Source organism: Chanodichthys erythropterus, chromosome 9 (genome assembly GCF_024489055.1).
Source record: "Chanodichthys erythropterus isolate Z2021 chromosome 9, ASM2448905v1, whole genome shotgun sequence".
Classification (NCBI taxonomy): Eukaryota; Metazoa; Chordata; class Actinopteri; order Cypriniformes; family Xenocyprididae; genus Chanodichthys; species Chanodichthys erythropterus.
This window is the reverse complement of record NC_090229.1, coordinates 7,247,231-7,369,730: the sequence shown is the minus strand read 5'-3', so window position 1 is coordinate 7,369,730 and position 122,500 is coordinate 7,247,231. Positions and strand designations below refer to the sequence as shown.

The following is a 122,500-nucleotide window of genomic DNA, read 5'->3' as shown; positions in this document are numbered from 1 at the left end:
GTTCATTTAATAAAAGTTAACTACTTGAGGAGGATGGAATTGTTTTGTTTCCAAAAGACTCTATTTAATTCACAATAAGTGCATTAACAGTACAATTATGCTTAACCCAACTGCTTGTGAGGTCATGTCAACACCTTAAACTGTGGCCTGTTATCGGTTAAAGGTCATAAACCCAATTTGAAGTAAAATTCATCAGTTTTTCTGATGGCTTAAAACTAAAAAATGTTCACTATCGTTTAAAGGTGCCCTAGAATCAAAAATTGAGTTTATATTGGCATAGTTAAATAACAAGAGTTCAGTACATGGAAAAGACATACATTGAGTTTCAAACCCCATTGCTTCCTCCTTCTTATATAAATCTCATTTGTTTAAAAGACTTCCGGAAAACAAGTGGATCTCAACATAACACCATTAATATGTATGACCCCAATATTTGCATATATGCCAGCCCATGTTCAAGGCATTAGACAAGGAAAGGAAGTATTAACGTCTGGCTCTGTGCACAGCTGAATCATCAGACCAGGTAAGCAAGCAAGAACAACAGCAAAAAAATGGCAGATGGAGCAATAATAACTGACATGATCCATGATAACATGATATTTTTGGTGATATTTGTAAATTGTCTTTCTAAATGTTTTGTTAGCATGTTGCTAATGTACTGTTAAATGTGGTTAAAGTTACCATCGTTTCTAACTGTATTCATGGAGACAAGAGCCGTCGCTATTTTCATTTTTAAACATGTGCAGTCTGTATAATTCATAAACACAACTTCATTCTTTATAAATCTCTCCAACAGTGTAGCATTAGCCGTTAGCCACGGAGCATAGCCTCAAACTCATTCAGAATCAAACGTAAACATCAAAATAAATACTTAACTCACATAATTCGAAGCATGCATACAGCATGCATGACGAACATCTTGTAAAGATCCATTTGAGGGTTATATTAGCTGTGTGAACTTTGTAAATGCGCTGTAATATAGTCGAGAGCTCGTGTGGCGGGGAGCACACCATTTAAAGGGGCGGCGCTGCCAAAATCAGTGTATAGTTAATGATGCCCCAAAATAGGCAGTTAAAAAATTAATTTAAAAAAATCTATGGGGTATTTTGAGCTGAAACTTCACAGACACATTCAGGAGACACCTTAGACTTATATTACATCTTGTGAAAAAGCATTCTTGGGCACCTTTAAATGTTTGGGGTTAGATTTTTATTATTATTTTTTTTTAAATTAGCCTAATACTTTTATTCAGCAAGGATGCATTCAATTAATCAAGTGACAGTAAATTCTTTTATAATGTCAGAAAAGATTTCTGTTAAAAAAAAATGCTGTTCTTTTGAACTTATTTTAGTAATATGCTGAAAATTCAGCTTTGATCACAGGAATAAATTACATTTTTAAAAATATTCAAATAGAAACCAGTTGTTTTAAAATGTAATAATATTTCACAATATTACTGTTTTTAATAAATGCAGCCTTGGTGAGCAGAAGAGACTTCAAAAACATAAAAAAAAATCTTATTGTCCAAAAATGTTTAAATGGTAGCTTTTAAGAAAAAAACCTAAAGTAGTCAAGCTCACTGATCAAGCTAGTTTTTGGATGACTAAACGACCCATAATTTGAATGTGCTTATGAAAATGATAGACTTGTACTAGTCTGTACCAATAATAAATGTATGTTAGGCTGCTTTAGGCTCTTGAGGTCTTGGACATGAGTCCTTTCCTAATCCAGAAATGACGAGACAAATACATTTGGACAGTTTCTTATGCTTATTTGAGGTATCATATCCTTAAATAAAACAATATACAACTATTCACATAGTAACATTTAATACATATGTCTGTTCAATTCTCTAACCCTAAATACTAATTACTGTGATACATAAATGTGTGGGTTTGAAGGTCATCTGTCATTTAGTGCTACAAAGTGTGCAAACATACAATTTTCACAATTCATAATATTGGAAATGAAGACACACATCCAGAATGGAAACAACCACCTCAGAGTAATCTAATCTCTCCACCAGATGGCTTTTATATGAGCATGTGGGCGTTTATAAACGTCTTAAAGGGTACGTCTGCTGAATTGAAGGCATAGTTCTGCTGCCATTGTTCCAGAGGCTGAGGTCAGTAAAGCATTTATGAAGGCCAAGATTTAAGATCTCACATTGCTATCTGATCAAATTTCTTTTTATCAATGATTCTGCCAAAACAAATCAGACTTTTCTAGAGAACCTTGAAAAACAATATAAAGAGAATAGTTCTGCATGAAGACTTTCATTGCGTAGGTTGCAATTATTAAAGTGGACTTATTATGACCCTTTTCACATAATATAAGTCTCATAATATAAGTCAAGTAATATATTTAATGTAATATAAGTCTATAAGAATGTGTCTGTGAAGTTTCAGCTCAAAATCCCCCACAGATCATTTATTAAAGCTCGTCAAATTTGCCCCTATTTGGGTGCGAGTAAAAACACGCTGTTTTTGTGCGTGTCCCTTTAAATGCAAATGAGCTGCTGCTCCCCGCCCCCTTTCCAGAAGAGGGCGGAGCTTTAACAGCTCACGCTTCAGTTGCTCAACAACAACAAAGCTGGAGAATCTCACGCAGCCAAAATGAGTATTGTCAGTAACGGTGTTCAGCCTTACATTGTTCAAACCGGAGTCGACACTGATGGAGAGACTCAGGAAGAAGTTACAACTTTTAGAATGAAATTGGACGTTTCTGAATGGTTAGTGGATAAATTTATGTAGTTGCTGTGGAGTTGATTCAACTTATCCACTAGCATGTGCCGTCATGTTTATCTTTTGTGCAAATTAGAGCTGCACAATTTATCGTACGATACAAAAAATAACATTGAACTTAAACGCGATTATCGCTTAAACGTGATTATGAAATCGCAAAGGCTGTGATTATTTTTTTATGCACAGCTTGTCAATGAAGTATGGCTCCAAATGCTAATCCATCTGAAAGCACTGCGAGTTTGAGTCGCTTATATTGTGCATTTAAAAAAGCAACACACGTCAAACATCTTTCCAGACATGACAAGCATTTATTAACATCTTGTCCAACAAAAGACAACATGTTTTTACTCCAAACTCACTCCATAACAACAGTTGAGCATGTGAGATGATGTGGCTTCTTACACAGAATAAGGCAGTCGTATTTGGAGTTTCAGCGCAAGAGCGCCCTCTGGCTTTTAGATGGAGAAGCTTTTACTACTGATCACAGAGCCGTACAGCTCTGACAAGCTGCGCATAAAATAATCGCAGCCTTTGCCAAATCGCGTGTGAGTTAATTGTGATAAATCATGCAGCCCAAGTGCAAATCCAGCATTGAATTGACCCTCGTTTGTGAAGCAGTCCAGTGTAAAATGGCGGCATGTCAACAACACTCTACTACAACAACTCTTCTTCTTCTCTAAAGCAGCCAAACATGGCCTCACCCCCTTTGTTGTGTGTTCTCGGGGGCAGGGTTATGTAAATTTTGGGGTTTGTGATGTCACTAACCCGGGAAGAAGCTTGTTGTAGTCCTTAAAGCGATTTTTGCAAAAGAAAATATCTCCCTTTGCATTGAACTTTGAGCATTGTAACTTTGGAGATGTTGTTTATGCTCAAACAGCAACATTACACACTAAAGTTAAAAAAAATGAAATCATAATCAAGGACGCCTTTAATTTAACAAAGTCGGCACACAGAATTTGTTACTCAGCAAACAAGATGATACTATGACTAGAGCACAACATTAATCTTCCATTATTATTTCAATGACCTTAAGGGGAAGTTTTTCCTCCATTAATTTTCTCCATTGGAATTATAAATAAATAAAGAGCTTTAAATCATGAAACAAACCAACTAGCTCTGAAATGAATCACAAAATTACAAACTTTCATTTGAGGTAAAAATAATTAAATAAATAAATAATAAATCTTGATTTATACTCATCAGTTAGCATAAAAACAATATATTTTTAATTTATTGCATTTAGCTATGTACAAACATAAGTAGTTTGGGAGTTCAGGAAAATTGACTGGATTATGTCATTAGCAGTGCTTCATGGGAGTGGGTGGTTGTTTTTGCCATAATTTATCACACTTACTTGTGGCTTTCACAGAAACATCTATCATCATTTAACAACCTCGGATTTTATGGTAGGTCTATCTCCAAAAGTTTATACGTTACTGTTAAAAATGAAGAGTTTATTTGCAAAAACGGATAACTCCATTTTTATGAATTCTCACAAATCATGTTTTTTTTTAATTGTGCATTCCAAGTAATAACAATCAAACTGCAGTTGGGCTGTTTTGATTAAGTAATGATAACTCTAAAAAATACATGTAAATTAAAAAATTAAAATTCATTGAAAGTATGTTTTATATATATATTAAAAGTTTGTTTTTTAGCAAAAGCAGATAACTCCACATTTCATGTTTCATAGTTAAACAAAACCCAAGTAATTGCATTTAAAACACTCTCAAACACACGTGCACACAAACGCACACACACACCCACCCACCCACGCGCGCGCACACACACACACACACACACACACACAAACAAACAAACAGATCGGCACACACACACACACACACACACACACACAGACACGCTCTCTCGCTCTCTCTCTCTCAAACACACACACACACACACACACACGCACTCATCCACACACGCACGTGCGCGCGCACACACACACACACACACACACAAGCAAAAGGACAACCAATTTTTCAGCATGTAAGTCGTGTATGGTGTACAAGGACTTACAGGAGTCGAAATCATAAATCCTCGATCACTTTTAGTGAGCTTTGATAAAACTTCCCTCAGCTAGCGCGTCTTTTTGAAGTGACTAGAAGCCTTGTCACCTGACCTGAATACTGCGCGCTGATTCGCTAAAACGGATTTATCGGTTTCTGTTTGTACACAAACAAGGGCGCTTGTCGGCTTCTGCTGTAAAACGTGAACTTGCGATGCCTGAAAGTGGGCAAAACCGGCTCTTCTGACAAAATGGATTTAGGGTACAGAACGTGCTATATATGGAGAATGCTGCACAGCACTTAGTTCGTTTTTTAAAAAAATGGCGTTTATCGGTTTTTGCAAATGAACAATCATTTTCATTTTACGATTTTTACTTCTGGAAACCTGGCTGTTGTGCTGTATTGCACAGCAATCAAACTGGGGCGAGGTAAAGTAAACGTACTACATTATCCCTCCCTACTCTGTGTATATAAAACAGGCCAAGAGGGTCATGAGCGCGGGTCTGTTTTGCATACGGGGCTTCCTAAAGCACAATCTGGATTAGAGAGCCAGTAAAGCGTCGGTCTCCTTCTTTCCCAACCCTATATATGGATACATCCCGAGAACTGTTTCTTTAATGGCGCTCTGGAGATTTACAGGGAGTTTGGCTGATTCACACAAGTGTAATTCTCCACAGAGCGCCAGGCCGAGCAGCCAGACAGACTTCCTACTCATCTACCGAGTTGGCTGTTGACCAATGAGAACTGTTGCGCTTTCACACTGTCATAATAACAGCACTGCAGCCGCTCAGACTGATCAGAACTGAAGGAGCTGGAGTTTTCTCGCTCACAGCTACTCGTGATAGCAGTCTGGGAGGAGATAAGATTGTCTTCCAAAACTATGTGACAATGATCATGGGAGTTGTGGGGCTGATCGTACTCGTGCTTTGCTCAGATACACACCCTTTTAAGAATAGACGGATCCAAGTTTGCAACACGTTCTTCCCTCACATTCCAACATTTTTCAGCAAAACTCCTTTGTCCAAGGCAAACAGATTCAGAGACATAGAAAACATGGTGTGAAATATGGTCTCTGCTATAATTTCTACAACAGAATAATTTAATTTTAAAATGAAGACTTCACACTGAGACCTTCGTGGTAAAAAATACTGTGGTAATATCATGGTACATTAATGGAATCAAAAGATAATACCACCAGGGTACTGAATGATTCATGATCATATTCATGGTATTTACATGGTACCTCCAATGCACTTCAGAAAACATGTCAGAAAAAAAAAACAATACCAATACACCATGTTCAAAACAAAACACGGTGATATCAGTTGGTACTAATATATAATGTTTTTTTAAGAAATTAATATTTTTATGCAGCAAGGACGTATTAAATTTATCAAAAGTGACAGTAAAGACAATGTTACAAAAATGTTACAAAAGATTTCTATTTCAAATAAATATGAACTTCAAAGAATCATGAAAGCACAACTGTTTTCAACATGGATTATTATAAGAAATGTTTCTTGAGCAGTAAATCAGCATGTTAGGATGATTTCTGAAGGATCATGTGACACTGAAGACTGGAGTAAAGATGCTGAAAATCCAGCTTTGATCACAGGAATAAATTACATTTTAAAATATTTTCACATAGAACACAGTTATTTATATTATCGTTTTTACTGTATTTGTGGTCAAATAAATGCAGTCTTGGTAAGCATAAGAGACTCTTTCAAAAACATTTAAAAAAATGTAACCACAAACTTTTGAAAAATAAAATAAATGCTAAGAGCGCATATGAAATTAAACCCTATCTGTGATGTGTCCAGCTAGGCCTCTTAACTTCAAATCTATTTGTTTAAGAGGGATCAAACATATTTGATGCAGTTATATTGATTAGAGATCCAAATGTGTTTTAGGGTAATAACTTTCAGTGCATTGAGAAAGCCCCCACGACCCCATCTGTTACTGTCATACACAATGAGGATAAAAATGTTTCAAAATAACAGCCTGCATGCTATTTTTATGAGTGATAATGGAAACTGATCTTGTTCGCGAGCTCCATATTCCAGGTTCGTTTGAACCTCTTGTGTTAAATCATCAACAGACAGTGATATTTCTACTCCACATTTATTCTTCCTTCTTTAAGGTCAACATCAGATTATTCATGATGTGCTGGGATACATTAATTTTACTGACAGTCTGAGAGCTCTTCAAACACAGACTGACTGCACAAGATATCATCATGCATTGCAGAAGAATAGCTATGCAAGCCACACTATTTAAAGCATCGTTCATGGGCAAATAGTGCAGGACAATCACCAATGTTTAATACTTAAAGCGTAAGTTTACCCAAAAATTAAAATTCTGCCATTAATGACTCACCCTCATGTCGTTCTAAACCCGTAAGACCTTCGTTCATCTTCAGAACACGAATTAAGATATTTTTTAATAAAATTTGAGTGATTTCTGTCCCTCAATTGACAGTAGAGCTGCACGATTCTGGGTAAAACGATTCTGGAGCACAAAACCAGTCATAAGTTGCACGGATATATTTATAGCAATAGCCAACAATACATTGTGGGTCAAAGTTATCGATTTCTCTTTTATGACAAAAAACATTAGGATATTAAAGGATTAGTCCACTTTCAAATAAAATGTTCCTGACTCACCCCCATGTCATCCAAGATGTTCATGTCTTTCTTTCATCAGTTGAAAATAAATTAAGGTTTTTGATGAAAACATTCCAGGATTATTCTCCTTATAGTGGACTTCAATGGGCACCAAACGGTTGAAGGTCAAAATGACAGTTTCAGTGCAGCTTCAAATGATACCAGACAAGGAATAAGGGTCTCATCTAGAGAAATGATCGGTCATTTGAGAAAAATACGAATGTATATGCTTTATAATCACAAATGATCCCCTTGCACATGCTTCTGCTTTCCGTATTCTTAAAAAAGCTTACGCTGTATGTCTTACGCGTTCCCTATTCTACTTACGGAAAAAAACGGAACTGGTGCTGCATTCGTTCCGTAAGTTGAATAGAGAAGGCGTATGACATACAGCGTAAGCTTTTTGAAGAATATAGAAAGTGGAACCATGTGGAAGGCGATCATTTGTGTTTATCAAGCAGGGGTAGTCAAGTTCAGTCCTAGAGAGCCGCTGTCCTGCAGAGTTTAGCTCCAACCTTAAAGGTGCCCTAGAACCCCTTTTCAAAAGATGTAATATAAGTCTAAGGTGTCCCCTGAATGTGTCTGTTAAGTTTCAGCTCAAAATAGATTTTTTTAAATACATTTTTTTAACTGCCTATTTTGAGCCATAATTACATATGCACCAATTCAGCGCGGGGCCCCTTTAAATCTCGTGCTCCCCGCCCCCCGAGCTCTCAACTCTATATACAGTGCATAAAGTTCACACAGCTAATATAACCCTCAAAATGGATCTTTACAAAGTGTTCGTCATGCATGTTGCATGCATACATCAGATCATGTGAGTATTGTATTCATTTGGATGTTTACATTTGATTCTGAATGAGTTTGATGGTGCTTCGTGGCTAAAGCTAACATTACACACTGTTGGAGAGATTTATAAAGAATGAAGTTGTGTTTATGAATTATACAGACTGAAAGTGTTTAAAAATGAAACTAGCGATGACTCTTGTCTCCGTGAATACAGTAATAAACGATGGTAACTTTAACCACATTTAACAGTACATTAACAACATGCTAATGAAACATTTAGAAAGACAATTTACAAATATCACTAAAAATATCATGATATCATGGATCATGTCAGTTATTATTGCAGCATCTGCCATTTTTCGCTATTGTTCTTGCTTGCTTACCTAGTCTGATGATTCAGCTGTGCACAGATCCAGACGTTCTGCCCTTGTGTAATGCATTGAACATGGGCTGGCATATGCAAATATTGGGGGCGTACATATTAATAATCCCGACTGTTACGTAACAGTCGGGGTTATGTTGAGATTCGCCTGTTCTTCAGAGGTCTTTTAAACAAATGAGATTTACATAAGAAGGAGGAAACAATGGAGTTTGAGACTCACTGTATGTCATTTCCATGTACAGAACTCTTGTTATTCAACTATGCCAAGGTAAATCCAATTTTTCATTCGATGGCACCTTTAATCAAATACGCCTAAACAAGCTAATCAAGCTCTTGATTAACGTCTTGACTAGCCCTTTAAGGATTTGTGCAGATCCCTAACCCAAACTATAAGCAACAGCAATGGATTGAGCAAACACCACTAGTTATAAAAAGAAGACCTTCAACAGGGACGGCTCTTCATATGTTTGGCCTTCCAGTGCATTAAAGCCACTAGCAAGTATGGTGGTCACCACACATGCAACCCACTGAACTGAACTGAACTCCAGACACATTTAATTGGATTTCACAGTGCAGTGCTTGAGTAAATATCCCAAACACACAGACCCTCAAGTAACCACACAGTCAAGTATAAACATGGCAGCAAAAAGAGACCCCGGTCAGGACAACGAGGCTTCGCTTCAAGGTCTCTGCTGTTGCCTTATCAGCAAGTGAGCAGTAGAGCATGTGAATATCATTACATGCACAACGAACATCTGACGAACTGCATCACAAATACCCTTTTCTCTACATAGACTACTGTGGCTCCAGAAAACTATGATCAAGATACTCACTGCATGCTCTTTATACATTTATATTATCCCATTTCTAAGCAGAATGAATGGGAATCACATGGAAATGTCAGTCTGATCGTAGGGCATTGATTTAGTGACATGCTGTCCTCTGAGACAAACGTGCGATGGCAGGATAATACATTATGCCACTTTGACTGATGACCTTGTCTTCAAGCACATCCATTCAGAGCACAATTGCTTCAGTGTTGTGCAGGAAAAATAAGACAAATGCTGATTTCTTTCTGGTAATCATTAAAACGAGCTTAATATAGCGTAAAGGTGATTTTTCAGGGACTCAACCCTACAAGCGCCCACACAATATGCTAAACACAAGGACTGGATTGGTGGCATTTTTCTAGTGTTAAAGACATCCGGAGTGAAGAGCATTTCAACATCAGGCATTCCAAGTATTCAGCATCCAAGTTTCTGTTTACATCAATCCAAATGTGTTACTATTTTACCCTTAAGATGAAGCTTTTATCCAAAGCAATTTTATGTCACAATGTGGGGCACATTTTCTCCATGACTTATGTCTGTTGTTATGTTAACATTATCATGCAGAGCTGTCGTGTGATTGAAGTGTTGTATTATTATTGTAGTAAATTGAAGAACTGTATAAAAAAAGAGATCATAATACACTTATTTCGGTTCTGTCCTTCTGGAGTCACCGGAGGTTAAGTATCTTACTCAAGGACACAGCGGTCATAGTTTGTGTATCTATCCTTGTGGGATTTGAACCTGCAAGCTTTGGTTTACCAGATTTTTATCTACACATGGATCAATGATACTCGTTTTTGTTGTTCAAATACATCTAAAAAAACAACTCAACTAAAATCTATTTTTTTTATAAAAATATCAAGGTGTTGTAACCATTCAGAGATTGATATTAAAGGTGACCTATAATGCCTCTTTTACAAGATGTAATACAAGTCTCTGGTGTTTCCAGAATGTGTCTGTGAAGTTTCAGCTCAAAATATCCCACAGATCATTTATAACTTGTCAAATTTGCCCCTATTTGGGTGTGAGAAAAAACACACCGTTTTTGTGTGTGTCCCTTTAAATGTAAATGAGCTGCTGCTCCCCGCCCCCTTTCCAGAAGAGGGTGGAGCTTTAACAGCTCTCGCTTTAGTTACTCAACAACAACAAAGCTGGAGAATCTCACGCAGCCAAAATGAGGATTGTCAGTAACGGTGTTCAGCCTTACATTGTTCAAACCGGAGTCGACACTGATGGAGAGACTAGACGTTGAAACTGGTTTCTGAATGGTTAGTGGATAAATTTGTGTAGTTGCTGTGCAGTTGATTCAATTCATCGACTAGCATGTGCCGTCATGTTCATCTTTTATGCAAATCCAGCATTGAATTGACCCTTGTTTGTAAAACAGTCCAGGATGATGTCACTAACCCGGGAAGAAGCTCATTGTAGTCCCTATACCAACCGTTTGTTGTAGTCCTTAAACAGTGAATTCTTTAAAAGTAAATATCTAACTTTGCATTGAACCTTGAGCTTCGTAACTTTTCAGATGTTGTTTATGCTAAAAAAGTGGAATCATAATCAACCACCCCTTTAAAAGGCTTTTAGTTTTTTTGGGGGGGAAAAAAATACAAAAAAAAAAAATCTTAATTTTGCATAATCTTATAATTAAAAAATAATAATTAAAAAAAGTTAAATAATTTTGTTTTAAAATATTAATATTAGATTTTTTTTGTCAGCCAAATTAAAGTCAGTATGGCATAACAAACACAAAGGAAGCCATTTTGTTGTCATGTGACAAGAAAACCGTCAAAACAGAGAGGACCTCATGACTGTTCGTCATTAAAATATACTTTTTTACGAAAAAATCATGTTCAGGTCAAATACAGCAATCATGAAGAATACTCATGATTCAAACTTGAAAAAATGTATTTGAAAATGGTGGTTACATCACTTGACATTCAATAAATCACTTACTTTTTTTTTTTAGAAAATGGCATAAACAACACAAATATTAACACAACAACAATGCAAATATTACTTTTCCAAGATGCTGGCACGAAAAAAAAAATCATTTTCCCAATAAATCTCCTTTCTATCATCCTTTTTTGTCACTGACACATCTACATTTGCATACATCAGTGTCACCTCTGTAATGCGTAATGATGCTTTGGCATAACTGCACGAGAACCCAAAACACTGATACTGAGAGCAAATGAAATTGGCACCAGAGCAAATATAGCGTCATATAAGATCCAGACTCACCTGTTCTGCGCAGGGCCGGCTGTGGACTGGGTAAGCCGCTGCTGATGTGGTACGAGAAGCGCATGCTTTTGAACTGGCTGGAATAGGGGGATGAATTGTGCGGACTGGAGCTGATGAGATGCGCGCTCTTGGGTCGATTCAGCTGCATCCCTGCCTGCAAAACCCTCACGCAGGCATATAGGGCACAAGAGGCGGGCTATTTCCAGGTAACGGGCTCTATATTCCAGGTCCAGATATAAAAGGAGAATCTTCAAAACAGTCCAAGTGCAAAACCAGCAGCCACTCTTGCGTCCTGACGGCGTCCTCCTCCTCCTCCTCCTCCTGTAGATGCTGTAAAGGGTGAATCAGGCAGATCGATCCCCCCTGATCAGCCGGTGGAGAGTGAATCCGATCCAAGTCGCTTTGAGCAACAGAAACAGCCATCAACGAAACACATACAAGTCCAAGCAAATGTGATATAAAGCACTCCCAATACGCAATGACCTTTATAAAAAGCAATCATCCTCTTATGCCATTTGCAGTGTTTCGGTCATCCTCACAGGAGCTCACAGAATGTACACAATAACGTACAGGAGAGATTAACATTATTACATGACGTTTCCAATGCAAAAGAGCTTTGAATAACCACATTGGTTCTGTTAGTGACATTCGCGTTTTAAAACGAACTTTCCCATTAAACTTCTTTCGGAATGTAAAAGGCGCCGCATATTGTCGTTATTATTCCAACGGTTTTCCCCTCCGTTTCCTTTCGGTATAACCGTATCCAAAAATATGCTCACTCAGCTGCTTTAAACACAATCCACATTCGCGGTTCGAAAACTCCTCCGACTGTCGGCGTCTTTTAAGCGGGATTCTCGAACAAAACAAATGTTACAATGTCGCAGCGTTCCATTGTTACAAGGTTGCGATGTTACAATTCCGCTCTTGTCGCTCTCCACCGGTTGCTTGCCTGTTCTTTTGTGGAACTCGAGTCGATAACGCTAAAGTGTGTTAAACTGAAAACCTCCTCCTTCTCCTTCTCCTCCTCCTCCAGGACATATGAAACCGAGCTTCAACCCCCTCCATCTCGCTCTCCTCTTTTCCCAAAGTCTGTTTCTCATTTTTTTCTCCCTCTCTCTCTCTCTCTCTTTCTTTTCCTAAGGGTTTTTGCTTGAAATCTGAGGCAAAGGAAAAACTTTCAAAGGATTTGAACGTCCCCCCTTCCTGAAAAGAAACCCCTGTGTGTCCTAATCGGGAAGATCGTTTATATTTCATAAATTAAACATTTACACCCCATAAAAATATGTGGATTTTGGAGGAGAGCTGAAGTGGTTGTAAACATGGACTCGTCCCATTTGACCTACATTGCACCAGTAGCTGAAGTTGAGGAGCTTTCAGAGGGAGGGAGAATAACTTTGAGTCAACTTTTAGCCAATTTTGCATTTGGGAGGATCAGATTGGGTGTCATTAGGTTAATAGTGATCCATTATCATATGACCTTTTATGGAGCATGATTCATTATGTGAATAATGATTCAATCTCACAACATGTCTAATAGTGCTGTCAAAACTATCATAAAAGTTATAAATACAATACAAAATAGAATTTTATAGTAAAATTGATAGATCATGGTAATATTTGTTTTACTGCCTTTCAATTATGATAATTCTAAAAAAAAAAAAAAAATCTGGAATACCATGTTTTTGTTTTACTGTCATACAGTTAAAATCTACTGTATTACAATAATGAGAATCACCATTGACAAGAATCAACATGTTATCATCATTAAATTAATGTTGTACAATTTTAATAATCATTTTATACATATTTATAAAAAAATTGACTAGTGCTGTCAAATCGATTAACATAAAAGTTTGTTTATATCATATGTGCATACATACACCATATACACACACACACACACACACACACACACACACACACACACACACATATATATATATAGAATGAAAGTCAGAATATATGGAATGAATGTTTAATGTTTGGAATGAAACATATATTCAGGCTTTTATTCCATATATTCAAGTTTCATTCAATACATTACACTTCCATTCCATATATTCAAACTTCATATTATAAATGCACTAAATTTCCTGAACAGCATGCCGTAGTCTGTAATATTTATATTATATTATAATATATACACACACACACGCACGCACACACTCAGACACACACATATATTATATAAATTTAGTAATTATATATATATATATATATATATATATATATATATATATATATATATATATATATATATATATATATATATATATATATATATATATATATACACACACACACACACATATAAACAAACTTTTATGTTAGATGCAATTAATTGCGATTAATCGATCTGATAAAACAACAATTAAACTAAATGTATAAAACAACTATTAAACTAAATACAAAAAATAAAATTGTCCAACATTAATTTAATGATGATAACCTGTTGGTTATTGTCAATGGCGATTCTCATTATTGTAATACAGTAGATTTTAACTGTATGACAGTAAAACAAAAACATGGTATTCCATATTTTTTTTCTGAATTAGCATAAATGAAAGGCAGTAAAACAAATATTACCATGATTTATCAATTTTACAAAAAAAAAACCAACAACACATTTTTGTGTATTTTATTTATTTTTGCTTTACAGCATTTTTTTTTTTTTTTTTTGGTTTATGGTAATTTGTAGAGAAAATGTGCTTAATCTGTCATGAAAATAATGTGCAAAAAATAAACAAAAACAAACAAAACTCAATGGTCCTGTAATTTCCTGTAAGCAATAAGTAATTTAATATCTATTTAAATTCTTGTGCATCTCAGAGTAAAAAATAACTTTGACACATCCTTGACAGGTTTTGTGATATTAACCTGACGTTTTGCCTTTCTTTCAGCAGTGTGAACCTTCTGAGTGTTTTCTCCCATAAATGAACATGTTATGGGTGGAAAGAGCGCCATCAAACTCTGCAATGTTTATACAAGTTGAGTTGAGCCAGTAGATTCTGTGCAGCTGCAGGACTGGATCTTTTCACACGGCTCTCTATGCAATACATATTTTGGATGTTTATCATCAACGCTTAATCATTGGAGGTATAATGAGGTACAGACTATTTCAAATCTATTCCTGCATCTGTCATATATAGTACAGAATTCAATCTATTTTTGATGTAAAAAGAGCAAAAAGGACCTGCCCACCACTAACTACAGTATTTGACTTGGAAGGTGGTTTGAGCCTTTTCTATATTTGGTGGAGTCAATTACACAGTTTGGCCATTAGATGTCAGTCTTGCTTACAAAGTCAGTTAAACAATTTACCTGTCATACTCAAAGTAAAAGGGAACAGTAGTTAACAGACAACAGATTATTAAATTGTTACACTGGCATTTATTTATTGGATATGTAAAAACACAACAATGAAAAGCAACATATATTAAAAATGTATGAAACGTCCTTGATCTTTCTGACCTTTCAGAGAGTTCAGTTCTTTCTGATGTTCCAGCATCTCTGCTAATCACTAGATCAGATCTTGGGATGTCAATCAAACCTTTTCCAGATCAGCATCAGTCCTTCACTCTTCTAACTTCTGAACCACACAAAGATTTCCGACTTCTCAGGCTATACCTCGGCTGCTGGGAAAACGATGAAAATATATTAGCAAACAGACATTTGCAATCAAAATACAGCTGGACAACACATGCCCTGTGGTTTTTGCAATAGACATCCATAATTGCTTTGCTAGAAATGGGGCAATATTATTGAGACAAGTGCTAGAAATGTGTTCATACAGCTGAGAATTTTAAAATCTTTAGAATATCTGGCTGGTATCTTGGATGGTATTGATCTTTTAGATCGGAAGTATAACAATAGACATATTCGCAAAATCTTTCAAATGAAACGAAAGATTTCTCCAAGGGGTACATTTTTATGGAGTTCCTTTGTAACAAACAGAAATTGGAGAAAAGCCTTTTGCCAAGTACATTTTGTATATCCAACAAGGTTAAGGAAATTCACAATAAAATCCTTCATAAAATCTATCCTGTCGATGAATCTGTCTGTAGATATCTTGATATTGATGAAACTTGCTTGTTTCGTGGTCTAGTTGATGAAACAGCTGCCCATTTATTTTGTGATTGTAGTTTAATACATTTTGGGTTGATTTACATTTACGTTCTTATGTTTTTAGCCCTACTAATGTGACCCACAGTTTTGTCCTTAAATATATATGAAATATGAATTTTTATTTATGAAAACCCAAAATTGCTATCTCTTGAATATGTTGTCAATTTCTTTGTTTTATATGCTACATTATTCATCCACATGCAAAAGTGCCTTAAACCTCCTTTATGGTTTCCTCTTTTTTTTTTTTGTCGAATTTCACTCTCATTTCATACCTCAGGCTTATAAATAACAAAAAAAGCAAAATTTTTGATGCATTATGTTGATTTATTCAAAGATATTTAACCTTGTCATTGTGCTTTTCTTTTTTTCTGTGTATATTATTTATATAATTTTTGTCATTATGATTGTTCATTGTAAAAGATTCAACCATGGTCTCTTTCCCTGATCTTATATGTAATTATAAGTTATGCAATAAACAAAAAACAAACAAACAACAACTTATGAACCTGCGCTGTCTAGTTTCATGACAGAACGTTGTATTAAAGGGGTCATTATCAAGTACGCTGTACTATGAAACACACTCAAACTTCAAAACGTCCTCTCAAATGATTTAAAATTAGCTTCTGAAGTTATTTACTAATACATTTTCTGGACTGAAACCACATTAGGATGGGTAAATAGTGACAGGAATATTCTTTAAACATTAATACAAATGATGAAGTGTATTGTTGTGCTTCAGTACCTCATTGTCATCCACCAGCACGCTGTAGACCGTGGCGGAAGACGTCCGCGAACGAGACCCTGAGCGAGACCGCTGACGTCTCTTCAGGGCTTCTGAGGTGCCCAGTGTCTCATGATGTTTGGCTGATGACAATACAAATTTCCATTGGAATTAGGATTCATTTAATCTGCAGGTTTTATGAAGGTAAAGGCCTTTTTAAGACCAAGTAAAGAACATTTAATTTAACCAATAGAATATGGAAATATCTTTTACTGTACCTTCTAATCACACTGCAAAAAAGCAATGTTCAGTATTTTTGTCTTGTTTCCACTGCAACTGTCTAATGATTCTTAAATCAAGACACATTTACTTAAACTTTATATTTTATGTCATTTTGCATGTTGTTTTCTGTGAAACTGATCAAAATGAAGCGAGTTTATGATGAGCACCAGAACAATATCTGTCAATGGGCCCAGAAAAAACAACTTCATTCAAACTCATTGACATATTTGTTCTTGTTTGAAGCATAAACTTGCTTCATTTTGTTCAGTTTGTCAAGACTTCATTTTACATTTGCATCTCAAGTAAACAAACCTTGATTTAAAGATGTTTTGTATTGGAATCAGAACAAAAATACTGAGGAAGCAATGCATGCAACATTTAATCCCATGACTATGAATTTCTGCACTGATTTAAGACCTTCATTTGTGTAAGGGTGACTTTTTAAGACCTGCAGAAACCCTGTTTAAGGTTAGTTCGACATATTAGAACGACAGCTGGAATATTATTGCTAAGTAAACCATATTACATAACGCTGAACTACATATCTTTCATAAAACAAATTTATATCACCATCTGAGCCCAGGTCACCTTCTGAAACATGCAGATTGACTCCTGCTCAGATTAAAATGTCAACACCTTTAGAAGCAGCACTTACTGTTATGAGACGCAGAGAATGTCGACAGGGCGGCACTCACAACGCTAGAGGGATGCAGAATCACTAAACTGTCATCTCTCTCTTCCCACTTGCTTTCCTCATGTTTTCGTCTGGACCTTTTCCATTCATCCACAGATGCCGAGAGACATTCTAGAAGGTATCACATGAAAGATCAAGAACAAATTCTGGAACTAAACCCTTTAAATGTCAAGGTATCTGCTCTCTTTAAGATACCTGCTTTCTGCAAGGCCTGCTGAAGATCAGAGCGGGTCTCTTTGAGCTCCCGAAGAATTTCGAGACTCTCTCGGCTGATGTTCCGGTAGCGCAGAGAAAAGTACAGCAGAACAAGGCAGCCGACAAGAACCATGGTTTTTCTTAGAAGCCCAACAAAAAAGGTGATTTTCTCCTATGAGAGAAAAAAATCCTCAATAAAACTATGATTGACAGTATGCAGATTCAATTTTCATTTAATTTCGCTAATTTGAATTCCACACATTTTAAACCTAGACAACTGTGGCGGTGTCAACTTTAAAAAAAAAATTACATATTCCGGTGCCAGGGAAGGTAAAAGAAAAAGAAACCACAACCATTTATGAAATGGAGGAAAAAAATGTAACTTTTTTGTTGTTTAAAGAAATCAAGTGAAAGTGCTCTTGTTTATGCGATTAATATAATGCAAGGGACAGAGAATATGATTACATTTTTTAGGGTCCTCAAGTCAGTGTACATACATATGACAAGAAAAAAAAAAACATACACATATTAATAAAGTGTGAGAAAGTAAACCATGGTCTAGGCCCAGTTAACAATTTTAGGAAGAGGAGAACATTTAATGTTCAAGAAAGACAAACTCAGTATTATGCATTAGTCTTACCATCTGTTGAAAACCATGGTCTTCATTTTCCAACACCGTCTTACAGATCATCCTTTCAAAGTATATATTCAAAGCCACGAGCCCAAAAAGGAAAAATCTAAAATGAAACATGACGAATCAATGTTAATGTCTGAGTACTTTTTATTAAAAAGGTCAATACTAAGGTCACTGTACTGAGAAACACACTCAAACTTCAAAACAGTCCAAAGAGACAATTTATTGAAAATAAGCTTATTTTTTCAGTTGTTCAAAAGTAATCTGATAGGATTTCAGCCATCGGTTGGATCAGATCTTGAAAATGGGTTGTTTAAAAGATAAAAAAAAAAAGGATTCTGAAATCGGAATAGATCACAAAACCTAGGCCTGGTTTCACAGAGAGGGCTTAGCAGGAGTAGGCCTTAGGAAAATTAGGACATTTAAGTGGCTATAAATGTAAAAAAAAAAAAAAAATTACCGGTGTATACATTTAAGATATGTCAGAGCAAGTTGCTTTCAGTTAAGACAGCTCAAACATTTTAGTCTGGGACTAGACTTATTATGCCTTGTCTGTGAAACCAGGCACCAATCCTGGTTTTGATCCGAATCAAATCGTAAGTTTGTGTTGTTCAAAACATTTTGGTAGGATTAGGGACATATGCACATGATGCCTATTCTGATGTGGCGAAATCAGCCAAACCAGTGCTGTTCTTGACCGCTCTGTATATTGTACCCACTGCGAGAAACAAACAGCCAAGACACCTGATCATTTCAATCTGATCTTAAAAGGGGACCTATTATGCTATTTTAAGTCTTGATTTTGTTTTCTGGAGTCTACTAGAAAAGGTTTTCATGCTTTAAATGCTCCAAAAACACATTATTTTTCACATTTTGGCAGCACCTCTCTTTCCAGTCTGTTTAGTAGTGATGTGTCGTTCTTGAACGATTCGTTCATTTTGAACGAATCTTTAATGTGACTCAGGAAGAACGAGTCCTCTCGGGGGTGATTCGTTCAGTCGCGCATGCGCAATATTCTATATACCCAAGCACATTATATTTCTATGTAAATAACTTTAACTCTCTTTAACTGTTTTATTTCAGTTTGGGTTACAACTGTTAAAGCTGAAGTTATCATAACCTTAATGTTTTAAACTAACATTAATAATTCAAATTCAAAATGTTATTTGCTTTTAATTTATGTCATTATGCCCTTTTTGAGCAATCTTCTTATACATATATTAGACCAATATGTCAAGTTTGCCTAGGAAAAGCAATTATTATACCAGCAAACTCAAAATTGGAGTAAAAATGAGCAAACTAGGCTATAAATACTTTGTATTGTAGGCTTGGATTATTATATTATTATATAGCCTAGTGTTTATTTACAGATAGACAGTCAAAAAGATAAATTAATCAATATTTTATTTATAACAGGGCTTTATTTATTTATAAAATAATAACACACCACAGATCCTCAAAAAACAGTAACAAAAACATAGTGACAGAAATGTCAGAAATAGTGTATGGGTCAGTCACGTGATTAAGGAACGACTCAAAAACCTAATCGATTCTCTTTGCGGCTCAGACTGCATTGGTTTAGCATATGGGGCTGCCTGTCACGTCATTAAGGAATGACTTAAACCCAAAGACTTGTCAGAGATCAACGTTTGCATAAGTAGTAGATGTGTTGGGGAAGTAACACGTAACATTTTAATTACATTTTGCTAAAATGAACGAAATGGCTTTGAAAAAAGATTCGTTCATTTTGCTGAACGAGACTCAAAAGTCAGAGTCGGTAAAATGATCCAAACTTCCCATCACTACTGTTTAGTTCTTGTCTGTCTCTATTAAGCCCCTCCTTCTGAAAAGCACAGCGTGCTCTAATTGGTTGGCTGGATCAAGGTGTTGTGATTGGTCAACCACTTAAGCGTGTTTCGGAAATGTCACGCCCCTTACCATAACAGTGAGATTCAACACACTACTAAAACAACTCAACCAGACCTTGGCCCTTCATTTTGGCATATGCTTTTAATTATTTAAATGAGGAATACTGTGGTGTGTTCATTCCCAGAAGAAAACTCAAGACTACAATAAAGGCGTTTCAGGGAGTTCAGAAATAGTGCTTATCGATATAGAGAATAACTCCCACTGGAGTGACTTTGTAACTTTGCAGACCTTTTTCATGCTCACACAAGAAAGTTGAACATGTAAAAAAGTATAATAAGACCTCTTTAACAGTGTGGATTGTTTTGTGATCATCTAATACAGGCTGTTATTGAATGATAGTTAAAAATGCAAAACCTGCAGCTTGCGACTAAAAGTAAAGCACCATTTCTCATTTCACATGCAAAGAGGAGGTTTACCCAGAAATATCAGAAGAACGAACAAGCAGCAGAAAAGGACCATTTAATTCTTTAGAAAAGGGTCTGAAAAGGTCATGAAAAACTAATTTATATTCTGGCAAAATGAAGAAAAAACTGAAATAAAACCAAAAATATATAATATTTCTACAGCATTATCTATTCTACAAGCATTGCACTGTCTGATTGACTGGTTTATACTTGCCTGGCTCCAGCTGTACGCCTCACAGAGGTCAGAAGGAAAGAGGCGCCAAAACCCAGAGCGTTGTAGAAGAGGGAACTAAACGTGTGAGTCTCAGACATAATGAAGCTCTGAAGGAAAGCTACACGGTTAAAGATTTCCGCAAAGGCCACCTGCTGCTCCTGCGCAGAATGCCTCATCTCCGCAAATACATCTCTCAGTCCTGAAACATTCAAGCAATTTAGCTCAGTGTGGATTGCAAAGAACGAGGTAAAAGACAAGACATTTTGAGGTCGAGCACATACTTCAGTTTGATTTGCATTGATTGCCTCATCTCTACAACATGCAAAAAAAGTAATTTTTGTAAGGCTCAAATTATCTACAAAACAGCTGGAATAGAGTCTGCATGTTAAGTGGTTAAGAGTGAATTAATTGCAGAATAAATTAAAGTAATTGCAGAAACTTGCAAGAACTGTCAAAGTTTTAAAAAGTCACTGATAATCTGAGAAATCTAAACAATAAAGGAGAGGAAGACTGTGACATCTAAACTTGACCTTTGACCTTTACACCTCAGGGCTACTAGGGATAGATTATACTGTATATATTGGTAACATATTGGTTATCAGCCAATATTAAAGTTTTTTTTTTATTATTTATTGGTAAGCACTGATATTGAATATTTCACTGTGCACACTCATTTCCCCAATTTTCACATTTAAATGACCTTGTTTAAAAACATCAATAACAATACTGTTAAGTGTAATTTTATCAAATCTTAAAATAAATATATTTTTATACAATGCATTATACACGCATATATCAACCAGAATTTCAACATCCTAGTAACATCCCCATTAACTACATGCCATGAAAATGTCTCAGTATTATCCTTTGGACAAGTTATCTTGTCTTGTCAAGTTAACTTTTCTATTTAAAGGATTAGTTCACTTTCAAATTAACATTTTCTGAATTTACTCTCCCCCATGTCATCCAAGATGTCCATGTCCTTCTTTCTTCAGTCAAAAAGAAATTAAGGTTTTAGATGAAAACATTCCAGGATTTTTCTCATTATAGTGGACTTCAGTGGCCTCCAAATGGTTGAAGGTTAAAATTACAGTTTCATTGCAGCTTCAAAGCATTCTACGTGATCCTAGTCAAGGAATAAGAGTCTTATCTGGAGAAACCATCATTTCTAAAAAAATAAAAATAAAAATTATATACATTTTAACCATAAATGCTCATCTTGAACTAGCTCCTCTTCTTCTTCTCTATTAGGATTCCGGCAGTGTAGACACTGATAAGTGTATTACTGCCCTCCACAGGTCAAAGTTTGAACTAATTGTTATATACTTGCACTAGCATATTGAATATGACAATTTAGTTCAAACTTTGACCTGAGGAGGGCAGTAATACACTTAGCAGTGTCTACACTGCTGGAATTCAAATAGAGAAGAAGAAGAAGAGAGCTAGTTCAAGATCAGCATTTATGGTTAAAATGTATAAAATTTTAATTTTGCAAAGAAGCTGCAAAGAAACTGTAATTTTGACCTTCAACCGTTTGGAGGCCATTGAAGTCCACTATATGGAGAAAAATCCTGGAATGTTTTCATCAAAAACCTTAATTTGTTTTCGACTGAAGAAAGAAAGACATGAACATCTTGGATGACATGGGGGTGAGTAAATTATCAGGAAATTTTTATTTGAAAGTGAACTAATCCTTTAAAATAAATATATATTTTCAAAGTCCCCCTGAAGTCAATAATTATATCCCTTAAAACTCATCTTTGATCACCAAAATTATATATTTAAAGTTTTTCCCCTGTGAAAAGAATATTAAAGTTATTTTAAAGGAACACTCCACTTTTTTTGAAAATAGGCTCATTTTCCAACTCCCCTAGAGTTAAACTGTTGAGTTTTACCGTTTTCGAATCCATTCAGCCAATCTCCGGTTCTGGCGGTACCACTTTTAGCATAGCTTAGCATAGTTCATTGAATCTGATTAGACCGTTAGCATCGTGCTTAAAAATGACCAAAGAGTTTTGATATTTTTCCTATTTAAAACTTGACTCTTCTGTAGTTAAATCGTGTACTAAGACCGACGGAAAATAAAAAGTTGTGATTTTCTAGGCTGATATGGCTAGGAACTATACTCTCATTCAGGCGTAATAATCAAGGAACTTTGCTGCCGTTCCATGGCTGCAGCAGGCGCAATGATATTACGCAGCGTCTCTCACATCCGTCTCCATGGTTGCAAGGCACGTTCCCTGTGCAAGCAGAGGCTCACGGGCGCTGCGTAATATCATTGCACTGCTGCAGCCATGGAACGGCAGCAAAGTTCCTTGATTATTACGCCTGAATGAGAGTATAGTTCCTAGCCATATCAGCCTAGAAAATCGCAACTTTTTATTTTCCGTCGGTCTTAGTACACGATTTAACTACAGAAGAGTCAAGTTTTAAATAGGAAAAAAAATCAAAACTCTTTGGTCATTTTTAAGGGCGATGCTAAAGGTCTAATCAGATTCAATGAACTATGCTAAGCTATGCTAAAAGTGGTATCGCCAGAACCGGAGATCGGCTGAATGGATTCGAAAACAGTAAAACTCAACAGTTTAACTCTAGGGGAGTTGGAAAATGAGCCTATTTTCAAAAAAAGTGGAGTGTTCCTTTAAGGCATGAAGAATTTAACTCTACACCCTTGCTTCATTTATTATACGTGGCTCTATGAATATGCTAATTAGCCCCGCCTCCACTCACTCGCACAAGCTCAGAGATCCACTCGGTCAACTTACTGAGGTAAACGCTACACAATGGTATCGCTTTTTACAACACCGGACACATAACAGTCATTCATATGATTAGCCTTTTGCTTGACTACGTTATCAAATAGCGAATAACGTGTCGCTAATGTTACACGACTCGGTCATAGTTAATGATATGCTAAAGCCGGCACTTTGACAGGTAGTTTGTGAAAAAAGAAAGACCTGCGATTTCAAACGGCGTCTTTAAATACTCAGCAGTTGTGTTGAATTATGAATTTGCACAAGGTTTGTCTTAAAGCATATTAAAAACACCACATAGACATATAAACAACATTAAAACTTGATTTTCACCACAGGGGGACTTTAACATTTTATTGCCAGCACTATTACTGTCAGTGATGCTAAACCAAATGCCACACCTCCATAATCATATTCCCTTCTTATTTAGATAGTAACCAGCACCTTGAGTCGAGTCCTGCAGGGTGCTCTTGAGTTCCTCTCCATTGCGAAGGATGCTCTCCTGGGATTTCAGCGCGGCACTCTGGGCCACAACCAGATCTTCTGCCATCCGCTGGGTGGACGCCAACTGCTCCGCCACCCCTGCTGAACTCTCAGTCAACCTGAAAAACAGATGAACATCGGCTCACATTAATATTTTATACACATAAATACCCTTCATTTTCGAAATATGCATCTAGGGACCTTTGTACCTGTGAATGGTGTTCTCAGCTCTTTGCTGCCAGCGCTCACTCTGCAAATAATGGCATATACTGTGTGCATGGGTAAAAAACTCAGTGTAGGTGTTGAAGGCCACAGGATCCATGTCCTTTGTGCAGGTTTTGACATCACTACCTTCAGGACACTCTGGGAAACTTCGACCTGACCTGCAATAAATAAGAGACAGGGAAAATTTAATGTTGAATGAAGTCAAAACTGTGGCTAAACTAGTGGTTCTCAACTGGTTTGTCTATTCGGTTCATAAACAGAAGGAAAATGACTATGCTAAATGCAATTAATAAAAAAATTATTATGTTAATAAACATTTTTGACATGCTGAGGAAAATGAAGCCATATCCACATAATGATTTGTACATATGCTTGCAGTTCTGAAGCAAAAGCACTGGACTAAACTTACATGGAGCTCAAACTAGGCTAATCTCCCAGTCTGATCTGTTTTTGTTTTGGGCACTAGTCAAGGTGGCCAGGCAAAAAACATAATCTTAAACCACCTAAGAACCTTAGGCTGGTTCAACGTGTTTCAGTAGATTCCAGTAAGTAAAATAAGCTGTTGACCTTTGCAGGTGGCAGTGTGTGAAGGACAAGGCAATCTTGCTCTGGATATCATCACTGAAATCTTTGCAGCTTGACTGTATTTTCTCCAGCGCTCGAGACCAACACGCGCCATAACGCGGCTGCTGCGACAGTTCGCGCACTCGGAGTAATTCAACGCGGCCTTTGTCCTCTAAACTTCTGTCGCTACTCACGACACAGACAACAACAGCCACGCTCAAAAATGCTGTGGTCAACATTGCAGAACACTTGGAGGTGATGAACACAACAAAAGTGATTTACAAAAACACGCAAGCCTTCATTCGAGATATGACTAATACAAAAATTCACAAAAGTTTCACACCACTCTCCACGCCAGCGTTCAGATCATTTGTCTCATTAACCACCATGGCATGAACGTGGAGCTTCCGCATACAGGTTGCAGTAAATGTGGCCTGTGGTTAGTCCACGCGATGTTCTAATCTGGAGTAAATTTGACACGCACGTTGGACTAATCTAAATACATGTAAGTACATGCTTTGCATTATGTTTAGAACTGATTCATTTCCAAGAATCAATCGTTTGCAAAGTTTGGTGACATTAAGAAATAGTCAATATTATCTGCTTGTAGGCAGCATACAATGCTTTAATTTTTAAGTTGTCAGAACTATATAATTAAAAATAGTTTGTTTGTTTCAAATATACACTAGGCCTACTGTTCAAAAGTTAGATTTTTTAAATGTTTTTGAAAGAAGTCTTATGCTCACCAAGGCTGCATTTATTTGAATGAAAATACAGTAAAAAGTGATATTGTGATTTATTATAATGTAATGGATTCCTGTGATGGCAAATAAATATATAATCAACAAATGCTTTAGTGAAGGTTGAACCATATTATGGAGACCAAATATCCCCACATGGATAGTAATACCAGTAAATTCTGAACTTAAAGGGTTAGTTCACCCAAAAATGAAAATAATATAATTTTATGTCGTACTTCACCCCTAAAACATTTGCAAATTAATGTTTGTTAAAATCCAATGGCTCAGTGAGGCCTGCATAGACATCAATGACATTTCTTCTTTCAAGATCCATAAAGACACTAAAAATATATTTAAGTCCGTTCATGTGAGTTCAGTGGTTCTATCTTAACATTATAAAGCAACGAGAATATTTTTTGTGTGTCAAAAAAAAAAAAAAACGACTTAAAAAGTGATGGCCGATTTCAAAACACTGCTTCATGAAGCTTTGGAGCTTTATGAATCGAATCAGCGCCAAAGTCACGTGATTTCAGCAGTTTGGCGGTTTGATACGCGATCCGAATCACTCATTCGACTCAAAAGATTCATAACGCTCCGAAGCGGTGTTTTTGAAATCGGCCATCACTAGATATTGTTAAAAAGTCATTATTTAGTTTTTTTGGCGCACAAAAAAATATTCTTCTCGCTTTATAATATTAAGATAGAACCACTGAACTCACATGAACAGATTTAAATATGTTTTTAGTACCTTTATGGATCTTGAGAGAGGAAGTACCATTGCTGTGAATGCAGGCCTCGCTGAGCCATCAGATTTAATCAAAAATATCTTAATTTGTGTTCTGAAGATGAATGAAGGTCTTACGGGTGTGGAACGGCATGAGGGTGAGTAATTAATGACATTATTTTCATTTTTGGGTAAACTAACCCTTTAAGTCTCATCATGTTCACCAAAGCTGCATTTATTAGATCGAAAAAACAAAAAAAAACATAATATTGTGATTTATTCAAATGTATTCCATTCCTGAGATGGCAAAGAAATATATAATCAACAAATGCTTTAGTGAAGCTTGAACCAGTGGCCTATATAATGATGAAGTATACATAATACAATTTCATGATTGTGAATGAGATTTACACAAAACTACTGAAATTAAATAGACATAATATATTTTTATACTGTATTAACAGTATATTTTCAAAACACTTGATTTAGTATGATTTATAAGCTATTTTCCTCGTGGGGACCAAAAACAATGTCCCCATAAGGTCAACATTTACTGGTATATTACTGTCCTTGCGGTGGGGATATTTGGTCCCTATAAAGTAGTGAATACCAGGTACACACACACACACACACACACACACACACAAATTAAAACAGAAATCATTTGTTAAAATGTGTTAAAATGCTGCTGTTTTTGGAACTGAGAAGGAAGTACCACTTGTACCACTGCATACATGGTTATCAGCATGTGTTGATCATCTAAAAATGGAGACCTGTAGGCCTTGCATATATATCACTCCATCTCTACTTTTTTGTGTCTTCCAGAAATGGTCAGAAATTAAGCAGTGCTTGCTGCAAAAATGCTATTGAAAATGACAAAAAATGCCCCAGATTTAAAATTTGGATCCAATAAATGTCCCGGTAGTGCATTCATCTGTTTATTTTTAATAAAATTGTACATATTTCATCTATTGATCTATCTAGTGATGGGTTTAGTATGGATTTAGTGCCTCTCAAGAAATTAGCTGTCAGATTTATTCTGTTTTCACTGTTTCAGATGCAAGTGTTGTTGACTGTGTACCCAAGCAAGTGTTTTCTGATTGCTGTGGGACAGAACTAAGCTCGACTGAATTAAAAAAAACAACAAACTCAGCTAAAACACAAATTAAAATCTGTAAAAATCTTACCATGTAAAATCTAAATACGGATGGGACGGTTGTTTGAAATAAGAGTGTTTATTGATGGTATCTTGTGCATTTGATGTGGAATCAATTTAGCTATTTCTGTATTTCTTTTCGACTTTCTGCCAAGTCTGTAAATCATTTTTCAACTCTTGGCCTGGGAGTAAAAATTTGGGACGTACCCTGATACTCTCATTTCCTCTTTTGCTTTTTTCTTTCTTACCTCATTATCACATTTATGTGTCAAAAGAGGAAGTTGGGAAGAAAATAATTACAAACTTCAACTTTGCAAACATCACCCTTATAGCAGCACTTGTTGACTGTTCACATGAAAATGTCAAGCTAAATATGCAATTGAAGAAACGTGACAACATGAGCCCCGCTACCATTACCAACCTTATTCGTGCATGTGTGCGTGTGTGAATTAAAACTGTAAATGTCTATTCAATTTGAAAAGCTTTATTTACATTTTTTATTTTTTAATCCATCATTAGTTTCCTTATTTATTAGTGGCAAACTAGTGACACTAGCCTTCCATAGGCTATATGAGGTGCAGACGTGTTTTAAAATAAGCACTTTTATCAAAAAATATCTCAAACGCATTCAAAAACTTGATATGAATTTATCTAAAAGAAACAGGACTAGTACATAACACAGTTATGCACTGTTATTCTGGTGTGCAATGCAGCTTTCCTCGCCCTGGACGTTGTTCCCCTCTCTAGTTATCCACTTCTCAGCTCTCGCGAGAACCTACTCGTTACCCCCTTTCCCTTCTACCCCACCTCTCGCGAGAACTCGCGTCCGAAGGATGGTGTTGTGTTAGAGGGAGTGGGAGAGGAGGGTGAGGGGTACCCACAAAGATGTTGCGTGATTTTTTGGAAATTTATTTATTTAAATAAAAATGGCCGCCGCAGAGAGCGGAGAGGAGAGACTGTAAGTGTGAATCGCATCCATTCCCATTGTCACGGCTTCCAATGTCAGGCGTCGCGAGCGGCGATGGCGTAGGTTTTGATCGTCGCTGTGATATTTTGTCAGGCAGGCGCAGGCTGAGCGGGGAATGTTAGCCGCGCTAGCCCGCGAAGGCGTTGAGAATACGTCACTCGTATTTCTCCCGCTCTTTTTCCACGATCAACGGACACATTGTGCGGCACGAGAGCCGCGCGCTTTATCCCGATGTGTGTTCGGTGTCGTTTTCTGACGTTACTTCAAAAACTCCTCTGAAATGTAGCGCGAAGGGCTGCCTGGGGGTTTGGACGCACACATGTTTTGTTTTGCTTATATTCGTGGCTCTTTCGCGAGAATATTACGTGTTGTTTCAATCCTAAGTGTTCGGTAGCTGTCAAAAACAGCAGACTGAAGTAAGTTAGCTTGCTTGTGGCGCTGCAGGACAAGGCAAATGAGATTTGCTCCAGATAGATATGCCTGTCCTGGCGTGGAATTACTTGACTAAGTGCTTAGAAACGAGGTTAAGGTGCGTTTTAGTAGTCTCGCGCCGTGTACATCATCAGGTACCAAGTTTGCATATGCAAGCAAGTTGGCCAGTGTGCTATTTCTCTGTCTGATGTCACTGTGCTTGTGTCTGTGTGTTGTTATTGCTGCTCATTTTGCCCCTGCAGCATGCAAACCATATAACTCCAGGTGCAAAACACTGTTCATGCGACTGTTGTGCTTCTCGCATCACTGAAATAGATAGTGAGCTTGCTTTAGCGGTGCACAAGGCACTCCCATGTGATAGCAGGCTGGTGATATTGTTGAGCTGACTTCCGGTAACCAGCTAACGGATCTAGCATCATCATATTTGTCTATATGCGTGTGTGGTCGACCGCAAGGCGATTAGCACAAACAGGGTGACATGCAAAACACACTGGTTCATGTCTTTTACACATACTTGTGACATGTCTCGAAGGCTGAACTTGAATCCTGTGCAACTTCTTCCTGTGTGTTGCATGCTCCATGAATTCATTGCAAGGGCAGGTACTGGCTCAGTACATGGGCTATTTTGTAGTTTTAACTAAAACTAATTATTTTAAACATTTAATATGGAAGTTATATGGGCACTAAACTATCATTTTGAATTTTCATTGTAGTGACTCAAAGGAAAGTTCCAATAAACAACATACAGTCTTTGGGTTTCCTATCTTTTTTCAAAGACCGTTGTTCATGCTGGTTAAACATGATCCTTGATTGTCCAGCATGGTATAATTGCACTTGTTCTTATTTATTAATTGTTCTTAAGGTTACATACCATCAGAACATAAGGAGCTGTCTAATGCAGATATTAATTGATTTCCAGCTGAGTTTCAAGGCTTATTTCGCCTTCTGTGAAGCTCCTACTCAGTACTAAGTTGTACAGTCAACATTCACAATAATGTGAAACTTAATAATGAACAATACCAATTATCTTCCATCGTGATTCTTTCATTGACCTGCCCCCAATAATTGTGGCTTAAAGAAAGCTTGCAGTGTTCATTTGTGTTCATTCATGTCATAAATGGTTAGTTCATGCATAAGGTCGGATTATTACATGGCTAACGAACAGAAATATCTCATCTCGGGGTGAGCGATATAGATTTGATTAACCTGTAGAAATTTGTCAGCCGGTCGAGATTTCTTCTCTGTCGCGGTTATGTTTACGTGACATTGCTGTGCTGCGTAGTCTTGAAAGCTTATCGTTTTGTGTGCGTTTTTAAAGGGATAGTTCACCCAAAAATGAAAATTATCCCATGATTTACTCACCCTCAAGCCATCCTAAGTGAATATGACTTATATTCTTTTAGACGAACACAATCAGAGTTACATTATAAAATATCCTGGCTCTTCCAAGCTTTGTAATGGTAGTGAATGGCGCTACTGATTTTGAAGTACAAAAAAAGTGCATACATCCATCATAAAAGATATCCACACGGCTCCTGGGGGTTAATAAAGGCCTTCTGAAGTGAAGCAACGCTATTCTGCATCTTACGTCATCAGAAGTTTGGTGCAAATCGATTTGCGTAGACCGTCTGCCGGAAGATAGTTATTTTAGTTTACAAAGTTAAGTTTTAAATATGGATATTTTTCTTACAAAAACCAGAAAATCAGAAGGCCTTTATTAACCCCCTGGAGTCGTGTGGATTACTTTTATGATGGATGGATGCACTTTTTTTGGACTTTTCACTACCATTATAAAGCTTGGAAGAGCCAGGATATTTTTTAACATAGCTCGGATTGTGTTCATCTGAAAGAATATAGTGAGTAGATCTCTGTTTTAGGGTGAGTAAATCATGGGATAATTTTCATTTTTTTGAACTATCCCTTTAAGTATTGCTGTTTAAAAACAAGTGATTTTAAACCATTAAAGTACAATAAGCAGAGAAATAGAATTCATTGCGGTATAAAAAGCGTGCACAAATCCGCTGCTTGTAGTGGGCGCGAGTACTGAACTGAGTTCTTTTTGCTGCTTATTGGTCTTGAACAGGTCAAATACACACACTTATGTGTCAAAATGAACTTCTTTGCAAGTATCCACTGTCATTTATGACTTATGTGAAGGTAAACAGAAAGAAAGCGCATATGTATCAGTATATTGGATCAGTGCATTCGGTCTTAAAGTGACAGCAGCCTAATAAACATGCTGCTGTCTGTCATTAATGTTAGTCAAACAACGAAAGGCTGTTATGTACACCGTTATCGTGAAATACAATTACTCATATCATGATATAAGATTTTGGTCATATTGCCCACCCCTAATCTCATCTACGCCAAATGAACTAGTATCTGCCCTACCCTAGTAATAAATTCATGGAGCATGCAACTCAGGATGAAGTTGTAAATGAATAAATGTAAATGCATAGTAACAAGATTTTAATGTATAAGGGAACGTATTTATATTAGGTCCTGTGACTGGACTTTCACAAAAATATCTTTCACAATAAATGGTCTTGTGTTTTGACTGATTTTACAAATATAGATGAAGTGCAAATATTCCATGTAGTTTCTAATTTTTGAGGTCATGGATAGTATTTATGTACAATGTAGGAAAATGCTATTGAGAATATTTATGAATGGAGTTTTGCAAGTCACACCACAGGGATTGTGAACTTCCCAAATGTGTTTCACTTCAGAATTAACATATTTGGGCAACAAATGAGATGAATTGATGCTGGGTTTTTTTTGTTTTTGTTTTTTTCCGCACATTTTTTTTAATGTGATGTCTGCTTCTGGAACCCAACTGCTGTGCTCTACTAAAGTTTGAAAGCTACTTCATTTAGCTTGCTCAGTTTGCTTCAGTTCAGAATTAAAAATTTCCTGATAATTTACTCACCCCCATGTCATCCAAGATGTCTTTTTTTCTTCAGTCAAAAAGAAATTAAGTTTTTGAGGAAAACATTCCAGGATTTTTCTCCATATAGTGGACTTCAACAGTTCAGTGCAGTCCCAGACGAGGAATAAGGGTCTTATCTAGCAAAACGATCCGTCATTTTCTAAATAAATAAATTAATACACTTTTTAACCACAAGTGCTCATCTTGTACTAGCTCTGCAATGCGCCACCTATCACGTTGGAAAGATCACGTTTGACGTAGGCGGAAGTACCGATTCAGTGTCTACAAAGCGAACGTGCAAAGACTAAGTTAAATGGCCTTTACAAAAAAGGTACAACAACGATGTTGGACAATTTTGAAGTTGGAGGAGAAATTAAGATGGAGTTTTTCGACCTACCGCAGTATTTCCACCTACGCCACACGTGGCCTTTCCAGCATGATTACATAATGCGTAGCGCATCGCAGAGCAGTGCAAGATGATCATTTGTGTTTAAAAAGTATATACATTTTTATTTTTTTAGAAAGTATTATACTGCAATTTGGACCTTCAACCCGTTGAACCCTGTTGAAGTCCACTATATGGAGAAAAATCCTGGAATGTTTTCCTCAAAAACCTTAATTTCTTTTCAGCTGAAGAAAGAAAGACATGAACATCTTGGATGACATGGGGGTGAGTAAAGTATCAGGAAATGTTAATTCTGAAGTGAACTAATCCATTAAGGCGTGGTGTGTAGTGATGTATTGAAATGTCAGTAATTTTTTTTGCAGACTGTTGATTGATTGTTTAAGTGAGTAACATAAAAGAACGGTTTAACCAGTAGCTCTAGCTTTATCTACCTGGTAAACTTCATGAATGTGTTCATCTCTTGACTTTGTCTTCCGAATTTCAACACTGACTGCACTATTATTGAAAGTGACACAACATTTGAGCTTAGAGCATGTTGGATCTGTTACAGTGATCCCAGTCTCCACCCTAATAGAGTAACTGTAACTGATAAGGAAATCTAAAAAATGTGTCCTTTTAAATCTAGCTGTATTGTGAAAGTTTTGTAAACCAAAACTAAGGGAAGCAGTACTGTACGATGACTGAAGAAAAAGATAAAAATATGTTGGCTACATGGTTTGGTTAGTTATTTTTTCGCTTAAATCTCAGTTGTTGGAGATATAGAAATTAAGTTCACAATGTATATTTTTTTTGTTTATTGTGATCTGATGTTTTAATGGATTTAAATATTTTTTGTTTCTTTGTTCATTACTTAAACACCAAGCCACCGTGTGTTCATGACGAAAACATACGTATTTAGAGTAATTTGCAAAGTCAAATGAAGTTGATCAGTAACCAACAAAGAGTTTGTTGTCCCCTTGAGGGACAAGCCACAGACAACTGGGAAATTCCTTCGTCCCCTGAAGACACAATGATTCAGCCTTAACGTTGAGGTTTTGCTAAAAACAGGCCTCTTGACACCTCCAGGGTGATTTCCGTGTGTTTCCATTCACAGTAGAAATCAAATTTAATGCGTTTATCCTGAAGTTACGAAATAGACACATCCTGAGGATGACGTCCAAAGATGTTAAGATGAAAATTGCATCAGTTAATTTGGTTAACTGAGTTTTATGCTAACACTTTAAATTCAGGCCACTTCCCGCCTGCTCGGTGGTGGTATTTAATAGAGCTTGTGTGATCTGAAAATGAGCATGCTTTGAAGCCAAAATTTTGAATTGATGGTCGCAAACATGCAAACTCAGCACTTCTGTTCAGTTTTTTAAAAATCCTTCTTAGATATTTAGACAAGCGGTTGAATAGAATACAGACACATAATACTGTCATCCTGTCTCAGCACGCCACTTATTTCTTGTGTTGTCAGCAGAGGTGAGGACAAGAATGAAGACCAGGAGGGCTCAAAAGACAAGACACAGAAGCAGAAGAAAAACAAAAAGGAACGGCAAGATGTGGGAAAACTCGAGGCCACAGTATCCGTTCCTCCACCCCCGCCCCTCTTTACGCAGGGGGATGTCGGACAACAGACGGAGGCAGGGAAGTCTGAACCCACTGACCCTGAAGTTGGAGCTGCACTCAGCGCTCCAGAATCTTCCGCATCAGCCAAGCAGCGGCGTTCCGTCATTCGGGACAGAGGCCCACTGTATGACGACCCTTCACTGCCTCAAGGTTGGACACGCAAGCTGAAACAGCGCAAGTCTGGGCGATCTGCTGGCAAATTTGATGTCTACCTGATCAAGTTAGTACAAGTTACAGGAAGTTAGTACTTTTTTGAGAGCAACTGTGACGATATTCATTTCATAATGTTTATTCCAAATGACACATACAACAAATCAGTCATTATTAAAAGTCACGTTACTGTGTTTGGAGAGTCATTGCAAACGCAACAAAACTAAAGCTTTTGACACTGGAAGCACCAGTTAAGGCCTCAGTTGTTGTGCTATATTCTCCATTTAACTGAAATAAAATGATTTTATTTACATATATAATGGATTATTTATTTGAAACTTATTCATTATGTACTTCTGTCCATCACGCCAAAGCCAGCTTATGATGTCTCTGGTCTCTCACTATATGTATGTATATGTAGTTGTAACATTGTGTATTAAATAGTTTTGGTGCAAACAAAGTCAGACTAATGTTACATATTTATATACTAATGTTTTGAGTAAGAATCCCTCCCATTTTAGTTGTCGCTGAAGTCTTAATCACAGATTCACAGCTGATTTGTCTGATGCAGGGATATTATTGTTAACTGATACTGAAACCATTAAAAACAATTTCGTTACTTGAAACAAAATAAACCTTAATGGAAATAAATTATAAAAAATTAACCCCTGGTTTCGCAGACAAGGCTCAAGCTAGTCCTAGTCTAAAATGCATGTTTGAACTGAAAGCAACTTGTACTGACAAACTGTCAGTGCCATATTTTTTTGTCTTAAGATGCACACTAGTAATGTTTTTTTCTAGTGAACCTTTGTAAAAACTAATTGAACTAATGCCTAATCCTGGCTTAGGCTAAGCCCTGTCTGTGAAACTGTGCCTAAAACTTATTACATTTCAGCTAGTTTCCAGGGCAGCCTTTTTAAATTTTCATTTAGTTTAACTTAAAATACTGATATTAACAAAATTAACTGAAAGTCATACATAAAAAAGTATAAAGCTATTTAAATAAAATAAAAAAGACAAAAATTAACAAAATTAATACAACTTTAAAGTTAAATTGAAAACAAAAAATAAAAATCTAATTCAAAATATTTACAAATACTATAATATTATAATTACACTGATCTGAGGAGGCGTTACTGGTCACTTCCAGTGTAAGACTCAAGATTGCGCAACTGGTCCCAGCAGTATTTGATGCATGATATAATAACTTAGTAGTTGTTCAGTAAATCTGAATTCCATGTATAGAGAGAGCTGTGCATTACACTGGTTGGGGTCGCAGAGACTTGTGTTTTAGAGCTTGATTTACAAGATTTGCTGTATGGCTAAATAATTAAATGATGTGAAGGTTATTGTTCTTCCAAATAATTTGACATGATCAATAGGGTTGCATGCTATTGAACACTGACTGATGTGTCACAGTTGCCACAATACATTATTTTAAAGCATGCTTAATAGGAATAAACATGAAATCAAAGAAAATATTCAGATTTGCAACACATGTGCGTATGATGTACTTGTCTAGTTACAAATTCAGCACAAGTCGAACACACAGCCTTGCAAAGTCTACTTCACTTAACTTGTGCGCATACACATGCGTTCAACTCATTCGCAGTTTTGAGCAATCTCTCGCCATGAGTTACAACCCATGTAAATATATTTGTGTTTTTTTCATGCTAGAGTGGTACAAATTAGGGTACTTTCTAACATCTTCGCACAATCTGTTGTCTATATAGCCTCCATTGTCGCTGTAGCTTGCATGCGTTCCTGTCTGTTCTGTTAATGCAGGGTTTTTTTGTCGACTACCTTGTGAATCGACACCACCAGGGCACGGTTGCCACCTAAAACTAATTACTTCAAAATTAAATGCGCACGTGCAACCTGTGCGTACAGAGAATGCGTGGTTACTTTTCTGATGAAATTCACTTCATGCGCACTGTATGCTGACCCTCACGTATTCATAAAAAGTGAAATATACTTTGGGCTTTAGACTGTATTTTTTTTGTATCATACTAATGTATTTGTTTTTATTTTTCAGCCCAGAAGGGAAAGCCTTCCGCTCCAAAGTGGAGCTCATGGCATACTTCCAAAAGGTGGGCGATACCACAACGGATCCCAATGACTTTGACTTCACAGTAACGGGCCGAGGAAGCCCGTCTCGCAGAGAAAAGAGACCGCCAAAGAAGCCTAAAGTGGTCAAACCCTCCGGTCGCGGGAGGGGCCGCCCAAAAGGCAGCGGCAAGGTACGGCAGGCCACGGAAGGGGTGGCGGTCAAGCGTGTCATAGAAAAGAGTCCGGGAAAACTCCTTGTAAAGATGCCCTTTGTTGCCCCTAAAACTGAACCGGGGGCTCCATTGGGGCAAGCGGCAGTTGCCAAAGTGCGTCGAGGACGCAAACGAAAAACGGAACAGGAACCGCCAAGCACCCCCAAAAAACGTGGCCGCAAGCCAGCAGCTGCTTCGCAGTCAACAGTGGGAGGAACAGGCTCGGCCGCCGCGTATGCCGCCGCGGCCATTCTCACCGCAGAGGCCAAGAAAAAAGCTCAGAAGGAGTCTTCCGTAAAGCCTGTTCAGGAGAGGGCACTTCCTATCAAGAAACGCAAAACCCGAGAGACTTTGGAGGAGTTGGAGGCATCTACCACCTCTGGAACCACACCGACGGAGACGTTTGCAAAACGACTGATTGCATCAACTGTGACCCCTACAGGGGAGGAGGTAGAAATGGGACAGAGGCCTCACAAGCATCCTGGCCGGAAGCACAAAGAGGCATCCACAGATCCAGGGAACGGCAGCAGCGGAAGCGGCAGTGGCAGTGGAACGGCAACCAGCGGCGGCGGACCGAAGAGTCACAAGAAGAGAGATCAACGAGGGCAGCATTTTAAACACCACCACCATCACCACCACCACCAACACCACCTGCAGGCCATGCCGCCCTCCACCTACACTCCGCAGGCTCACCAGCTCTCCCTGGGTCACTCCACGCAAGGGGGGCCGCCGGTGCCTGCGACCATGGAAAACGAACCCCAGGACTTGAGCACCTCCAGGCCCAGAGCGGAGCACGTGGCCTGCAGGGAGGAAGCGAGAACTGACAGCTCCTCAAGCAGGGATGCTCAGAACTCAAGCAAGATGGCCTCCGCTGACCTGAGAGGGCAGCAGACGACTGTGATGGGAGAAGGCAAGGAGTTGAGAGACATTGTTCCTCCCTCCGCCGTCCCGAGGCCGAGCCGAGAGGAAACGGTCGAGTCCAGGACACAAGTGAGCGAGCCAGTGAGCTGACTGACTAAATGACCGATCGGCAGCGGCTTTGTGTGTGAAGAAGCGGAGGCGGTTGCAGCGAGACGAGTGATTTTTCGTTCTTTTTTACTGAGGAAAAAAGAAAAAGGAAACAAAAATATACAAAAATGTAAACGTACTGAAACAAAAGGCAGCTGTTGTGTCTCGTTCTCTCTGTGGGTTGGACGCGGGGCGACAATTCTCTTGCTTCCGGATGAATTCTCTGCTAACCTTTTTTCTTTATGGTTTCCTTTTATTTCCCACTATATCTTTGTATTAGTATATCTTTAGCACTCACCTAAACCCGTTATTCCTTTGTCAGAGCTTGTAGGAAGTAGAAACACACTCAAGTGGTAATGGATGCACAAGTCACACGCCATAGTAAGTGAACCTTTCTGATCAAATTGCTCTCGAAAGAACTAAAATGCCTCATAGTCATGTCATCTCAACCCTAGCAAAAAGGTGTCCTATTAGTGTGTTCTTCCTTTTGTGTCATAAAACGAAGGGGCAAATCAGACGCAAAGAAAGCAAGCTGAAGAAAAAAGGGCCACATTTCCGATCTCCACCTTTCCATTTGAGTCGGACACAGCTGTTGCAGCATCCTCACCTTTGAAATAATAAACGCTAGCTTAACTCAGACAGAAAAGAACTTCCTAGTTGTGGGTTTGTGCCAAGCTGATATTTCCAGCCTGTTAACCTGTAAAGATCAATTGAATTTGATAGTATTATTTCCTTTTGCGTTGTTGGTATTTTTAGCGCACATATGTATATCAATTATCAGTAGTTGCGTTAACCTAATCGCCCATTTCGGAGGTGCCTGAGAAAAGGCAACTAGAGCGGAAAGCTCTAGTTTTCATTTTCTTTGGTAGGGAAGATAAAGCACAAATGTATTTGTTAAGGAATATTGAAAGCACAGTCCACTGTAGCGTCTGGAGTAGATGTTAACTCGCGTAAAAGAATACGAGAAAAGAAATTTGTTACGTTTACCTGCTTTTTTTTCCCATTAAGTACAATTTAAATAGAGGCCTTGTGTTCTTGTGACACAAATCCCTAAAAAAAAAAAAAAAAAAAAAGATGAGCATACCATTTCAAATGTAGCTTTTGTTTTTACTGTGTGTGGTTATAGACCAATACCATAGAGCTGCTGTTCTAAAAATGATTCAGACAGGAAAGTTAATAGATTGCTATATTTATATAATGTCTTGTCAGGCTGTAGCTGTGTGAAATGCATGGGTTGCTGATGTTTGCGTGCTTTGCGTGCTATTTATTACAGTACTCCGTCATTGTCTTTACTATACATAAAGGTTTATAAAGCCAGGTACAGCACTATTGATGAGGGTCAAACGTTTTAGAAACGTATATATTTTGAATTACGAATTTTTGAATTAAGAAACAGTACTTGGCAACAAAGGAAAGGTAAACTTGCATACATTTTACAACACAATGCCATCATGAAATAGTTCAATTAGTTTTCTAATCTGAACTCTTCAAATTTACAACATTTTGCAGTCAGAAAGAAGGACTGCACATCATGGCTACATGCATCAATCAAGTGGTTAGATATTATATATAATATATGATTAGGATAGGATTAAACTCAAACCTGAAGAAATTTTGAACCAAACTGAGGAAGTTCTTCTTTGTTGTATATGTAAACTTGTTTAGGATTTTACAGAAACTTTACAGCACTTTTTCTGTTCCATTTTCATTTCTTCTCCTACATGAAATGCACCTTACTTTTAAGACACTTTTTTTGGAATTGTGAGAAGCATAACAGTTTTCTTTATTATTATTTTCCATATATTGTTCTGGTTAGCCTTGCACAGACTTCTGTTTCATGTCCGGAGGTTGTACCTTTCTTCAGATGTGTGTTAGCATAGGATGCATGTTTAATGTCATTATAAAGAGCCATTCTTTTGTATAGTTTTGCTTTCTCTGTAAAAACACCAAATCATAAAAGTAGCACATTTCACTTACAGTATTGGATATCACACATTTATGGCCAATAATGGGGTGACAAAGACTGTAAAGTTAGTAAATCTTCACAGACCCCTGAATCCAATGGCATCACAAACTAATATTTTATATTCTAGATATTGCAGTTGTTGTTTTGAATAGTCCCAGAGTTTTTCCCCCCCAAAGTATTAGTTTTGTCTGTGAATCTCGTACATTTATGGTTATTGTGGCTTGGGTGATGGATGTGCATTGTCACTGACATAAATGCTGATAAATGTATACTACTAAACCTTAATCAGAGTCATAACAGACAGTTTGAAGTAACACTCAGCACTTGTTAAATCTCTGTTAGTTCAGCTAGAGTAAGATGTTTTTGATATTTGCTGTCGATTAGGGGTTCAAATGTATGAGTGAGTCTTACTGGTCAAGTGTGCTCTAGGTAGCTTAAATCGTTTAAAGGAAAAACATTATTTTTGGATGCTAAATGTATAGATTAAATTAGAATGGACAATCGCATTTTAAGAACGTAAGTGTCTCCATTCTCTTCCTCCAGCCCCCCCGCTCCCTCGACCCTCACCGGGAAGAGGCACAGAGAATAAAAGAGCGTTTCCGCTCTGAACAAGGGCTATGTAATCATTTCAAGTAGTCAAAAGCAGATAAAGGAAATGGATTTTCACGTCAGAGGAACGCAGGGTCCGGTCCTCGCTGTAAAGGCAAACTCAGTTAATTGCTTGAGGTCTAACAAGAGACTTTAAGTGTTGTCAAACACCACCGGCTCGCTCTCTGTCAGAGTTAGAGCGCTCACTTAACCGGCGGCTGACGTCGCAAACGTCTCCCCGGCCTGACTAAACTCGAGCAGGAGAATGGAGGTAGCAGAATGGATTCCTTTAACTTGAGCTCAGCAAGCACATTCTCAGTGTTTAAGAATAACGCAGAAGGAAAGAAACCTCCAGACATGAATTGAAGTCGCGACAACTCTTAGTTTAAAGCGCCGACTCACGAGCTGCATCAGTCTGGCTGAAACAGAAAGGGTAGTGCCTTTATTTTGGGAGACTCACTAAGGTGGTAGAAGTGACCTTTGATTCTAAAGAAACACCTTTATCCCATTGAAGCAACACGGGAGGTGAATTTACTCAAACGCTTGGATTTTATTTGGTCATTTTTCATAGGTAGGACGTGCACTGGTGTGTGTGTTGTAACTAGAGGTTTCATTGTTGTACATTTTTCTTTTTTTTTTCCATCAGCCGGACCTTTGTGCCCACCTAGAAATGATGTATTGTTAAAAGCCCTCTGCTTTATGAACTTCTTGCCTTTTGTAGCGCTCAATGCCCACTGACAAAAATGGAGCCCTACAACTGGGTAAAGACAGAATAAGAAAATTACTTTTATTATTTATATGTTGGTTTGTTTGTTTTATTTTCTTGTTCGTTTGGGTTATTTGTGCCTCTGGCAGTGAAATATGCTTTGGAATGTCCTTGTGTCCCTGTAGCCAAAAATACATGCTATGTACGTGAACATGTATCAATATGCATGATTGCCATTAGAAGATAGGACATTGCTTGCCCTTTACTATTATATATAAGATGTTTTCAAACAGCACTCCAAGAGCTGAGCCCAACCGAATCCGAAGGTTTTCATGAGGTATAAAATGTTGAATGTGTTTGTTCAATGAAGGCTAGCTGTGCACTTCGGTCTGTTTAATATGAACAGATTTATTTCATTGAAGTACTTGTTTTTTGTTTTAATGATTTAACTGGTAGCTGAGTTTGGGCTTCATATGCCGCCGTATCAACAATTGTAGTGGCTAGAGTAATTTCTGTGTTAGATTTATTTTTTATTATTATTATTATTAGCATTTTTTTTTTATTATTATTATTATTTTTTTTTATTCTAAATCCAACATTGGAAATAGACCATTTTATCTTGATAGCAATAGTATGATAGTATACCCAGCAGATCCGATATGAGTTTTCTCCGTTAGTATGTCTCTAATTTATGTACTCTGTTAAACAGTAGAAATGAAGTAAAAGAAATTTACCCTTATAACTAAAATGCAGCACTTTGAATCGTGCAAGGAGGACAATTTAAAGTCAAATGGAACAGAAGTTAAACTATAAGAAATAGATTCCAGTTCCACCGTGGTAGAAAGTTCATGGTCTATTTAACATAGTCTTGTGCCTTGAAGTTTCAGTAATAGAATTTATCTTTATACTGTAGTTGTATTTTTATTCCGAGTCCTGTGTTTGCCTCTTGTTGGTATTCAGTGCTTTGGATGTATTAAGGATTTATAGAAATCAAGAATATGTTTGCCTTGCTTTATTTTCTTAATTGAGGAAAAAAAAAGGATAACATTATAGGAAGATGTATTTGGGCAATATTGATGATGTAAAAAGCTATAGGATTTTGATGTTTTTCATCCCTGATATGTTGAATGTTTCACAGATTAATGAGTGACGTGTGTTTGTTGGGAAATATTCTCCATTTTAACATGACCATAAAAAAAAAACCTGGCCTCAAACATAATCTTCCAATCACAACATGACATTTTATGACAAAAAAAAAAAAAAATACTTCAACCTTGACCGGAAGGACGAGTCTAAGATCTGCACTTTATAAAGTATGTTTCCCGGCAGGACACCCATTAACTTTTTGTATGTATTTTTTACCTTTGTCCAAAGCTGTTTTGTTTTCATATTATTTTTTAATTTAGTTTTAAATAAAAGGGATGGGTAGTATGTATGTAAAACAAAAAAAAAAAAAAAGAAAAAAAAAAGTTATTTTAACCAAACAATCCTACAGACTAGGTGTCAGTGGTTATTCGCCATCTGCCAAGCTAAGTCCTTGCCTTCCTGAAAGTGAAAAGTATAGTTTGTGTCTACTTTTATAGTACTGTGTTACTGTATCATTTGTTTGCCGTATGTAACAGATACACAATAGTAAACAACATTTACCTGCTCTCTGTCTATAACATTTATTTCACTCACATCACAAACAAAAACACAATGTTAGTGTTGTTATCATTATTAATCATTAGGGTTTTGTTGTCTGTAATCATGTGATAGAGAGAGAGAGAGAGAAAAAAAGGAAAAGTACTGATAATTTTAATCTGAAAAACTAAATGTTTCAGTTTCACTGAGAGATTTTCTCTTGAGGTTTTGCAGTTTAACCGCTTGATTTTCATTTATATTGAGTTTCTTTAGTAATCACTAATGAATGCAACTTAAATGTCTGTTTCAGAAGGAAACTACAATAGTTTATCACTGACAAAAACCGATGAATATTGCATTTCACAGCGCTAAATAGAAGCAAGGTGAAACTTTCTCTATTACTAAATGTGGAAAAAGGAAATGGAAGATATGAGTAAGTTAAACGTGGTGGATCTCACGAACTTCACTACTATGGTGAGGGTGGTGACTATGAATATTAACAAACGTAATGTGACGTAAGCCTCTGAAAGTAGATGCCGAATTGTTGGACGTTCGAATGTGGGCGTAATAAGTACGCTGTAGCGGTGGCTCATGAATATTAAGTAGGTGACGCGCATCCTTTGAGGTGACGCAATAAATATTAATGAGCCAGGCGTTCTTCGCCATTAGTACGATTCGTGAGGGCTGGTGATGGTGACTAAAAGTAAAAGAAGAAAACAAGACCACCATCACAAGTGACAGCCACAAACAGGAAACTTTCGCGTTCAAGAACCACGTAAAGCTGACTAAAAAAAGACTTACACATTAAAGATAATAAAGTAACGTTACGTAAAAATGTCTGGAGCGGAGTTTGAGAGGGAGTTTCTGTACAACTTACCCGCGTCTGTTATGAGTCACTTTACACGGGTTATGGACTCACTTTCACACTCAGACTGGATATTATTCGGTAAGAATAATCTATTTATCTTTAGGTTTCTATTATGATGATGTTGTTTTCACCTATTTAACTCGAAACTTGGAGGATTAGCACACGCGCTAACGTTAACTCACTTAACTTAGCTGTCTGAGCGGTGACGTCAAAAGTTCAGTTTCATGTGAAATGTTTATTTATTTACATCGAGGGTTTGTTTATTTCGTTTGGTTGTGAATAACTTTTGTCATGATATTTGTTTTGTTATGAATGTATTTGAGGTAACGAGAATGTTTTGCTAAGTGTCAGGATTGTTGCCCTGGCCTGATGATTAATGACATCGGAGTAAATAAACGGGTAAATAATTAACAATATGTTTAAAAAGCCAGAATTTGTTGAGCACTGGACATGGATCAACGTATGTTGTGTCCATTCATTCAGGTGAGATGCTGAGATTTGATAAATCACATGGTTAAATCACAGCTGTATTTGGTCTTTTCCTCAATGGGCAATCAACTGGGATTGGGAATTAGTTTAAATAAATGTAATTTTTTCTGCCACTGTTGGCCATTTTCAGTATGTTAGTTAGGACTTTATACATAATTTTGTCTCCAAGTTTTAGCATGAATAATTCCATATTAATTCATTATGTTTTTGCTGTAGTGGGCATTTTGGTGTAAACTAAACTTAAACACTGCTTTCATGTCCATTGCAGCTTCACATGTAATATCTGATCAGACTGAACTACGTCTTTTGGAGCAAAGCCCGAGACGCACAGACATCCTCATGCACAATTGGGGCTGTCGTAATGGGACGGTTGGAGAACTGGTGCAGATTCTTGAAGGCTTGCAGTGGTTTCGGCCCCGTGATATCATCCTTGAATGTATGCATGCTTTTTATTTTTTATGTAATTGTATATTGACATTTGCTTGCTTCTGTTGAGTCTAGCACATTTGATTCTCTACCCTGCCAGGTTATCAGGTGGGTTTTGTGGTTGTTTTACGAAACTCGGTTGATCATTTTTACTCGGCCACTTTCTTGACAAGTAACATTTCAGTTGTGAAGAACAAACAAGCACCATGCAACATTTCTCTGCTGTGATCACACATGCATATTTGTGTTAGTTTCTGTTCTTTGATCACTAGAGATCAGATTACACTCAACCAGTTACATTCTCCACTGGCATGAGGTGGTGGGGTTGGGGGGCAACTAATTAGGCTTGTTACTTAAAGGGTTAGTTCACCCAAAGATGAAATTTCTGTCATTAATTACTCTCCCTCATGTCGTTCCACACCCTTAAGACCTAAAGAACACAAATTAAGATATTTATGATGAAATCTGAGGGTATGTGATCCACACACAAGCAGAAACGTCATTGAACCTTTTGATGTCCAGAAATGTTGTTAAAACATGGTTAAAATAGTCAGCGTGACTACAGTGGTTTAACCTTAAAAGATTGGTTCACTTTCAAATAAAATTTTTCTGATCATTTACTCATCCAAGATGTTCATGTCCTTCTTTCTTCAGTCAAAAAGAAATTAAGGTTTTTGATGAAAACATTCCAGGATTTTTCTCCTTATAGTGGACTTCAATGGCCTCCAAACGGTTTAAGGTAGATGAGGAATAAAGGTCTTATCTAGTGAAACGATCTGTAATTTTCGAAAAAAAAAAAAAAAAAAAAGTTTATGTATGTAGGACATACAGCATAAGCTTTTTGAAGAATACAAAAGTGTGTTTTTTGCGTTTTTAGAATTTACATTTTTTTCCAAAAATGATCGTTTCGATAGATAAGACCCTTATTCCTCTTCTGGTATCGTTTAAAGCCCTTTGAAGCTGCACTGAAAATGTAATTTTGACCTTCTACCGTTTGGGCTCCATTGAAGTCCACTATATGGGAATAATCCTGCAATGTTTTCATCAAAAACCTTAATTTCTTTTTGACTGAAGAAAGGAGGACATGAACATCTTGGATGACATGGGGGTGAGTAAATTATCAGAAATTTTATTTGAAAGTGAACTAATCCTTTAATGTTATAAAGCGATTAGAATACTTTTTGTGTGTAAAAATAAAACAAAAAAAACAACTTTATTTAACAATTTGGACCGTTGTCATATGTAGTGAAATACATACTGCAGGCTTCCTTGTTTATGTCCGAATGCCGGCTCATTATTGGCTGGCTCCTGCGTCAGCATCACATGCATGCGTTGTGCTGCTCACGTGTTCAGCTTAGGCCAATAATGAGAGATGCCCTCGGATTTCATCAAAAACATCTTAATTTGTGTTCCGAAGATGAACAAGATTTTACACGTTTGGAACGACACAAGGGTGAGTAATTAATGACAGAAATTTCATTTTTGGGTGAACTAACTTATCTAAACTAATCTTCAGCAGAGTCCAAATTGACCTCATTTGCTTTAAAACACATTTGCAGTCTTATTTTGCTGATTTCTCAGTGCATGTTGTTATTTCATAGAAAAAATATTTGTCTCTACAATCTTTCATCAAAATGCAATAACTTGCTGTGCCTCTGAAACTGAACCTAACAATTAATGAATAATAATTAATAGTTATGGGTTTTTCAACAGCCAATAATGATGATAAATAGATATTAAATATAACATTTTTTATATATATATATATATATATATATATATATATATATATATATATATATATATATATATATATATATATATATATAAAATAAATATATATATATATATATATATATATATATATATATATATATATATATATATATAAAATAAATATATATATATATATATATATAAAATAAATATATGAGAGAGGGAGAAAAAAATATATTTTTGCTAATGAGCAGATGAGATTGAAATGAAGCAATCTTTAACGCCATTTAATATATGATTTATGTATGATTTAAAATTTTGATTTAGCTAAAATTATTAAAGAACTGTAACAAAATTAGAATTAAAAAAAAAACTAAAAATGACAAGCACATAAAATTACTAAAACAAACTAAAATGAAGACTGAAAATATAAAAATAACAGCTGATTCAAAATAAATTTAATAAATACTATAATAGTATTTAATACTAAAATAACAGTGTATTATAGATATGTAATTTTAGGGGAAAAAATGTACCTGATATGTTTCAGCTTTATAATTTTGTTTTGTGCAATTTATTGTATATTTGTCCATTAATGTAGCTTTGTATGCATTTCCAAAGGTAGACGTATACCGCAGTCTCGTTTGGAGCGACGGTCACCTTCACCGGTTCCACCAGCCACGGCATGTCAACCCAGTACAGTCAGCTTTATCAAAGAGTTTCTCCCGGTCCACGGTAACATGTTAAACTTTCTGCAGTGCTTGCATCTGATGATATAAATAATAACATTATGATGGTAAAAAAAAACATTTTTAATATAAGGTAATTTTGTTTTTCCAGAAATCAGGCCTCTACCCAAGCCTAGCCCTCCACCGCCTGATATGGACTCCATCAATTCAAGAACCTCAAATATAGCCGAAAAGGTGCTTTATTTGATTGAAAAAAAGAAATTAACCATTAAAAGTACTAATAAAAAAGACTTGATAGGTTTGAGCGTTCACTCTATTTTTATTGTGCTGGAAAGGCATTAGTCAGCATATCTCTTCCTTTAGGCATTACGTTTTTCTTCCCTTTCTTAATCCAATGACACTTCTGTGTTTGTTTACAGTGCCCAAGTAAGAACCGGGTGGATCCCCCGCCTCTTTACTCCACTGCGATGAGTTGGCCGTTTGAAGAAATACAGAGAGGCACATGCAATTTTTCGCCGTGCAAGCAGATTGGAGAAGGAGGTTTCGGGCACGTGTATCAAGCTGTGATGAGAAACACAGAGTTCGCTGTGAAGAAGCTGAAAGAGGTACTAAAACAAACATCTGTGAGTTTGGTGGTTGTGTTATTGAGTCATTCATTCAGTTTCCTTAACATCCATCTTTTTTCTTTCACATGGATGTTCGGAGCAGGACTCTCATTTGGATTGGGATGTCGTGAAGGAAAGTTTCAGGACCGAAGTGGAAAAACTTTCACAGTAAGAAACTGCCTGTCCATCCTCTGCTCCTGTGGCTTATGCTTCCTTCTCTCGTGCTTTAAATCTGTCTTTCCTGATTTGTCTTAAGGCACCCATGCATATTTTGGGCCAAATTCTCTTTCCAACAATCCTAGGTAAAGTCTTAAGTATCTTGATGCTTCTACAGATTATCTTATCAGATTTTCCTCTTGTGTGATGTGTATTAAAGGTCCCATTCTTCGTGATCCCATGTTTCAAACTTTAGTTAGTGTGTAATGTTGTTGTTGGAGTATAAATAAAATCTGTAAAATTTTAAAGCTCAAAGTTCAATACCAAGCAAGATATTTTATTTAACAGAAGTCGCCTACATCGAACGTCCAGTTTGGACTACATCCCTCTACTTCCTTCTTTAATGACGTCACTAAAACAGTTTTTTGACTAACCTCCGCCCACAGGAATACACAAGAGTTGCGTTTGTAGAGTGTGTTTGTCGCCATGTCGTCGAAACGCTGTTATTATGGTAAGAGGTGTGACCTTTCAGGCAAGATGCGCTAAGCTGCTGTCGAATCACAACACAGGAACCGCTGGCACAATCAGAACTCGTTACGTATTTCTGAAGGAGGGACTTCATAGAACAAGGAACTCATCAGCCCGTTTTTATGACAGTGGAAACAGCGGTATACAGATAAGTAAATTATGTGAAAAATACTGTTTTTTTTACACGCGAAACATGAACACATGTTATATTGCACACTATAAACACAATCAAAGCTTCAAAAAAACTTTAAGAGTGATTGAATCTGCTTGGAAGAATGTCAGGGCCTCACCAATCTCGAATCATAAATATCCAACATGTTGAACATTTAAGATCAGAAATCCTGTTGTGTAAGGGGGAACCCAGAGGACAAACACGCACACACTTCGTAGATTGTCACATGATGGAAGCGAGCTGACAGAAGACGGAAGCAAAACACAACTTAATCCAAACATTTTCATTTTTTTCCCCTGCAAACATTCTGTAAAAAGCAGTCCAAACTCTATTATCGCCATTTCTTCTTGCCTGTTTTGAGTCCCAGTTTGACCCTGAGTTCACAGTAGGGACTCTTGTTGTTTATGAATGCAATCTGTTAATGTGTGGTGTCTTGGTCACATCGTGGTACCCCACACATTATGGAAACGAAATGATCTAATCTATCGTCTTTTTTTTTTTTTTTTTTCATCATGTTTGTGGTCTCCTACATTTCGAAAATCTGATAAGATTTTAATATTTATCATTTTAGTTTGGGCAAGCCTTTAATCAGCTTTTTTCAGTCTGGCTGTGATTCATTTGTTTGTTTAACAGAAATGCAGAACGGGACTTACCCGCCTGAAATTTGATTGCCCTTTATGCACAGCACGTCTTCATGAGCCAAAAATGAAAGTCTCCTGCCTACCCTCAAAATCTTTTTTGTGGTTAGTTGTCATCCTGTTGTCTCTTAATTGGGTCAATTTTTTTTCTGACACATTTTTCAGCCAACACTTTCAAGCCTTGCTTTTTCAGCTACTGTAATGCTCTCATTTAATGTTATGTAATGCAATCTAAAGCAACACATTTTTTATTAGGCTCTATCTTATTCCGCAGATACAGGCATCCCAACATAATGGACTTTGTTGGCTACAGTATAGACAGACAAATTTATTGTCTCATATATGTTTATATGCAGAATGGCTCTTTAGAAGACCGACTACGCTGTGAGGTGAGTTACCACATTTGCAAGACAATATAGGCTCTGCTTCATGATTTAGTGTGTTACTTGAAGGCGTAGTCCACTCAAAATGAAACTCATTTTTTACTCACCCTCATGCCTGTATGACAAACAGTGAAAGTAAATGGAGACAATGCTGTCGAGGTCAAGAAATTACAAAAAAAGTTTGTATGACTCGTATTTTAAGTGTTCTGAAGTCATAAGATAGAATGTAATTCAAATTGTTATCTTTTGAAAATCATCTCATCTGTCAATTATGGAAGCTTGTTTCCACCATGACATAAAAATAAAAAAGGTAATTACACTTTTTATCTCACAAGTCTGACTTTTTTTTTTCTCACAATATTGTGATATAAAGTCAGAATTGTGAGATATAAAGTCAGAATTGCGAGTTATAGACAGAATTGTGAGATATAAAGTCAGAATTGTGAGATTTAAAGTCAGAATTATGAGATATAAAGTCAGAATTGCGTGATATACTTATAAAGTCAGAATTGTGAGATATAAAGTCAGAATTATGAGATATAAAGTCAGAATTGCGTGATATACTTTATAACTCACAATTCTGACTTTATATCTCATAATTCTGACTTTATATCTCACAATTCGGAGTTATAAAGTCAGACTTGGGAGTTATAGACAGAATTGCGAGTTATAAAGTCAGAATTGCGAGTTATAAAGTATATCACGCAATTCTGACTATAACTCGCAATTGCGAATTTAAATATCGCAATTTTCTGAGAAATAAAGTCAGAATTGTGAGATGTAAACTTGCAATTGCAAGGGAAAAAAAAGTCAGAATTGTGAGATAAAAAGTTTAATATTTAAAAACAATCTTCCATACTCATTAGCACATTTAAATATTGTGCTTCACAACTTACTTAAATTTGTTATTTCTGTGTATCATCCTCATGCACTTTGTTTGTATGGAAATAAGCCCTCAGAACGGTCATTTGGGTTTGGAATACCATGAAGGTGAATAAATGATAGAAGTTTCATTTTATGTGATCTAACCCTTTCAAGTCATGAGTCTTTGTTTTTCATAATGCTTGTTTCTTTCAGGACAGCAACGCCCTCTCTTGGTCACAGCGTGTAAATGTGTTACTGGGCACTGCAAAAGCTATTCAATACCTGCATTCTTGTTCACCTGCACTTATTCATGGAGATATCAAGAGGTGAGTACAAGAACATGTAAACCACATGAACACTACCATTTAAAAGTTTGGGATCCATTTTTATTTATTTATTTATTTTTTTTAAGTAATTTATACTTGAATTCAGCAAGGGTGCATTAAATTGATCAAAAGTGACTGTAAAGACACTTATGTTACAAAAGATTCCAGTAAAAATGCTGTTCTTTTGAACCTTCCGTTCATCAAAGTATCATTGTTTCTACAAAAATATGAAGCAGCGTAACTGTTTTCAACACTAATAATAATTAGAAATGTTTATTAAGCAGCAAATTAGCATATTAGAATGATTTCTGAAGGATCATGTGACACTGAAGAGTGAAGACTGGAGTAATGATGCTGAAAATTCAGCTTTGCATCACAGAAATAAATTACATTTTACAATACATTAAAATAGAAAGGTTTTTTTAAAATTGTAATAAAATGCAGTCTTTGTTGTCTGGCTATCACCAGACCAAGCTCAATTTAAAATTGAACATTGGTCTGGGGAGTCTGTATGTATTTCCTACTGAACAAGAGGCGTGATCAACAAGCATTATTCATGCAATTGGATAGTCCTTCAACCAATCAGATCAACGATCCAGGTGATGTACTTTGCAGAGCGACGCAGAAACTCCAAACAGGTGTAGTTTGTATTGGTTTGTAGCATTGATCAGCGGTTTGCAGAAGCAGCAATGGCATCGAGTGATTTTTGCAGGTTGTGCAAAAAAACCCCCGAAAAAAACGAAAGTGAGTGGTATTTACACCCACTCGAGCGATTTGTTTGCTAAACTAAAGTCATTGAGCATCGTCGAGAGGTTAAAAGGAATTGTATTAACGGTTGTGCTTGTCGTTGCTTCTCTATTGTCATCGTGTTATACCCGCCAATAGCGAGCAAGGTGGATAAGCCAGTCTGTGATTGGTTCCCGCAAAAGTGTAACAGAAGCAGTAGAAATTAATATACGGGTTTCCAGACTGAGTTGCCGGCAAATCAGGCTGGGTTTACCCAGTCTAGTCTTTGTGAGCATAAGAGATTAAAATGATAGTGTATGTTTAGGCTGAATCGTCAGTATTTGATGTGGATTATCATGAGTGCTTAGAAGTGGCAGAAATGATTGTTCATGAAAATGCAGTAATTGTTGGGTTTTACCTAATTGCTAACTGCAACTCCATCATCAACTGAAGCCCCATTTTTCCTTTTTGTTGAATATATTGTTCCCATAAGTCGAACAAATTAAATAAGTTGCAAATGCCATTTAATGTTGATTTCATGTTAACCATTAGGGTTGCACCAGGCCTCTTTCACAAACCGGTCATCTTCCCTCAGCTCTAACATCCTTTTAGGCGATCACCTGGAGCCCAAGTTGGGGGACTTTGGATTGGCGCGTTTCTGTCGGAGCCCCAGCAAAACCCCAGGCAAGACGTCCACCGTGGCTCACACTGCAACGGTACGGGGAACTCTCGCATACCTCCCGGAAGAATACCTGAAGGATGGACAGCTAGGAGTGGAGATTGATGTCTACAGCTTTGGAGTGGTGAGATTCATCTTTTAAGACATGCATTGTGAAAGCAAAACCTCATAAAGGGTTAGTTCACCCAAAAATAAAAATTTGTCATTAATTACTCACCCTCATGTCATTCCAAACCCGTAGGACTTTGGTTCACCTTCAGGGCAGAAATAAAGATATTTTTAATGAAAACTGAGAGATTTCTGACCCTCCATTGACGGACTGGGCAACTACCACTTTGTCACTTCAAAAAGTAGAGTGATAGAAGTAAAGACTAAAACTAATCCATATGAATTAAGTGGTTTAGTCCAAATTTTGTGAAGAGACTCGATCGCTTTATATGATGAACAGATTTAATTTAGGCTTTTATTCACATAAACATTGATCTGCGAACATGAACAGAAGCTCAACCGAACCTGTTTGAGAACAAACCTCAAACCTCAAATTTGGACTAAGCTTCTCAATTCATATGGGTTACTTTTATGATCTCATTGTGAACTTTTTGAAGCGTCAAAGTGGTAGTTGTGTAGACTGTCAATGGAGGGACAGAAATCTCTCAGATTTCATTAAAGTATCTTCATTTGTGTTCTGAAGAACACAAAAGTCTTACGAGTTTGGAACGGCATGAGGGGGAGTGATAAATGATGACAATTTTCATTTTTGGGTGAGCTATCTCTTTAATAGCAATAAGTTAATATAACTTCGACAGCCCTAATTGTACCCAAATGTTCACCATCATCCTCATCAACAATATTTTATTACAATAACATTCAAGTGGGCTGGGATCCACAAAAAAGCACCCATTGAGAATTGAAAATGGACTGAGACTCCATCACACCTAATAAGATTTAAGCTCACTTTCAAGGCCAATGTAAACTACTTTTTGGTCCACTTAAATGGGTGTGAGTTGGTTTTTTTTTAAGGAGGACCCACCCTTTATTATCCTCACTTCCATATTTTGTTTAACTCTTTGATGGTTCATGTTCGTACAGAGATGCTGAAACGTCCTTCGGCCTTACATTTTTGATAAAGTAACACTCTAGTTTCTCTCGTACCGCAGGTCATACTAGAGGTACTTACTGGACGGCAGGCTCTTGAGGTCGATGGCCAGTCCAAAACTGTTTACTTGGTAAGAAAAGCTTAAGTTAATTTATAGTAACATATGTTAGGGTTAGGGTTAGAACCAGGGTTAAATCTGTTATTTCTCACAGAAAGATCTGGTTAAAGAGGAGGAAGATGATGGGAGAAGCTTCAGCAAAGGGAAGCACTCGCGAGAGCTGTCCTATGTTAACGCAGCGGAGAACATCTGCAAGAAACATCTGGATCCACGATTGATGACTAAAGACACACCTACCCCTCGTGGATCAATGGAAATTTCTCAAATGGCATGTCGATGTTTAGAACGACGGAGGAAGAAGAGGCCTCCTATGACGGAAGTAGGAGAATCTATTCAAATGCTATTTGTTTATATTATATTTTGATTTTAATATGTTAAAGGGGGTTATGTAACTTGTTCTAAGGAAAAAAAATACTTTAATTTGCAAGTTAAATTGAAGTGACCGTAAAGACATTTAATGTTACAAAAGATTTCTATTTCCAAAAAAATGTTCTTGTGAACATCAAGAAAATATATAAACTAAAAAATATTAAACAGCGCAACTGTTTTCAACATTGATAATAATAAAAAAAATAGTTTCTTGATCATCAAATCATCATATTAGAATGATTTCTGAAGGATCATGTGACACTGAAGACTGGAGTAATGATGCTGAAAATTCGGCTTTGCATCACAGGAATAAATTATATTTTAAAATAGATTGAAATAGAAAATAGTTGTTTTAAATAAAATAAAAATACTGTATTTCTAATCAAATAAATGCAGCCTTGGTGAGCATAAGAGACTTCTTTCAATCTTAATTATTCCAAACTTTTGAACTTTCTGAATGGAAAGTAGTCACAAACTAATTTAGGATTGTCGGGCTAACAATTATACATCAGGAAAATAAATAAGATTTTTATAAACCATAACACCCCCTCATAATATTATGTTTTAGTTAAAATTATCAGGCTTATTCTGGCTCTTTTGGTGTTTTTATAGGTGTTTAAAGCACTTCAAGATGTGCATTCAGGGTTGAAGACCTCTGGCAGATCGACCATGGTCAGATTATCTCCTGTATCATCTCATCCATCCACCCCTGAGCCTCTGCGCTCCGACGACAGCTCTCTGGACTCTCTCACCCATCAGTTCTCCAAACTCCACCCTCAAGAGAACACGTACCCCTACCTTCAAAAGCCTGTCTTTCCCACCTTAAACTCTGTAATGACTCAGTCTAGCTGCTCAGTGTCAGAGCTGAATGCTGAATCATGGGCTTCACAGTCCTCTGGCATGCCATGTGAATCGGATGAGAGTCAAGGCTTTTCTCAATACTTGACAAGTCACTGTAGCAGACCTCAGTCGACGTCATGTGGGGCCTGTGGCGTTCAGAGCAATGAAATAAGCAGTTCTTTAGAGGAAAACCCATCACAGTCCAGTCTGAATGAAGGTAATATTTGTTATTAAAACGGATAGATAAGGAACATCATACATATTTAAATGAGCATTTTGTTAATGTATCTTTCTTCTTTTCATTCTCTGTCTGAATTTTTACAGATTTTTCTGACCAGAAAGCGTTTATCAACCCCGTAAGGCAGCGACTGGTCAAGAAAATGGAGCTTTATGAAGAGGGGAGGATTTTAACTTCTGATCTGCTCTCATCAGGCAACTCATTGTGTAAGTGTGAAAATCAATTGTAAATGGATTCCATAACTGTTACAAACAAATGTTTGGTGGAGACAGTTCTGGGTTCTTCAGGCAACACGAGAAGATGTTTTAAGATGGAATTTCATTCAAGCTGAGCTGATAATGACCCATTTAGTATAGTCAATGGGTGCTTCTCAATTCTTATTTGTGTATCCTCGTTTCCTTTCCTTGCTTCCTTTCCTCGCGTCTTAGCTCCACCCCTCCAGGATGCGAGGGAAGGACGTAAGGAAAAGACGAGAGGACGGAGGAAATGAATAAAGTGAAATGATAAATCCTCGCTCCCTTTAGCGTCACTTCAAAGCGTCATCAGCTACACACGAGGGATCTACCCACATGTTGTTAAAGTTTGCTTATTTAAAAAAATATAATAAATATGAATAAAGCAAGATACCTAGTTGAAATATGAGATATAAAGTTTATTTAATCTGTAAAAGTAACGCATACATTTAAATTATTGTGACAGATAAGAAGGGGGAGGAGAATTTATGCGTGCGTCAGGTTACTCGATGAGAAAGACTTCCGCAAAGGATGCACCTGTTTATCCTCGCTCATGACTCCTCAGGAAGCCTCCTCACGGTGCAATTAGAGAATTGAGATGTCCTTCAAGATGGCTGAGCTCCATCGGTTTCCGGGTCGTAGGATGGAGGACGGAGGAGCGAGGAAACGAGGAGGGATATTGAGAAGCACCCATAGATGCTGGTTATCATGATTGCATCTGTTCGAGTAGAATCAGATTGCCCTGTGACTGATGTCACTGATGACACAGCCTGATCATTTTCATAATGACCAACGGAATCTACCAAGAGCAGCGCAAATTAGCGTCTGGTTTAAGACATGCTTTTTTGGGTGGTAAATAATGGCGCAAATAACAGAAAACTGACTAGCGCAAACCTTAGTAAATCACCTTGCGTGATTCATTGCAATAAATTTTGCAAACTCCTACAAACGCTTATGCATTAAGGTCAGCCACAAAAAAAACTGTCCACACCTTTTCAGCACTAATTTTTCACTGTGTGTCTTTAGTAAATCCTGACAGTAGTTTTTAATTCCAAAATAAGGTTTGCGCTGGTGTAAGTTGTCAGAAAATCTGGCCCTAACAGGTGGTAGGCAGTTAAGGTCACAGTTCTAATAACTTATGACACTAAAAAAAAAAAAAACTTTTCTATGAATGCTGAAAAACACCAGAAGAAAGATGCCCACAGGACCTGGGTATCTCACAGTCATTGAGTTGACCATGAACTCCTCTGTACACCAAAGTGTTCAGATGTGAGGCAATCTGTCTGAAAATTGGGTCATGCAACAGGACAGTGATCCCAAGCACACCAGCAAATCTACAACAGAATGGCTGAAAAAGAAAAGAATGAAGGTGTTGCAATGGCCCAGTCAAAGTCCAGACCTCAACCCGACTGAAATGCTGTGGCTGGACCTTAAGAGAGCTGTGCATAAACAAATGCCCACAAACCTCAAAGAAATGAAGCAACATATAGTGAACTGAATGTAAAGAAGAGAGAATGTGAGAGACTGATACTGTCATACAGAAAATGATTCCTTCAGCTTATTGCTGCTAAAGGTGGCTCTACAAACAACTGAATCATAGGGTGTACTTAGTTTGTCACACATGGCGTTTCCCTTTTGGCTTTATTATTGTTAAATGAATATTGACAGTGTAATTTGTCATTTGTTATGTCCTGATATGTAAAACCAAAAATCCTAAAGGGTGTCCTTTTTATATGTGTGTATATGTGTATGTGTACATGTACATGTATGTGTATGTATAAGTCATGTGAAAAAGAAACCATATATGTATGGAGCTAGATATATTTATTAATGTATATAATATTTAAATATATTTGTTTTTTCAACATTTTGTAGACCGAGGGATGAACACTCAAACGAGGGAGCCAGAAGAGAGTGATGAGTTTGCAAGTGAGACATCTGGAGTTGACGTGCAGTCACCTGCTGCAGTTTAACGCTGGATGTTTGGAAGAAAGTGCACGACAGTTGTTAAAATATTACTCAAAATATACATTAATTTCTTTATGGTACTTTTTTTACGGTTATGGTAGAGAAAATACCTCCATAAATACCTCGGCCAAAGCTGTTTTGTTTATTTGATGGTAATAGCAAGTGAAAAGTGGTACAGATAATGAAAGTTGTAAACCTGTGAATCTTGACTGACAAGTCAAAGGCGAAGATATAAAAGTGCATAATTTATTGTTATACGCCTGTTATTTTGGCGATCAAATGTCTGTCTGTTGTTTTAGGCTTAGTTCTCAGAGGCATATTGCTTTAAATAGCATAAAGTCAAGTTTATGGATTATGGCCAAAACACTTACATGTATGAGAGTACTATTTAACATTAATGACTAATCTTCTATGGTACTAACTGGTGATTGTTATATAAATTGAATTGAACATTTAGCCTGTTCATTATGCACAATTTATTTTTATTTTTATTGTCAGCAAAACTACAGCAATACCGAAATAGAGGCCTATTTAGCCCGTTGCTTTTTAAAGGTCCATGTATCTCCCATTTTTCAAACTGTTCCAAAAAGCTTTTTTTTTTTTTTTAAACAGTCTTAATTTTGTGATTGGCAGATTCAGAATCTAAACTGAATTCTTGATTTTGCTTGCATTATTGGTTATTGTACACACACTGACTTGTAAAATGTTTTACTTGAAAAATTGTTGTCAGATGTATATTTAATCTGTTCTTCGGAAAGAAAAAGTTTAGGTCATTAATCAAAACACTGGGTTTTTGTGAATGGAATACAACTATTATGTGTGTTGTTGAGAGTGCTATAAGCATATTCTATTTACATGAATGATCTTTTTTTTTCATGCAGAGCTCATGAATATTACAGAAATCATCATGTTAGAGTTAAAGGAGAAAAGACCGTGTTTACCATAGTTTCTGTTACATAATAAAAAATATTATATATTTGACCTTATTTCTGTTTGTAGGCTATATATTCTATAATGTAAGTTTCTATATCTGAAGGGTTGATTTTTTTTTTTTATTAAAACTAATTTTAATTTTTATATATATATATAATTTTTTTTTTTGAAGATCACAAAACTTGCTAACTTTTGTGCCTTAATAATTTATTTTTGTCCCCTTGTCCCTGACCCAAACTTTCAATGTGTCAAAACTATGTTGTTATAGTTTTAAACATGTAATTATCTAAACATATTGAAATAAACTATTTCAGTATTTATGTGAAAATTATTAATATATACAGTATATATATATATATATATGTAGCTATATGTGTGTGTGTGTATTTAGCAATAGATTTACGGATAGATTCTATAGAATTAATTCATATTCTACATTCGAATAATGCTTTGTACTTTATCTGTATTTGATTTTGTTCAAGTAAATATAATAAAAAGATGTGAGAAGAAAATGGACAAATCACGGTAAATATCACTTGTGAGCAGAATATTTTTTATTGCACATCATGTGCAATCAAGCAGTGATTTTGTCAAATTGTGCAACAATACAACAGCATAGCTATGAAAAAATATGTAAATTCAAACTATAAAATGTATGGTATTTGGGTGTAAACTAGTAATCCAGATTGCAGAGCATGGCTGATGAGTAAATGGAATGTGATGGTAGTTTTTTATTTAACAAGATACACAAAATACATTCATGATGGCATTCATAATTATAAATAAATAAGCAAGGCACACCAATAAAATTGGGAAAAATAATGAAGAGGGATCTTTTGATTCATATTTCAAAAAATTAGTCTCCTATCATCTCAGAAATGTATATATATATAATGTAAGTGTATTGTCTTCATACACTTACATTTACAGATAGAAAATTTGCCCAAAATGAACATTACGTTAACAAAAATAGTCTGTCTTTTTGTGATACAATATGGTTTCTAGAAAAAGTAGACGTTTCCAACCAATACAATTCTCAAAAATGAAGGTTCTTTGCCATCTGTGGTTCCATGAAGAACCTTTATCATCTATGGAACCTTTCCATTCCACCAAAGGTTCTTTAGAATTTTAAAATGTTCTTAACACCGTTCAAATGTTCTTTTGGGACCCAAAATGCTTCTTCTATTGCATCGCTGCGAAAAAACAGCCTTTTGAAACCTTTATTTTTAAGAGTGCAAGTCATATCTTCCCAGAGAATATCTGAGCGCATACAGTAGGGATGCGCGCGCTCTAGAGGCTGAACCGCTCCGCTGCTGAATTATTGAGCGTTTGTCAAGAAGATGGCGGCTTCCTGGGCGGCATGAAAAGATGTAGAGTTAGCAATATCTACAGTGAAAGACGCACCCAGGGTTGAATTCGTTCTCTGAGTCCTCTCTCGTGATTTTTAAATTAAGTTAACGAATCGGAACGAGTAAGTATTTTGTGCCAGGCAATGACAGAATCCGAATATTTTGCAGCTTTCTGTGACGGCTAACGGTACATCCGCCATTTTTCTTGAGGGAAGCTAAGCGAGTAGCCAGAGACTAAACAGTAACTGAAGTTATTGAACTGTACATCTCGAATAAAATGCAATTTGAAATTCTAACAGTAAATAAACATGAAACATGTAACATTTTCTCTGTTGTGCCAAATGAGTATGTAGAATTTGCAATGTTGTAATGAGCTATTTAGCATTGAAGCTAACTGGCTGCCCAATGGATCTCATTGAACATTTCAGAGAGTGCTAATGCGGCTAATAGCGAGCAGCAGCCGATATACGTTCTTCTTTTTAGTTTTATCAACGCTGATTTGTAGCAAGAACATGAGTATTTATGGTGTATTTATTTATAACTATACATATGCATTTGGATCATTAAAAAGCACTAAGCTTTTTTTCCAGAGGGGTGGATTGTTTGGTTTGTTTATCAAGATGGCGGCACCCAGACAAGAGAGGCATGAATAATCCACATCTCACACAAACTTGCGCTGTTAACCTCTATCAGCATTTATTTTATCATGCGTCAATTTTTTGACCTTTAACAAATTTAAATGTTACCCGCGGTGATTAACTGACTTAGTATTATGTTATAATATGATTTCCGTAATATTAACTTTAATATTTTGTTTGGATCGCCGCCCGTTCTTTATTTTTTAATTCATTTTTGGGGTAATTTATTTTTTTGGGTCGCCCATTTTTTATTATTATTATTATTTACATTTTTATTATTATTTTCCATCCCGTTTCTATTTACAAGCTTGTATTTTAATTTTAAAAACCCCATAAATATTAAAATTCACCACTTATTTTTTCGCCACCCATTTCTGTTCACCAGCTCGTGTGTTTTTTTTTTTACCGTCACCTTTTTTTACTATTTATTTATTTTATCCACCGCCCATTTCTATTCACGAGCTCGTATGTTAGAATTTTGTTTGTATTTTTTACTAATTTTTTTCCACCGCCCATTTCTATTCACTAGCTTGTTTTTTTTACTGTCGCCTTTTTTTACTATTTATTTTATTTTTTTTTACTGTCCATTTCTATTCACACGCTCGTATGTTAATTTTTTTTTCACTGCCCATTTCTATTCACTAGCTCGTATGTGTTAGAATTTTTTTACGTCACCTTTTTTTTTTACTATTTATTTAATTTTTTCCAGCACCCATTTTTATTCACCAGCTCCTATGTGTTAGATTTTTTTTACCATTTTTTCCACCGCCCATTTCTATTCACTAGCTTGTATGTGTTAGTTCTTTTTTTACGTCACTTTTTTTTACTTTTTTTTTCCACCGCCCATTTCTATTCACCAGCTCGAATGTTAGAATTTTTCGCCGCCCATTTCTGCTCACTAGCTTGTCTGTGTTAGCTTAGCAGCTTAGCAGCTAACTAGGCGCTCGTGCTGGTAGCGTTTAGCTAGCCTCTGCAAGATGGCGGCATACACATCCTCATTGCGCTTTTCTTTTTCTCCTAGAGACATTTAACCTAAACATGCTTTCTAGTTTACAATACAGAGATTTAAGGGAAAAATGCACAGGAGCCCACCTGCATTTAATGTTATGTATTTTTAATAACTTTCCTATATTTCTCCGGGAATTCGCGTTTGTTCAGCCGCCGGCGTCTGTCTATTTATTTTCTTCTCGTGATGAAAAGCGTCTTTTGCCGCTAAAATGGCGGTTCGCGCAGATTTGAGCGGCTAACATGCTAACCGGCCAACATTCTTCACACGCTATCCTTTTGGTTTCCGAAGCGCACAAACACTAATATTTGTTATAACGGGGTTTTTGTAGTATATTTTAGGCAGTATTTGACCCAAAAAAAACCTTGTGGAAGTCGAATACATTTTAGTGACCTAGTTAGCTCGCGCGAGGCTACCGTGCACTAGCGGGCTAATCCAGTTAGCACAGAGATTTTGACACACGAATGCTGTTGAGATCCGAACTAAAATCAGCGCTGTGCGTGGGATTTGTGTTTCGCTAGAGAAGTGGACATGGCTTCTTCAGGCACCTCGGTTCTGCAGCCGCGCTGGAAGAGGGTCTTGGGCTGGTCTGGCCCGGTTCCTCGCCCGAGACACGGACACCGAGCTGTGGCCATTAAAGAGCTGATGGTGGTGTTCGGCGGAGGGAATGAAGGCATTGTGGATGAGCTGCACGTCTATAATACAGGTGAGAATATTATTATTTTGTAATAAGGCGGTTATTTTGCGCGTACTTGCGTTTTATTTCAGTAGCATTTAGCTCGCTATGTTATTAGCCCGATTTTGTCCCTTCTGCTGCCTCTTCTTGGTGGTCAGAGGTGCTGTTTTGGTTTTTACAAACGCTACAATTTGTTGCATTTATGCACTTTACATAGCTCCTTTTTATGTTTGTTTAGTGGTTTCTGGACTAATTGTTTATATATGCATTATTAGCCCTGGTGCATTAGCGCAGTTAGCGGCTAGACCAAATCTGCATAAGTGATCAGCTACCTAAGCTAACTAGCCATAAAGAATGTGCACAAAGATATTACACTTGATTGTGTAATTCAAAACTCGCACCGTCAAGTGGTGTTTGCACTGACATTAGCGCACTTAATTTCAGTGCATCATCTGCAGAATATAATGCTGCATTTATGCGCACTGTTGAATTGATCTGTGTTGTGTTCAGATGTTTGTGTGTTGAAGTGTCGGCTATCCAGCTAACGCTACAGCACTAGCCAAGCACTGAAACTGGCACGCCAGAAAAAATGCAAAGATAAATGGCGGGTTAAAGCAACGCCGCCTACGTCATCACAACACGCATGCCCCGCCCACAATATTTCCCGCATTTCCATGTAAATACTTCTGGAATGAATGGAAGAGTTTGTAATTCACAGAATTTCTGATGTGGATATTTTTTTTTAATTTTAAATAGTGTTGCAAAGTTTTGGTAAGGTCTGGGGAATGAGATAAAACTGTAAGGAGTAGATGCACTCCAAAAAGCATTGTTTTACATAGAAATATATATGCTACATGTTGTTAAGTGATGCTTATTAATAAGATGGTGATATAAAGGTGCTCTACATTTGCATGTTGCTCATGGATCATTGTTTTCTTCTGGAAGCTGTTTATAGCTGTGCAGAACCAGTATTATTCATTGAGGTTCTATTATAGTATCTATACTAGATGCTGTTGCAGATTTAGTTAATATTTAGATTTTTTTTTTTGTTTTGTTTTTTTTTTTGTTTTTTTGTTAACTTTAGTAAGTAACAAAAGGGTTTTAGTTAAAGGCTTAGTTCACTTCAGAATTACAATTTTCTGATAATTTACGCCCCATGTCATCCAAGATGTTTGTCTGTCTTCAGTCGAAAAGAAATTAAGGTTTTTGACACAAACATTCCAGGATTTTTCTCCATATAGTGGACTTTAACAGGTTGAAGGTCCAAATGTCAGTTTCAGTGCAGCTTCAAAGAGCTCTACACGATCCCAGACGAGGAATAAGAGTCTTATCTAGCAAAACGATCTGCCATTTTCTAAAAACAATAAAAATGTATGTACTTTTTAACCACAAATGCTCGTCTTGCACTGTGATGCGCCACGCATTACGTAATCATGTTGGAAAGGTTAGGCGTGATGTAGGCCTTTCTAACGTGATTATGTTATGTGTGGCACATCACAGAGCAGTGCAAGACAAGTATTTGTGGTATTTAAATTTTTATTTATTAATTTTTAAAAAATGATCGCTCGTTTCACTAGATAAGACCCTTATTCCTCAGCTGGGATTGAGTAAAAGTCTGCTGCACTGAAACTGTAATTTGGACCTTCAACCCGTTGATAACTGTTGAAGTCCACTATAAGGAGAAAAATCCTAGAATGTTTTCCTCAAAAACAATAATTTCTTTTCGACTGAAGAAAGAAAGACATAAACATCTTGGATGACATGGGGGTGAGTAAATTATCAGGAAATTTTCCTTTAGTGAACTAATCCTTTAACTAAAATTACTATGTGCTGAATGAAAGAACATGATGCTTTGCAACACGCCACTGAAAGAACTTTATTCATCAAAACCACAATGACGCAACTATGTTTCTCAACAGCCACCAATCAGTGGTTTATTCCTGCTGTCCGGGGTGACATTCCTCCCGGCTGCGCTGCATATGGATTTGTCTGTGATGGCACCAGACTCCTTGTGTTCGGGGGCATGGTTGAGTACGGAAAATACAGCAATGATCTTTATGAACTACAGGTAAGCATCTTGGCAACATCTTTAAATCTCAAAGGTTGAGCTTAAAAGAGGATGCTGTTTTTTTTTTTGTTTTTCATTACTGCTTTCTCATAGCATCAGCCCTATCGTTTGTAATAATACACTCATTTCTGTCAAATTTCTTCAAACAGGCCAGTAGATGGGAGTGGAAACGTTTGAAGCCCAAAGCCCCCAAAAATGGCCCACCACCCTGTCCTCGCCTGGGCCACAGCTTTTCTCTAGTTGGAAACAAATGCTACTTGTTTGGTGGACTGGCAAATGACAGTGAAGATCCCAAAAACAATATTCCCAGGTAAAAGATGGAGCCAAACTAATTCATGAATGTGTGAGCAGCAGATCCATAATTTAATTGTTTCTGTTTTTACACCAGATACCTGAATGACCTCTACACACTTGAGCTACGCCCAGGGTCAAACGTAGCAGGCTGGGACATCCCCATCACATACGGCGTGCTTCCCCCTCCTCGGGAGAGCCACACTGCTGTTGTCTACACAGAGAAAACGTCCAAAAAGTCTCGTCTCATCATCTACGGCGGCATGAGTGGTTGCCGTCTTGGAGACCTCTGGACTTTAGACATAGGTGAGAGAAAGTATTCATAGTTTTCAGTCACGTAAATGAAACAGAGGTCTGGAAGGCAAAATATCCATAGAACTGAAAAAAAATTATGGTTTTTGAGGAAAACATTCCAGGATTTTTCTCCATATAGTGGACTTCAACAGTTACCAACAGGTTGAAGGTCCAAATGTCATTTTCAGTGCAGCTTCAAAGAGCTCTACATGACCCCAGACGAGGAATAAGGGTCTGATCTAGTGAAACGATTGGTCATTTTCTAAAAAAAAAAATTATATACTTTTTAATCACAAATTCTTGTCTTGCACTGCGATGCGCCACGCATTACGTAATCACGTTGGAAAGGTCATGCGTGACGTAGGCGGAAGTACCACAGTAGGGCAAAAAACTCCAACTTCAAAATCGCTGTTTTACCTTTTTCTTTTTTTTGTAAAGGCCGTTTGATTTAGTCTTTGCACATTTGCTTTGTAGACACTTGCTCGGTACTTCCGCCTACGTCACGTGTGAACTTTCCAACATGATTACGTAATGTGTGGTGCATCGCAGAGCAGTGCAAGACGGGCATTTGTGGTTAAAAAGTATCTAATTTTTATTATTTTTTTTTTAAGAAAATGACCGATTGTTTGGCTAGAAAAGACCCTTATTGCTTGGATCATGTAGAGCCCTTTAAAGCTGCACTGAAACTGCAATTTGGACCTTCAACCCATTGTACCCTGTTGAAATCCACTATATGGAGAAAAATCCTGGAATATGTACCCTAAAAAAAAACATTTTTCTTCAGTCAAAACGAAATTTGAGACCTAAACATCTTGGATGACATGAGGGTGAGTAAATTATCAGGAAATTGTAATTCTGATGTGAACTCTTCCTTTGACGAGAAACTGCACGTTGCTTTTATATTCTGGGTTCATCTGCTCCAGAAGAGCATTCCTATAAGGGTGTGATATCAAGTGAAAGCTATGAATTGTTTTAAAATATTTTTTGAAGAAAAGCCCATGCCATAGCATTATATAACATACGTGAACTCTGTACAATGAACTGTTTTGCAGATACTTTAACCTGGAACAAACCTGCCATAAGTGGTGCGGCACCTTTGCCCCGCAGTCTCCACTCTGCCACCACTATAACCAACAAGTAAGTTTTAACTTTCTCAGACTTGTTTTAAACATTAACTGTCTTCAAGATTGGAAATGATTGATGAGAAACCAGTACTGCATTTTGGGTGCAGAATTAAAGTTGACATCGAATCATAAATGACTTTCAGAGTAGGCTTACTGCGGTAGTCTGTGTTACATGGTGTTCGGCCATACACCGATTACATTATCTGCCCACCATGGCACCGCCCTCACTGTCGTTTAACTTTTTTTTATAGAAATAAAAACCATTTAGTTCAGTTGGATGCTACAATTATAAACTGAAAGCGTCTGCTCTGCTCCATACAGCACAAGCTGCAGAGTCGCAGCGCAGTGCAGCAGGAGTCAGATTTCACTTATCACGTGACGAGAGTAAGGAGAGATGACTGACAGGACGATGGTGGAGGATTTGGTGCGCAACAGATCCTGAGAGTCATTGACAAATATCTTATCTTGTAAAATGTGGGGTCAGTACCGCCGCTCCCTATACACAGAGTATGCGTGACTGCGAATTCGAAAGTGAAAAGCGAGAGCTCATTCAAAAGTGATTTCAGTAACCCCCGCATATTGATATCCCTGCTGTCTGCCAATTATAATAGTGGCTCCCCCTCCCCTCGTTTACTCTCTTAAAGTAAACTGAGTATGAAAAAGTTATTGCGTTTGTAATTCATATGCATATGCTCATATAGCATTGGCATTCAGCATTTAAATCATTTAAACAAGTCTTTGAATAGTTAATATTTTATTCAATGTATCTTGCGAATGATCAGCTTTATTATATCGAATATCGCCGTCTGCAGTGGCTGAAAAAAAATATTGGTTGACCACTAAAACACGTTTGTCTTAATTATCTTGCATTTAAATGTAAACTTGCTTATCTCTGAAACAGATTTCCTTTTGGGAAGTAAATAAAATTAAGTACCTCCCCACGGTTTAAATTTTTTTACGTCACAGAAATAAAATGTGTTGTGAATGCCTTTCCATGTTGACTTCAGTAGTGGACTAGTTGGTGTGGACTTGACTAATGTTGGTCTCATGTGTTTGTAGGATGTTTGTGTTTGGTGGATGGGTCCCTCTGGTTATGGATGATGTCAAAGTAGCCACACACGAGAAGGAATGGAAGTGCACTAACACGTTGGCCTGCTTAAATCTAGGTATGTTTAAGGTGCAGTAAGCGAATTCTGAGAAACACTGATATTTGAAATCGACCAAAAAACAAACAAACACACTTCATTGCTCCGCCCCCAAAATAACAAACACACTATGCAACACAGGCAACCACTAAAGCCTTTTTTATATTCGACTTGCTCCGCACCGCAAGCCTCCGCTGTCTGCGCACACTACTTCCCAAATGGACAAGGGGTTTAAACTGGACATGCTTGCTGTTGTACTATTCTTTGAAATGACAGGGGGCGACTGAGTAATTGTTCTCTAAACCATCACGAAGCAGCAGTGAGAAGTAAGGTACACACGTGGCAATGTGTGTTTTTATTACACTTCACCAAACCCACGCTACAAAAGAACCAAAGAATCATGTGAAACCCAGTAAACCTTGAGATTATTACTTGTGACATTAGAACAAAATAGATATAAAATATGAGAACAGCTATAAAACTAAATCTTAAATCTTAAACATCTTATATATTCTAATTTCATTAAACATTTTTATTTAATTTCATGAACATTTCCATTAAACATGGACTTTTTTTATTGGAAATACTTATTTCTGCTATTGTAGGCTCATTTTGTAAATGTAAGCAATTAATTTAGATGAGTGCAAACTAGGTGCTGGTAAGATGCCAGTGCAGACATAACTGCTCAACCAGAATTGCCTCAAAGTCGTGCATCTTGTGCCTGCACACTGCACACCACCATGTAAAATGGGGTCTTGCTAGGGTTGCCAACTGTCCCATATTAGCCGGGACATCCCATATATTGGGCCTAAGTGATTTGTCCTTTACGTGACCTCCCTTGTCCCCTGCTACACTGATCTAACGGCCACTTTCTTACTTGCATGTATTTCGGGAGAAGTGGAGGCTTGACGTTTTAAATACAACACGATTCTCTGAATTGCGGTGCAAACTAACATGGCGGCGCCCATCGCGCATTATAGATCAGCTAACATGATCATTATAAAGGTATTTAAATGTCAGAACACATTCACTTACTTATTTGAGAATCTGAAGATCAGGCAGGTGATGAGAGCTAACAAGTTTGTAAATATTTTGAATAGAAAAGGAAAAACAGAATAAAAGCAATGCATCTGTCATACAGTGCTGCTGTGGTGTCGCCATGGAAATAAGGTGAAACTTTTTAAAATAAGTCAACTTTAAAAAAAAAAATAACTCACTCTATGGGGGGTGGCTAGAATATTTTAAACGTACGTGTGAAAAGATTAATATTTTGGCTTCTTTGTTCAAACAATCAAGCAATCAAAAATTTGAGCCGGGAAAGTTTCTGAAATTTGGTTGATTTTGAATGATCCAAATGTATTTATGTCTGAGAATCTTTACATCTTTCTTACACAATTAACTGCAGATACTGAAATGACATGCACAGTGTGGTGCAGTACAAATCTTTTAAGTGTGTGCCTTATTTTCCACGATTGTCCCTTATTTTCTTTTCCTAAAGTTGGCAGCCATAGGTCTTGCGCACTCAATGCACACGACTGCCCAGCTGGTGCAGCAGAAAACTCGCACAAGTGTGGATGAATCAGCTGTGATTTAGAAACAACAACAGCATGGTTCTATTTTTGTGAAACATAGCAAGAAACAATATTACTCACGTATAAAGCAGAAACAGTTGCAACCACAGAATCTGTTTTCAGGCCTTAATTCTAAGGGCCTGTTTACACCTGATCATCTCATGTGTTTCTACTGATCGAATAGCAGTCTGATCTGTTAAATTGGTTCCATTTACACTTTGCCACATAAGTGTCTCCCCAAAACTAATATAAATCCAATCTTTAAGTCCTGTGCTATATGCACATTTTCATGTCAACGAAAGTAACATAGCTAACTTTAAGATCAAAGACTGCAATGGGAGAAAGCACTGCTAAAGATCATTAAGTCTCAATACATGCTCTCTCACATTTTATTTATGAACAATTGAGGAGTAAAATTTACATAAGTGGATTTTGCAACCAGATGCATTTATACTTGTCCAGTTTTATATGGAATGTGTCCGGATTTAAATCTGTCTCAAAGTGTTTCAGAGGGCATTTACACCTGGTCTTTTCACGATTCAAAAGCTATCCGATTGGGGGGAAAAATCATTCAGTGACCAGGTGTAAACAGGCCCTAACATATCTCTAGCGCTGTAAAGCCTTTCTAATATTAATGTGGATCCTAGCTCTTGCCCGATTGCAGCCCTTCTTCCAATTATTTTCCTCTGACCTTTTCCTTTTTGGTAATATCTCAATTTTTACAGTCTTTCTACAAATCTCCCACTTTCTCACTCTCACTCCTCCCCCATCATGAGTGGATACACCCCCATTGTTGACTGGCTACAAGAATATTTTGGTGCTCTGTTTATTTTCTCCTATTTACACAGCCAGGACTATGTGCAAACACTACTTTTTTTGTCAGCAAACACAAAACAGACATCTAGTAAATATTCACAAAATTGTTTGTTTAGGTGTTGACGCTTACTGCACCTTTAAAAACACCTCAATTTTATTGAGAGGCCCAAACTGATCAAAATATGCATTTTGGTGCAGTTTCTGATATTCATATGGCGAAAAAAAAAAAACAATTTTTATAACAGTATAGCAGACTTACATATGCATATAAATATCAGTTGTACAATAGCTTCCAATAACATGTCTTAGTAAAATTATATTTGTTTAGTTTTATGATCAAAGCTCTGTAGATTTTATTGTGAGGGTCAAAACAATGAAATGATTGAGAGATGTACAAATAAATTTTCCTCAAAATCCTGACGTAGCATATTTGATATTTAGATTTTTAACATGATTTTTCTATTAATAAAAAAAAATAGTATGGATGGTCAAGTAAACCTAAGTTTACTTAAGCAAAAAGGCATGTGTACCAAGACCTAAAGGTGGATGTTTTTAGAGTTTACTAAAAGGCCTTTTACTTGCTAAGAAATGAAGTATTAGGGCTGTAAAATGAAAATGAAAATTTCAAAAATTCATTGAATCTAAAATAAAAATCCAAAAATGGTGCATTCCAATTTTAGGTGTGCATCAGGCAGCCTTATCACAAGATGGCATGATGATGTAAGAGTTGTTGTTGCGTTTGAATGTTTCTGTTAGCCTATCCAGTTGATCCCACTAGATGCGGAGCTATCGTGTTGTTCATTCAAAACATTGCAGAAATAGAGAAGCTCAATGCAGAGAAGATCTTTAAGTCAAAACCGTAACCAAACCATCACACAGAACTCATTTTCTGCCCTGCTTTCCATTGTTTTCAATGTAAACATGTTAAAAGAGAACTGTCTCAGATTCCTTAAAATGCTGCCTCTGCTCGTAGTTCATTAAGTTTCAGAGCAGGACTTATGTTTTACCACTGCTGATCCTGACCTTTTATTTCTTTCAGACTCAATGTCTTGGGAAACTATCCTGATGGACACTCTTGAGGATAATATCCCAAGGGCCAGAGCTGGACACTGCTCTGTGGCTATTAACAATAGGCTGTACGTCTGGAGTGGAAGGGACGGCTACCGCAAAGCCTGGAACAACCAAGTTTGCTGCAAAGATCTGTGGTATTTGGAGACAGGTGAGTTGAGCGGATACCTCAGTGTAGAAGATGATTTATTACACTTACTCATAGTATTACATTGGGTTGGGAGAAAAAAAATCCATTCTCAGATGCATCGCAATTCTCACTTCAATGATTGTGATTCTATTCTTAATTTTTTTTGACAAGTCATTACTATTGAATATTACAAATGTATTTGTCATTGAATCATTCATTCAAGAGATTTGTTCAAAAACTCTGATTCATCCAGTAATGAAACAAGTGAAGTCTTTATGAGCAAGTCATTGAATTATTTATTTGAACTAATTTAAAAAATAATAATTAAAAATTAAAAATATATACTGTTTTGTTTAGTTGTCTGTTCAGAATCGCGGGAGAATCGTGATCTCTATTTTAAACAAAAAAATCGTGTAATTCTCAATTTATCCAGGTGACTTGACTACTTTTAGTTATATTTAGTTAATTAATAATTCTTAACATAGTTGTTTTGATTTGATTTAATTTGTAATTAATTTAAAAAGTAATTGAACAAATGCGCACATTTTGTTAAATATTTTTTATTTTTGTATTTTTTTTAAGATCTATAATCATTTAAGAATCGTTCCAGAATCCCAATCTGATCATGAGTTGCATAATGATTCCCACCACTAGTATTACCATCTCAGACAACATATAAAATGCATAATCTCGTCTTTTGCTATCAGATCGTCCTCAGCCACCATCACGTGTGCAGCTGGTCCGTGCCAACACTAACTCTCTGGAGGTGAGCTGGGGGGCAGTGCCTACTGCCGACACTTACCTGCTGCAGCTGCAGAAATACGACATCCCTGCTGCAACCGCTGCCACATCGCCAACGGTCAACCCTACCCCGTCTTTACCCGTCAACTCGCCTAAGAGTCCGGTGCCCGCCGCTGCTGCTCCTGCAGCTCAGAGCATGCCTCTCTCTGGGGTCACACTGGTGCCACAAGTCCCTTCTCCCACCACCGCCATGCCAACCAGCCCACTTGCAGCCTCACCTCGTGGACCAGGTACAGCTAACTTCATGAATATCTTTTTGAAATTTGCAGACTTATTGTGACATTACCAACCCCAACATATTCTTTTCATTCCCAGCTATTCTTAAAGTGGCAGCGCCTCATTCAACCCCGGGGACGTCAGTTGTTACTGTACGTCAGGCCACTCCTGGAGGAAAATCCCCAGTCACGGTTACATCACTTCCTGCAGGCGTCCGCATGGTTGTCCCCGCACAGAGCACCCAGGGGACGGTATGTAGATGATCAGCATCTATATAAATCTTAAATTAGAGATGCACGATTAGTCAAAATAAAATTTAATTCACAATATGATTTAATGTTTATCTATATTAACACTAACACCCCCCACACACACACCCCAAAATCATGCAGCCTTGTCTTCAATTTCAGAATCCAGTGTTAAATTTGCATTTAAACCCTTTGTAACACTGTTTCTGTCTCTAGCCAATTGGCAGCAGCCCTCAGATGAGTGGCATGGCTGCTTTGGCTGCAGCTGCAGCCGCCACACAGAAGATCCCGCCCTCTTCTGCAACCACTGTGCTAAATGTTCCAGCCGGAGCCACCATCATGAAAACAGTCAATGTTACTCCTGGATCCACAACTCTGCCTGCTACTGTCAAAGTAGCTTCACCTGTAATGGTAAGTGTCATCTCGAGTAACCAGATCGTTAAATAAACAATATAAACCATAAGTCTTCAATCATGTAGACCCACTGTCCTGCAAAGTTTATATCCAACCTGATGTTGTACTATTGGTGAGCAAAAAGTACTTTTGAATAAAAACATCAGAGTTCTAAAATGATAAAACATAAATAGAATCAACTTCCCTTCCGGACATGAATCATCCTGATTATATCCTTCCTGTCTTGTAGCTGTTCGTGATTTAATGTGTCTTTGTTCCTGCTTCCATTCCAGGTTACTAATCCTGCGACCCGAATGCTGAAAACAGCTGCAGCACAGGTCGGCACTTCCGCCATCTCTACTCCCAACACCCCGACTCGGCCGATCATAACTGTGCACAAATCAGGCACGGTAACTGTAGCCCAGCAGGCCCAGGTCGTCACCACCATGGTCGGAGGAGTCACCAAAACTATAACCCTTGTTAAGAGCCCCATCACAATGGGTAGCAGCGGTGCTCTGGTAAGAACAACAACATATCTGATTTTCTATGCTTAAAAGTAGGGCTGCTTGTTGGAGCTGCCAATGTGGATATTGGTCGTTTGCCGATACGACCCCCCCCTCTCTCACCCACTTTACTTCCTGTCCTCTCTCCAATTGATAAACAATCGCAGAAGTTTTGGCCAAATTGTGCAGCTGTGTTTATCACATTTTTAAATAATTTTTTTTTTTTTTTTTTTTTTTTTTTTTCTCAGAAAAATCACAATTACAATTTTTTTCCCCTGAAATCGCACAGCCCTAGTGTTTTGACTATATGAATCCAGACTAATTTTTTCATTTGGTTATACTCCAGTAATAACCCTTTACTGTTCTCAGATCTCCAGCCTTGGGAAGATGATGTCTGTTGTCCAGACCAAACCAGTACAAACGTCTGCGGTCACCGGGCAGGCTGGAGGCAGTCCTGTCACTCTAATACAAGTCAGTAGTGCTGCTCATTTTAAGCACATACATGTCTTGCCCAGTCTTATATGTTCTTAAAAGAAATTGTGTTGTCAATGTTGTCAAAGTTATTTATGCTCGTCTCCAACTTTTTCTTAGACAAAGACTCCTCTGCCTGCTGGTACCATCCTGAAACTGGTCACATCTGCTGATGGCAAGCCCACCACAATCATTACAACTACCCAAGCAGGAGGGACTGGCACCAAACCTACTATCCTAGGCATTAGCAGTGTCTCTCCAACTACCACCAACAAACCAGGCACCACCATTATTAAAACTATTCCCATGTCTGCTTTACAACAAGGAGCAACAGGTCTGTTTCACATCTGAATGTTCATCTTATATTTAATTATACATTTGAAGAGATTGTAGTTGTTGTATTTCAGATGTTTTTTTTAGTTAAGCCTCACAACCTCATGTTTATAAATAACATCTGTTTTTTATGCATCGTTGCAAGCTCACATGATTTCCTGTTGTGATATCCGTCTCGATGTTAGGTGTGACTAGCAGTACTGGCATCAAGTCCCCCATCACAATTATCACCACTAAGGTTGTTACTCCTGGCACGGGTACTCCGGGGAAAATCATAACAGCTGTGCCTAAGCTGACAGCAGGTGCAGGACAACAGGGGGTCACACAGGTGAGGCCAATTTGATCTCTGATACCACAGTCAAAGCATAAAAATAAATTGTTTTATGCACATTTTAAGCTAATATAGATGTAATTTAATATTTTGAGTGGTCCCTGAATATTTTATTTGCTCTCAGGTGGTCCTGAAGGGGGCGCCAGGACAGCCCGGCACTATCCTGCGCACTTTGCCTATGGGTGGAGTGCGTCTGGTTTCACCAGGCACTGTGTCTGCCGGCAAACCAACGGTTACCACATTAGTCGTCAAGGGCACCACGGGTATGAATATTTAGGCTGTAAACTTTCTCTGTGGTGTAGTTGTATACAAATTACAGGGAAATTATTTCTCATTATTAATGACTTGTCTTAATTTAGGAGTCACAACTCTGGGTACAGTAACTGGTACAGTATCAACTAGTGCGGCCGGGGCCAATGTGGCAAGTGCTAATGCCAGCTTGGCAACTCCTGTCACCACACTTGCCTCTATCGCCACATTGTCCAGCCAGGTGATCAATCCCACGGCCATCACTGTATCTGCTGCCCAGACGAGCCTTGCCACCGCTACAATGCAAGTAAGTCATTTGTAACATTTATAAATATTCTAAAATAATTGCTGTTTTTTTTACCTTTCAATTAATCAAAAAAAAAAAAACATGAAAATAATTTATTATGGTTTCCACAAAAATATTAAGCATATTCTGCTTTGCCATCACAGGAATAAATTTAGTTTTAAAATATATTAAAATAGATACTGCTGTATAAAATTGTAATGTTTACTGTATTTATGATCAATAAATGCAGCCTTGCTGAGCATAAGAAACCGCTTTAAAAAAAAATAAAAATCTTACCAACCCCGTTCTTTTGAACGGTAGTGCATAATAACAATAATTATAATTCACTTATTTTTAACACTTGTGTATTTTATGTTTTTATATAAATGAATATAAATAACTATATAAATTGTTATTAAAACATTTATTATAATAAAATATTTTTTTTATTATTTATTCATTCATCCAATAAATGGGAATTCTCATTTCTTAATCTTTATTTTTCCTCTTAGTCGGCACCCCAGCCTACTCAAGTAACCCTGATCACAACTCCAAGTGGTGCTGAAGCCCAGCCTGCACAGGATCTTCCTGTCTCCATCCTGGCCTCTCCCACCTCAGAGCAGCCCTCTACCACTGGTGCTGATGCTGGTGACGGCTCTGGCGACGCTGGTACCACTGTGACACTGGTCTGCTCCAACCCACCATGTGAGACCCATGAGACTGGAACAACCAACACAGCTACTACAGCTTCTGCCAAAATGGGCACTGGACAAGTTTGTTCCAACCCTCCATGTGAGATGCATGTAACAGGCACCACCAACACAGCAACTACCGCCTCTGCGAACATGGGCAGAGCACAGCAGGTCTGCACCAACCCACCCTCAGAGACACATGATACTGGCACCACCAACACAGCTACTACTGCCAGCTGCAACATGGGCTCTAAAGAGATGGGCACTGTGAACAGCAAGACAGGGGCTTCTTCATCAGCTACATCCTCAGCTTCTGGTTCAGAAGCAGCAACGCCCGTCACAGAGAGTGGTGCTGGATCTGGCTCCATGCGGCCAGAGAATCTGCGCACAGGTACCACCAACACCTCCACTACCGCCCGCTCCAACATGGGCTCTGACCAGACAGGAACGGTGCAAAGCTCCAACAAGAGCCAAGCTGCCATCTCCTCAACTCTGATGCCTGTTTGCTCCAGCCCTACTGGGGAAGCGCCTGAGACGGACACCACAAAAGCTTCAGCTGAGTCCGGTGACGTCCAACAGGTCTGTTCAAATCCACCCTGTGAGACACACGAAACGGGCACGACCAATACTGCTACGCAGTCAAGCTCCAGTATGGGAAGTGGGCAAACTAATGTTGTGCAGAGGGTATGCTCCAATCCACCCTGTGAAACACACGAAACGGGCACCACCAACACGCCGACCCAGGCTTCATCTTCTATGGGTGCAGGACAGAGTGGCACCGTGCCAATGGTTTGTTCCAATCCACCCTGTGAAACACACGAAACGGGCACCACCAACACGCCAACCCAGGCCTCGTCTACTATGGGTGCAGGACAGAGTGGTGCTGTGCAGAGGGTTTGTTCCAATCCACCCTGTGAAACGCATGAAACGGGCACCACCAACACACCAACCCAGGCCTCATCTACTATGGGTGCAGGACAGAATGGCACCGTGCAGAGGGTGTGTTCCAACCCTCCCTGTGAAACTCATGAAACGGGCACTACCAACACGCCAACCCAGTCCTCGTCTTCTATTGGTGCTGGACAGAACGGCACAGTGCAGATGGTGTGTTCCAATCCACCCTGTGAAACACACGAGACGGGCACAACCAACACAGCCACCACCGCTACAAGCAGCTTAGAAACTGGAGAAGGAACAGGTATTTATCTATACTACACTTTTTTTTCAAGATTATTGTTTTAATATAAATATGAACCTAATAATTTTTAATGTTGTAACTAAAAGGTAGGACTGCACAGTTAATCAAAATAAAACAGAACTACCAATTTGGCTGCAATTATTTTAAATGAAATATATGCACAGCATGTTAGAGAAGAGAGACTCCATAGTAAATGCTGCTCCATCTCTGAAAGCACTGCTAGTTTGAGTCACTTATAACATGCAGTTGAAAAAGCAATAAGTTTCAAACATCTTGTAAGGCGAAGCGTTTATAAACCTGTTGTCCAACAAAAGACAACATTTAATAACGTCAGTCAAGTATTTGAAATAACTTCCTTTTTTGAGTTGATGTGTCTTCCTATCATAGAATAAAGCAGACAATATTAATTTATAGTATTCTATACAGTGATAAAGGCTATGTCGATTAGCATTGCATTATAAATATACTTTATTATTATGAAATTACCCGAGAAGGCTTGAACTCAGATTATTGTCTTCATGTTTAATCAGTCAAAGCATTTCTATTTTTTTATTCAGCTACAGCGAGAGCTGGATGCCATATTAAGGATAACCTGGAATGCCATAAGTTTGGCTATATTACTTCTGTGAGGCAAATTTGGAGTTTCTGGTCTTATTTGGGGTAAAAATAGGAAAGACAATACTTATTTCTAAAGAAATTCAAAGTACACATGATAATCCATATGTTTTTCTCCAGTGTACAGGAGGGTTTTTTTTTCCCTCACAGTTGATGCATAGGAGGCTCATATTTCATATCAAAGACATGGACTCCATTTTAATTTTGCATACCTCCTGACAAAAGAAATTGTCAGATTTTTTTTTTTTTTTTAATGTTTTTATAATAAACCCTTAGACCTTTCTAATGATTTATAGTCAGACTGCCTGCATGTGAGCAGGTAACTGCAGTTTTTCTGTAAAACAGAAAGTTATATTTTCTGATTATCATGTTATATTTATGGTTTAATACTTTTTTTTTTAAGCTTTAATAATCATAATGATTATTGTTAGCCATATTAAAAGATAAGCACAATATGTTTTGGTAAATTGTGCAGCCCTACAAACAAGCACAAGAAACCAGGCATTCTTTTTATTTGTTTTTAAAAAGCAAATGCATCGCATTTTTTCAAAAAGTCTTTTACGAAGTATATGTAACCAAAGGCATTTTTATTTTAGCCAGGTATTAAAGCTGTCAAGAGTATAAAATAGATGATTCATCTTTTCTACATCAGCCTGTTTTACTTATTATCCTCGATTGCCACTCCAATGTGGACACTTCAAAAAAGAAAACCTGCTAGACTTAGAATATAGTTTTATAATATTGGTCATCATATTATAAAGCAATTATCAGCATTAATTATTATTGTCAATGTCAAGAGTTTCAGTGCACCCTTAGTAATTAAGCTCATCTGTGTTTGTCCTTTTAGCCCAGCAGGGTGGTGATGGACAGAGTGACAGCGGCACCAGCTCAGAACCCACATCATCAACAGAACCAGCCAATCCCACAACACAAAGCAGAGCCATCACCACAGTAACACAGGCCACGCCCACTCCAGGACCATCAGTACCGGTATGAACACGACTCTAATCTGATTGGCTGGCTTTATGCAATTTCCTGGGCCTGACTCACATTTATATTCCACTTTGCTCTCAAGGTTATCTCAGATACTATTAAAGATAGAGCATAAAAGCTGCTTAGTCATTTTACATATACAGACAGCACTTTACTATCTAATTGGGCACATTTCAGCTAGAAAAAGCTGCAGTGCAGGGCAGATAGGATACAAATCGGTGCTCTAAGTTAAGCGATTTTTGTCATCCTTATTCTCTCTGCTTGTCTTCTCACTCAATGCAGGAGATCTCGTCTATGGCCGGATCTGTGGTAGTGGCTGAAGTCCCGGGAGAGGCGGAGGCCATGGAGCAGACCAGCGCAGAGGCTGTAGCAGCGGGAGAAGAGCCCATGCAGACCGAATGTCAGGGAGAGCTGGGTGAAGAGGGAGCCATCAGGGTCGTTGCCATAGATGAAAGTGCAGCGGGTGATGAGGGCACCATGCTACAGGTTCATGTTGCCATGGAAGCACAGCCAGGTCAAGGAGATCAGGCTGAGGTAAGGAAGAATGTTTTGTCAAGTCAAGTCAAATTTATTTATATAGCGCTTTTACAATTGGTAATTGTTTCAAAGCAGCTTTACATATTAGAAGCACAGAAAAAAAGGGAAGTGGTTAAAACTGTACAAACAGCGTGGTAATATGTAACATATACAAGATGGTGCTACATTAAGCCAATGTCGGCTGACTTCCAGGGGTGGAAAAAACCCCCTAGGAGAAAAACCCAGCGTGCTAGCACTGGGAAAAAAAGTCCTAGGAGGGAAAAAACCCCTTGGAAGATGTATATATGTAAATGTATATGGAGATCAAAATCTGAATTGTACATTTTTATTATAGAGATTAAAAATCGATTATATATAAATATATGTAAGCGGATACGGGGATTAAAAATCTGAATTTTTAATTCTTTTTTTGTAATCATATGGTTTAGAGATAAACACAAATTGATATTGTGAAACCACACTTTTATGATGCACTTTTATGATCCTTTTTTTTTTCTTCACTCCGCTTACAATGTTAGTCATTGGTTCTTTGACCAAAACAGGTGTAATTCAGTTATTCAATACTTTTTTCCACCTTTTTGGAACCTTTGAATTCAATAGACTGTTTTGATTGGAGCTTTTGCATCGCAATCCTTGTTTGTACCTTGTTTGTTTGAATTTTTAGTTTAAAAACCATGTTTTTCGTGATACAGCTATGTATGTTATATATTGGTATATACACTACTGTTCAAAAGCTTGGATTTGGTAAGTTTTTTTTTTATTTTTTTATTTTTTTTTTTTTTATAGAGTTTTAGAAAGAGGTCTCTTATGCTCCTCAAGGCTGCATTTATTTGATCAAAAATACAGTAAAAACAGTACTATTGTGAAACATTATTACAATATAAAAGAATTGTTTTCTATTTGAATATATATTAAAATATAATTTATTCCTGTGATGCAAAGCTGAATTTTCAGCATCATTACTCCAGTCTTCAGTGTCACATGATCTTTCAGAAATCAATCTAATATGATGATTTGCAGCATGTTTTACTGTTTTTTTTGTGCTAAGTAATATTTTTTTGTAGAAACCGTGTTTTCAGGATTCTTTGAAAGGAAATCAAAGCACCATTTATTTAAAATAGAAGTCTTTTCTGACATTATAAATGTCTTTACCGTCACTTTTGTTCAGTTTAATGCGTCCACACTGAATAAAATCTTACTAAACATAAACAAAATAATGTGCGAATAATAAACAATTCCTTGTTCTCACCGTACAGCAGATGGAGGCTGGTGTGGAGGCTGCAGAAGCGATGAGTCTAGCTGCTCAAGACTCAGAAGCGCTCGCTCTGCCGCAGGAGCTGATGTCTGCAGAAGGACAGCAAACCACCCTCATGGTGACTGGACTGACCCCAGAGGAGTTGGCTGTGACGGCAGCAGCTGAGGCTGCAGCACAGGCTGCGGCTACAGAAGAAGCGCAGGCCCTCGCTATCCAGGCTGTCCTACAGGCGGCTCAGCAGGCTGTGCTCAGTAAGTGTGCGACACACTGCCATATGCTTAACGTTAAGATGGATGCAATGGAATTCTCAGCTTGACTTTGTTTCAGGTGAGGGAGACGGAGGTCAGGACGGGCAGCAATCCACCACCATCCCTATAGTTTTGACCCAGCAGGAACTCGCTGCTCTAGTTCAGCAACAGCAGCAGCTCCAGGAGGCGCAAGCGGCCGCAGCCCAGCAGTTAAGCGCTGAAGCAGCTGCAGCTGCTCTGCCCACCGAAGGCTTGGCACCAGCAGACAGCCTCAACGATCCAGCATCTGAAAGCAATGGCCATGAGATGGCAACCGCTGTTACGAGAGCCGTGGCCTGTCTCCTTCCACGCACTACTGCCGAGAGTAAGAGATCTTTTTTTGAACAATTATTTTTAATTGCACAAACAAAACAAATAAAGTTTATTTGAACAAGTTGTTGTTCTTCCCAATATTTTGGTGTGAGGAGATGCATTTAAGATGCTTTATGATTCAAATGTGTTGGTTTTTGGTGCATGCTAAAAAATGTCCCTCTTTTGTTACAGCTCTAGCCCCATCAAGTACTTTTGCACCATCTCAGCCGATTATGGTCGCCAGCCCTGCCAAGATGCAAGCAGCAACTGCTTTAGCTGAGGTGGCCAATGGGATTGAATCAGCAGCTGGGGTGAGTTCACAAGTGGTGCTTAATGACTGCACCAATATTTATTTCAGACTATTGTTCAACCAGTTGTTTTTATTGTAGAAGCAAGGAGCACCTCCAGCAGTTGTGAAGCCACCAGTGAAGAAAGAGAATCAGTGGTTTGACGTTGGAATCATTAAGGTCACAAACACGGTTGTCACACACTATTACGTGCCAGCTGACGATTCAGCGGTTATTGATGTAAGTAATTCAAGGTACCATTAAATTTGTTTTGCAGCAATTCGAGTAAAAGGTCTTAGAACAATTTGGAAAAGGAAGTGTTATTTAGCACAAGTTGAAATCCACTTTACTTGGTTTAAAACCATGATAACTGATTTACAGAGATATCGTCCAGGTCGTTAGGTTTTTTTATTTAGCCGACAAGAGTCTGACACTGGACTTTTATTTTGACAGAGCTGAGAACTTCATTAGTTTGTGGTCTTTGTTTAACAGTTCTGTGAATGTCTAATGTGAATTTCTAATTTGTCCTAAAAATAGGACAAAATCTACAAAAATGTTTAAAATAACCACAACATTCGTCAAATATGGATTTATATAATGTCTTTGACATCTAATAAAGTCGATTATAATGATTACATAAACTTGTAAATATAAAAGTCTGTTCTCCAGACCGCTGGAGCTTATCCCAGTGTCTTGAACTAGATAAATATAAAATGCAAAATATGAATTATGCATGTGTTACTGACTTTTTAAGTGAAATGGTGAGCAAGGTGACTGATATACACAATATGACACTTGCTTTGCATTCACCCCACCGCCGGCGAGAGCATCAAAATTCGCCTTGGCTGCCCTGCCAACAAAGCTGTACTGTGTGTTTAAACCACCGCCAGCGGGAGGGTCAAAGTAAATGACAAGTTGTGGCAACCAATCGGAATACTCTCAAGCGAGGACCTCTACATTCAGATTGGTTGCCGCTGAACCGTGTCATAGCACATTACCATAAAGTTGACCTGACTTCAACTCTCCTCGATGTTCTCACCGTCCAAGACGTGCTGCACTGTGCCGCTCTCGCCAGAGCTCGCCGCCGGCTCACATTGAAAATGAATGACTTCCTGTCACTTAGATGCTTTTGCCGGCGGCGGTGTGAACGCACAGTAAGCTATCAACAATGGCCTTTAAAAAATTCATATCAGACAAGCATTAATCCTCTTGACATTGCAGGATGATTCTGGCGCAATCCCAGATTACAGCCGAATGAAGAAGATTGAGCTGTCTCCAGGCACAGCGTACAAGTTTCGTGTGGCTGGGGTCAACGCGTGCGGCCGTGGAACATTCTCTGAGGTCTCTGCATTTAAGACTTGCTTACCTGGCTTCCCTGGAGCACCGTGTGCCATCAAAATCAGCAAGGTTGGTCACTGCAAATGGCTTGTGTTTGATCTACATGTGGTTTTGTCTTGGTGACCTAACAAAAAGAGCAAAAACAATGCCTGATGAGGGTCTCAGGACCGAAACAATGTATTAAAATATGATTTGCAAACTATAGCAGTGTGCATGCTTAATCTATTTTTGTTAGATTATTTGCTTCTTTTTATTCCTACGCACCTGCTTATAGGATTTATAAGGAGATGTTGTGGCATTTCATTTATATTTTATCTTGGTGACTGAAATAGTTTTTCCTCACTCGTCAGAGCCCAGATGGTGCCCACCTGACCTGGGAGCCTCCATCAGTGACATCAGGGAAGATCATTGAGTATTCAGTGTATCTGGCCATTCAGAGCTCGCAGACGGTCGAGGCGAAAGCATCCACTCCGGCTCAGCTTGCCTTTATGCGGGTGTACTGTGGGCCCAACCCATCCTGCCTAGTGCAGTCGTCTAGTCTCTCCAACGCCCACATCGATTACACCACCAAACCCGCCATCATCTTCCGCATCGCCGCCCGCAATGAGAAGGGCTACGGCCCCGCCACGCAAGTCAGGTGGCTACAAGGTGAGGAAATGTTTTGACACTTTTCACAGACTTGTTTCCACAGTTAACATCGTAAATCTAACGAAGTTTTTTTTTTTTATATATATATATATAATATAATATATAATATAATATAATATAATATATATATATAATTTAGAAAATTGTATGTACATTTACAACACTATACTTTGTAATATTACCTTGGCATTTAATTACATCTAAAATTAGTTTTAAAAAAAGGAACTAGTTAATGCTGCTGAGGGAGTGACGGCAGATTTTACATCTTTTTCTCTTTTTTGACCAATATTATTATCCTCTTGATATTTTTTTTCTTTTTTGGAAGTCAGAAACTATTGTGGATTTTTGTTTTTTCTTTTGCAAATGGGAACAAAAAATATTTATTAAATATAATTAAATATACATTTTGTTATTATTTATTATTTATTAAATATAAATGTTTACCCAACTATGACAACAAAAAAGAACCCCGGAAATGTGAAAAGGGTCTATTAAACGCATCTTTAAGCTGTGGAAGGGATTTTACAATTATTTTTCTTCAAATATTGTTTGCAGAAACCAATAAAGATGGCTCTGCGGCCAAACCTGCAGCAAAGAGGCCGGTCTCGTCGCCTGATATGTGAGTTTGTTGCCTTACACCTTTCGAAACGAACAATGCAAGCCTGTCGTATGCCAAACCTGATGCGTTTTATTGAAACGGAACGTTTCTTTGCCCTTTGCAGGAAAGGCGCTGGTCCAAAGAAGGCCAGATCTGACCAGTGAGAGCTCACCGTGACCCCTGACTCCGCCCTCTTTATGAGCTGAACCATGACTGAACTCCACTTCCTGCTGAATGACCTTCCTGCTTCCACTTCTCACACCATTCCATCCTCTGCAATGAAACGGAAGGAAACTGCAGCCAAAAAAAAGGAAAACCATTTGTTTCCATTTTTGAGAAATCTGCTCCCATCACTGGACATTTTGGTGCCATGGACGCCTTATTTCCGACTGTATTTTTAAAAAAAACATAAATGTTCCTCCTCAAAAGCACATACATTTGCTTTTCCTGACAATTTTGTGTAAAGAGATTCCAATGGCAGCGTTCAGTCTCGTTATAATTGTATTATCAGATACTCAATCTTTGTTTTCCTCCCTTGATATTCATTTATTTTTAAGCTTATTTCAATACAAGCAATAGATAAGCAGAAAAATAACTTTGCTCTTGTCAGTTTGTTGATGTTTTCATTATTTGGGCAAGTCTGTATATTTCAAAACGTGCTTAAAGGAGACTGATATACGGAGGAGGGAGTGTGGACGACAAAACGGCGCAGGGGAAACGCATCAAAATAAAATGAAAACGAACAGCACTTGGTGATGCTTGTGAGGGAAAAGACTCGGTTCATTCAGAGAATCTGTAATTATTCATTCACTTCGAGTTCAGTAGCCTGTTTTGCATCACTGTGTGTTCATACATTTGCTGTGAGGGACAATTGAGGACTGCAACACTGAAGACTAAAAGGACTTCAATCCATGTAGATGAAAAGCATACTACTTTTGCATTGCGTCAACAAGATCTTGTATAAAGAGAGAGACGAAAAAATCCCCAAAATAGTAAATGGTGATACAGGAGTTCTTTGTGTGTGGTTTATTTTTGTAATTTTTTTTTAAAAAGGTCTTTCTTTATTGTGTGCTTCAGGGCGCAGTTTTAAACCTCACACCTCTCCTCAACATGTTAACTGCTCATTCCTGCAGTCTCCATGCTTGAGGTTTTGACATGCGGCGGCGTGTCTAAAGGCCACAGTGTTTCACATCCCGTGTTCATGAGTGATTTCATCTTTATTTTGGGAATTGTAGTGTAAAATATATGTATTTGTTCTGGACAATGACCCACTTTTGACAACTTTGAGGCTTCCTCAACCCTTTTTTTTCCCTCTCAACATTTTATTCTTTGGCATTTATAATATCCTGCTACAGTTTTTTTTTTTTTTTTTTTTTTTCCCTCCTGTCACTAGTCTACATTTCCTGTAAATTTGCTTTTCTGAATCTCATATTTCTTTTTTTTTATGCTTGGTTTTGTGAGTTGATGAATATGAATTGAGATTCTTCTCAAGCTGTGCAGCAAAAGTTTGACCCATTTTCATTCTCTGCGAACTGTTTGGACTTTCGAAGATAATGTTTAGGGATGCAGGCCTGTGTAAATGCTAAATAGGTGGAAACTAAGGAGAGATTTTGATGGGCATGTCTTTTTTTCTTTTTCTTTTTTTTTTTGAATGGAAGTTGGAAACAGTTTGTTCCTGTTTCTAGTGGTTGGAAAACGTTGCAGATGGATGTCGGCTTAGCCAGAGTTTGAACTCCGTTGTAAATTAGTTCTTTCACGTAGCAAGACGTAAAACGATAAACTCTTTGCCTTTTTTATATAATTATCTGTAACAAAATGTTTTTACATGTTGTCATCTATTGATTGCTTTTGTGTCTTGACATATAAAAGTAATGGAATTCTGTCTCTGTGCTCATTTGTCTTGTTTTGCCTGCTGGTACTTCAGCGTTTGTGTTGCTGATTGTGTCTTATGGTCTTGTCTTTTAAGAAATGTTATGTACAAGAAAAATAAATGACCACCAAGAGATTAAAGATTATTTGTATCAGGAAAAAGAAGAGGCGTGGCTTTGGAATTTTAACATCAGTAACGTTATATTACGGATTCAATACAGTAAGTTTTTTTTATTATTATTGAAAATGTACCATATTTGCCCTCAAACGTAGTTTCCTCACGAGTTTATAGCATGGATTTTGAGTGGATTTCAGCTTTTAGTCACGGGAAATTTTTATGGTAAAAATATATATTTAATATATGCTACTCCCTGACCTGGAACATTTGTACAATGCAAAATCATTTAAATGTTACTTTTTAAATACTGGTACTTAACATACGAACGTAAACAAAGACACTAACAAGAAGCGACATTGCAACAGCGGGTTCTAAGCTCTTTGATGTAAATCAGCTCAATAAAGCGCATTAAGCGCGCAATCAACTGTGATTGGTCCATCCAGACTTGCGCTGAGAAAAGTAACAGGTGCCACCAGACAGCTTTTGTTTATACCTAAATAATTATATTGATACATTTTAATATTTAAATTCATTTAAAATATATGGACAATTATAACTTTTGTTTCGTTTTCATCAGGAAAATTGTTTTTGTTCCGCTTTAATTTACGTGGTTGATAAAGTAACGCGGATTTTTGTCTTCGCTAGATTGCCGTACTGAAACGATCTCCATGGCGACTGCTATCAGCTGCAGCGGAGCGTCGTCGGATTCTCCTACAGATTATTATCTCTTCTAAACAATCCTCCATCTCGCTATTGTTTCCCTTCAGTTATTGTTTTGTTTTGCGAAGTTACATTGCTGAATATTTGCCAGTGTGTGAATGGAAAACAAAGATACATTTCTGCTTTGCTAGCCGGCTAGTTGTCGAGTAGTGGGATGGATCAGTACAGTATTCTGGGTCGGATTGGGGAAGGAGCTCACGGAATTGTTTTCAAAGCCAAACACATCGAGGTGAGACTGTATATGCCTGCATTCATCCTGTGTAAAGGACAATAACTCTGTTTCTTACAACAGGCCTTCTGCACTGCTTTATCTGTTGATGTATTCAGACAGGAGAGACAGTGGCTTTGAAAAAAGTTGCTTTGCGAAAACTTGAAGATGGTATTCCGAACCAGGCCCTCAGAGAAATCAAAGCCCTGCAAGAGATCGAGGACAACCAATATGTGAGTGAGACTGAGACACACTGATCACTGGAGACTTGAGTAGTGAAGATCATCACAATTGAAGTAACTCTATTTATATGCAACTCACATTGGAAGAAAAATATGCTTTGGTAATCATAATTATGACATAAAACGTTTAGAGTTGAAAGTCAAAATTGACAATGAAAAGTCAATATAATGACATACTAAGACAGTCATTTTTTAAAGTCATTACGACCAAATGTTGAAATTAGGACATGAAAAGTCAATTATAGGATAAATCAACATTATGAGATTGTAAGTCATGACATAAAAAGTCATTTACGAGTGATGAAAGTCCTTTTTTAGATGAAAGTCAAAATTGAGAAGTCATAATTATGACAGAATGTTGAAATTATGACCTAGTAAATCAATTATGAGATGAGTCAAAATTTTGACATTTTAAGTTGTGACAAAAAGTCACAGTAATAATATCTGATTATAAAACATTTTGTCATAATTGTCAAAATGTTGAATGTTGAAAGTCAATACTTGAAATTATGACATGCTAAGTCAATTATGAGATCTTAAGTCATGACATAAAAATTTACAAGTGATGACAGTCATTTCTTAGATGAAAGTCAAAATTATGAGATAAAAAGTCATAATTATGACAAAATGTTGAAATGATGACCTACTAAATCATTTTCAAATAAATAAAAATTATGACATTTTAAATCATGAAAAAAACGTCAGTAATAATACCTGATTATAAAACATTTTTGTCATAATTGTCAAAATGTTGAAATTATGACATACTAAGTCAATAATGAGAAGTCAAAATTATGACTTTTGTGACATAAAAAGTCATGATGACTGTCATTTTTTTCGATGAAAGTCAAAATTGAGAAGTCATAATTATGACAAAATGTTGAAATTATGACCTACTAAATCAATTTCAAATAAATGAAAAATTATGACATTTTAAATCATGTCAAGTCATAATTTTTTCTTTTTAGTCATAATTGTGATTTTCATCTCAAAAAGTCAAATATTGACAAAATAATTTGTCATCCTACTTTTGTCATAATATTTTCATCTTTTGTCTTTTACCAAAGCATGAATTGTGGTGGCATGAATTGCATGAATTGTGGTGGCATGAATTGCATGAATTGTGGTGGAAATGGGCTTCCATACTATGATCATTTGATCTAGACACACTTTTCATTTTTATTTCTGATCATCTCTATAGGTGGTGAAGCTAAAGGACGTGTTCCCTCACGGCACAGGCTTTGTGCTGGTGTTTGAGTACATGTTATCTGATCTGTCAGAAGTCATTCGGAATTCCCAGCGTCCTCTCACCGCATCCCAGGTCAAAGGTTACATGATGATGCTGCTGAAAGGAGTGGCTTTCTGCCACGAGAACTCTATCATGCACAGGGTGACTGTGTTCTTTATGATCATTAGATTTGTCCCCATATAAATCTGTGCTTTACGTGTTTCTTTTTTTAATCCGTGCTTTAAATGTTCGTTTTTTTTTTGTAGGATCTGAAGCCTGCAAACCTTCTCATCAGCTCAACGGGTCACCTGAAGATCGCTGACTTTGGTCTGGCGAGGCTCTTCTCCAATGAAGGAGATCGTCTGTACAGTCATCAAGTGGCCACCAGGTGATCGTTTAAGCCAGTTCACCCTAAAATGAAAATGAACTCATCATTTACTCACCCTGCCGTTTCGGACTACAAAATGAGAATTTAAAGAAATATATAATGACAGTGAAAAGCAGCCAGCATCAAGCCTTTAAAAAAAGATGCAAAAGTATCACAGAATGGTCCCATGTGACATGTGCCGTGGCATATGACAGGGTTTGGTGAAAAACAAACTGAAATTTAATGTATTATTTAACAGAAATCCTGACCTTGGGTTCATGACACTTTATTAGTGCTGCAGTTCACTCCGACACCCAGAAAAAGCACACAAGTTGTGAGAAATCAAGATAAATAAAAACACGACATGAAATACAACTCATGTGCCGCCTTCTCTGAGGTGAATATATCCATTGTGTTCAAGAAGTTATCACGTTCACATCTGTCATTCTGGCTGTCATCTGACAACCAGAGTTCCTGTCTGGAGATATTTAACTCTGAAAATACACAGAATTTTTTAAATTATTATTATTGTTTCTAGGAGTTAGAAGCGTTTTTATTAATCTTGATTTCTCACAACTTGTGCTTTTTCTGGGCGAGTCAGAACTACGCACTAATGAAGTGTAATGAACCGTGCACAGAAGACCAGTGGAAAAGGTATTCTGCAAGGATTTTTGTTAAATCACATGAAATTTGGGTTTGTTTTTCACCAGACCCTAATCGCATACCCCCAGAACACATGGAATATACGACACGTGACAGATGGGATCATGCTGTGATGCTTCTCCATCTTTTTTTGGTCGCTATTCACTGCCATTATGAATTTTGTGGTCTGAAAAAGAAAGAAGGACATACGGCATTAGAGCAACAGCAGGATGAATAAACGAGTTAATAAGTATTAGTTCACCAAAAAATTCTGTCATCATTTACTCACCATCATGTTGTTCCAAACCCTTTTGTTCATCTCTGGAACACAAGTGAAGATCTTTTTATTGAAATCTGAGTGATTTCTGTCCCTCCATTGACAGCTACACAACTGACACTTTGACGCTTCAAAAAGTTCATAAAGAGATTGTAAAACTAATCCATATGAATTGAGAGGTTTAGTTCAAATTTTCTGAAAAGACTCGATCATGTTATAAGATGAACAGACTGAATTAAGGCTTTTATTCACATATTAATATTGATCAATGCACACATCAGTTGTGGTAAACAGAAGCTCAAGCATGTTTGCATGACACGCGAGAACTAATGAGGTTCATTCTCGTACGCCAAGCATTATGGTTAAGTTCTGTTCACTGACCAAATATTTATATCTAAATAAAAGCTTAAATTCCATCTGTTCATCATATAAAGCGATCGAGTCTCTTCAGAAAGTTTGGACTAAACCACTTTATTCATATGGATTAGTTTTACGATCTCTTTATGAACTTTTTGAAGCAACAAACTGGAAGGTGTGTGGACTGTCAATGGAGGGACAGAAAGCTCTCAGATTTAATTTAAATGATCTTCATTTGTGTTTCAAAGATGAATGAAAGTCTTACGAGTTTAGAACGACATGAGGGTGAGTAAATGATGACAGAATTTTCATTTTTTGGGTGAACTAACCCTGTAATTTTTATTTTAGGGTAAAGTGTCCTTTTAAAGCTTCTGTCAAACCAGCATTGATCTACATTGGTTCTAGCTTTTAAGCCAAAACCTAAATCACATGGCTAAAAATACATGTTGTGCTGTGTTTCAGGTGGTACAGAGCACCAGAACTTTTGTATGGTGCCCGAAAATATGATGAAGGAGTTGATCTCTGGTAATAAATTTTGGAATCATATGTCCACTTTATTCTTAAAGTCAACATGAAATCAGTATTGACACTTCTTATTTTTTATTAAATATTTCAGTGTTTATTGTAATTAGTAAACATGGTTGCCATTTTTTCTTATTCGAGAAGCCGTATCGCTCAGATATATGTCACAATTGGATCCTTTTCACAGACTGAAGACTCGTTTCCACAGTTTTTTATTTTTAAAAAAATGTAATACACATTTATGATGCTATATATTGTATGAAATGAGGAAAAACTAATGAACGCTGCTGCAAGGGTGTTTCTTACAGAGAGAAGAAAAGTTTCTGTTTCATGCTGCCTTTAAGAACCTTGAAAATTCTAAATTACAAAAAATATTTTTTAAAGGGAATAAATTGTTACTAATAACAGTCATTCAATATATACATATGATCATTTTATATTAGCATGTATTAGTTTTAACTATTTCTATACATTTTATAATCAGGTTAATTACACATCATTTACTAAAAATATATCCGGTGTGTGATGTCATGTGTGTAAATTCATGACTTTTTAAAACATTCAGGTAATGAAATGTTCAAACATCACCAGACTACATGATGATTAATAATTGTTTGAATCCAATGTGTTATGCAATTCTTCAGTCTGTAAATGTGAAATGTATAGTTTTTATAGATTTGTATAGATTTGTGTCTTTGTTTTTCATTTTTTTGGATGAATCAAATACCAAAATACCAAAATAATTAAATCAAACAAAATTCTAACTAAATGCCAAATTTCATAATGCATTCATAATGCAACATATTCGTATGAAAGATATTTTTAAATAAAAAATAAAATATTCATTAAAAATATTCATATATATATATATATATATATATATATATATATATATATATATATATATATCTTTTTTTTTTTTTTTTTTTTTATTCCTAAATATTTAGATCCCTACTAATAAGTCCTTTTTTGTGAACTTTGTCTCTTGCCTCAAGTTTCACTAGATGGCAGTAGTGCTTCTTCTGCACTCATCCGGTGTCTCCGTGTCTTCCTTCTGGCTTGTTTCAGGGCAGTCGGCTGCATTTTCGGGGAGCTGCTGAATAACTCTCCACTTTTCCCCGGAGAGAATGACATCGAGCAGTTGTGCTGTGTGCTCCGAGTGCTTGGAACCCCCAACCAGAAAGTCTGGCCAGTGAGCTCTCACTTTACATTCCCTACGCCTGTTTAGAATGACACGATGCGCGACTGTTCTCCTAAAGATTCTGCCTGTGTCATGTTGATGTATCAAATCTAGGAAATAACAGAACTGCCAGACTACAATAAGATCACATTTAAAGAAAACCCACCTATTCCTTTGGAGGAAATTGTACCTGACACGTCACCACAAGCTGTGGACCTGCTGAAGAAGTTCCTCGTCTATCCATCCAAACAGAGGATCAGTGCTAGACAGGTGCACATTTGAAGTTGTGTACAGATTGATTCAGTCAGTCATGTAACTCCACTCGACACTTATAATGCCCCATCTGTTTCCTCAGGCTTTGCTCCATCCGTATTTTTTCACAGACCCTCTCCCGGCTCATCATTCAGAGCTGCCCATCCCACAGCGTGGAGGAAAGCACTCTAGACAGCGCATGCAACCGCCTCATGAATTCACAGTGGATCGACCCTTACAAGAGAGCTTGGTGGATCCGAGTCTGATCCAAAGGCACGCGTGGAGTTGTTTATGACACCGATATGAGCAGAAATGTTGGGGTTTGTACTTTGATTCAAACCAGGAAGCTGCCCATTTTTAAGGATGATGAAAATAGAAATAAAACATTAAAAGTATTTATATTATAATATACAGAAATAGGTTCTATAATGTTTTAGTTCTTTGAATATACTTCTAGTGAATTTCAAAATGGCATGTCTAGCTTTGCTTTTCTGTCACACGTTTAAATTTCATTAAATATTTCCGTTTCAATTTGTAGGGCACATTTTCCAATACACATGCTAGAGTAGCTTATTTGACTTGATAGCATCTCATGCTGTATAACTTACTCCACTGGAACTGTAAAATGAAAAAAACGATTCTTCCTTCTTGCTCAACAACCATTAACCTTATCATTTAACACCAGCCAGTAAAAATGCACTGATCTGGGTTTTATTCAGTTAGACGCAACTTTATATGGTGATCAGATAAAAATGAATATACTAGAACAGGTCTGGTCATGCAGTTTTGTGCCAACATTTTCTAGAGTGCAGGTTTTCTTCCCAAACAACAAATTGCCGGGTAGCTAGTTTGGAATCATACACTATCATCCATTCAACAATTGGATAAAAGAAATTAATACTTTAATACAGCAAGGATTCAATTAATCAAAAGTAAAGCAGCACTTTAAACAGCACAACTGCTTTCAACATTGATAATTAATTAGAAATTTTTCTTGAGCAGCACGTTAGAAGATTAGAATGATTTCTGAAGGATCATGTGATGCTGAAGACTGGAGTAACGATGCCTGAAATTCAGCTTTGCATCACAGGAATAAATTACATTTTAAAATAGATTCAAATAGAAAGCGCTTATTTAAAATAGTAATAATATTTCACAACATCACTGTATTTGTGATCAAATAAATGCAGCTTTGAGCATTAGATATCCCTTGTTAATACAGTTAATATTATTAATACAGAAACGTTCTACCTTTCAAATGATCATTACATTGTTGAAAAGCTGTGGAGGAAACTAGCCTTATCAGTGAACATGCAAACACCTAGTTTCTATTAATAGTGCTATAAGCAGTCTTATCATTGTTTTATAGATTTTTCTGAATTTCTTTAATCACTAACATAGTCATAGTGACGAATCACTTGAGAAAATACAGTATCACACAAAAGGTGGAGGCAAATAGTGTAACTGTAATGTCAAATTAACAATTCTGTTAGGGCAAATAAACTCTAAACCAGAACAAAATGCAAGTGGTGTATATCTGTCATCTTTTTTATTCTGTTGTAGTCTGTTATACTTTACATTTTTCTAGCTAGATGACAGACTTTCACACACAGCATGATTCATCACACATGTTCCTTCAAACTGAACGCGCAAAAGGAAAGAAAACGGCTCGCTTTGATTAACAAATGACTTCCACAGCCCTGCTCTGTCTGCATGTGGTCAGGCTGTGCGACTTTAGAATGATTGCAGCATTTGTCTCTATTTGCATTAGTGCAATCAGCTCAACTGTCCTCTTGTGTTACATATTAAGCTGTGCTTTGCATCTTTTATTGGCTACACTTTCCCTTTTGTTCCATCAGTGGTTTGGCTTTTATCAAGATTTTTTTTTTATTTATTTTTTTAAGTTGGTTAAAAATTCTTAGTAAGTTAAAGTTCACTCAAAAATGTAAATTCTGTCATTATTTACGCACCCTCATTTTATTCCAAAACTAAATGACATTGTCTCTTCTGTGAAACAGTGTTTTTTGTCCATACAGTGAAAGTCAATGGGCTCCAGTGTTGTTTGGATGACAACATTTTTCAGAAGATCTTTTATGAAAGTCAAAGTTTGGAACGTCATATATCAGTTTCTTTATACTTTGTACTTTCTCTGTATATGTATTTTATATATCAGTTTTATGAATATTTTCAATTAGTTTATATTTTTAGTTTTTATGTTAGTTTTAGGTACATTTTTAGTTATTTTGTTGTGTCTTTCTTTTTTTATATTGCTATTTAGGTTTAATTCATTTTTATATTAGTTTTTGTTTTTATTTATTTTCCAGTTTTTCAACTTTCAACTTCTAATTAAGTTTTTCAACTAATATTTAGATTTTGTTTTGTTTTTTTTCAGCTTTATTCCAGTTAACAGGAACATTTTTAATAGTTTATATACATACATATATACACATTGTATGGACAAAAAAAACAAAACAAGAAACACTGTTCCACAGAAGAGAGAAAGTTATGTAGTTTTGCATGTGATAGATTTGCATATTTGTAATTGTAATTTGCAATGCAGACTTTTATTAGATTTACAAATTATGGGGGACTTTTTTGTGCATTTGCACTTACGAGGCACCACATTTGCTGAAGTGGACCTGTCTTTGGCTCCTCCCACTGTATCCACATGTGTAACCTCACAATGCCAAAGCTCAGAAACTTTCACACATAAAGTTCTGACCCATCAGCGGTGCTCCAACGTATGCTCACCTTCGTCACAGACACCTGTCCTGCAGACTGAACAGATAAGCTTCAGGTATGTTGCATTACAATCTACATTACCATATCTACAGGCGGATTAGCAAATCAAACAATGCAAGTGATGCTTATCTTGTTTTTAGAGTAATTTGATTCTAAATGTGATTTCTGTTAAATGGAAAGGTGAGATTGTCATTGATGTTCTGTTTGGTCTTCATTGTGCAGCAGTATCACGTATTTATTAAAGATAGAAGGGTTTGTTTGCTTTTTAAAGTATGCATTTTGTGAGAATCTGATTGATCTTCTGAAATGTATTCAAATGTATTTTTATATCGTCTTTAAACTGATTCGATTGCAATTATTAAAACTATTAAATAATACATATACAGTGGCATGAAAAAGTATGTGAACCCCTTGCAGAATCTGTGAAAATTAGAATTATTTTAATAAAATAAGAGGGATAATAAAAAATGTTATTTTTTTGTTTAGTACTGTCCTGAGTAAGATATTTTACATAAAAGATTTAGTTCACAAGACAAAACAATAGCTGAATTTATTAAAATAACCCCATTCATAAGTATGTGAGCCATTGATTCTTTGAGTCCCTTAATTGTCATCAGTATGAAAAGATGAATCTCAAAATCAAACAGCCACTGCTGGAAAGGGTTCAAATATGCAAAAGATGCTTGAAAACTGATGAATCTGCAGGAGCTGGAGTATTTTTCTGAAGAACAGAGCTCAGTTTAACTGCTCAGAACAAACAAGAGACTCATGAACAACCATCACAAAACACAAAAACAGTCGTGGATCATCAGGTGACCACACACAGTATTGAGAATCAATGGTTCACATACTTATGAATGGGGTTATTTTAATAAATTCAGCTATTGTTTTGTCTTGTGAACTAAATGCAAACATCTTTTATGTAAAATATCTTACTCAGGACAGTACTAAACAAAAAATAGCATGCATTTTTTATTATCCCTCTTATTTTATTCAAATAATTCTCATTTTCACAGATCCTGCAAGGGGTTCACATACTTTTTCATGCCACTGTATAGTAACTTACTATAATTTCCATAATTAAATCCAGTACAAAAGGGGTTCCTGGTAGACATGGAGAGCTCCGTTGAGCAGACTCGCTGGGTATCATCATCCATGGTGGCATCAGAGGTGATGCCCACCTACCCATCTGACTCCAGCTATCTGGTCCACACCGAGGATGGCTCGATGTTCCCCTGCACCGACGTGGATCACAGCGGCCTGTCCTCTATGTTCACCAGCCCCATCCATGGCCGCCCGTCTGGAGCTTTTCAACACAGCCCAGGTCAGTGACACAGCACACCGTCAGAAGAGTATTGTGGCAGTGTCATGGTAAGTGATATACAGTACACTACCTACCGTTCAAAAGTTTGGGAATTGTGTTTGAAAGAAGTCTTTTTTACTGTAAAAACAGTAATATAATTATTACGATTTACTAATTTTAGGATGCTAATTTTGGATGCATTTATTCTCACCTTGCACCAGAGAATACTTCCATATCTATGATGAAACATACATTTTGGAGGTTTAAGAGGCAGATGATTTCTAGAGGCAGATAATAGAACATTTTAGAAGGTCAGATATTAAAAACAACCTTTTTTTTCAGGTTTATCATTAATTTTTGCATTATTAATTGAAACATATTGTATTTTTGGTTCATTATCTGATTTTGATTATTCACTTTTTCAAAGATCAGATTGTTGGGTCTTTCCGTCCTTTTGTTTATCCATATTTTAGCCCCCAATACAAAAGACTGTAATGTACTTTTCATTTTCAGATGTCCAAGCAGACGGAAATCACAAAACTACAATAAGAAAATGCTACAGTTAGAAATATATTTTTTCTATTTGAATATATTTGAAAATGTAATTTATTCCTGTTATGCAAAGCTGAATTTTCAGCATCATTACTCCAATCTTCATTGTCACATTGTCCATTTTTCAATATTTTTTGATGAATAAAGTTCAAAATAAGAGCATTTATTTAAAATAGAAAGCTTTTGTGACATTATAAATGTATTTACTGTCACTTTCGATCAATTTAATGCATCCTTGCTGAATAAAAGTATTAAAAAAAAACATATTAACCCCAAGCTTTGGAACAGTAGTGTATACTGTACTGTGGCACTGAATAATTACCATATTCATATAACATGATATTTCCATGATAACTTAAAGAACCAAAAGCTTATAAATAGTATAAAAAGGACCCTTGAATACAGAGAAATTATATGTAAGTGAAAGCATGGGACTGTGTCAGTAAGTCAAATTATCAATAGCCATGAAGTGAGTGAAATTAAAACTTTTGTCCATTTAATTGTGCTTTAGTATTTAAAAGGTAAAGATTTTTCTCATTACAGTAACTTTGATGCACCAGATGTTAAACTGAAACTAATATTTTGAAACTCATTTCATAAAAACTTCAGTGATGGTTATATTTCAAATGAACTGCATTGCATTTCTTCAGAATTACCCTAGCTGTAACCAGTTACACTAAAATGAATCCCATTAGCCGTTTTAGATAAAAGTTGAGTAAAAAAGTGATTCAGTTGTCTCATTGACTCTATAAAAGAGTCAGGATTGAAGGTATAAATTGAACTGTAAGAAGAACAGTCACACTTTAGATTAGGCTCCAATTTTCACTATTAACTATGACTTATTAATAGTAAGTAGTTGTTATGTATATGTATTAGGTAAGATTGAGGATGTAGAATATGGTCATGCAGAATAAGGCATAAATATGTGCTTTTTAAGTACTAATAAACAGCCAATATTCTAGTAACATTTACATTAATATGCAGAGAAGTAATTTAAAGGTTCTCCATAAAAGTATCAATTCTTTGTCTCTGTGGCTCTATCAAAACACCCATTTTTATCTCTAGAAACGTGTCATTTTTTCTGATTTCAGTTCCTTTCTTTGAGTGTTCCTCCCTCTCTTCCTCAGTATATCCCGTTTACTCCTCACCATTCCTCGGCAACCTGTCCTGGCTTGAAGGTTCAAACGGATCCTCTCTAACCAACCTCTTCCCATCATCCCCATCATCCTGGCATGGCAGTGCATTTTCCAAGACGTCCTCCCCGTCTTTCCACGGCTCCACGTCCCTCACCTCTGCCAGACCGCTTCGTTCTGCCCTTCCCTCCCCTATCCTGGACCAAAAGGAGAGTGTGAAAGGAGAGAGGTTGAGTCCTCCTGGAGGAGGGGAGGCGTTTGGCGGGATGTTTCCTCTGAACCCGTCAGTGAGCGGCGTGTATGCCCATACACACTCCTCAAAAGCGCACTCGCAGCCACTGACCCACTACAGTCCGTACGGGAGCTTCACGCAAGATTACAACAGTTCAGCTCTCTACGCACCCTCGTCCTTCTCACCGAATTTATGCAGCAAGATGAGATTCTCCCCTTTAGGTGAGGAAGTATCCTAACAGGCAGGTAATGTACCAGTGTTGTGGTAAAAAAAAAAAAAAATCAAGTCCTAGGATCAAACCTGGTCTTTTTTTCTTTCTTTTTTTCAATTCCTTTTTTATTAAAATCCTCCTATTATGGGTTTTTTTGTATATTACCTTTCATGTAGTGTGTAATATGGCTGTTTGTGAATGTAAAAGGTCTGCAAAGTGCATGATAAATGAAGTTATTGTCTCCCAAAAGAAAGAAGTGATTTTGAACTGCCAAAACGAGTCGTCCGTAATTCCAGCCTTACTTCCTGCTCAAACCTATGTGGGTTTGTAACAAATTTGCATAATGCTTACGGTCTTCATTGGCTGACCAGGGTTGCCAGGTTTTAACAACAAAACCCACCGAATTGCTACTCAAAACTATCCCAATCGCGTTCCGGGGGTAAAATCCATCTTTTTGTGGGGTTGCCCTGGGTAAAATTCGCATTCCATGGGCTAAATATCATGTTATTTGGGGTCGCTTCAACCCACGGAAACAGTGTTAAAGTAGCCCAATTCCACGGGAAAACCGCAGACTTGGCAACTCTGTTGTCGACATGTCGAAGATGCTGTTTTGGCGCTGCCAACGTGGCAAACCAATCACAACAGATTGAGCCATCTGACCAGTCAGAGCAGAGTAGGCTTTCAGAAAGGAAGGGTTTAGAGAGACTGAATCCTTGACCAAACCTCTTTCAGACACTGTGAGAAAAGAGGTGATGCTGCACTGTATATTATGAGAAAATTAAAGTGTTTTTTTTTTGATGCATGTAAACTTATTGTAGGAGACTCCAAAACAAAATTAGGAACCATTAAAATAGCATCCAAATGAACAACACAAAATACAGAACAATTACAACTTTCCCAACCCTACATATGTAATAATTTAAAAAAAATTACCTTTTAAAGGGGTGGTTCATTATGATTTCACTTTTTTAACTTTAGTTAGTGTGTAAGGTTGCTGTTTGATCATAAACAAACTCAAAGTTCAATGCAAAGGGAGATATTTTCTTTTAAAGAATTCTCTGTTTAAGGACTACAACAAACGGCTGGTAGGGACTAACCCTAAAATTTACATAAATCCCGCCCCCAAGAACATGCAACAAAGGATAAAACAATTTAACATGTTATAAAAAATGATCTGTAGGGTATTTTGAGCTAAAACTTCACATACACACTCTGGGGACACCAGAAACTTATTTTACATCTTGTAAAAATGGCATTATACCACCCCTTTAAAATGTGTTTGCACTAACAGCGAACGCATCTTTTTCAATATTATATTATATATATACATTTTCAAGATTTACTGTTTACTTGTGACCCATACAGACATTTAACTCCAGAAAAACTGAAAATGGAAGGTTCTTCCGTGGTTCTTTGCAGTACCTTTGGTTCAGGTGCTATAAGGTTCTTTGATGTTACACTATAGGTTTTTTAGATCAGCATATTGGTTTCTGAAATCTATTCAGTTTCACATGATGTCACACCTTCATAGGAACGCCCACATGAAGGGTTATTTTTTACTAGGTTTGTACTAAGTACTACACTGTGTTCCAAATTATTATGCAAGTGACATATCAGTAAGATTTCAGTACAATAAACATTCAGATTTTAGTTTTTCTAAGAAAATGTTTGTTTGTTTATTTACCCATGTATTTTTGGATAACTGGTATCAATCTCAGACAAAATAATTTGCCAGGTCAATGGAAACCCTACTTAGAGGTTGTTCCACATTATTAAGCAAGTCACAGTTCTCATGCAATATGAGAGGAAGAAAGATCTTTCTGAAGATGAAAAGCATGAAATGGTGCAATGTTGCGCAAAAGGCATGAAAACAACTAATACTGTGTGAAACTGAATGGAGATTATCGAATTATCATACGATTTGTGAGTGATATAGAGCACAGCAGAACTCGGTCAGATAAAGGTTGATAAAAGGTTTATTAAGGAAATTTCCTGTCAAAAAAATTAATTGTATTAAAAGGGCAGCTATAAAAAAGCCAGTGTTGAGCAGCAAACAGGTATTTGAAGCTGCTGGTGTCTCTGGAATCTGGAGAACCTCTCCATGCAGGTTGGCAGTTGTGCGTAAAGATGCATTTCAGACACCATTAACCAAACCTCACAGAGAGAAACATTTACAGTGGGTGTAGAAATACATTTTCAAACAGTTTTAGTGCTGTGGTGTTTTTTTGCAGCATGGGATAGTGTATAGTACATTGTATTTCAGAAGGCACTATCCTCCTTTTTACACCATAGCTGAAAATGGCCAGTTATGAACTCCACATATCTTGCAAAAGTCATTTTAATACCCTCAGAGACCCTAAAGGGACCTTCCATCTCACTTCCCAGTATTCCAGCCCAAATCATCACTCTCTAACTCCTTGCTGACATCGCAGTCTTGTTGGAACATGGTGGCCATTCACCAACCATACAGAAATCCATCCATTTAGACCATCCATTGTAGTGCAGCATTAGTCAGTGAATAAAACTATTTAAAAATGAGTCTTCATGTATTTCTAAACCCACTGTAAATGTTTCTCTTTGTGAGGTTTGGTTTGGAGTGTCTGAAATGCATCTTTACGCACAACTGCCAGCCTGCATGGAGAGCTTCTTGAGACTCCAGAGACACCAGCAGCTTCAAATACCTGTTTGCTGCTCAACACTGGCTTTTTTTTTTTTTTATAGCTGCCCTTTTAATACAATTAATTTTTGTTGACAGGAACTTTCACTAATAAGCCTTTATCTGACCAAGTTCTGCTTTGCTCTAAACCACTCAAATATCTTATGATAATTTGATAATTTCCCTTCAGTTTCACACAATATTAGTTGTTTTCATGCCTTTTGCGCAACATTGCACCATTTCATGCTTTTCATCTTCAGAAAGATCTTTCTTCCTCCTCATATTGCATGAGAACTGTGAGTTGCTTAATAATGTGGCACAACCTCTAAGTAGGGTTTCCATAGATCTGGCAAATTATTTAGTCTGAGATTGATACCAGTGATCTAAAAAGACATGGATAAACAAACAAACAAACATTTTCTTAGAAAAACTAAAATTTGAATGTTTATTGTAGTGAAATCTTACTGATATGTCACTTGCATAATAATTTGGAATGCAGTGTATTGTTCCATAATAAATGCTTAATGTTGTTAATGCATTAAAACAGTGAAACTGAAGGACTAAAATCAATATACACCTTACTAATGAAACACATTATGTACAGGCAAGCAGATGAATCCAGAACATGAACACAACATGTTTCACGTTATGCATTTCCCATAGAAATCCATTATAAAGAAAATTGAGCACTTTGCGTTTTATATTTGTATGCATCATCAGTAAGTTGTATATTTTAATATGACCATCTTAGTACATTAGGGCATGTCCCGTTGAAAAACTCCAGCAGGTGCTGTATACCTTGCAGTTTGTTAACATATATTTGGTATGACATTAGTCTGTAAGCATTCTAACTATAACCTTTCGAGTGTAAGTTTCATTGTGTATTTTTGTTAAAGTTGGATGATGATGTGCAAATTAAACATTGTCTTCAATCTTTTGTGGTGACAGAGACTCGTGAGTGTGTGAACTGTGGGGCCACTGCTACCCCTCTGTGGCGACGTGATGGAACGGGCCACTACCTCTGCAATGCCTGCGGACTGTACCACAAGATGAACGGACAGAACAGGCCTCTCATCCGACCCAAAAAGAGACTGGTACACCTCACAGATACTTCACTTAGATTTTTAAAAGAAGTCTCTCCTGTTCCTCAAGGCTGCATTTAATTGATCATCAATACAGTGAAAACTTTAATATTGTGAAATATCGTTACAATTTAAAAGAACTGTTTTCTATTGTAAAATGTAATTTATTCCTGTGATCAAACCTGAAGACTCCAGAAATCATTCTAATGTGCTGATTAGTTGCTCTTAATATTATCAATGTTGAAAACAATTGTGGTGCTTAACATTTTTGTGGAAACTGTGATACATGTGTTTGCAGAATTCTCTGATGAATAGAAAGTACAGCATTTATTTGAAATAGAAATCTTTTGTGACATTACTTTTGACACTTTTCTGTAGGATTGTCAAAAGTACCAACTTCGATACTGTAGTCAGTACTGAAATTTTAAAAATGTGACGATACCAGCATTTCCCCCAAGCTTTTTTCCGCTGTTGAGCAGATTCTTAAATACCTCTGATTGGCCACTGTGTTCAAATGCTGAACAGATATGTCTATGATTGGCTACAATGATCAACGCATCAAAAACATGCTGTAAATAGACATTTTTAACGCTCTTCATTGAGCACTTACACAGATAGGCCTATCTGTTGAGCTCGTGAACACAATAGCCAATCAGTCGGTAGCCGAAGTCTGTACTTTTGACAACTCTGTTTATAAGACATAGAGTGACTCTGGCCTTTGTCTCTCTTTCTGTAGGTCATCAGTAAGCGAATAGGAACTCAATGTGCGAACTGCCAGACCAGCAACACCACGCTGTGGAGACGCAACGCCAGCGGAGAGCCCGTGTGTAATGCTTGCGGACTCTATTTCAAGCTTCACAATGTGAGCAACTTCACTTTTAATACAATTTCACTTGACTTTATTTTATAAAACTGATGAGTATAATTTTAGAGGACAAATTTGTTGAACAGTTGTCACTCATAACCTAGCACATTTTTGGCAGCATTTGTGTTGTTTCCTGATTTGCATAACTACTTTTTGTGGATCTGGTGCTAAACCCCCACAATAAATTATTAGTAAATTACTTACTGTAATTCTGTGCCACTTTCGACATGTGTCAACATTACCAACAGCATACACTAACACTAACAGCATAAAGATAAGGTAGTTTTTTTTCCACCAATTTTAAGCAGTTTGTTATTATGCATGGAATTCCATTTGGAACATGTGATGGCACAGGAATCACACACAGCAGTTTTAAAGGTGCTTTTGACTGTACTAAAGCATAAAAATACCATAATATGTTTGCAGATACAGTGGTATGCGAAAGTTTGGGAACCCCTTGCAGAATCTGTGAAAATGTGAATAATTTTAACAAAATAAGAGATCATACAAAATAAGATCATACAAAATGCATGTTATTTTTTATTTAGTAATATAAGGAAATTGTTTTTATTTAGTAACTCAGGAAAGTAACTTTTGGGTTTTTATATTTTATATAAAAGATGTTTACATATAGTCCACAAGACAAAAAAGTAGCTGAATTTATTAAAATATCTCCGTTCAAAAGTTTGGGAACCCTTGATTCTTTCACCTCCCGACTCTTAATGCATCGTGTTTCCTTCTGGAGCATCAGTGAATGTTTGAACCTTTTTTAATAGTTGAGTTTGAGTCCCTCAGTTGTCCTCAGTATGAAAATACAGATCTCAAAATCATACGGTCACTGCTGGAAAGGGTTCAAATATGCAAAAATGCTTGAAAACTGATGAATCTGCAGGAGCTGGAGGAATTTTCTGAAGAACAGAGCTCAGTTTAACTGCTCAGGACAAACAAGAGACTCATGAACAACCATCACAAAACATAAAAACAGTCGTGGATCATCAGGTGACCACACACAGTATTGAGAATCAAGGGTTCCCAAACTTTTGAACGGAGATATTTTAATAAATTCAGCTATTTTTTTTGTCTTGTGTATTATATGTAAACATATTTAATGTAAAATATCTTACTCAGGACAGTATTAAATAAAAAATAACATGCATTTTGTATGATCTCTTTTATTTTGTTAAAATTATTCACATTTTCACAGATTCTTTCGCATACCTCTGTATTTAGGAAACATGCTTGTTTCTCTGAAAAACTGTGCTACAGCCAGTTATTTTACTTTTTTATTTACTTTAAATGTGCATTCCGTGTTGGAATGTCTTTTTTTGTTTTGGTCTGTGTGGTCCCGCTCACTGCTAGTATTTCGACACCCCGGGTTGCCAGTTGGCAGAGAAAACAGTGTATTGCAGCCATGGAAGCCAGCAAACAAATTGGGTCAGGAGATCGCAGATACTACCCGACCTAATTCGCCTCGGCATCCATCTAAAAATCACTATGAACGGGAGCATATTAAAGGATTAGTTCACTTTCAAATTAAAATTTCCTGATAATTGACTCACCCCCATGTCATCTAAGATGTTCATGTCTTTCTTTCTTCGGTCGAAAAGAAATTATTGTTTTTGATGAAAACATTCCAGGATTATTCTCCTTATAGTGGACTTCTATGGACTCCAAATGGTTGAAGGTCAAAATGACAGTTTCAGTGCAGCTTCAAAGGGCTTTAAATGATTCCAGACGAGGAATAAGGGTCTTATCTAGCGAAACAATCTGTCATTTTCTTAAAAAAATGTTAAAAATTATTTACGTTTCAACCATAAACGCTCGTATTGAACTAGCTCTCTTCTTCTTCTTCTGTATTAGAATTCTGTGTATTACTGCCCTCCACAGGTCAAAGTTTGAACTAAACTGTCATATACAATATGCTAGTGCAAGTATATAATAATTAGTTCAAACTTTAACCTGTGGAGGGCAGTAATACACTTAGCAGCATCTACACTGCTGGAATTCTAATAGAGAAGAAGAAGAGGAGCTAGTTCAAGATGTGCGTTTATGGATAAAACAATTTTTTTTTTTTTTTTTTTTTTTTAGAAAATAAACGATCGTTTCGCTAGATAAGGCCCTTATTTTTCATCTGGGATCGCAAAGAGCCGTTTGAAGCTGAACTGAAACTAATTTTGACCATAAACTGTTTGGAGTCCGTTCATTCTCAAACCCTTCATTCTTTTCGACTGAAGAAAGAAAGACATAAATATCTTGGATGACATGGGGGTGATTAAATTATCATGAAATTTTAATTCTCTCCAATATTTTGAATTCGGACTGCAGTACCCATTTCAACCACTAGCTTTCAATATTACATATTGTGCCTTTAACTGCAATTTCAATTTGCAGTTTGCTTAATATTTTCAATCCTACTCATCAGGTGAACAGACCGCTGACTATGAAGAAGGAAGGCATTCAGACGCGCAACCGTAAAGTGTCCAGCAAGAACAGGAAAGGGAAGAAATTTAGCACTGCAGAGGAGAATCTGTATTGTGATTTTTCGAAGAATCCTGCCTCTGATCAATATTTCGACATGTTTTCTCATAGTCCAGGAGCTCTGGGGGTCTATAGTCATTCTTCCCATTCACTGCCGCCCACAGCTGCCTACACCCTGCCCTACCCATACCACCCGTCGGCTGCCATCTTACCCAGCATGATGTGAGAGTAACTGGACAAAAGACTATGAGTTTATGGAAAGCTGGAAGAAGTTGTACAAAATAATCACACCTGCCCTGCCATCTGTTTAGATGCCCTACAAGTATTTGGACATTAAAGTCACAAATTAAAAATATCCGAATGTCGTTGCATTATATATCAAACCAGGTGCCATTTATTTTAAACAAAAAAAGCACAAACACAATTTTCAAGTTTGGTAGGTTTGAAAAGCATTTGTTTGCAGAAGCCACTTAGTTTTATATTTTGCAGCTAACGCAATGACATTCGGACATACACTACTGTTCACAAGTTTGGGGTCAAAGAAATGAATACTTTTGGATGCATTAAACTGTTTTCAATATTGGGAATAATCATAAATGTTTCTTGAGAAGTAAATCAGCATATTAGAATGATTTTTGTAGGATCATGTGACACTGAAGACACTGAAGTGTTTGTAACCACTTTTCTTTAACCACTTTCTTTTTTTTTTAGCATTTGTAATTGTTGGATGTTTTACAGAACATTGTTGTTTACAAATAAAAGTTTACCTAAAGCACCTTTTCTTTTTGCAGTTGCTGTATTTCTCGACAACAGACAGCCGATCTCAATTGACTCGCTTGATCGCATTCAAAACAATGAATGAGTCTCCTTATCAAAACACACCTCGTGTCACGGAGCTCCTTAACATCTCTGCGTCGTAACAGACGTTTGAATCTGACATTGTGGTTTTTCTATGGCACCATTGTGAGCTCTGCAGCTTGGATGAATTAATTTATAGTGGGAGTTAGTCAGTTACAATGAGCCATGACAGCACATATGCAAATCCAGCACTTTCCATAGTACAGCGGTGCAGCTTAAAAATGAGTCCAGTGATGTCACACTTCATTAATCATGTGACCTGTTTCAGTTGGTTCAGAGTTATGGAAAAACAGTATTTGCTTATCATGTGAAACAGGGTATGTACGATTTAATGCCTTCAACAGTCTAAAACACATTATAGCTTAGTTTTGTAAATCATAAGGCAAATTCATTATTTCTATCTGTAGAAATTGTGTGTGTGTATGTGATGATTTTTAAAATGTTTTTATATATTTTGTACTTCTCTCTTTAGCTGTTGTGTTGATGTCTATGTGTTGAAGCCAATGACAAATTTCCACTTTGTGGACAATAAAAGTAATTATGTAGCTTCCTAAATAGTATAGTATCATTCTTGATATTATTCATTAAAACTACATAAAAACGAAAAAATGCTGGGTTAAAAACAGCCCAAGTTGGGTTGAAAATGGACAAACCCAGCGGTTGGGTTAAATGTTTGCCAAACATGCTGGGCAGTTTTATTTAACCCAACAATTGTTTAAAAATTACTATATGTCTGGCTTAAAATGAACCCAAAATAGGTTGGAAATTAAAAATCAGACACATAATTACTAGAGGCAACAATAATAATCAAAAGGTGAACATTTATTAATAAGGAATTTAATACATGTCTTGTTTAATTATTATTCATTAAACCTATTAATAAATGTTCATTTATTAAACCTATTAAAAAAAAAAGTTCATTTTAAGCAAGCAATACAGTCATTTTTAAACAATAGTTGAGTTAAATAAAACTACCCAGCAGGTTGGTCAACATTTAACCCAACCGCTGGGTTAAAACAACCCAATTGTTGCGTTTGTCCATTTTCAACTAAACTTGGGTTGTTTTTAACCCAGCATTTTCTGTCATGACAGCTCTTGGAGTGTTTGGCATGATAATGGATATGACAATGTTAATGTGTTTAGTCTTAGTGAAATAGATCTGCTACGCTGCTGCTGCTTATTCTGCTGCTGATCAGGTACGAGACTTACTATTGCCAGACAATACATGACTCGCTGCTGTGAGCAAGTAAGACATGCTGCTGCTGTACAATAGCATACATGGGTCACCCCGTAGCAGATCTATATACAGGTCGAGCTGGGGAAGGTGGAGGGTTTCTGAAAGCACGCTGCAAACTGCTACGCAGATGCTGACCAAGTATTTGAAAGTTGAGTAACAAGCTCATTGGCTGCTGATACAGCAGGAACCAATCAGCTGTGCCCTATAGAGAATGATGTGATTGCACGTAGATTGAATTAAAGGGGACATGTCATTAAAAATCTCAAGTGCTATAATCTGGTCCCCAGTGCATCTACCAACCCAGAAAATGTGGAAAAGGACAACCCAGTAACTTAGGAAGGGGATCTTATAATATTAACGCCCCTTAATCTGCACGTTTCCACCCACGGTGTCACCAAATTTTTTTTCAAGGAAGGCAAAGCTGCAGATGAAGAAAATGTAAGTATGCAATGTTTGTTTGGTTCAGGCAGCTGCTCTCACTTAGCCTCCATACGCTTTATTACTTTATGCTAGCACAAACAGAAGTTGTGTTTGACAGAAATGTATCGGTGTGACTTATGACTCACCCACAAAACAGCTTAGATTACTAATGTGATGTCATTTTACACCGGACTGCTTCACAAACGAGGGTCAATTCAACACTGGATTTGCACAAAAGATGAACATGACGGCACATGCTAGTGGATGAGTTGAATCAACTCCACAGCAACTACATAAATTTATCCACTAACCATTCAGAAACGTCCAGTTTCATTCTAAAAGTTGTAACTTCTTCCTGAGTCTCTCCATCAGTGTCGACTCCGGTTTGAACAATGTAAGGCTGAACACCGTTACTGACAATCCTCATTTTAACGGCGTGAGATTCTCCAGCTTTGTTGTTGTTGAGCTGTTAAAGCTCTGCCCTCTTCTGGAAAGGGGGCGGGAGCAGCAGCTCATTTGCATTTAAAGGGACACACACAAAACCAAATTTTTTGCTCACGACCAAATAGGGGCAAATTTGACAAGCTATAATAAATGACCTGTGGGGTATTTTGAGCTGAAACTTCAGAGACACATTCTGGAGACACCAGAGACTTATATTACATCTTGTGAAAAGGGGCATAATAATTTAAGGACCTATCAGCCTGCGCCGGCTTCATGACTATTTTTGTGAGGATGTTGTGTGTGGTTGCCAGGGTGTTGCTATGCACTTGCTAAAGTGTTCTGAGTATTATTAAGATGTTGCTATGTGGTTGCTTACCAGTCAAAGTCATAATGCTGACCAACATGTTATGGCAGACATCACATTGAGTGTCAAGAAAGGCCAACGATACACACGCACAATATTTTCCCAGCATCTTTGAGCTAATAAATTGGCTTGATTGAGAGAATTCTTCAATGCCGGTATGGAAAAATACGGCTCAGCAGTGTGAAATATGGATTTGTGTCTCAATTTTACTCTGGTTGGTGATGATATCTCAGATAGTGCCCCTCCCCTGTCCTCCATCTGTTTCCATCTCTCAGGGTTGACCACATAGCTCTGCTCCCCTGGCATCTAGTGGAGCCTCATTGTGCAACGCAGGCGGCTTCTGGTTTTCCGGACTCTGTAAAAAAAAATGCAGAAGGGAAAAGGAGATGCACAGAAGAAGGCTGCAAGCAATGGCATGAGCGTTTTTTTCAAGCCTGGTGCACGAGGCACATCATTCGCTTTTTTCTGTCATCGGCTTCCTCCATTCAGGGTGAAGCCGTGTTATCTGGTGGAGTCGGCACCATAGTGAGGGGGAAATGGTACTGAGTGACTGGGAGAGATTAGCAACCACAGGACAGGTCCAGCCAACACGTACAGGCCTGTACGTTAGCGCTCACCAGCTCCGCTGCGCTCACGCTTGCAAACTCTTTTCCATTCACGTAAACAGACTAACAAAGACAAGAAGGGGTAAATGGTGATTTTAAGTCACATCTTTACATCTGATCTGCACAGGTCATGAGGTCAGAGCCCTCCTCTAGTCTAGAAGAGCCTGATTAAACTGCTTTTGTGTGCAAACTGTTGATCACATTATATATTGGCCACTAATTTTGTTTGGAATTAAATAAAAAAATAATAATTTTTATGGAAACGTTGTTTTATAAGAAAAGTCAAGTAATGAAAATGTTTGGCAACACTTTTTTTTGATGGTCCACTTTAGACATTCTACTAACTATAAGTAACTTTGCAACTACATGAGTATTAATAATATCTGCTAACACTTTATTTTGATGCTCCCCAAACAGATATTCTACTGACTATAAGTAACTTTGTAAGTACATGTCAACTTATTCTACTAACCCTAACAGTCTACTACAGTCTACTAATGCTCTGAGAGTTAGTTGACATGTACAGTAGTTGCAAAGTTACTAATAGTCAGTAGAATGTCTAAAGTGGACCATCAAAACAAAGTGTAACCAAATGTTCCAGCAGGTGTGATTATTTATGTCATTACACATTCATTTTGATGGTCTCCACCAAGGGGACAAGAAATTGCTGGTTGACCCCGTTGACCCCGTAGTAAAAGAATCTTTCTCCGTTGACAGCCATTCAAAAGTAACTGTGTATTCTGATGAGATGCAACTTGCAAGTTCAACCTGAAATATTTTATTATATAGTTGTTGTATCAGTGCTGATTGTTTTATAATGCACTGGTTCTTACTAGGGGCCGCAGGATGACTTAAAAGTATTAAATTAATAAATCATTATTAATATATCAAAAATCTAACTTTAATCTATATTAAAATGCTAAAACACAAAATCAAGTTATAAATGAAATCACCTCCACACCCCATAACTATTAATTTTGTTGAAGAGTTTTAGATTAATTGGTTTAATATATGAATAATTTCACAGTTTCTGTTAGTAAAAAAGTTTGAAAACAAGCAGATTTGTCATAATCAAAGCAAAAATACATGGAAATAGCTTAACCTAATTTTTTTAGATGCCACAGACCCTCAGATATTATCATTCTTGTGTGAGGGTACAAGACAAAATGTAAAAAAAGAAAAAGAAAAAAAAGCTATATATTTTCATATTATTATAAATATGTTCAAAGTATTATTTGGAGAATATTTAGCTTCTATACATTACATTACATTTATTAGTTTTTTTTCCTCTCGACTCAATATAGTACTGTTTGTTTGTTTTTTAAATATTTATTTATTTACATTTTTATGATTTATTTATTATTTTAATTAATTTTTATTTTGTTTTAATAAAATTTATTGATTTATTTATTTAATGTAATATTTTTTTAAAACAGTTTAGGGTGAATTCAGGTTGATTGTGACACTTTTTGCCATTGAGTTGAATGGGGGAAAAGTGTCCCAATCAACCTGAGTTCACCCCTATTTATTTTTACTCTTTTTTTTTTTTTACACAGTTTTTCTCTAAAAATTTTTAGCAGACCTCCTAGCACTCCCTTGAGGACCTCTTATTGTGCAATTTGGCCCCTGACCCCTTACATAAATTGAGAAAAAAAAAAAAAAAAAAGAAAAGAAAATCAATCAATAAAGAACCAGGTTGTACTGGTAAATTGTGTTCATATCTCTGGATCTTTTTTTGAGAATTTTATTATAATGTAAAATCTCTTGTGCCAAGCGAAATAATTCTGTCGTTTCATAAAAATATTTTAAAGTTATCGCTGTTAAATATGCAACAGTGACCTCCAGCGTCACAGCACAGACTACAGCGAACACGCGCTATGCGTTACTGACGTAATTTTATTGCGACGGCTCGCGCGCCTCATAGAAAAATAAGTGGGAAGAGCGGCAGTTGACGTGAAAGAGTAGTCATGAAAGGAGCGACGGGGAAGCGCTGTTTGGTACGACATGTATTTTAACTATTTACTGTATATTCTCAATTAATTGGACCAAGCTGTGCAGTTTAATTATTCAGGTGAAACATATCGACGATTTCAACACTGTCAGGATGGACCGATAACAGTCGTTTGTTTTTACTGGAATTATAATTTATAATTTTATAGACGTTGTGAAGGATTTAACCTATATACCACATGACTTTAAATGATAAATTAAAGGGTTAGTTAACCCAAAAATGAAAATTCTGTCATTTATTACTCATGCTCATGTCGTTCCACACCCATAAGACCTTCGTTCATATTCAGAACACAAATTAAGATATTTTTGTTGAAATCCGGTGGCTCAGTGAGGCCTCATAGACAGCAATGACATTTCCTCTCTCAAGATCCATAAATGTACTAAAAACATATTTAAATCAGTTCATGTGAGTACAGTGGCTCAATATTAATATTATAAAGCGACAAGAATATTTTTGGTGCACCAAAAAAACAAAATAACGACTTATTTAGTGATGGCAAATTTCAAAACACGGTTCGGAGCGCCAAAGTCACGTGATTTCAGCCGTTGGCAGTTTGACACACGATCTGAATCATGCTTCGATAGGCTGATTAATTTATGCTCCGATGCTTCATGAAGAAGTGTTTTGAAATCAGCCATCACTAAATAAGTCGCACCAAAAATATTCTCATCGTTTTATAATATTAATATTGAACCACTGAACTCACATTAACTGATTTAAATATGTTTTTAGTACCTTTATGGATCTCATGAATGTCATTGCTGTCTATGAGGCCTCACTGAGCCACCAGATTTCAACAAAAATATCTTAATTTGTGTTCCGATGATGAACGAAGGTCTTACGGGTGTGGAACGGCATGAGGGTAAGTAATAAATGACAGAATTTTAATTTTTTGGTGAACAGAAGAAATGCCTCCAGCGAGACCTGCTGAAATTTGAGTGCGACTCAAGGGAGGATTGTGCAGTCTGAGCCTCAATGCGCCACCTAGAGGAAGAACCGCTTTATGTCTCACTAAAAAATACAGTTCTTAACGCGACATCTTTGCTTCTGCTGTGCAGAGTTGGGCGTGAGTTAGCCTTTAGCATTTCCAAACAAAAATATTATTGTGCCTTTTTTCGTATCCACCTTAATAAATATTCATCTTACAGTTGATTTTGCTATGCGGTTCCCATTTTGCCACGTTCATTTTCCACTTTTATGTCCAATCCAGAGAATAACAACAGACACGGAAACTTAGGAAAGCAAAAAGCTTGCGGCTCAAATGACTGGCAGATTGGTCTTTTTCATAAAAACAGAATTTCAAAAGTGTGTTTTTGCCAACGGCATAAAAATCTGACAGCAGTTCTGTTCATATCCTCTCATACACATCACACATTTCTGAAAGCAGTAAGTACAACCTGTTATGTCTTGTGACATCTGTCACTTTTTAACATTAAGATGTTATTTTTAAGAAAGAAAATGGTCTATTTTGTGCATCTCATTAAATATTTTGATCTTGATACTGAATTTCTAGATTAGTATGATAAAGAAGATTTGATATGGTTTTCAATTATTATTTAGTAGTATTGTTATCATTATTATTATGTATTAGTAATAAAGAATCACACACACACACAAAACAGTTATAAATTGCTATATATTTCATTTATAGCCACAACTTGGACACAACTTTATACAGCAAATTTATGCATTATTTATTCTGCATATACAAAAAAAAAAACAAGTGTAGCATCTGTTATAACCTATATTTTGTTATTAAACTTTTACATAACATAACTGCACCTACTTGCAGTTTATCCAAATTGGGACTCTTAATGTAGATGCACCTGTCACTAACACTTTTCAAGGTCTTTGGTGTGGATCTGTAAAATCCTCCTCTGATGGATCCTGTTCCAGTTTCCAAAGGTTCCACTCGTTCTCCAAGAGGAACACCAGAAACCAAGGTGAGAGAATGTTTACACTCCATTATAGTGGTGTAGCAAGTCAGCTGATTAAAAAAAATTAACGGGCCCCCTCGGTTCATATCACTTTACGTGTTTTAATCAGTGTGTACATGAGTAGTTAATAATCCACAGATAGTCGTGAAGTTTGCCCACTTGATCTACACAGCGTCGTGCTCATTTTTAAAGGTCAGATGTGGGAGCTAGTGCTTTATTTGGATTCATGTTTTGAGAATGTATGCCTCTGCTGTGTGTAATTGTCTCTAAAAGACCTTTGTGCTCTTCAGAAAGAAAACAACAACCCAAACCATAAGAAGAGTCTACAGGACGCACGGAGGAAGGGGAGAATGGATCGGAGCAAAGTGGAGGAGGAGATGAGCAATGAATTACAAAACCTGGTAAACACTTACAGTCACGCAGTCACTGTTTGTTTTCTCTTAAAACTTGTCAAGAAATGTCTATATAATATTTCACACACACAAAAATACAAGCAAAAATATTTTGTATAAATAAAACTAAGATTTTTGTTATTGTAACATATTTTCCTAACAATTTATCCCTCTTTATAATTCTTATGTGCTCAAAAGGCTAGCTTTACTGTACTTAACTACTTTAAATTACTAGTAGCTTGTAGTGTGGCAAGCTTCAAAGTAGCTCCACAACATTGGCAGAATTTGGCACTAATGCACATGTTTATGGTGTTGTATATGGCGTTGATTATTAAAAATCAGTTGTGTGCATGCAGTGTTTTATTTTGTCAGTGTGGGATTGCATGCTCAGGGAGGGAGTGCTTTTGAAACAGCTGTTTGAATGTTCTTGGCATGTTTTATAGGATGTGCGTGGGAAGACTAAAGCAGCAGGAACAGGTCTTGTCTACGTAGATGCCTTCACTCACTTTCACTGCCTCTGGGATGCCAGGTGATGCTTCAGAATGGTTCAATTATCACTGACAATGGTTTGCTTCAAAATGAAAATTTATGTCATTTGGAATTTCAAAAAAGAAAAAGATTCATGCTGTAACCCTTTAGGGTCGGCATGAAACAGAGGTTGCGAATGTCAGAGGAAATGGCTTCTCGAACAAGAAAAAAAGTAGGGCGGGATTTGATTTTGTTCATCAGGAATTGATTGGATCATTGTAATTTGCTATTGTTGTGACCTTGTGTGTGACAGGTTGTCCCGCCCACATGTCAGTAAACCCTTAATTAGCGGGAGGGGAAGTTATATTGATTAAAGATTACAAAAATCATTTGTTATAAATATAGCAGTATTCCATAAAAAAAAAAAAAAATTGTCAATTTTGATTTCACGGTGACTATGAAGCAAAAGACAGAATATTCCACTTTTATGCATTAAAGGTGCCCTAGAATTAAAAATTGGATTTACCTTGGCACAGTTGAATAACAAGAGTTCAGTACATGGAAATGACATACAGTGAGTCTCAAACATCCTTGCTTCTTCCTTCTTATGTAAATCTCATTTGTTTAAAAGACCTCCAGAAGAACAGGCGAATCTCAACATAACACCGACTGTTACGTAACAGTCGGGATCATTAATATGTACGACCCCAAATGTGCATATGCCAGCCCATGTTCAAGGCATTACACAAGGGCAGCCAGTATTAACGTCTGGATCTGTGCACAGCTGAATCATCAGACTAGGTAAGCAAGCAAGAACGATAGCGAAAAATGGCAGATGGAGCAATAATAACTGACACGATCCATGATATCATGATATTTTTAGTGATATTTGTAAATTGTCTTTCTAAATGTTTCGTTAGCATGTTGCTAATGTACTGTTAAATGTGATTAAAGTTACCATCATTTATTACTGTATTCACGGAGACGAGAGCCATCGCTATTTTCATTTTTAAACACTTGCAGTCTGTATAATGCACAAACACAACTTCATTCTTTATAAATCTCTCCAGCAGTGTTTAATGTCAGCTTTAGCCACGGAGCACCATCAAACTCATTCAGAATCAAATGTAAACATCCAAATAAATACTATACTCACATGATTCGAAGCATGCATGCAGCATGCATGACGAACATTGTAAAGATCCATTTGAGGGTTATATTAGCTGTGTGAACTTTGTTTATCCACTGTATATAGAGTCGAGAGCTCGGGGGCGGGAGCGTGAGATTTAAAGGGGCCGCGCGCTGAATCAGTGCATAGTTAATGATGCCCCAAAATAGCCGGTTAAAAAAATAAATAAAATATATAGGGTATTTTGAGCTGAAACTTCACAGACACATTCAGGGGACACCTTAGACTTATATTACGTCTTGTGAAAGAACATTCTAGGGCACCTTTAAGTTTATACTGACTTGAATTGAACATACATTTGTAAAATAATAGAAAATAGAAAGCATCAAAGTGTTTGTAGTCATTGCATCAATAAAAGCTACACTAAACTTATTCTTGATATTTAATTTTATTTTAAATAGTTTACTTAGTATTGGATTTCACAAGTTATTGGCCGGGTTTCACAGACAGGACTTAGACTAAGCCAGGATTAGGCTTAGTTCATTTAGAGTATTTAAGTAGCTTTTATAAATGTACCCTAGAAAAAAACATTACTGGTGTGCATCTTAAGACAAAACAATGGCAAGTTTTTTTTCGGTTAAAGCAGCTCAAACATGCATTTTAGTCTAGGACTAGCTTAAGCCTTGTCTGTGAAACCGGGGGATTATGCATCAGCGGATTGGATGTTTTTGTTTTCGCAGTCACCCAGAGTGTCCAGCGAGAGTGAGCACTGTGATGGAGACACTGGAGACGGAGGGTCTGCTGGGACGCTGTGTGCGAGTAGAGGTAGAGACACTACTGTAGTGATATTATTTTAGATAGGTAATACTTGAAGTCCTCCTGACTGAACAGTTTTAAATGGTTTAACTTTGTGTTTCAGGCCAGAGCTGTATCAGAAGATGAGCTATTACTCGTTCATACGTAAGTTTATACACATGATTAAGTAAAGAGTGATCCTGTTAATTGGGTTGGTTTTGTTTTATGATTTTCTTATGTAACATGGGGAAATGTGTTGTGTATGATAGAAAGGATTATGTAGAGCTGATGAAATCCACACAGAAAATGACTGAGGAGGAGCTGAAGACTCTCTCTTATAAATACGACTCTGTCTACCTGCATCCTGTAAGTCACCTAATCACATGTCTTTAACAGTCCTGGAATTTATTGTGTGCTGATTCCAGTTCCAATGTTTAAAGGGTTAGTTCAGCTGAAAATGAAAATTCTGTCATCATTTACTCACCCTCATGTCGTTCCAAACCTGTAAGACTTCGTTCATCTTCGGAACACAAATGAAGATATTTTGATGAAATATGAGCGATTTCTGTCCCTCCATTGACTGCCTACGCAACTGACACTTCGATGCTTCAAAAAGTTCATAAAGAGATCGTAAAACTAATCCATCAATGTTTATATGTGAATAAAAGCCTAAATTCAATTTGTTAATCATATAAAGTGATCGAGTCTCTTCAGAAAATTTGGACTAAACTGCTCAATTCATGTGGATTGTTTTTTTTATTTTTTATTTTTTATTACATTTTTTTATTTTTTACAACAAACAAAAGTATGAAAACATGAAAACAAATACAAATCCACCTTATAAAATAATATAAGAAAGAATTTTTTTTTTTTTTTTTCAATTCCATCAGGAATTTTTCACCTCCGCCTGTATGGCGGTGGGATCAGTCCTCCAGCTGGTGGATAAAGTGATGACATCACAGCTGCGTAACGGCTTCTCTGTCAACAGGTCTTGATGCATCTCTTCTTTTCAAAAATACTAATATCTTTGAGTTTTTGATTTTATGTTGATTTATTCATTGATCTTTTTGAGTTAAATTTTTTTTTTAATACACACAGGCCTCCAGGTCACCATGCACAGGCAGATAAGATGAATGGCTACTGTATGTTTAATAATCTGGCCATAGCAGCGCGCTACGCTCAAAAACAGCATGGAGTTGAACGGTGAGAGTCTGCATTTTGCTTTAGCATCATACATTTATTAACACCTTTTATTTATTAAAGACATTGTGAAATTGTCTTTACTTACTTTCTTGATATTCTTGATCCTGGTCGTATTGTGAGTGATTAATCAAAGCAGGTTTGATCTAAAGATAAAATGTTTACATAGGCTTTCATCAAATGTAACTTTCGCCACCTCTGAAATGACTCCGTAATATATCTGTAATATCAGTCAGATTAACCTAATGATCCAATCAAATTCTGTTTGATAAAATCAAGTCTGGTCCTGGATTATTTCCCACTGAATTTTCAAAAAAGGTTAAATGCATTTTCACATTGTCTTCAATGAGGTTTATGGTTTGAGAATCTATAACATGGATTGTTGCTTTTCCAATCACTCAGAGTTCTTATTGTGGATTGGGACGTGCATCATGGACAGGGAATCCAGTATATTTTTGAAGAGGATCCCAGGTACATTTGTCCGCACCTGCACATCATATTATATGCGTTCTGTATAAATGTCTGGCATTTAAAGACCATCTCATCTCTGTCCTCCTGTGTGGCAGTGTGCTGTATTTCTCAGTGCACAGATATGAAGATGGCTCGTTCTGGCCGCATCTCAAGGAGTCTGACAGCAGCTCGGTGGGTTCAGGAGCAGGACAGGGCTACAATATCAACCTGCCCTGGAACAAGGTACACCATGTTAATTTGTGCCGGTTGTCAGTGTTTATGTCACTCATTTTAAGAGGTTAACCACTTTACAGTTTTATGTAGAAGTCCTCCTAATAGAGATGTTGAAAATGGTCATTTAAAACTAAATCATCACCTTGACTAACATTATAGTGGGCTATAAATGAAAAAATAAAATGCTACAGAAGTCTGGTAGAATAAGGTCTGTGTTAGCTGGTGCTGAATGTGGCCTGATCTCTTTATTTAACTCCAGGTGGGGATGGAGGATGGAGATTACATCACAGCTTTCCAGCAGCTCCTCCTGCCTGTGGCGTATGAGGTACACCTTTTAATATCGGTCACCTGCACATCTCATTTAATGTTTTATTGTCTATTAATGTGTATGTGCTTCACAGTTTCAGCCTCAACTGGTGTTAGTGGCAGCCGGCTTTGACTCTGTGATCGGTGACCTAAAGGTGGGATGCTCAGCTTCAATCTATTTAATATAATTTTCCAAGACTCATTCCATTATGTTAATTATTTAAAACGTTCTGTGTGTCTAGGGTGAGATGCGAGTGAGTCCACAGTGTTTCTCCATCCTGACCCATATGCTGAAAGGTGTAGCACAGGGCCGACTCGTGCTGGCTCTGGAGGTATGATCATATTATGCCATAAGAGAACTAAAGATTCTTCTTTGTGGTTAACATCTTACTCACAGTATTTCATTCATTAGGGTGGGTATAACCTCCAGTCCACAGCAGAGGGTGTTTGCGCTAGTGTGAGGTCACTGCTGGATGACCCTTGCCCTCACCTGACCTCTCCTGGTGCTCCGAGTGAGAGGTGAGTGAGCTGAGGAGCACATCTGCCTACATATTCTTACATTTCACTCTCATACTTCCTATTTGCTGTGTATTTTTTTTGTGTGCTTTTATTGCAGTGCCCTGAAGTCCATCTCAAAGACCATCTCTGCCTTGTATCCATTTTGGAAGAGTCTTCAGACTTTTGGTAAGAAGCAAGAATTATCATTTACAAATAAACAAACCATATCACCATATTGTATTGGGGTGTGTATATATATATATATATATATATATATATATATATATATATATCTCTGACAGCGAGTCGACCCATAAACCCAGCCTTGCTCACTCATTTAATTTGCTTCGGATGAATATTGTTGGTGTTACAGGGCATGGGATTGAGCATAATTTTACTCATTCCATTTGTTTTCACACCCAAATTGTGCACATAAAACCACCTCTCAGTACTAAGTTGAGTTATTTTTCACTGCTTATCACGCTTAAACAGTCAAATACACACAAAATAATTTCAAAATACCGGTCTTGGCGAGTATTCATGTAAATGCAGTCAGCTATGTTTTAGGTGAACCTAAACAGTTGAGAAGAAAACGCATGTGAAACAGCATAATGGATCCATGTGTCAGGTCTTAAAGTGACAGCAGCCTAATATACTTGCTGCCAAATTATGCGATAATATTAAAAATATCTAAATGGCAGTTTTTACCATGGTATTGATATCAAAATTGTGGCCAGTGAAAATGCTGAATGGCTAGTAACTTTGGAAAACCTCTAGCCACAGTGGCTGGTTAGCAGAAAAGTTAATGTCAAGCCCTTAATATATACATGCATACATTTAAAGAAATATAAAATATGTTAACACATATGTGTATGTAAATGGTAAAATTATTGGAAACGGCATGAAAATTCATTAGTCATTGATGTTTAATTGGGACATTATATTATCCAGTCATCTTCAGATAAAAAGAAAGTGCTCAGCTGCAAACCAGTAAACCATACCCAACATCATATTTGCACAAGCATTCAAACTGCCAATCATTTCGTACAGCTGGCACCTTGGTGAAAGAGTTTTCTTGAATGCTCTTGAATGTGTGTGTTTGATCTTGACCTTTTAGAGGGGGGTCCTCTGTCCAATGCCACTCCCCTGCCCGCTCCAGTATGTGCAGAAGTGAAGGTTTCCTCTCCAATCACTGGGCTAGTTTATGACCAGAGAATGATGCATCATCACAACATGTGGGATGGGTGAGAGTGACTCCTGCTTAATAGCATCAACACCACAATAATCCCTGTGACACAGCTGAAAAGTGACAATTTTCTCATTTGTGTGTGTTTTTTGATTATTTGGCTGTATTTAATACATAAGATGAGGATGTATTGATTCCTACAGTCATCATCCAGAGCTCCCTCAGAGAATTTCACGGATCTTCACCCAACACGAAGAGTTGGGCCTGCTGTCCCGTTGCCATCGGATACCAGCTCGCTTGGCAACAGAGGAAGAGCTGGCACTCTGTCACAGGTGAAATGCATTCAGATGAGTAAATAAATAATGATCACATTAATGTATGAAGTTACATGCAAATCTGTATTTCATTTGTGTGATTAACATTTTCTTAAATAATCATTTTCAGTGATAATTAGTTTGATTAGTAAAATTAATGTAACATTGCACTTGAGTAAATTAATGTCAGTTTATCTCTCTTACGCTAGTTCTGAGCACATAAGCACTATTAAGAGTACAGAGCACATGAAACCCAGAGATCTGCACCGACTGGGGAACAATTACAACTCCATCTACATCAGTAACGAGAGCTACACCTGTGCCCTGATGGCCGCTGGGTCATGCTTTAACTCCGTACAAGCCATACTCACAGGCCAGGTCTGTCTTTTTGTGATTTTTTTTAAATAAGTAATAAACTTTACATGTCTTAGTATACAGTATACTAGAACATTACTGCTTGAATTTGTTCCCAGGTGTCCTCAATTGTTTGTTTGGTCCTGTAGGTTAGAAACGGTGTGGCCATAGTCCGTCCTCCTGGCCATCATGCAGAGAAAGACACAGCTTGTGGTTTCTGTTTCTTTAATACGGCCGCTTTGACTGCACGCTATGCCCAGAGCATCACACACAAATCGCTGCGTGTCCTCATCCTCGACTGGGATGTTCATCATGGAAACGGCACACAGCACATCTTTGAGGAAGATGACAGGTTTGTCTAGTCCCACAGTTAACCATAATCTCATATAGAATTAAACTTGAACAATCAAAAAAAAACTATTTAAATAAAACTGAAATAAAATATAAATATTATATGAATTTTAAAATATGAGTTGAAGTACTAAAATTACTAAATCTAAAACTTAAATAAAAATAATAATAATAATAAAAACAAAATAAAAAAGACTAAAAAAATGACACAAGCACATAACAAACTTTAAAATTAAAAAATGAAAATATTAAAAAAAATAAAAGCTCATTCAAAATATGAATGTATACTGTAATAGTATATAAATAATACTAAAATAACACTGGTCTGTATTCTAAAGTCTGGTGTTCATAAGAGGTCAATTTTATAATTTAAAATGTTCCTTTCACCAAAAAAGTAGTATTTTAGTTTGCTTGAGAATTTTTGGCATTTTTCTTTGACCCCTAGAATCAAACAGGCTGTTTTTGCTTATGTAACTAGGAGACTTCTGTATGCAAATGACCTTGTGTTTGATTGGCCAACCTCTTTGCATTTAAAGGGATAGTTTACCCAAAAATGAAAATTTGATGTTTATCTACTTACCCCCAGGGCATCCAAGATGTAGATGACTTTTTTTCTTCAGTCGAACGCAAATTATGATTTTTAACTGCAACCGCTGCCGTCTGTCAGTCAAATAATAGCAGTGATTGGGAACTTGAACAATAAGAGTCGAAAAAACTTCCATAGACAAATCCAAATTAAACCCTGCGGCTCGTGATGGCACATTGATGTCCTAAGACACGAAACGATCGGTTTGTGCGAGAAACCGAACAGTATTTATATAATTTTTTACCTCTAATACACCACTATGTCCAACTTCGTTCAACTTCCGGTTAGTGAGGTCTGATCGCGCTCTGACAACGGAAGTGATGTCTCGCGCTCATTGAAGTATATGGGCGAGACATCACTTCCGTCTTCAGAACGCGTTTTTTGACCTCACTAACAGGAAGTTGAACGAAGTTGGACATAGTGGTGTATTAGAGGTAAAAATTATATAAATAATGTTCGGTTTCTTGCACAAACCGATCGTTTCGTGTCTTAGGACATTAATGTGTCATCACGAGCCGCAGGGTTTAATTCGGATTTGTCTATGGAAGTTTTATTTACTGTTATAGTTGAAGTTCCCATCTACTGCTATTATTTGACTGAGAGATGGCAGCAGTTGCAGTTAAAAATCATAATTTGCGTTCGACTGAAGAAAAAAAGTCACCTACATCTTGGATGCCCTGGGGGTAAGCAGATAAACATCAAATTTTCATTTTTGGGTGAACTATCCCTTTAAATGAGTAACAACTTATATTTGTAGTCAGGACCGCCCCAAGGCTGTCTGACTGACATATAAAACAACCAATCGCAGTTTATTTTGTTCAGCGTCATGTTTAGGGGCATGGCAATGTAACGTCGATGTCCTTGCAAAAATAGACAGGTGTGTAAAACTCTTGGATGTATTTTAAAAAAACTATCCAGTGTTTAGTTGATCCTGATGAGTGCTCGTTGTCACAGCTGTAAACACAACAGCTTTCTTTTTCAATGAGGGGGTTTGGCGTCACAACATACGATTTATAAATAAATATAATTTTCTTTAGATCAGTCACATATGCATTATTCAGTATGCAGACCTATGTTTTTAACCAATGTCTTTCTCATTTTTCCAGCATCCTGTACATTTCTCTGCATCGTTATGAAGACGGGACATTTTTCCCCAACTCGGAGGATGCTAACTATGATAAGGTGGGTCAGGGGAAAGGCCGAGGATACAATGTCAACATCCCCTGGAATGGAGGAAAGATGGGAGACCCAGAATACATGGCAGCTTTCCATCACTTAGTGATGCCAATATCCAGAGAGGTATGTAATTTTTACCTGATGACCAAAGCAAGTGTTGTTTGGTGTTAAACACTAACTGAATTGTGTTGTCTGTGTTGTAGTTTGCCCCAGAGCTGGTGCTGGTGTCTGCTGGGTTTGATGCGGCACGGGGTGATCCGTTAGGAGGGTATCAGGTGACACCAGAGGGCTACGCCCACTTCACCCATCAGTTGATGAGTCTGGCAGCAGGAAGAGTGCTGGTCATACTGGAGGTGGGTTATATTCACTCTCACATTCACAATCACTTTATATTATTGAGTTTTTCAGTGGCCAATGCTGATGTCAGTATCTAGAGAGGATGGTGCTGGATGTAGCCATAATTTATATATAATAAAATAAGTTTATCAATGGAGATGTACACACAATTTTAAATAATATTTCTTAAAATATCCATAGAACATTTTTATACATTGACAACATTGTCATTATTGGCCAAAATGACCTAAATATCAGCTAATCATTTATAATTAATACTTAATTATTTGGCAAGGATGCATTAAATTGAATCAAAAGTGACAGTATGTCTTCACTGTCACTTTTGATTTAATTTTACAAGGTTACAAAACATTTCTGTTTCAAATAGAATGCTGTTTCTAATTATCAAATAATCCTAAAAAAAAGTGCATCACAGTTTTCACAAAAATATTAAGCGGCACTATTTTCAGCAACAAAGTATTTTCAACATTGATAATAATAATACATGTTTCTTGAGCAGTAAATCAGCATATTCGAATGATTTCTGAAGGATCATGTGACACTGAAGACTGGAGTAATGATGCTAAAAATTCAGCTTTCCATCACTGGAATAAATTACATTTCAAAATGCATTAATTATATTTCACAATGTTACAGTTTTTATTGTATTTTTTTATTTTCAAATAAATGCAGCCTTGGTGCAAATAAGAAACTTCTTACTAAAACATTAAAAATTCGACTCCAAACTGTTAAACAGTGATGTATGAAGTGTAGTTTTAAAAGTTTAATGATGTCATCTAACCCTTTTCACCATAGGGGGGATATAACCTCACCTCCATCTCTGAGTCCATGTCCATGTGCACCAGTATGTTGCTGGGAGACTCCCCTCCACCTCTAGAACATCTACCCCCTCCCAAGACCAGCGCTGCTGTCACCATTAACAACGTCCTGCGTGCACACGCCCCCTTCTGGAGCTCCCTAAGAATACAGAGTGAGCTAGTGACACAAAGTGTACTTCATATCAAGAACTGAACCCCTAAGAAAATGCTGATTATTTTAATGCAACATGCTTTTGTTTGTGTGTTTATATCAGTTTCAGAATCACTTCGTTTGTCTTTGCCATCTCCTAAACCGAAAGGCAAGCGGGCATCGGGTGGCAAGAGATCGCCTCGCCAGTCCACTTCTGCTCAGAGTCCCGGACAGAACCCGCAGCATCTTGAGCAGTCCGGCCTTGATGGGCTCACTGAGGATCTGCTTTCTCTGAATCTCAACACAAGTACCTCATCTAACACCAGCCCAGCATCAGTTGCTATTGGGGGAGCCAGACGGAAAGTGAAACCCAACCCACAGAGGAATTCAACAGGCCAGGAGTCAAATTCACCCGTAAAACCCATGTCAGAGAAAGCCAGAGATGGAGACAGCACACATGCAGAGATTACTGCTGTAAAAGCAGAGACACCTGTAGGCAATCTCAAATGTCATTAGCAGTATGTTTGGTGACTCATAATGTGTTCACTCATTAAACATGCTCTGTTGAACAGGACCGGTCATTCCCAGTCACTGGAAATCCAGCTGCCATGTATGACCAGGAGAGCTCTGGTCTGGAGGCTGCTTGTGGTGAGACTGTGA

General features: G+C 37.1%; 7 protein-coding genes across 14 annotated transcripts in view; 6 read left to right on the top strand and 1 right to left on the bottom strand.

Annotated features, from left to right (window-relative positions):
* fgd1 (FYVE, RhoGEF and PH domain containing 1) overlaps window positions 1-12,643 on the bottom strand; it is a 62,029-nt gene extending 49,386 nt beyond the window's left edge. For all 4 annotated transcript variants that reach the window (XM_067394401.1, XM_067394404.1, XM_067394405.1 and 1 more), the window contains exon 1: window positions 11,665-12,643. In XM_067394401.1, the coding sequence (XP_067250502.1) occupies window positions 11,665-11,812 (148 nt within the window). In that variant the 5' untranslated portion in view covers window positions 11,813-12,643. The remainder of the gene's footprint in view (window positions 1-11,664) is intronic.
* A 15,696-nt stretch (window positions 12,644-28,339) lies between these two features.
* mecp2 (methyl CpG binding protein 2) lies at window positions 28,340-42,206 on the top strand. 3 transcript variants are annotated; one of them, XM_067394400.1, is made up of 3 exons: window positions 28,340-28,465; window positions 33,704-34,072; window positions 36,038-42,203. In XM_067394400.1, the coding sequence occupies exons 1-3, from the start codon at window positions 28,434-28,436 to the stop codon at window positions 37,272-37,274; spliced, it is 1,638 nt and encodes a 545-aa protein (XP_067250501.1). In that variant the 5' UTR covers window positions 28,340-28,433; the 3' UTR covers window positions 37,275-42,203. The 3 variants fall into 3 exon arrangements, with proteins under 3 accessions (XP_067250501.1, XP_067250500.1, XP_067250499.1); XM_067394399.1 differs by having other exon boundaries at window positions 28,378-28,465; window positions 33,701-34,072; window positions 36,038-42,205; XM_067394398.1 differs by lacking the exon at window positions 28,340-28,465 and adding an exon at window positions 28,558-29,003 and having other exon boundaries at window positions 36,038-42,206.
* A 616-nt stretch (window positions 42,207-42,822) lies between these two features.
* On the top strand, window positions 42,823-57,944 carry irak1 (interleukin-1 receptor-associated kinase 1). Its single transcript, XM_067394397.1, has 14 exons — window positions 42,823-43,100; window positions 43,780-43,947; window positions 46,275-46,388; window positions 46,494-46,576; window positions 46,762-46,947; window positions 47,051-47,115; window positions 48,716-48,830; window positions 49,902-50,014; window positions 51,336-51,543; window positions 52,577-52,645; window positions 52,728-52,952; window positions 53,615-54,059; window positions 54,167-54,286; window positions 56,189-57,944. The coding sequence occupies exons 1-14, from the start codon at window positions 42,989-42,991 to the stop codon at window positions 56,284-56,286; spliced, it is 2,121 nt and encodes a 706-aa protein (XP_067250498.1). The 5' UTR covers window positions 42,823-42,988; the 3' UTR covers window positions 56,287-57,944.
* Window positions 57,945-58,539: 595 nt separating this feature from the next.
* hcfc1b (host cell factor C1b) lies at window positions 58,540-84,003 on the top strand. Its single transcript, XM_067394396.1, has 28 exons — window positions 58,540-58,685; window positions 60,729-60,913; window positions 62,803-62,951; window positions 63,101-63,261; window positions 63,340-63,548; window positions 64,589-64,673; window positions 65,720-65,826; window positions 69,232-69,411; window positions 70,098-70,421; window positions 70,507-70,658; window positions 70,872-71,066; window positions 71,342-71,566; window positions 71,921-72,022; window positions 72,143-72,356; window positions 72,541-72,683; window positions 72,811-72,949; window positions 73,046-73,242; window positions 73,734-75,111; window positions 76,574-76,716; window positions 77,002-77,253; window positions 78,513-78,762; window positions 78,839-79,123; window positions 79,303-79,421; window positions 79,500-79,637; window positions 80,619-80,804; window positions 81,086-81,383; window positions 81,939-82,002; window positions 82,106-84,003. Exons 2-28 carry the CDS (start codon window positions 60,739-60,741, stop codon window positions 82,143-82,145), a joined length of 5,910 nt encoding a protein of 1,969 aa, XP_067250497.1. The 5' UTR covers window positions 58,540-58,685; window positions 60,729-60,738; the 3' UTR covers window positions 82,146-84,003.
* Window positions 84,004-84,631: 628 nt separating this feature from the next.
* Window positions 84,632-92,263, top strand: cdk20 (cyclin dependent kinase 20). Its single transcript, XM_067393501.1, has 8 exons — window positions 84,632-84,917; window positions 85,016-85,129; window positions 86,340-86,528; window positions 86,633-86,754; window positions 88,472-88,534; window positions 89,600-89,723; window positions 89,826-89,981; window positions 90,067-92,263. The coding sequence occupies exons 1-8, from the start codon at window positions 84,843-84,845 to the stop codon at window positions 90,256-90,258; spliced, it is 1,035 nt and encodes a 344-aa protein (XP_067249602.1). The 5' UTR covers window positions 84,632-84,842; the 3' UTR covers window positions 90,259-92,263.
* Window positions 92,260-104,233, top strand: gata1b (GATA binding protein 1b). Its single transcript, XM_067393500.1, has 6 exons — window positions 92,260-92,760; window positions 93,796-94,029; window positions 95,688-96,146; window positions 99,741-99,886; window positions 100,611-100,736; window positions 103,162-104,233. The coding sequence occupies exons 2-6, from the start codon at window positions 93,819-93,821 to the stop codon at window positions 103,441-103,443; spliced, it is 1,224 nt and encodes a 407-aa protein (XP_067249601.1). The 5' UTR covers window positions 92,260-92,760; window positions 93,796-93,818; the 3' UTR covers window positions 103,444-104,233.
* Window positions 104,234-110,089: 5,856 nt separating this feature from the next.
* Window positions 110,090-122,500, top strand: part of hdac6 (histone deacetylase 6) — a 15,320-nt gene continuing 2,909 nt past the window's right edge. Inside the window, exons 1-25 of one of the 3 annotated variants that reach the window (XR_010895941.1) lie at window positions 110,090-110,545; window positions 111,007-111,102; window positions 111,387-111,497; window positions 111,932-112,017; window positions 113,826-113,910; window positions 114,005-114,045; window positions 114,150-114,246; window positions 114,771-114,868; window positions 114,979-115,083; window positions 115,483-115,551; window positions 115,647-115,773; window positions 116,024-116,089; window positions 116,166-116,225; window positions 116,313-116,402; window positions 116,483-116,589; window positions 116,687-116,754; window positions 117,686-117,812; window positions 117,958-118,086; window positions 118,278-118,446; window positions 118,572-118,774; window positions 120,466-120,658; window positions 120,739-120,888; window positions 121,688-121,862; window positions 121,965-122,332; window positions 122,413-122,488. Coding sequence is in view for 2 of the 3 variants with exons in the window: in XM_067394394.1 (XP_067250495.1) it covers window positions 111,040-111,102; window positions 111,387-111,497; window positions 111,932-112,017; window positions 113,826-113,910; window positions 114,005-114,045; window positions 114,150-114,246; window positions 114,771-114,868; window positions 114,979-115,083; window positions 115,483-115,551; window positions 115,647-115,773; window positions 116,024-116,089; window positions 116,166-116,225; window positions 116,313-116,402; window positions 116,483-116,589; window positions 116,687-116,754; window positions 117,686-117,812; window positions 117,958-118,086; window positions 118,278-118,446; window positions 118,572-118,774; window positions 120,466-120,658; window positions 120,739-120,888; window positions 121,688-121,862; window positions 121,965-122,332; window positions 122,413-122,500 (2,875 nt within the window). In the remaining variant the exon portion in view is untranslated. The other 2 variants (XM_067394394.1, XM_067394395.1) reach the window with 2 other exon arrangements.

Coding starts and splice junctions, on each gene's coding strand:
- mecp2 (XM_067394398.1), top strand. CDS start 28,951: ATGCCTGTCCTGGCGTGGAATTACTTGACTAAGTGCTTAGAAACGAGG. Junction 29,004..33,703: donor TGCTTAGAAACGAGGTTAAG/GTGCGTTTTAGT, acceptor TGTTGTCAGCAG/AGGTGAGGACAAGAATGAAG. Junction 34,073..36,037: donor TTTGATGTCTACCTGATCAA/GTTAGTACAAGT, acceptor TTTATTTTTCAG/CCCAGAAGGGAAAGCCTTCC.
- cdk20 (XM_067393501.1), top strand. CDS start 84,843: ATGGATCAGTACAGTATTCTGGGTCGGATTGGGGAAGGAGCTCACGGA. Junction 86,529..86,632: donor AGAACTCTATCATGCACAGG/GTGACTGTGTTC, acceptor TTTTTTTTGTAG/GATCTGAAGCCTGCAAACCT. Junction 88,535..89,599: donor GATGAAGGAGTTGATCTCTG/GTAATAAATTTT, acceptor GGCTTGTTTCAG/GGCAGTCGGCTGCATTTTCG.
- irak1 (XM_067394397.1), top strand. CDS start 42,989: ATGTCTGGAGCGGAGTTTGAGAGGGAGTTTCTGTACAACTTACCCGCG. Junction 46,577..46,761: donor CCTCAAATATAGCCGAAAAG/GTGCTTTATTTG, acceptor GTTTGTTTACAG/TGCCCAAGTAAGAACCGGGT. Junction 52,646..52,727: donor AGTCCAAAACTGTTTACTTG/GTAAGAAAAGCT, acceptor TATTTCTCACAG/AAAGATCTGGTTAAAGAGGA.
- hcfc1b (XM_067394396.1), top strand. CDS start 60,739: ATGGCTTCTTCAGGCACCTCGGTTCTGCAGCCGCGCTGGAAGAGGGTC. Junction 70,422..70,506: donor AGCCTCACCTCGTGGACCAG/GTACAGCTAACT, acceptor TTTCATTCCCAG/CTATTCTTAAAGTGGCAGCG. Junction 72,684..72,810: donor GACAACAGGGGGTCACACAG/GTGAGGCCAATT, acceptor ATTTGCTCTCAG/GTGGTCCTGAAGGGGGCGCC.
- gata1b (XM_067393500.1), top strand. CDS start 93,819: ATGGAGAGCTCCGTTGAGCAGACTCGCTGGGTATCATCATCCATGGTG. Junction 99,887..100,610: donor TCCGACCCAAAAAGAGACTG/GTACACCTCACA, acceptor CTCTTTCTGTAG/GTCATCAGTAAGCGAATAGG. Junction 100,737..103,161: donor TCTATTTCAAGCTTCACAAT/GTGAGCAACTTC, acceptor CCTACTCATCAG/GTGAACAGACCGCTGACTAT.